This window comes from Bacillus rossius, chromosome 3, assembly GCF_032445375.1.
Source record: "Bacillus rossius redtenbacheri isolate Brsri chromosome 3, Brsri_v3, whole genome shotgun sequence".
NCBI lineage: Eukaryota > Metazoa > Arthropoda > Insecta > Phasmatodea > Bacillidae > Bacillus > Bacillus rossius.
In genome coordinates, this window is record NC_086332.1 from 94,049,746 (window position 1) to 94,193,924 (window position 144,179).

At 37.2% G+C, this 144,179-nt stretch overlaps 2 protein-coding genes across 2 annotated transcripts; one reads left to right on the forward strand and one right to left on the reverse strand.

Moving 5' to 3' along the window:
* The first annotated feature begins 66,149 nt into the window (after positions 1–66,149).
* On the forward strand, positions 66,150–119,299 carry LOC134531035 (tryptophan--tRNA ligase, cytoplasmic). The gene is made up of 7 exons (XM_063366527.1): positions 66,150–66,475; positions 80,267–80,495; positions 84,501–84,683; positions 87,978–88,188; positions 89,253–89,426; positions 98,763–98,903; positions 118,746–119,299. The coding sequence occupies exons 1-7, from the start codon at positions 66,349–66,351 to the stop codon at positions 118,902–118,904; spliced, it is 1,224 nt and encodes a 407-aa protein (XP_063222597.1). The 5' UTR covers positions 66,150–66,348; the 3' UTR covers positions 118,905–119,299.
* A 17,474-nt stretch (positions 119,300–136,773) lies between these two features.
* Positions 136,774–141,979, reverse strand: LOC134531036 (isoleucine--tRNA ligase, cytoplasmic). The gene has a single exon (XM_063366528.1). The coding sequence runs from the start codon at positions 141,783–141,785 to the stop codon at positions 137,988–137,990; it is 3,798 nt and encodes a 1,265-aa protein (XP_063222598.1). The 5' UTR covers positions 141,786–141,979; the 3' UTR covers positions 136,774–137,987.
* Positions 141,980–144,179: the final 2,200 nt, after the last annotated feature.

Below are 144,179 nucleotides of genomic sequence, written 5' to 3' on the forward strand. Positions count from 1 at the left end.
ATACGGTAAAAAATGTTGATGTTTTTCGGACGGTATTTTTCGTAGATTACAGTTGAGACACTGGACTAAGTACATGCAGTGACTCGTGATTCATACATTATAAGCAAATACACTAGAGACTAATACCGGACAGCTACAAGATTTTTGTGCGAAAACGTGGCGTTGTTTTCACCTCAGTCCGATAGATGGCAGACGGCATGCCTCTTGCCGCTAGGTTATTTTTCACACTCCCGCCTGCGTTGTTAGTATAGAGCTGTCCGGGTTATAAGCATTATTGTTTTGTGAGTACAATGCGCAATGCCGCCGAAAAGTGACATCTGGTTACATTTTCAAGTAAAAACCAATGATAAGGCAAAAGCAATTTGCAATCACTGCTGTAAAGAAATATTGTGTGGTGGGAAATCTTCTAGGACATTCAATACATCAAATTTGTGGAATCACTTATCCCTGCATCATCAAAAAGAAGTTGGTGGTTCTGACAAATGTGATTCTCTCTCTATACCTTCAAAAAGTTTTTGCCAGTTCACTGAACCACCTCAGAAGAAATTAAAGCAGCATGATTTTGGATTCTTTGTAGCAAAGCAAACAACATGGAAACAAAGTGATCCACGTTGTGTTGAAGCAGACAAGTCACTAGTGAAAATGATTTGCCTCAATATGCAACCAGCATCTATTGTAGAGGATGAAGGTTTTCTGCAGTTTGTCAAAACCCTGCAGCCACGCTATTTGTTGCCAGGGAGGGAGGAAGGACATTATGGGTAAACAAATTCCAGAGTTATTTGAAACTGTTACAGAGCCAAAGTTAAGGACATATTGTCAGCTGCTGGGCATGTTGCAATTACGACAGATTTGTGGACGCCTGGTGCTGGTGGTGACTTTATTAGTATAACTGCCCATTTCATAGATGAAGAGTGGGAATTCATTTATCTGTTTTTAGAAGTGATGCCATTTTGTGGTGCCAATCACACAGGTGAGCTCATAGCCGACAACATTCGGACAGCCCTTTCTGCATGGGGTATTGAAGAAAAAGTGAAAATAATTGTTTCAGACAGTGCAGCGAACATGAAAAATGCTGTTTCTCTGCTACATTGTATCATTCATGTTCCTTGTGTTCAACACAGACTGCATTTGATTGTGAAAGATGGGTGCACTAATCAGTCTGCTGTCATAAAATTGACTTCAGCAGCAAAACTAATTGTGTCACATTTTCACATGTCTGTTACATCAACAAATATTTTGAAAGAGGCTCAGGTGAAGTACAACCTTCCACAACACACTCTCATCAAAGAAGAACCAACTAGATGGGACTCTTGCTTTGACATGTTAGAAAGGCTAGTTGAACAGCAAGAAGCTTTACAAAACATTACTCGTAAAATTGCCGGACTTAACACTCACATTTCTCCAGCAGACTGGACCCTGGCCAAAGAGGTCATCGAGCTCTTAAAACTATTCAAGGAAGCGAATTTGTCTCTCAGTTCATTAAACTGTATGATATCTGATGTTATACCTCTAGTTAACAGCCTTGACAGGGGTCTCCAAAAATTCAAGATAAAGAAAGTGTTTGGTTTGAAATCTGCTATTACTGAAATGCTGCATTCGTTGCAAAGTAGATTTTATGGTGTAGAATATAACATCAAAGTGTATGCAGCTGCGACAATTTTGGATCCACGATACAAAAACAGGTAGGTGTAAGGATGTTCAAATGTTCAAAATACAATAACACTCGGCCAGTATGTTAGTGCCTTGACCATTTAGGCCCCAATGAAAAGATGTTCACTGTTTCAATTCAAAACCAAATTACAGTAATTTTTAGTGTCTTTAATGTTTAATATACAAAATTTTATTTTTACACAAATGAGTATCTACAAAAAATCAATATTTCCAACTACATAGTTGGTAGTTATACAAACACTTTAAAATTAAGTTGGTTTTTGTATAGAGAAAGAAAGCCTTGAAATAAAATTAAATTAAATATTTTACCATGGTGTTTCAAGATCATCACGCAGCAGAAAGGGCTGTAGACTGGCTGGCTGAACATGTCCGACCTGAGAATTGCCCAGATCCAAAGCTACCAGTTAAAGTGCCCACAGAGAAATTTAAATCAGCTCTCCAAGTTATTTGTTCACAGATGATAAAAGATTCACTGACAGCCTCAAAAACTGAAAATAGTTTATCAAATGAAGTTGCACAGTATCTATCAGAACCAAACATCCCATTGAATGACAGCCCACTGGCGTACTGGAAGGCAAATTCTACCTTTCGAGACTGAAATTGTTAGCCAGAATATATCTTGGCTTACCAACTGCCTCAATTCATTCTAAAAGATTTTTTAGCTCTGCAGGTGTAATTTGTACCAAAAAACGGAATCGCCTTTCACCTGAACACATTCAAATGCTAACATTTCTCCACAAAAATCTGAAATTTGTTTCCTTGTAGTTACAATAAGTTTTTTGCATACTGTAGGTAATACCTATACCAGAATATTGCTTTATCTGGCCTTGAAAAATAATTTAATTTTTTAATACCTTGAATTTAGAGAGCTTATTTGTAGGCCATTATGATAATTTCATTATTAGCTTTCATTTAATGTGAATTTACAATATTTTACAATTGATAAAAATAATATACATTCACATAAGTATGTTTTATTAATATTTTACATTTTTCATTATTGTCTCTAGCAATACTCCAGAACCACAATTTTATAGAATCAGTGTTAGAAATGAGATGGGCCTATTATCAGAGTATTGGGTATCGGATCGGTCAATTTGGAAATATCGGAATTGCTATCGGTATCAGGTTTTTGGATATCGGGCCATCACTAGTTGAAATAGCTATATAAGCCATCAAATTACCATCATTTTTCTTTCACAATCTTGTAGATCATTCTTTTAGGTTCAATTTAAAAAAAATTGACTTAGTATCTTCTATGCCAGCTACAATAATACCAACTCAATAAAACCAAGCAATTGTACTTAAAAATTTGTTTCTTAAACCTTTGATTGGAAGTGTATTAAATATAATACATAGATTTATTATTATTTTTCGATTGCAACATGTTTGTAACCTTTGCACATGGCAGTGTATCATTCGGGATAACTTCAACTTGCTTTTCCAAACAAGTGCTGCCATCTACACTCATACTATTAAGGAAGGAAAGATGGCTTCCAGCAGTGGGACTGGTGCACACAGAAAGGTATGTTTTAATTTTTTCCCATTTTACAATTGTAAATATAAAATGCTTTCTTTTTAACTTATAAAATAACATTCACATAATGTTTTAAAATGCAGTGTTTTATTGTACATAGTTTATTTCAGCCTGATATTCATGTTTGAAATCTTAGTATCATAGGTAATACATTGCTATGTTCCCTAACATCCAAGGTATAGTATCACATATAATACATCGACAGGTTATTCGGCATTGAATACAAGGCAACCAAAAATTTAGTGTTACAGTAGAGTCTCACTAATCCGGACTTGTCCAGACCGGACCCAGTCCGGATCACCGAAAGTCTGGATTATCCGTAATCAACTTTAAAATGTATCAAAAACAAGTTTTATAGGCTAAATAAAAAATCTTTATGCTTAAAAATCAACTGCATTTTATTATAAGGTACTTAAGAAACTATATACATATGTATGTAACATATATAAAACAATAATATGTATTGTACATACCTACATGTAATTAAAAAGTATAAAACAATTAAAGTTTAAAAACAATTAATTTACTCGAAAAAGTCTGTAATATTCTTTTGTTTTAAAGAAGATTGCCGTCGTTTTGCCGTGCGATCTCGTAGGCGCCTCAACGTCAGTAGCTCAGCAGACGTTGTGTCGCTTTGCTTCTCAAAGTAACTCAGCAACCCCTCCAGCATTGTAGTCGCTTCGCCATGAGTTGGGCCAGCTGATTCCTACGTACCTCCATCGTCATCTTCCGAACTGTCTATTTCAGTTGCTGTGTTTGCAATGCATGCCTCCACGATTTCATCTTCACTTAACAATTGATGACCAATACCGTTGTCATCGTTAATCCATTCTGATATGTCATTCTCCTCTATGTTGGCACAACCCTCCAACTGTTGAAAAACATGTACAAAATCAAAGCTAGTTGAAGTTGGTTGAGTTTCGTCTTGTCCCTGTTTTTCCTGTGAAATGCTTGGCCACAAATTTTTCCAGCTTTTTTGAAGAGTTGACGGCTTTATTTCTTCCCATGCTTCTGCGACCAAGTAAATGACAGTCTTCATTGTCACTTTCTTAATATGATCCATTAAGTTAGCTGACGGGTCTGCTTCTTGTTGCTCTAAAAGAAACATGATCATTTTTTTCCTATATCGCCGTTTTATTGCTTCAATCACCCCTTGATCCATTGGTTGTATCAAAGCAGTCACGTTTGGTGGCAGAAATTTTACGAAAATTTCACCATCTCGCAATTCTTCTTCACTCAAGTGGCATGGTGCATTATCAATTAACAACACAGCTTTTTCTGGGCGGTTTTCGTCTCTCAAAAACTTTTTTGTTTTAGGAACAAATGTTTCAAAAAACCAAGCTTTAAAAATTTTGCTGTCCATCCATGCTGATTTTTGTGAAGTGTACTGGGCTGGAAGAGCATTTCTATTAAGATTTTTAAGGGCCCTAGGCTTAGCCGATTTGCCTATAACCAATAGTGGAATTTTCAAGTTGCCAGAAGCATTACTACAAGGAAGCAAAGTTACTCTTTCTTTTTTTACCTTATGACCTTTGGCTACAGAATCCAATTTTGATGCTAATGTTTTTTTTGGAAGCATTTTGTAATTTAATCCCGTTTCATCAGCGTTAAACACTTGGCAAGGCTCTAAGTTTTCATCTTTAACAAACTTTTCAAATTTTACTTTAAAGTCTTCACTTGCACTATTGTCACCTGACAACATTTCACCACTTACACTAAGTTCACGAATACCGTGACGATCTTTCCAACGAGATAACCATCCCACACTGGCAGTAAAAGCAGGGTCACCTTCTAATTTTTCATTGAGTTTGAGCGCGAACGCTTGTAATGTTACGCCCGACAGCGGAACGACTTGTTCACGTTGTTGGCAAAACCAAATGTACAAAGCCTCTTCTAAAGTTTCATTTTTTGGTTTTTTTAACGTGCTTCTGTTACCCATACTGTCCTTACTCACCATTTTAGCACAAAAATCTTCAATTTCTTTCCGATTTTTTTTCCAATCAGAAACAGTTTGTTTTCCCACTCCTAGATCTTGCACAATTCTAGTTAATGATTCACCCGCATCAATACGAAATAAGGCTTGGAGTTTTTGCTCCATAGTTACAGTCACTTTCTTACGTTTAGTAGCCATTACGTTTCTCTTAATAAGTGTACACAATACAATGCTCGCACTGAATAAAATTAAACTGTCACAAACACTTGTCACCAGCACGAGTAACCATCGACTGAAGGGAACAAAACAACTCGCAGGTATAGATAGAGTGAGTCACTTCTTGGAAAAGACGATGAGCGGAAAACTAGCGGTAATACTCCCGGCTACTGAGGGCAAGAGGACCCTCTCTTACAAATATATTTTCTTATTTTCCTTGGTCACAATATTCTTATTCATCATTTACGTATTTTTTATATCCGTCCGGATTAACCGGATGTCCGGACTAGCGGGGTTCGAATTAGCGAGACTCTACTGTATTAGATGTCTGGGCAATTGGCAGTATATTGCATGTGATACAACTGCTGCATGCATGTTATAGTCTAGGTCCCTACTAGGTAAAAAAACCAACTACTATAGCAAGTAAATAAAAATAATAAAATTTTTAAGTAGTTCATGCAGACAAAGCATATATTAAAAATTAAAAAAATAACTCATGATTGTCAAACAACTAAAATACATAACTTATTGTGAAATAGCCTTGCATTTTATTTTTTACAATAATGATAAACTTAAAATTAAAAGTTCTTCCATTTCAAACCATCAGATGTATCATCTTATGCAAATAAGTTTACATATATTTATTTTTACATTGTATGCAAATAAGTTTACATATATTTATTTTTACATTGTATGCAAATAAGTTTACATATATTTATTTTTACATTGTATGCAAATAAGTTTACATATATTTATTTTTACATTGTATGCAAATAAGAATATATATAATATAATATTAATATAGTTTTCCATAGAAAGTTGTGTACTAACACATTAGATCACAACAAACTATGTAAATCTATTTCAGATTTTCAAATCAGAGCTGAGAAAATTTTGTCGATGGTGCCAAGGAAGTATGCAGCATCAGATTTCCGTTATGGTCATTCCATGTCTAATCAACACACTTTTAATAAAAAATTTTACCTCACCATCTCAGGTTTTGATGAAATTTTGCACAGATGTTACCTCCATACAGACTAACAAAAATATAAAATTTTAGAATGATATATCCATCCGTTTTGAAAATATTGCTCTGCAAATTTTCGAAAAAAAACACTCAAAATCGCACGACAGGAATATTTTAAAATTACCATAACTCTTCTCCAAATTAAGTTAGAAAGGTGAGACAGGTGTCATTTTGCAGCATTTGGTATGGTCTTTCATGTGATATGTAACAAAATAATGTCTAGAAAAAAAATAATTTTCAAAATAATTTTCAAAATAATTTTTAAAATTTAAATTTAAAATTTTGGAAAAAGTGCATTTTTAATTTTTTTCAAAAAATTCTATAAAAATTTTTGCACAAATATTAAATTGTCTACAAAGTTTCATAGTGGAGAGTTAATGGGTTAATAGTAAAATTAAATGAAAACAAAAGCCCTTTTTGTCAAACCTCAGGTTAAATGTTGGCAGCAAAGGAAAGCATCACAGAATAGAGTAAAATCTTATTGTAAAATACACAAAAAAAAAATTATATTCTGTACACTGAAAGTATCTTAAACTGAACAATTTTTTAATTTAATTTTACAGGGAATTTAATTTAAAATGAGAAATACTTTATGCTGAAGTACAATAGGGTAGTTCCGGGAGAGATGGACCACCGGGAGAGACGGACCACTGCTAATATTTCATAAACCAGTCGCTAGAATGCAGCTGTACCCAGTTTGTTCGATGATGGTGGACGCGTTATTGTTGTGATTAAGTTTTTGGAATGTTATGTAACCCAGTTTACAAGTAAAAAGTGCCTATTGTAACGAGGTAGGTGAAAATTTTTTTAATGCATTCAGTTCTTTTAATGTGTTGACTATTTTAATGCATGATTTTATTATATTCACTTTGTAAAGGATATACTTGAACTTTCTGCTTTACTGTAAGCTTACGTGGAGCTTTGTTTTCCAAAGAATATCGTAGTTTTTGACTGGTCCATCTCTCCCATAGTTTTGGGATAGATGGTCCAGACACATTTAGGGATAGACGGACCACTTATTTTAGTGGTGTACATAGTATATGTGTAGTGTGAAAAGGGTATTTTGAAGGAAGAGTAGCCTAAATAAAATAATCGGTAGATAAAGATTTTAAAATTATTGTTGAAGCCTGTTGTGGCAGAAAATTTTTGTATATAAAATAACTGGCCTATATACTTTAAATCAAAATAAGAATTAAATATATGCTATTTTAATCATTCATAACTTATTTAAAAAAAAAAATAAAAAATTATTTTCTGGCAAACATTTTACTATTTTAATTATAATAACAATGAATACAGTAATTTAACACATTTGTCAGAAAATTATACACACAGATATAGATACTTGTGGTACTTAGGGCACCGTGGTTTGTTTTCCTTAATATTGTTACAGCAGCTAGGCGCATTGCTTCGGAAATTGTACACAAATAAACCCTTATGTGATAATTGAAATGATGTATTTTTTTAAACTATGTGTTCTTAAAACCATGATACATGCTGTTTTTACTAATTTTATCAGTAGACTATAGTAGTTAATTTATTGGGTCCTTTTCCCCCCCAGGAAAATGCCAACATTTTACCAGCGTAAAGGCATTTCCACTCGAAACCTATGGACAGAGGAGTGTCTACAGAGCGGTTGATGCTGTTGGTAAAAAGCTGATGGGTGTAAATGAGGCTGCCAAAAATTTTGGTATACCCAAAAACCGCTAAAACGAAGACTGCGATCCAATGATGTCACGAAGAGATCATCTATATTAGCTGAAGAAAATGAAAGAAAAATGGCTGAGCACATTAAAAAAACTTCAAAAGCATGGATATGCACCAACAAGAAACAGTGTTCGATCGATGGCCTTTCACTTGGCAGAACGCTTGAATCTTAGCCACAAATTTGACAGAGAAAAACAAATGACAGGATACGACTGGCTAAAATCATTTTTATCTTGGCATTCAGATCTCACTGTCAGAAAAGCTGAAGGAGTGTCAGTAGCTCGAGCTTTGGGAATGAATAAAGTTTCTGTGACGGAGTATTTTGATTTGGTTCAAGAGTTAATGTCTGAATACCACTTGATTGGTAAGCCCGGGCATATATTCAATATGGACGAAACGGGTCTGCCACTAAACAATAAGCCTGGAGAAGTAATCGCAGAAAAAGGTTCTTGAAATGTATATTTGATCACATCGCGTGAAAAAGGTGAAACCATATCAATTCTGGCATGTGTGAATGAAGAAGGTTCATTTATTCCTCCATATTGTATTTTCAAGGGCAAGAACTCTAAAGACAAATACACAGATGGAATGCCTCCGGGATCTGTGGTTAAGATGTCACAAAAATCAGCCTATGTAAATTCTGAAATTTTTTTTTGATTGGCTTCGAAACCATTTCATCCCAAGAAAACCACAAGGATATGTTCTACTAATAGTGGATGGCCATACATCACACACTAGCAACACAGAAATGTTTGAATTTGCAGAGAGCAACAGAATAATTTTGTTGAGTCTCCCAAGCCACACAACAAATTGGCTCCAACCATTAGACCGGGTATTTTTTAAGTCTCTGAAGTCATACTACTTTAAGGAATGCAACAACTTCATGGCAAACAATCCTTCAAGAAAATTAACAAGGCTAGAGTTCGGAGAAATGCTGAGTGCTGCCTGGAACAAGTCAGCATCAGTTGAAAATGGCATCTCTGCATTTAGAGCTACTGGAATTATACCTTTCTACCCTAATGTAATCCCAGAATATGCTTTTCTTACAAACACCAATGGGCAGAACCTAACTTCAGATGGGACTCAGCCAGAAACTGAACATGTTGATAAGCCAAGTGAAGAAAGTGTCATCAGTTCTAGAACATGTTTTGTAGTAAATTCAGGAGAGAATATTTCGTCTTTCCAAGGAAATTCTCAAAGTTCTCTTCCAGGATCTTTGACAGAGAACCTCTCCTATTTGCCTGTGACTTCTCAAACTTCTCTTCCAGGGACCTCAACAGAGAAAATTTCACCGTCCCTTGGGATTTCCGATAGTGGGACAGCTTACGTAAAAAGATGCAATGTTGCTACACCTGAAAAGATACCGCAAAACATTTCGTCGAAAGATTTAACACCCAGTAAAATGTTGTGTGATATTTCTCCAGTGCCCTTGGTAACGAAAGCTAAATTAATACGACGAAGTGGTAAACCAGCACATCTAACCAAAATTCTCAACTCTCCTGAAAACGTAGCAGTGTTAAAGGAGAAGAAAAAACACGAAAAGAAGAGCAAGAAAAGAAATTGAACAAAAGAGCAGAACGAGAAAAATGCAAACAAGTAAAAGAACAAAAACAGGCCAAATATAATATCAGGAGGACAAATCATGCAAAAGAAGAAGAAAATCAATTTTTCTACGAAAAGAGGAAGAAGAAATAAAGGAAATTCAAGTCTGCCTCATTCATCGGAAAGTGAAGACCCTCCAGTTCTAAATGATGAAAGTGACGATGGTCTACCAGAAGAGTGGAATGAAAATGAATGTGTTGGTTGCAGAGAAGATTATAACGAAACACAAAAGTGTGACAGTAGGGGGAGCACGCCGGTTCTGGGACACTATAAACAAAGGACAGGTGCTTGTCTGACAGGTGCAGGACAGGTGTTTTTCTGACAGGTGTTTGTCTGACAGGTGTTTGTACGACAGGTGCTTGTCTGACAGGTGCTTGTCTGACAGGTGCTTGTCTGGGTTGGTGACGTCACGTGGAGGGGGGGTTGTGTGTATCGATCGTGAGCCAACTTCGGTAGGATCGATATATCTCGTCGGGTAACTTCGGGCGTGATCGTTGCGGAGGGGGAGGTGGATGGTGAGGGTGTGTTTGTGTGTGTATGTTTCTAAATGAGGGAGGCAGGTAGCGCTAGTGTCGCGCGCCGGAATTATTTTTACAAGTATAAAAATGTGAGGGCGGGCGACGGTTGGATTCGAACCTTCGTTTCTGAATCGTTAGTCCGTCACGCTAACCACAGGACCACGAGACCATGTTGGAGAAAATAATTTCAGATGTTGTATATATGCTTATAAAATATTTTTTTTTAAAGAGAAGGTATATATTTTTTATAGTGCTAAGCATGAAATTTAAAAACGGGCGGCCGCCATGTTTAATTTTTTATAGTGGTAAGCGGTAAATTTTAACGAGGCGCATCGGCTGCTATGCGGCCGCCATGTTTATTTTTTTTATAGTGCTAGTCGGCCAATTTAAACGGCGGGAAATTTAAAAAAAAAAAATGTATAGTGTCTGCTGCTAGTCGGCCACCATGTTTTATTTTTTTTATAGTGCTAAGCGGGAAATTTAAAAAACGGGCCGGCCGCCATGTTTATTTCAACATTGGAAAAAAAAAATAATAATAATTTCGACTGCTAGGAAGTAACCAGAACAGCCAACTTTGAAAAAAAAAATTAAATAATATTATATGTATGACAATCGATTGCTGAAAGTCGCCATCTTGTAGTACAGCATACCAGGCCGCCGTCTTGTAGCATAGCACACCAGGCCGCCATCTTGTAGCACAGCATACCAGGCCGCCGTCTTGTAGCACAGCACACCAGGCCGCCGTCTTGTAGCATAGCACACCAGGCCGCCTTCTTGTAGCACAGCATACCAGGCCGCCATCTTTTTTTTCTTCCCTATTTATAGTCATTGTTTTTTTTTTTTTTTTTTCATTTCTCAAGTTTGAATATAAAAGAAAGTATTATTTCGTCAGCCACTACTCTATGACTATAGTAGTAGTAGTAGTAGTAGTAGTAGTAGTAGTAGTAGTAGTAGAAGTAGTAGTAGTAGTAGTAGTAGTAGTAGTAGTACATGCAAATTTTTAAAAAAACACAAACACTGAAGTGTAGCCATGTTTTCTTATAGTACTAGACCAGTATAGTTATAGTATGCTTAATTTGGTGTGTAGCATGTCTGTCTATAATAATAAATAAAAAAAGCTATAGGCATTACTTATGCTTATAGCGTGATGATAAAAAAATATTATACTTTACGTATTTCAGCGAATTCAAACAGGGAGGGGGGGGGTGGGGTGTAGTAGGTGAAAATAGTATGTATGGCGCCACCGGCTCCCGGCGCAAGATTGGGATTGACTAATCGATTGTGAGCCAACTTCGGTAGGATCGATAAAAAAAAGTATGCTTATTACGTCACTTGTCATTTAAAAGAAATAAAACTATTGTATTGTGCATTTATAGGCATTATATATATATATATATACATATATATATACATATATATATTAAAAAAAATTAAAATATTTTTTCCCAAGGGGGTTGGAGCCACGCAGACGACGATGGCGCGTACTCCCAAGGCCCTTTCCTTCATCCCCCCAGTGTCATTTTTTTTTATTTAAATAATGACTCAGACACTGCCAGCTGTCTGCTCGCAGAGGGGTGGCGTCTATAACCCACAATGGCGCGTACTCCCACAACCCTTTCCTTCGTCCCCCATTGTCATTTTTTTTATCTAAATAATGACTCATACACTGGCAGCTGTCCGCTCGCTGAGGGGTGGCGGCTGCAACCGAAGACGGCTTCGAACCCTTCGTCCCCCATTGTCATTTTTTTTATTTAAATAATGACTCAGACACTGGCGCCCGCATAGGGTCTCCAGACAGTTGCGATTAGAGTCTGTTAAGGTCGGTTCACTCCATCAGTCTTCCAGATCGCTTCTAGAAATCCATGTTTTTACTGATTCTGGGAATCCCTTCCAGCTGACTAGAAGACGTGTAGGATGTCGCTTGTGGATTTTATTAATTAAATAAGTGTCTATATACTTCGTCACTTGAATTTCTTGAGAATAAAAACCGCCCTTGATTTCATTTCCATCTAGATCAGACAAGTAGTATGTTCTAGGGTAACTGTTGCGTATTTTTATTACCTTAAAAATTTCGTGGGACCAATTTACGGAATAACCTTTTGCAAATAAATCCTTATTTCTTGAGATACGTACATGATCTCCGACACTAGCTTTAAGTCGCCTGTGATCTATTTTTTTCACAACATTGTAAACCGTTTTAAGAAGAGAATTATCTTTCACCTCGTTGGGGCTCATACCGATAGTCCTATGAAATCTGCCGTTGTATATTTCCATAACTTTTGGTAAGAGCGGTAGCCATTTATAGTTTCCCTGAGCGCTCATTTCCGTAAACAAAAGCGATTTTAAACTTCTAATGAAGCGTTCAACTACCGAGGCCTTCAGCTAGCTGTTGGTTGAATAATGGTTGATTCCGTGTTCTTTCATCAATGTCTGAAATCTTCTGTTATAAAATTCGGTACCGCGGTCTGAGTGCACGTGAGTGAAACCTCCAGAATCCTTTAGAATACGTTTCATAGCTGAAGCCACAAGCTCCGCAGTTTTTTTCAGTACCGGAACCGCGTAAGCCCGCTTGGAGTAAACATCAATCGCAACCAATATATATCTGAATCCTTTATTCACACGGTGATAAGGTTGCATTTCCACCAAATCGATCTGTAAAAGATCGCCGAGACCATTAGTGATTACACGTCTCCGAGGAAAGACTTTGCGTGCGCTTTTGTTAAGTTCAAGCGCAATACCGCGTCTGGCAGTCATTTTTTTTACTTAATTTTTTTTAATGTAGCCAGATTCAATGAGTTCTTCTAGTATGGCCAACACTTCATTTGAATGGCTCGTGTTCCCGGATTGTTGCGATGCAAGTAATAATCTAAGCCTATCACATAATTCATTTACCGAGTTCCAGTAAACATATTCCTTTCGACGATTTAAATCTAGTTTTTCAACTAAACCACTGCCTTCATGGGAAGCAATGACAGGACAAAGATCCTTAATGAGCCCGAACTTTTCATATCGGTGTTTTTATAACGTTTGGATGACGCATCATTCCTTTTATAACACGCGCTAGTAGACCGCAGCAAGTGTGTGTATTGACGCAATGCAGCTTCTGAATACACCTTAGGTTCTTTCGAAAACAATAGCTCATATAATCCCGGCGAAGGTTGTATTTATTAGTTCATCATCTATGCGAAGTAAATTATTAGGTAGGAAAAAAACTTCCGTATTTCCCAAGAACCAGCGATTCTTGCGTTTGTAAATTCCGTAGGTCGTATCGTTTATTTTAGAATTGAATGCGGTTAGGTAGGACCGGGCTTCCTCACCCAACGGCTCACGTGACGCAGCCAGGCGTTTACCGGAATGAACAATCAGTGGTAAATCATCATCATCATCATCTTCTTCACCTTCGCTAGAGAAAGTTTTAATCTCAGGTTTAGCGATAGGTGTAGCGGATTATTTTTTCACCTCCGCCGATAAATTATCCGCGGCAGCAGAAGAACTCTCCAGACGCGATGTTATTGGTTTGAATACCTGTTCATTAACTGCATCCCGCGCCAGGCGCGCGCGTTTGGCCAGCAAATATTTTTCATGAATGTTTTGTATGACGTGATGGAGCTTTCTTGCTTCTGAAGCCATGACTGACTCATGTCAGCGTAAATAGAGGCTTTTATACATTAATTATGTCTTTGAAGCGCAGTAGCTGTAGTTGGTATAATGGGAAGCTCAACCGGTACGGTAATACGCGGAAGCGATACAGATGGTACAGCAGACAAATTCAGCGACTGACCTCTTAAAACCGGAAGCGATACAGATGGTACACCAGACAAATTCAGCGACTGACCTCTTAAAACCGGAAGCGATACAGATGGTACACCAGACAAATTCAGTGACTGACCTCTTAAAACCGGAAGCGATACAGATGGTACACCAGACAAATTCAGCGACTGACCTCTTAAAACCGGAAGCGATACAGATGGTACACCAGACAAATTCAGCGACTGACCTCTTAAAACCGGAAGCGATACAGATGGTGACTGTGCCGGCTGGTTTTCAGGTCTGTCCGCTAGCTTCCTTCCCAATAGGGTATACAATAGGTCTAGAAGATTTCTCATTGCATTCAAGCTTTGATTAACGATATGTTGAAACTGAGAACATGAATTAGCTCCACTAACGAGACTATCAACTTTATCCTCAAAACTCGATAGAGTCTCCTTAATAAATTTAGCATTATCTTCGCGTAGAGAACTCATCAAAGTATTAATTTGAAATTCCATACCGGACACTATTTCCTTACTTACAAGCTTCGGTTGCTCGCCCACGAGTGTGAAAAGCTCTGTAAACGTCGCGCGATCCGTGGCATCAACCTGCCTTAGGTACGCAGTCGTATCAGATTGTTTTTCGTTTGTAGACACCAAAGCATTTTTGATTGCTTCAAAGTGTTGTTTGTGTATATATAAATCCTCGTTGTGTTTAGTCAGAAAAAGATTCTTTAGCTCGCTAAAGTTCCTATTGCAACCACCACTTGACAGAGCCTTCAACAGCTCTAGAATCTTGGCAAATGACTCGCGCGTATCGCTATCTGCCTGACGCAAGTAACTTCCTATTCCCCTCTGCAAGTCACGTGACGAGCTAACGAGATCCTTCACATCCGTAAAAATAACTTTCAGCTCATCACTACTGACAGATACCAGATTTTTCAACTCGTGTAAAACTTCCTTCTCGGGTAAATTTCCTCGAATTTTATCTAAAACATCTGTACTCTTCTTTTCAAACTGATGTAGATACGTTAGCAAATTGTTATTAAGATCCTGTGCGTATGAGAGACTGTTTTTTAGTAGACCAAAGTCTTTTTCTAAATTATTCGCCATCGTACTAATTGCATGTGCGGTGGCACCGGAAGCTACATCTACGTAATTCTTTGTAGCAGCATCTGCCGCGTCACGTGGATCGCCTACACCGCGCAAACGTTTCCCGCCAACCTGACAGTGCCCATCTTCCGTAAGAGTCAGACATGACTGTCGCCGACGTTTATTCCCGCCGCTCCCAAATTTGGAGATGCCCAAGTTCATTCTTCACGAAGGTAACACTATGAAGTGATCGAAGCCACAGCGATAACGACCTTTTTGTAGAGGAAAATCCTTACCTATTACTAGGAAACCATAACCATCATTGCTATTCCAACAGCGAGCACGAACATCTTTAAATTTATCGAATGACATGTCGGTTGTGACATGCTCGTGGTAAACATGTTGAAGATTTAGAAGATCCATTTTAAATAAAATTATCAAATTAGCATTATCCCGAACCAACTGTTTTCGGGTTTGGCTATACGTTTGAATTAAATAAAAACAATCGCACAATAAATGTCGCCCCATGGAAAAATACTGTTGAACTATTGCCTGTTTTTCACACCCGATGTCATCGAAAATTATAATCGAATTTGGTAGCTCTTTGCTTGGCGGCACTACCTCTTCATTTTCACGAAATAGAAAAAATTTAATACCTTGAACATGAGACAATAACTGCGCCAAACGTTTATATTTTGGTTGTTCTATGGTCTTGCTATACAAATAAATATTCTCGAAACGCACTCCGTTAGGATGTTGTATAAGCGAAAGTAAAATACATGTTTTCCCGCTGTTTGAAGGTCCGGCAATTATACATCTTATGGTATTCGGCAATAGCGGTCCGTGCCGTTGTTCCCGTTTGCTTATAAAATCATCGTGAATAATTTCGATCGGAAGACTGTCATGTTGAGGGATTACTTCCATCGTTACAACTGAAGCGTAAAAAGTATAAAACAGTCTTATTTATACCCCTCAAAGTCATTACGCTGATATGCGTCGTGCTGGAAGGAGGGTGAAGGGTAAAGGTCTTATTAACTCTGCCATAAATAAATTACCTTTCGAGCTACATTTGCCAACTTATCAGTACTGTGGGCCCGGTACAAAACTTGAAAAACGTTTAGCACGCGGAGACCCAGGCAAAAATCAATTAGATAGAGCGTGCAAAGAACACGATATTTCATACGCAAAGAGTAACGATTTGGAGAACAGACATCAAGCGGACCGTATTTTAGCACTTAAAGCTAAACAAATTGCACAGAACCCTCAAACTAAGCTAGATGAAAAGATCGCGGCTTGGAGCGTAAGTAAAATAATGAGTGTTAAGCGTAAACTAGGAGCCGGCATAAGAGTCGCAAAGAAAAAAAATAAGAAAAATAAACGTGATAAAAAGGGCGGTGTTATACCATTTCTATTTCCAGCTCTGGCAGCGCTCGGTTCTTTGATCGGAGGCGCAGCTGGAATCGCAAAGAGCATGACAACCGCTAATAATCAGACTAAATTGTTGCAACAAAATGCACAACATCACAGACATGTTCAGGCCTTAACAAATCGAAGCAAAAATGGTGCGGGGATTTATTTACGACCATTCAAAGCCGTTGGAGGAGGCGTGGGAGGACGCAGCTGCCGCAGCCGCCGCAGCCGCCGGAAGCGAAAGGGGGGACAGGAAAGGGTGGGATGCTATTAACCCTCCTGCCACACGACCTCACACGGGGAAGGGTCACTCTCACCGCAGCGACTAAGAAAGCAGTAAAAAAAAATTAGGAAAGGGTGATTTTAGCCTTGCCTCACAGACCGCTAACTACGACGGATTTAGAAAATGCGGTATTCAAGTTGAAAATCAAAAATTTCCGAGGCGTTTTCATGAGAGATAACTTACCTTTAAAACCGAAACAGTACGAGTGCGGGATAATTAATCTAGATGTATCGACAGGAAAAGGAACTCACTGGGTTGCATATAAAAAGTCTGGCAGCACTGCGCTGTATTATGACAGCTATGGCGACCTCAGACCGCCTCCGGAAGTAAGAAAGTACCTGAAAGGCACGATGTTAAGTTACAATTACGATAGACAACAGACGATCAAATCGTGGAATTGCGGTCATTTATGTTTAAGATTTCTCGTGTCCGCGTATAAGAAGCAAAATAAATAATTTCAAACAGCATAGATACACCAGCCATTGACGCGTCCAGTCTATACCAGAGGGGCAACCTATCCTGGTGATCCATACTGTAGTGCAAGCTAACCTGAAATGTCAATTTCACTTATATTAACGGGAAAAAATTCTGAATTACGGTCCGTATATTTTCCACCCCTTGACCTTACGAATGGAGAGTGGCAGATTAGGCTAATCAAACATACCATTCCATTCCGAACGTTGACGAAAAAACAACAAATTCCGTCTTTCGAAAAACAATGGTCCTGTGTCTCAAATTATTCTTCCCGTCAGAAGTTATGAAATTTCAGATTTGGAAAGTTACATCGGAGATCTGTTACCACACGATGCAACATTTATTTTGAGAGGCAACCCTAATACATTGCAATGTAATATGCATTGTAATTACGATATCAATTTTACAGGAAGCGATACGATCGGAAAAATGCTCTGTTTTGAACCTAAAATTTACGTGGCAGGTCGAATGCATGAGTCAACACAACCGGTCAATATTTTCCCTGTATCGGTCATACGTATAGATACAAATATCGTGGGCTCCAGCTATTTAAACGGACAACCTAGCTTGAGCATACATGAGTTTTACCCCAGCGTCCCGCCTGGTTATAAGGTCATCTAAGTACCTAAATCTGTCATATACGTTCCGGTGATCGTTAAACGAATACACGAGTTGTCTGTGAGGATAGTCGACCAAAACGGGAAGCTCATCGATTTTAGAGGCGAAGAAATAACGTTACGTCTGCATTTAAAAAAAATATGGGAGTGAATTACTTTGGCATTCATAAAGGCTCCGGCGGTTTCGAAGGCAGACCCAGTAGTCAGCGAGACGCCAAGCGGTTAAGGCCTAGCGCACACAGAACAACTGCTTTGCAACCACAGTTGCAAACCAGTTTGGCGCGCAACCTTTTGGTGACCTCGGCAATGTATTGGAGTGGGGAGACGCACACTGCGCGACCGGTTTGTGACGATCTCAAACCAGTCTGAAACCAGTCGCTTCCAATCGTGGGCCCGCGGTTGCAGACTTCAGTCACACGTGATCACGGGGTGTTGTGTTGTTGTTTTGTTGGTTTTTTGACTGCCGCATATTGTTAAATTAATATGGGTGACCAAGAAATGAACATTAACCCTTTGCACTCCATTTAATTTTCTACAAACCACCTGTCCAGATCCAATTTAAATCAGGAGGAAGAAATTATGTAGAGATTTTGACTGAAAATGGCCTTCAATCAAAATTACATTTAAGCCAGACAAATAGGAATATTAAAATGCTAATACACCATATAGATAGTTCAGACCTTCCACTACATTATGAGGACTTAATTAGTGTATTTTCATGTATTTTATATTTTATATTAAAATAAAATTCAAGTCATGTTATGAAAACAAAAATTTTAATGTTACATGTGATTTTTGAGGAAGTATGGTTAAACTATTTGAAATATTTCAGTTCTACAAATCAGATAGTAAAGTGCATATCTTCCTCTTCAATTTGGTTGGTTATATGATCCAGATAGGTTTTATGACCATAGAGTTACTTGCATTCAAAATCTTCTTGGTACTCTTCAAAAAGTTTTTTTCACAATGTCTTATCACTAAATTATTTTAACTAAAGGGACAAAAGTTGTTTACACAAACTATAACTTTACTGTTTTGTAAAATATATTATTGATGTTGACAAAATAGACCACAAACTAATTGTTTCGAAATTTTTTGAGGGTGTGATAGTTTTTGAAACACTGATCAGGGTGAAGTCCAGGTTGTCGTGGACATGTTTCACAAAAGAAGACTGTCTCTCTTCTTCCTCCCTTCTCTTTTCTGTTGGAGCACACTGCACAGTCTTTGTGCTTTCTTCCCTCTAGCTTTCCTATCACATGAAGCTTACCATCTAAACGTTTCTCTTGATCACTAGTCGATGGTCTTCCACGTTTTCGAGATTGATTGCGTACGTTACCAACAAGACCTTCAATAACATGTTTCCTGAATGTTTTGTGTAGCAAAACAGGCATGTTTTGTTTAGTTTGGTACATGTTATACAAATGAAAACTATTTACAAGTGAGACTTCTAAAATCCAAAAATAAAGTTTGCGCCACCACTTCAAACTTTTTTTCACAAAACCATAACTGGTGCAATAATGATCTGCTCGATCAACAGTTCCCATGTGTGCTGTGTAATCTATTACTACCTGTGGCTTAGGAATCTCTTCATTTTTGTTTTTTGTAGTTCTCTGTACCATCATCACATTAGAATTGTGACATGTACTCAACATAGTTATATATCGTTTATCACGCCAAGCTAGCACCATTATTTTATCATCTTTTCTGTAGGCTTTCACATCATGTACTTTGAGTTTTAGGTTTTTTTTCCTAATTTGAATTGGAAGTCCCTTCCTATTTTGCAGTACAGTTCCTGTCAGATAAATACCCTTTTTCAAAAGCTCATTTGCAAGGTCAACACCTGTATAAAATCTATCTGTATAGAGGAAGTACCCCACTTTCTGTGTAATGTTCTGAACCATTGCTATCAATTCCAAAATTATACGAGAAGTGAAAGTAAGATCGGGTCGTAATAAGGCATTGGTAGTTACAGAACCATAATATGGTATCAGGCCTAAAATGTAACCATTCAGTGAATCTGCTATTACATAAATCCGAAGACCCCACTTAGTTGGTTTTTGTGGGTTATACATTTTGAAAACAACCCTGCCCTTGAAATTTACAGTTGATTCATCTGCTGCTAAATGTTGACTTGGACTATAGTATTCTAAAAATTTACTGCCAGTATATTCAACAATGTTTTTCACTTTGCTGAGCCTAGACATCATTGGCCTACATTCTCTTTTTGCAGCATCAGGAGGAGACACATGTAATGCCCAAAAAATTTGTAAAAAACGTTTCCGGGTGAAAATATCTTTGAAAAATCCAGATGAATCCAACCAATCCTCTGAAAAAAAGTCTTGCAGAGATGTTTTTGCTTTTCGTCCCATATTCAACAAAACTCCGTGGAAAGCCATAATTTCTTCCAGAGATACATCTGTCCACCCCCACCAAATGGAATGTTGCTTCAGTGGCATAATCTTAGAAATTTTTTGTTTTGCATAGGAATTTGTTTCTGCAGCAATTTGCTGGAAAAGACTAACACTGAAAAAAAGTTGAAAAAACTGTACAGCATTAGTTGGTTTATCATGTAAAGGTGGCCTATAACCTGTATCGTTTGAGTCAAATGGAAGACAATCAAAATTGCTGTCATTTTCCGTGCACTCCTTCCAATTATCACAAACAGTGTCTTGTACCTCACTCTCACTATCACTGTTTTCATCGCTGGAAACCACATTACTATCATCAGATAAAAAGAAATCAGAATCTTCATTATCATCTTCTAAATCACTACCAAAACCTTGAAAATCACTTTCGCTGCTTGTTGACATTGTTGTAACCAAGGAGTGTTTTCATAGACATAGCTATACAGAGGTGCACCTAGGAAACAAAATATGAAATAAATTTCATAGATGTATGAACTAAAATACATAGAGTAACCTTTGCCTGAGACCTTTAATAACAACATAGAGAAACATGGTTGTGTTCCAAAACATCCATAGAACATTGTAATGTCATTTAGATGTATGGAGAGCCAGGCTCGACAAAGGATTGGAACAGGAAATGAAAGATGGAGAACCTGGCTCGACATAGGAGTGCAAAGGGTTAAGCTAGTTGGAGAAGTGGAGAAACATGAAGCACTGTACAATTACATACTCCCAGACTATTCACGGAAAGATGTAACGGAGAAAGCATGGAAAGAAGTGGCAGCTGAAGTAAATATGCCAGGTAAGAAAAGGTTTTATTTTGTATTTTTCAGCGAAATATTGTTACTTAGATTCAATTTGAATACAAATCGGTGCAAGGCACAATAATTTTTGAACGGGTTTTACGTTCAATTTTACAGTGACTTTTATAAATTAAATTAGTAACCTAATAACTTTACTAAAGTGATAATCATACCATCAGTTTATAAATAACCACATTTTTCGTTAATTTCTTTGTATCCATCACAAATCTATTGTATAGTTTTTTGTAATTTTAGCTTAAGTCAGGGTAGTTACACTGCTGCTTTCCACTGCCACGGTAAACTTGCAGAAAGGAAATGATTGGCCAGATAATTTCTCAGAGCAATCGCTGATGATCCATTGTTTACCACCAAGTCTCTTGTTTCAATACCGGTCGGACGTTGAGCTAGATTTTCACGTTGAGATATGTCTTGAGGCCTGTACTCAGCTCCTTCCTGCTTTCGAACAAAGTTATGTAGGATGCAAGCTGATCTCACTATGCTATTTACTGTTGAAGAATCACGACATCGTATTGGCCCGTTTAAGACTGCAAACTTTTCTGTTGCCATTCCAAACACACATTCAATGGTTTTCCTTCCTCGGCTCAACCTGTAGTTAAATATTCGTTTAACATTGTCCAGTGTTTTACCTGAAAAAGGCCTCATAAGGTTCCGAGTCAGTGGGAAGGCTTCGTCTCCTACGAAATAGTATGGGAACGGTATGTTTTTTTCATCATACCGCAATGGTGATGGCAAGGGGATATTATCACCATGTGCCATCCAGAAGTTCATTGAGCTTGCTTTGAAAATGCCTCCATCACTGTTACGCCCAGCATAACCTGGCTCAATAATTGTAAAGAGCCCATCGGCATCACAAAATGCCAAAAGTACAGTTGAGTGGAAGTGCTTGTAATTGAAGTTTTCAGATCCAGTAAGTGGAAACTTTTCAATTCTTATGTGCTTACCGTCCAGTGCTCCAATGCAATTTGGAAGGTTCCATAGCAGCTCAAAACGATCAGCAATGTGTTTCAACATATCTTGAGTAGGAACAGGCATGTAAATATCCCTCAGTACGTTCCAGATAGCTTCTGAGGTTTCCTTGATAATTTTTCTAACTGTACTCTCACCTCTTGCAAAATATAAGGACACTGCCACAAATGTTTCACCAGTTCCCAAATATCTGCAACAGAAAAAAACATATAGGTTAGGTGAAACCTATTCCAATTATAATTTAATAGGTTTTACATAAAGAAAATATCTAATTTTTCATAAGATTTTATCTTTTTTTGTTTCAGTGCAAGATTGCAAAGAGAAGTGGAGAAATCTACGAACCGTCTTAATGAGAAGAATGAAACCTTCCCCTAGTGGTTCTGGGGGGAAGAAAAATGCATACTACTTAGAAAATGCCATGCAGTTTTGTCTGCCATTCATAAAAACAGTAACTCCCCCCTCTCCGGGAAACTTGCCTCCACAACCCAGCAATACCCAGTCTACAGTTCCTGAAATTGAAGGTTCTGAAACCCAAATTGATGACCCCATTCAGTTGGAAATCGATCCTACAGACGAAGGCCACTTTTCCCCAGAAATGTCTCCCTCAATTTTAAAGCATTCCCAACAGGCAGTGGAAATGCAATCCACAAGTTCAACATCAAGCAATAGGCCTACTCAAATCCCAAAGAGAAAAGCCAAAAGTGCTGCGACCATAGCTGACCAAACGGTAGCGGAGTACTTCAGGCAAAAAAGGGCAAAGCTACTATCAAAACCTGAGGCCGATGATACCAATCAGAAAATTGATTGACAGCAGGGGATCAAGATGTTCCTGCTCAGCTTGATTCCAGAATTACAAGAATTGAGTGATTTACAAATCAAACGTTTCAAGCGACAGATGTTGAGAGTGATTGATGACATAAGTTTCTCGGGACACCATCAACAGCAGCCACGGTCCTCATCAGGCCTCACCATCCTCACCTCACCGACGATGTCCGACTCAAGAGATTCACAAATAGACTTGACTCACATGTCGTCTGATGTAAATATCCAAACTGCAGATTTTTATAACGCTTTTTCACAAGGTCTTAATAGTTCAAACATGTAAATACTCAATATAAGTACTCAATGGTCATTTCTTATGTGGATATGTTTTATTCTTATGTAAATTTAAAATAACAATAAAGTTGACTTATTAAACTTACCTCAGAGTGATCAGTAATCTTTCCTGTGCTGGAATACATTCCCTCAGGTGTGTGTCCATCTTCTCCAAGGAAGGGCCAACCAGTCTTGTTAGTTCCAAAAACGTATCTTTTGTCATTCGGTAAAAAGATTTAAACTTCCTATCTGACTGAGACAACTCTCTAGCTGCTACAAATAGCCTAGAGTTCACATTATTTCTTAAATAAGGGTGGACCCAATGCTCTCTTTGTGTCCTTCGCCACCTTCGGTAAAGATAGTAGTTAATGACATCCTCTTCGTCTGAGTCTGATGACATGATAAGCACAAATTGTCAAGGCAATGCCTTAAAACACAGCGAACTAGGCCTACAAAATACTCCACTAATTACGCAACTGATTCACAACTGACCCGTTGACGTGTGCGGACAGAAGTTTTGTTTCAGTTACAAACTAGTTGCAGATGCAACTGGTTGCCGACTCTAGTTGCAGAACAGTTGCTCTGTGTGCGCTAGGCCTAACACGTAAAAATATACGCTTTCTCAAGAAACTAGGATTCAAAGTATTCCAAAATGGATTCCAGCATTCTCCAAGTCGACCAGCCAATTCAATTTGAAAATGATATTACGAAAACGGAAATACATAGCTACCGGCCATTCATTTCGGGTCCTTATGATTTAAATTCCGAGATACGTATCGCAATCCAGAATTCTGATATTTATTGTCTGCCTTGCAAAAGCCTGTTAAGAATCCGCGGAAAATTCGTCAAACCGGATGGCCAGGCCGCTACATACGCAAAAATTGTCAGAAATGGAATTTTACACATGTTCAACAGAATTGCGTACGAGGTAAATAATTTACAGATAGATGAATGTTGCGACGTTGGATTAGTCACTACCATTAAAAACTATCTTTCGCTAACGCCCAGTGAAAAAGCCGTTTCCAAGATGGCCGGCTGGGGCTTGTCTGAAGACTATAGTGTACCCATTAATGCAAACGGCGATTTTGAAATATGCGTGCCTTTGAGTCATCTCATGGGATTTTTCGAAGATTATAAACACGTTTTAGTTAACGTTCGACAAGAATTAGTGTTACTTGTTTCAAACTCTCAGAACAACGCGGTGTTACGACACGGCAACGCAACCGTTGCCTGTGAAACTAACACTCACGAGCATCGATTGGCTAATGCCTCATGTAACCGTTTATACCGCACAGAGGATTCGTTTGCTTAAAATGGTTGAAAAAGGAAAAAACACAGACATTGCTTTCCGATCCTGGAGCCTCGAAACATATCCGGCCCTGCCGCAATCTCAATCGATACATTGGTCCGTGAAAACATCATTTAATACGGAAAAGCCTAGATATATAATAGTCACATTTCAAACGGGTAGGCAAAACAACGTCGCCGGTGATAAATCAAAGTTTGATCATGTTGACATTAAGAATGCAAAAGTTTTTTTGAATTCGGAATCCTATCCATACACAAACCTGGATAGTAATTTTCCTAATGATAGCTATCTGCTGGTGTATAACATGTACGCGGAATTTCAAGACTCATATTACGGTCGTCAATCATCACCACTTCTCGATCCGAAGAAATTTAAAGATATGGCTCCTCTCTTTGTGTTTGATGTGTCTAAACAGAACGATAAGATGATTGGAGGAGTCGTGGATTGTAGAATAGAAATTACCACAACGAGAAATATTCCCGTCGGCACTCAAGCATTCGCACTAATTCTGCACGATCGATTGGTTTCGTATAACCCGAGAGACAAATCTATTAAGATTCTAATGTAATGTAAGTGATAACGCAGTCTTCCCTGGGACGTCATGCTGTATGCCCACCTCCAGGGATGCTACTCTCAGCACGGTTTCGTCTTAAAAGAGATAAGCCTGGCTAATGACGAAGGGGAGATAATTACGAGAACATTTCAGCCGCCATACTCGTGGAAGTACCTCCACAGAAATTACCAGAGAACAAATTCTTGGTTAACTAGACATTTCCACGGCATCCATTGGGATGACGGTCTGTTTCCGTGTACTTCGTTGCAAAACATCCTGTCAGGACACATCAGCGGAACCGTAATGGTGGCAGGCGTAGAGCAAAAAAGGTGGCTTGAAAAGTTGTGTAAAAAACATGTTAATATTCAGGATGCTCAGACCGAGCTCGGATGTCCGTCACTGAAAGAACTGAATAAAATGTATACGCAAGATAATAGCTGTGCACGGCCCGTTACGTCACGACATAACGCCGTGCTGCTTAGGGCTTGGGCGTTGGAGCATTGCCAAGCGACGCCAGACCCTGCTTGCTTCCCCCCCGATACTATAAATTGAAAGCGTCGCTCGTAGGGAGGGGGAGCCCGGTGGGGTGGCCACCCTCGGTGCTATAAATGGAACGCGTCGTTCGTAGGGGAGCCTAGTCACCCTCCAAGCCACTCTTCGTACAAATGCAGTTTAATCCGGAAACGCTGTATCGGGATGTGTTGCTCGGCTGCGGTCAGGTGAACTTCGAGACGGCGGACGGTCGGCAGTGGTTGCACGTGTGCACAACGTTGGGACACCTGGTTCGCGACGACGCAGACAAGGAAGTGATAGAGCTGCCTTGCACTCAGCAAAACTGCAGCGTAAGACTCCTACGGCCGGACACACACCTCCCATGATCTCCGGAAACTCTGCTCGTCGAGGCCGCAGATGAGGTGGTGCAGGTGTGGCCTTGCCAGGAGCAAGGTTTTGTTGAGTTCGAGGTGCATCGTCTCAACGGCACGGTGGTTGCCTGGAGTGAATCGTGTGATTCGTTCACACATGCAACATTCCTCGACGGGGGCAACCACTAGTGGAGTGTGCCGTGCAACCCGGAAGTCCGCGACATGCCAACACCGGTCGGCTCCGACGACGAGGAGGAGGACGGCCGCCGTCGCGGCTAGACATCAGCCGCCAGCCTCCAGCCGCCAACCGCCACCCGCCCGCCCGCCCGCCAGCTGCCACCCGCCCGTCTTCGCCAGTAACAGCTCAGGTGAGTGACGTCCGCCATGTTCCCACCCATCTGGGGCCGAGACCCCATCAAGACCAAGAGGGAAAAGTCTAGACACATCCGCGGGCCGTATCCCGCAGGCTTAAGACTAGCTTCCGGTGAACATCTGGACGTTCCCATGCCGCTGTTCGAGGATGTTCGTTATTTAGATACAAACCCAGAACAATTGTCAGATGATGGTTTTAGTGATAATCAAAGTGACCGAAACTTCTATGACATTCCTATTTCTTTGGCTTCGCGCCGATGGCGAGAAAAAGCGAAGAAACACAGAATAGCGGATCCTAGGTTAACTCACACTTTACCGCAGCTAATGTACGACTGTCAAGAAACTAGATATCTTTACGTGCATTCTAGCCTGCACTGTGTCGAATACCGTGTTAGATATTACGACATTAAGAAGGATTGTCAACGTCTGCCTGTATACTTTGAATCGTGTCGCGATAATATCCATTATCGCATGTGTTGGGATAAATCATTCCCATTAACTACCATGAGACTGTTAACATCGTTTCACTGTGAAGATAAGAACTGTTACTTGCACTTATGCCATCCGCTGGCTAAACATCCAACAACCGTTGATGAACTCAGGACCTCTAGAGTTAAAAATGATGAAACTTTCATAGAGCGCTGTACCGGAACTGATCATTGTCGGAAGAAAACGTACGATGTTTTGTTGGGAGACGATGACGACCTGAACACACCGTGTGTAGGACACCTATGTCCTATTTACCGTGCAAAAGTAATAAAAGAGTCAAACTTTTCAGTGTCTAAATCATTACCTCTTGCGCCATATGTCGGATTCAAGCTATCGACGAAACGTAAACTTTTCTAAAAAAATAAAATAAATAAACCATGAACTGTTGTGAGTCAGCGTGTTGTAACACCCTCTGTGAATACATTGCAAGTTTATTTATGGAAGCCATACGTATGATTGCTAAAAGACAAACAGAGTCTCAGCTCAGTGTGGAGTGAGCCTCCGTCGAGTAAACATGTCGTTTAATCCGGGTAACCATTATGAAAACCTGTCTCATGGTTTATCAATGGTGGAGTACTCAATCTGGAATAATGGCATCCTGAAGAACTATGTGGAGAGTTGTGACGGTCACTTTCACACTGTTCAGATTATAAACCCGGACACTAACGATTTACCCCTGGAAGTTAATCAGTGCAATTCGTACGGACGTTGTGCAGTTAATTACATGCGAAAAGACACGTCATTGCCTTGCAGTGTCGACGAAGTCTACAATCACGCCTTGCAAATGCCAGAACTGTGCATCAGCTATCATCGAGCCTGCGAAACCAGCGCGCAAGAAATGTCAGCGGAGAGTGCCCGCAACGTATGCACCGCGCAAGACTCGAACCCGAGACCTCAACCATCTGGGACCCGTCAGTCAAGATGGTGATCACAACGTTCAGCAGAACCAGCACGAAAGAGACCTAAGCAATGCCAAAATAGCCCTACGTACTGTACTCATAGAAATGTATAACAAACTGTAAGTTTTATGACTTGTGCTTTATTAATTTAATACGTGGTTTTTGTGGAAAAAACCTCTTCATATAAATGTTTTGTTGTAATTTAAAACACACATAAGTGTGGTCTAATATGAACAGTAATCTACGTATGTTTGGACTCTGATTAAAGAGTCATAATTTTTTTTTTAATTTAATACGTTGTTTTGTGAAGAAAAAAAAAATGTTTTAATGTAATTTTATTGTTGTAATTTAAAACAAACACACATAAGTGTGGTCTAATATGAACAGTAATCTACGTATGTTTGGACTCTGATTAAAGAGTCATAATATTTTTTTTAATTTAATACGTCGTTTTGTGAAAAAAAAAAACCTCTTCATGTAATTTTTTATGTGTATAATTTATTTATTGTATGAGGAGTGGTTTGAAGAGTGACTTTTGAATAAAAACTGTGAATGTTATTACTTGTTAGATTATTTGAATACTAGCCTGTTCATTGTGTTACTGGGGTGAGATCCGTCTGGAGGGAGGGGTGGTAAGTTGTAAAAAAAATAACCAGACGCAACGCGCTGCGGCATGAGGGGTTCCCAGAGTAAAAAACATACGCTGGTAGCCATTTTGACAGATTAGTTACATATATAAATGCCACAGACTGTGAGGGAACACAGTCTCTGATCAGTCGCCGCACTGCTGCTACCTCGACGAGCAGAGCAAAGGTAAGATAGATAGATACACTTTACTGTAAATGTATTTACTAAGCTGTTTGAAATGTTAGGATGTTATTGTTATCATTTTGAATGGAAATATTCTTTTTTTCATTTAACATGAAAATAATATCTTACTAAGCTGTTTGTAATGTTAGGATGATATTATTATCATTTTGAATGGAAATATTCTTTTTTTTCATTTAACATGAAAATAATATTAAACTTCAACTTTCTTCACCTTTTGCTACCACACAATGTTTTCGCATTTACCATCTATAATTTATTATCGTTTCCTATTTCATTAATACGTAAATTTTTTGTTTTTTAGAAAATATTTCCATCTAGAGATATTCTCTAAAAAAATTTATTTAATATCTTGCAAACGGATGGGAGATTTCGTGTACAATCTAACATAGTTTTCTGAAGAAAAAAAATTAATTTAAAATTATGTCAAACCCATACTCCATAAATACATCTACTAAATTTTATTCTTTTCTTTTTGTTTTAGCTTTGTGCTCACTGTTGAACGTAATTTCCCTCTCTCTCTCTTTCTTTATTTTCTATCTCTTTTCTCTTAATATGTCTTCCCGTTCTTCTTCCCCCGAGGCAAAGCGACTCCGTCTTAATGAAGCTGGGCCTTCTATCCCTGACTCTCGCGATGGTGGGCGGGGGTCAGGGGTGGAGTTGGCGCAGGGGCCCGACGTCTTGCCTCGCCTGGAGGGTGTTACCTTGAACACTGCATTTGCTAACAAGATAGTGGACTTTCGAATTGGAAATGATATTGAAAATGTCGATCCGGACTTGGACCGGTTTCTACAGAGATGTAGGGTTCCCTTTCTGGACTTAACTAACGAATTAATTCGCCCCTTTAAAGTTTACGTTTCACTTTCTGCTTCATTTGTTAAGGAATCTGCGGAGGGAAACGAGAGTGAAACTTTTCATTTCACAACTCACTCAACCGCGATACTGCACTCTGATGAGGTAGGGGAAATCTACGATTCAACATTCATTCCGGAAATCAATAAACACGTTAGTGATTTCGGTGCGCGTGGCAGTGGCTGGGCTCTAAAAAGATTGATTAACATGGATGTACATGTTTCAAGCTATAGAGTTTTCACGGTTGGCGCAGCGCACACGAAATTGCCGGCGTTTTTGTTCAATAGGAAAGCTTGTGTTAACATTGAGTGTCCCGAGCAGCACTGTTTCCTGTATGCCGTCATGGCAGGTGTGTCGACGGTGGAAGGCAATGTTTCTCGAGCCACTTTGTATCCAAATCCACTCGTGTATTTTAATACGAATGGCTTGACGTTTCCCTCGACTCTGCATCAGATTAAAACATTTGAGAGGAACAATGATATTTCCATTAATGTTTACGCTTGCGTAGATTCTAAGGGGAATATCGTTGACGAATGTTTTAGTGGCAAATCTGAATCCTCAATCCAGCCTCTTCTCGTATCCTCTGAGCGAAGAGAGAGACATGTAAATATATTGGCGATTCATTCGAGTGGCGCGACAGAACACCTACATTTTGTTTACATAAAATTAATGTCCAGATTATTGCATTCACAATTGTCCAAGACGCAACATAAGAAATGGATTTGCGAGCGCTGTCTTCAGTATTTTACAAGCGAAGACAGATTAAATTCACACAATGTTCTCTGCAGCCAGCATCAAGCAGTGCGGACCTGTTTCCCTACAGAAGAGAACAAGTATTTGCAATTTACAAACTTTGCAAAACAGGACCGCCTAGGCTTTATTGCGTACTGTGACACTGAGTGTTACCTGAAGCCTTTCTCCACCTGTTTGCCCGGTGACGAGTCTTCTAGCACTACGCGGGTAAACGAACACGTGCCTTATGCATGTAGCATTTTGTTAGTATGTGGGTACGATAGCTCTTTGACCAAGTATGTGCAATTCGAGGGTGATAATTGTATTGCTGAAATGATCGCAGAATTAGTTTCAATGACACAGTGGGTTTGCGATATTTATTCAAAGATCTTTACTATTAAGACACCGACCCCGGCCGTCTCTGCAAGGCTTGCGAGTCAAACACATTGCCATATCTGTCAGAAGGTATTGGCTGGGCAGACGGTGCTCGATCACTGCCATTTTACTGGTGAAATACGTGGTTATGCCCATTCTAAATGCAACCTGGCTTTCAGGTTGCAAAAGAATCAACTCGTCATTGTTTTTCATAATTTGCAAAATTACGATGCCCACTTTTTAATGCAACATTTAGTTTCGCGGCGGATTGCACAGCCGGACGGTTCCTTCGTTGTGGAGAACCCCGGAAGTGTCAAAGTCCTTGGAGTTACAATGGAGAGCTACAAGTGCATTACAAAATACATACCCATTTCAGATAATGCGCAAGGAGGCATGCGCACTGTGCATCTTAGATTCATAGATTCACTTAACTTTTTTAATTCATCTCTGGAAACTCTCGCTGGCAATCTCACGCCAGATAAATTGAAAGTCACCCGTTCAATGTTTCCAGATGACGCACAGTTTCAGTTAGCTACTCGTAAAGGTGTGTTTCCCTATGATTTTGATAAATCTAGTGAACAATTGCAGACTGCCTCGCTACCCCCTAAGGAAGCGTTCCATAACGTAATGAGTGGCACGGACGTGAGTGATCTGGACTATACTCATGCTCAAAATGCTTGGGACGTCTTCCATTGTGCCACATTGAAAGAGTACGCACTTAGTTATCTTAAGGTGGATACTTGTTTGCTGGCCGACATATTCGAGTCGTTTCGTTTCGTTTGCTTACAATATTATTCATTAGATCCTGCCCATTACATTACCGCTCGCATGGGATGCACTTTTATTTAAAACCGGTGCGCGTCTTGAGCTGATAACCGACCCGGATATATACCTCTTCCTAGAGTTCGCCGTTCGTGGAGGTATGACAAACGTTAGTCGACGTCACGCGAAAGCCAATAATGTTCACATGTCCACTCACGACCCGAGCCTTCCGTCTTCGTACATCTGCTATTTCGATGTAAACGCTTTGTATGCTCACACAATGTTAGATAAACTTCCTGTGGGCAAATTTGAGGGGGTTCCCAGGGATGAGTATGCGAGTTGGGATTTCAACGCCATTGACATAGATGGCGATACGTCATATTTCGCGGAAGTGGATTTGACCTTTCCCGATGATTGTCACGACCGCCTATCAGATCTGCCTCTTGCCCCTGTGAATGGCGTACCGCCAAACGGGCGAATGAGTAAATTATTGTTAACTCTCGCGCCGCGTAATAATTATGTTGTCCATGCTAAAACACTGCGGCACTACGTTCGGTATGGGGTGGTCATCGGCCAGGTTCACCGCCTGCTGCGGTTTGAACAGGCGGCCTGGATGAAAGATTACATAACCTTTAATGCTGAGCGTCGTGCCCAGGCTGCGAATCCCTTCGAAAAATCGTTTTTTAAGTTACTATCGAATGCTGTGTACGGTAAAAGTTTAGAAGATTCTAGAAAACACAGAGACATTCGCATCGCTTCGTGTTACGAAAGTATTTATGGGGCAGCCGAGCTGATTGGTCGTCCGACATTCAAGGCTCGGCAAATCGTCGATGAAAATCTAGTTCTCATAGAGTTGCAGAAAGGTTCGATAACCTTCGATAAACCTTTGTACACGGGTGTCGCCATTTTAGATTTGTCAAAATTGATTTTATACGACTTTCATTATAACTACATGCAAAAAAATTCCCTCCACAGTCTCTGCATCTCTTGTACTCGGACACTGATTCGTTAATTTACCACGTTCAGTGTGATAACGTTTACGATTCCATTCGACCCGACTTAGCTTCACGTTTCGACACGTCAAATTATGCGCCAGGTAATGATCAACGCTTCCCCTTAGTCAAAAAGGGTGTAACAGGAGTGATGAAAGATGAAGCCGCTGGCATGATCATTACGGAATACGTGGGTCTTCACCCGAAACTCTACGCATACAAGATGGAGGATGGTTCTTGTATGCGTAAAGCGAAAGGAGTTAAGGCCAACCTAATCCGATCACTTCTGTTCCCTCATTACCTGGATTGCTTGCTTAAAAATTCCCGGATTCTAGGCAGTCAATACCATTTCCGTTCGCGAGGCCACGCCATGTTTACGGAGCGAGTGAACAAGGTAGCACTGTCTTCAGGAGACGATAAGCATTGGCTTTCTGAAGACGGTGTCAGCACATTACCTTGGGGGCATAAAGATCTGTGTCCTTTTAAAACTCGTGCCTCGCCCGATCCCTCCTAATAATTGTATATATTTCCATTTTTTCCTCTGATTACGTTCACCAGTGAGACGAACACTGCTGACGTAACCTCCGAGCAGTGGTTGCAGGAACACAACAGCGCTCACCACTCCTCCCCTGCTCGGAGGGGCTTCAAGTGTGTATATATATATGTGTGTGGAGGTTGAAGGCAAACAGCGCTTCTTCCGCCTCCCCCCACACACAAAAGAAAAAAACTTATCCCGAGAGGGGTGTGTTCACCTCCCCCCCCCCCCCCCCCGCGCCACGCCATGATCCTTTCCATTATGCACGTGGAGAGAAAAACCGTCTGTATGTTAAAGAAAATGTGTAGAGATGTTTGAAAAAAATATATATTCCCTGTTACCATGATAGCTTGCATATTATTCAATCTATCATGATTTAACGTAAAAATAAAAGTTTGTTTCAAGTTGCCTCTCTAAGTATATTCAATCTATCATGATTTAACGTAAAAATAAAAGTTTGTTTCAAGTTGCCTCTCAAAGTATATTCAATCTATCCTGATTAAATGTAAAAATAAAAGTTTGTTTCAAGTTGCCTCTCAAAGTATATTCAATCTATCCTGATTAAATGTAAAAATAAAATATTCCCCATGTTTTTTTTTAAATTTATATAAATCGTCCTCTTGATAGGATGCCTGAAATTTGTGTGACGTTCTACAGATCTCCCCAACCCCAGACAAATGGAACGGATCCCATCAGCGTTGGCGGCCTCTTTCTTCGAGGAAGAGGTGGAGGAGGGGGGGGACCAGTATACCAGCCGACATTGCGGCGGCCTTCTTCGCAGAAGACCTTCTGGAAGGGCCGTAGTCTCCCCCTCCTCCTCCTCCTCCAACACCGCCGGCCAAGACTTCGCCGCTGCTGTTGGTGGCGGGCCCCTCTGGAACATGTCCCTTGGGTCGGCCGCTAACAGCCGACGAAAAAAGAGGGGTACGGCTACCTGCTACGAAGCAGCAGGTGCCGGCTCTGCCGAGCGGCAAAGTCGTGGCCAAACTGATGGCTATGGACGCCCAGCGGGGTAGGGGAGGGGATAAAAAATATTTTTATTTTTTTTAACTAAGTAATATTATTGTGTTGACTACATTATTTCAATATCCATTATGTGTTACTTGTGGCTGGTAACTTAGTATGCAGAAAATTGGTAATACGTGTAAAGAACTATGCGGTCATGGTAAACTGGTGTTAAAGTTTAAAACTCGTTTTGTTTGGAAAAATAAACGTACTATTTAATATAATTTTGTAGCAATGCGCTACTCGTAAAAAAAAAATGCTGTGAGAAAAATATATATACATACATACATTATAGTTTAACAGAAACATTTACGTAAACGAGACTATGGCAAAATATTATTATTACAAGTTACTTTTACCTGGTATTAATCAAATGGCAGGTACAGGTAACTAACACACCAGATAGACGTAATATTTTTTTTAGGTGTTGGAGAAATATATATTTTAACTTTGGAAGAAATTACATTTGTATACAGTTCTCTTCGGCTGCAGCCGCCACCCCTCTGCGAGCGGCTTCCCTATGCGGGCGCCAGTGTATGAGACATTATTTAAATAAAAAAAATGACAATGGGGGACGAAGGGTTCGAAGCCGTCTTCGGTTGCAGCCGCCACCCCTCTGCGAGCGGACAGCTGGCAGTGTCCGAGTCATTATTTAAATAATAAAAAAATGACAATGGGGGGATGAAGGAAAGGGCCTTGGGAGTACGCGCCATCGTCGTCTGCGCGGCTCCAACCCCCTTGGGAAAAAATATTTTAATTTTTTTTAATAAATATATATATACGTATATATATATATAATGCTATAAATGCACAATACAATAGTTTTTTTCTTCTTTTAAATGACAAGTGACGTAATAAGCATACTTTTTTTATCGATCCTACCGAAGTTGGCTCACAATCGATTGGTCAATCCTAATCTTGCGCCGGGAGCCGGTGGCGCCATACATACTATTTTCACCTACTACACTCCCCCCCCCCCCCCCCCCCAACCCGTTTGATTTCGCTGAAATACGTAAAGTATAATTTTTTTTATCATCACGCTATAAGCATAAGTAATGCCTATAGCTTTTTTTATTTATTATTATAGACAGACATGCTACACACCAAATTAAGCATACTATAACTATACTGGTCTAGTACTATAAGAAAACATGGCTACACTTCAGTGTGTGTGTTTTTTTAAAAATTTGGCATGTACTACTACTACTACTACTACTACTACTATAGTCATAGAGTAGTGGCTGACGAAATAATACTTTCTTTTATATTCAAACTTGAGAAATGAAAAAAAAACAATGACTATAAATGGGGAAGAAAAAAAGATGGCGGCCTGGTATGCTGTGCTACAAGATGGCGGCCTGGTGTGCTATGCTACAAGACGGCGGCCTGGTATGCTGTACTACAAGATGGCGACTTTCAGCAATCGATTGTCATACATATAATATTATTTAATTTTTTTTTCAAAGTTGGCTGTTCTGGTTACTTCCTAGCAGTCAAAATTATTATTTTTTTTTCCCAATGTTGAAATAAACATGGCGGCCGGCCCGTTTTTTAAATTTCCCGCTTAGCACTATAAAAAAATAAAACATGGCGGCCGGCCCGTTTTTTAAATTTCCCGCTTAGCACTATAAAAAAAATAAAACATGGTGGCCAACTAGCAGCAGACACTATAAATTTTTTTTTTTTTAAATTTCCCGCCGTTTAAATTGGCCGACTAGCACTATAAAAAAAATAAACATGGCGGCAGCATAGCAGCCGATGCGCCTCGTTAAAATTTACCGCTTACCACTATAAAAAATTAAACATGGCGGCCGCCCGTTTTTAAATTTTATGCTTAGCACTATAAAAAATATATACCTTCTCTTTAAAAAAAAATATTTTATAAGCATATATACATCTGAAATTATTTTCTCCAACATGGTCTCGTGGTCCTGTGGTTAGCGTGACGGACTAACGATTCAGAAACGAAGGTTCGAATCCAACCGTCGCCCGCCCTCACATTTTTATACTTGTAAAAATAATTCCGGCGCGCGACACTAGCGCTACCTGCCTCCCTCATTTAGAAACATACACACACAAACACACCCTCGCCATCCACCTCCCCCTCCGCAACGAACACGCCCGAAGTTACCCGACGAGATATATCAATCCTACCGAAGTTGGCTCACGATCGATACACCCAACGTGACGTCACCAACCCAGACAAGCACCTGTCAGACAAGCACCTGTCGGACAAACACCTGTCAGAAAAGCACCTGTCAGACAAACACCTGTCAGACAAACACCTGTCCTGCACCTGTCAGACAAGCACCTGTCAGACAAGCACCTGTCCTTTGTTTATAGTGTCCCAGAACCGGCGTGCTCCCCCTACTTGCGACGAGTGGTTTCAGTGTGTAATGTGTCATTATTGGCTTCATGAAGGCTGCAGTCAATATGAAAATGTGTGTCACGAATGTGGAAAAAAATTACTAAAAGGAAGGCGTAGGGCAGAGTGAATATTTAATTTGGAAACACAATATTTTAATATTTAGATTTTAGTTTGATTGATAGTTAACTGTAATTTTTAATGCCGTTTTCCTTTTCAGCTGAAATTAGTTACTAAAATAATATTTTTACTATTGTTTTAAAATCATATTTAATATTTTGTTACTGTCCCTAGCAATGTCTTTATTGTATTAAAAAAGTTAAACAAGTCAAATGTTGTATTTAGCAAACTGTAATTTTCTAATAAAATTTTATAATTCCTAGTCAATCTATCCCATACCATGTGGACCATCTCACCCATAGGACTGTGGGATAGATGGACCACGCAACCATTTTTTTAAAAGAGTGAAAGTTATACAAAATATTCAGATTCAACATATTTATGTCCCAAAACGTAAAGGAAACTTCACTGCGCTTCATTTGGACTAATAATATATGTCGTTGAACACAAATATTCAGAATAATGTATAAAACAAAAAACATGGTCCATCTCTCCCGTAACTACCCTATATGCAAGATTCCCCTGCACAATAATTTAAAATGAGAAATAAATTGAAGAAAGGAAATTAGCACTCACATGTTTGATTGCAATTTTCAATTACAGTACTTGAAAAATTTCTCATTGGTTTTTGAAGTGTCATTTTCAGATAGCACATAAATTCTTCCAGTTGGTGTCACAGGATTTACTGTACATAACACATCTGTGAGAGAAATCCATAATACATCTGGTTTCCCTGGATAAGAAAAGGATGGTGATGGTCCAGCAGGGTGGAGAAATTTTACTTTCACTTAATCAATTTCTTTGTTTTTCTCCATAACATAAGATAGCCACCAGTTCTTGTCATATACAACTGCAGTATAGCCCTTTACATCTCCTATTTGCGGTTTGTCTAGTGATCGTGATGAATGTGTAGCTTCAGAAAATATTTTCACAGTAATTTTTGATGTGCTTGAGTCAACAGGTATAAATGCATGATATTGCTGAGTTCCTTGGATGGTAACTGCCTGATTGAAATGATCTTTTAAAAATATTTCTGACTCTATGTAATCCTCTTGTGTAGTGAAAGTGAAATAAATACCAGAAATATTTTCTACTGCCCATTCATAAAGCTGGAAAGGGGTCAAGATCTGGTTTTCGTAGGGCCGTTGCAAGCTAGCTTTAACTGCTAATCTCTTAACCGTACCTCCAACTCCATCGCAAGGCTCTTTACCGTGAGCTGTGGCTGAAAAATGCCATTCAGCTGATATGTTGAAGTCTTGCTTGTGAAAACACAAATTGATGAAATTTGTCTTCTTTTTATATTGGGCAGCAGACCCATTTGAAAAGGAATAGAACTTATGAGGCACGTTTTTAAATTTTGTAATCAAAAAAGAAACCAATTTTATTTGAAATGTGTAAACAGCAACTGTATTGTGCTCTAGGCAGTCAGAAATTACAACGTAGTTCAAATGTTCAATTCTTTTTTCTCCTTTATAATATATCACAAACAGGTGAACTGTGGCATGTCCCTTAGTCCAGTGGTAAGTCTGGGCTTCATCTTGTACAACCATACTGTAGTTTTCTGAAAAGTCAAGTGTGATGGCAAATTCAGATTGTTTTAAATTTTCCTTTAAGTGATTCATGAAAGAGGTCTGTTGTTTTGCAATAAAGACTAAGAGTGACAGCTTGTCACAGAGTAAATCTATGAAATCTGCTGATGATTTCTGCAGTGTCTCTAAATTTCAACGGTCAACTGAAATCCACTGCCGAAATGTGATCTTTCGTATCAGGTGCTCTTCAAATGATTTCTCAAGGACGGTCCGTATTGCTGCAGTATGGTACCAGGACAATATGTACAATGTCCAATATTGCAATCTATTGTTGGTGGATTGCATACCATTTTTGGTAGGCAATGTTTGTAGGTTTTGAATTCTCCATTTGTTAAATCACATAATCTTGCATTTTCAATCATCAATTTGACATTTTGATGGATTGTACATAAAAACACTGCATGTGTCCCACTAGAACCCGCTAAAATACAATGCTTTGGACGAAGCTCCGCACATTTTGAAAAACCTATTTTAATATTTGGAAATTTCTCCTTGAATAAAGTGTATCCCTCTTTCAGATTGCACAAAATAAGTCTTTTTGATTTATTTTTATTAGATTCAGTGACTGTTATGCAGTCTTTAACACCAGGCATCGCTCTACTGACTTCATCATTTTCATAAAATAAATGGACAACTTCAACTACATCTTCTGAGAGGTGTTTGCCTGGTTTGGGGTTAGGACTTTCTAACATTCCTTTTTCAGCCAAGAGTTTTTTTGATTGTCGTACCATGTAGTTTGGTGCATCAAACTTTCGCATTATTTTTCTAACTCCCCAATTTGGTGGTCAGCAGGTTAATATCATTAACTTCTTGCTCCTACTAGTAGAACTCTAGAAATTGGCTTTGAGGTTTTGCAAAACTGATTCCTCTAAATCTTCACCATCATCCTCAGAGAAATTATCTGGCAACTCAAAAAGTTTCCTTTTGATTGTGGAGTCAATTGTTTTAATTTTCTGGTTGCATAACTTTTTGATTTGAATTTTTTCTTATTAATAGGAGATTCTCCTAGCCCTTGTAGTGAAATATTTAATGAACCAATCACCTCTGAGGATGCAAAAAAACTGGGATCTTTATCAGAATTTGAACTTGATTTGTTATCCTGGTGAGTATAAGAAGAAGCAGCAGCAGTTTATAATGTTGTAATTTTTATTCTACAGCTATCACAAATTTTTGCTCCCTTTGGCAATCCAAGAAACAAACTGCACATCCATCTAGTAACATTCCTTAATTTTCTTTTTTCCTTAATGTTGTGATTGGTTTTTTTTAATGGATTAAAACACTGTAACTTCAAAAATGATTCACTGAGGGCCATTTCTTACTGGAAACTGCCCACCTTTTCATAGGGTTTCAGTCACTATCATGATGAACACATTACCTTTTTAAAAATAAATATCAACATTCTCAATTCAGAATGCATAAACTCCACTAATAATATAAATCAAATGGTCACTTTTTATATAGGCGTAGCACTGATACTTGTACTAACAACTTTGATACTACATCAGAATAAAGACTCCTAGCATAAACTAGCTGAAACCACTACTGTACAGTACTCTGAAAGAGCTAGAGGGGAATCCCAGGGCAAAGCAAGGGTATCACAGAGTTAAGGGAATCCCAAGGCAATGCAAGGAGAATCCCAAAGCTAGGGAAATCCCAAAGCAAATTGAGGGGAATCCCCAGTAGCTGGATGCTTGTCTGAAAAAATCTTTGAAATCCTGTATCAGAGACAAGCAACGTGTAGCACTATAATTAATTACAATTGTGTTGTTAGTGATTTTTAATCAATTTTATGTGTTTATACTTTCAACATCTCATATAATTAGAAAAATGGTTAAATATCATAATTGGGTAAAGTAATGTATAAATATGGTTACAATTACCAATTAATTTTACTATGAACCCATTATCTCTCCACTTTGAAACTTCATAGACAATTTAATATTTGTACAAAAAATTTTATAGAATTTTTTGAAAAAAATTAAAAATGCACTTTTTCCTAAATTATAATTTAAATTTTAAAAATTTTTTTGAAATTTTTTTTCTAGACATTGTTGTGTTACATATCACATGAAAGGCCATACCAACTGCTGAAAAATGACACCTGTCTCACCTTTCTAACTTAATTTGGAGAAGAGTTATGGTAATTTTAAAATATGCCTGTCGTGCATTTTTGAGTGTTTTTTCGAAAATTTACAAAGCAATATTTTCAAAACGGATGGATATATCATTATAAAATTTTATATTTTTGTTAGTCTGTACGGAGGTAACATCTGTGTAAAATTTCATCAAAATCTGAGATGGTTAGGTAAAAATTTTATTAAAAGTGTGATTTGACATGGAATGACCCCTAAAAAACATATTAAGAAGTCTGAGTACATTTGTATAATCATAGTTATTTTGAGTATTGTACAATATTTTATACATATAGTATTCTTGTAAATATAATGGTATGTCTTCAATTTGTGTTTTAACTAAATAATTTGTGGTTTAATTTACAAGGGTAACATTAAAATACTTGTGTTGCTAAAGATTGATGATTGATGATTTTTTTGATGATTTTTTTTGTAATCGATGAGCCTAGATGATTTACAAGACCTCTCAAATTATTAAATTATTAAACACGTAACTCCATTGCAAAACCGTCGGAAGTTATTAAACATACGGAATAACCATTAACTCCTATGTTCAAAAAAAGTAACTCCAAAAGTTTACATTTACATACCATGTAACTCACTTAATAAATATGACAAAAGGTTTACATTTAACAATATAAGGATCAATAAAACCTTTATTATCATGTAAACTTAATTATTTGGTTTTATATTTAAAAATCCTGAAATTGTCTAATTTATCAGTTTTTTTACTCTCCTGTAAAGTTGAATAAATGGCAGTTACGTGGTTTTACAATTAGGCCAGCAAAAACATGTTTAACACCTTATCTCCAATGTGGTTCATTAAGGTTTATTAAGTAAAAAGTATAATACTGTCAAAAAGTTATGTGACCAGACTGATTTCTAGTAATAACATAACAAAAACTGCTCTTTTATCAAATACACACATGTGTTATAAGTATTAACCTCTTAGTTCATTTAAAAAGGGAATAATTACTTCCTTTCTTGATGAGTGATGAAGAAAACAGCAACCCATTTTTTTTTCTTTTAATATCCAAATAGAGTCTAGGGATATCAGAAGTTAAAAAGAAAACGAATCTGGTAGAATCACGTCAATTTAAGGGGTGATAGGAAAAACAACCCATGTCAATTTTGTTTGAAAATGAGATATATATACGAATGTGTAAAAAAAAAAACATTAGCTACATCCATATGCTTATGATTTCCCGAAAAGTAGCCTATGTCAGGCACAATATCCTTGTGAAAATAGCTTGATTCCTGAAGAACCACCCTTGTCAAAATCATTTCTGGTAAAATAACCCTTGTCATGTGACATGGGCTATTTTTTCAGGAAAGTTGGCAACGATTTTGTGTAAACATAAAATATTGGATTGTTTTCATAAACATGTCAGAGTCTGTTGCAAGTGGTGTTGTTATTAAGCCTAAGAAGCATAAGAGGCAACCACACAAAAAAGAATTGATTAAACCTGCTTAAGTAAAAGGCGAAGAACATATTAATCATGCAGGGAAAAGGATAAAGGCTAAGAAGGTTGGAGACGACTGTAGGTAAGTTCTGCAGCTTGCTGCTAACCTCACTATCAATAATGCTAGTAAACTTTAAAAATAATTTACAGATTATGAGGGTTTGTGCAAAAGAGAACCAAAATTATGTTAGTGGTAAGTGAAAGCAAGAATCTATTGGTGTAGTACATTGTCAGTAATGTTAGTGCTATCTTTTTAAAGAAAAAATACCCATCGTTACTGCATACAACTGAACACAAACTATAATTTGTGTGCTTTTTGTTAAGTTGTTTGGGAATAAAGAATGAAATTTCAACTTGTAACATCTCATTTATGTTAGTGTGTTACTTTACTGCAAATGTAAAATATTATTTTCATTCTAGTTGGACCTGTGTACACATTCTCAATAAAAATATAACCACAGGTAGTATATTTAATAATTTCATTATTTTTAATAGGTGCCAGAGATACAAATGCTTCACTAAAATAGGGGCAGATGAAAGATAAGACATTATTTTGGCTTTCTACACAATACCATCCAAGGAACTACAAGATGCTCATCTAGCAGGTTTTATGAAAATGGATACAATTAAACCGAGAAGATCTCGGAAGGCAGCAACAAAGCAGTCACATCAACGATCCAACACAGACGAAGAAGATGATGAAGATGAAGTAGCAGTGTGCAGTAAGTTTTCTCGTGGTGCATCGTTTTATTATAAGCTCAGACTAAAAAAGGGACAGGACACTTGTGAAGAGATTCCGGTGTGTCGAGATGCTTTCACGAGTATACATGGGTTATCAAGAGGCAGGTTGAGACATATTCAGTCTTCACTGATGAACTTAGGAATGTCTCCTGTAGAATGCCGAGGTAAACATGTTTCCAGGCCCAACCAGACACCTACTCAAGTTGTCAGCCTTGTTGAAGACCACATCAGATCCTTCAAACCGAGGCAGTCACATTACTCTCTTCGTCACAATCCACATGCAACATATTTGCCAAAAACATTGTCTGTTAAACAGATGCATGCATTATTTATTGACACCTATCATATTGCTGTTCCATACAAAGTATACTGGACAATATTCACAACAAAATTTAACATACGATTTGGTGTACCCCGTTTAGACACGTGCACAATGTGTGATTAATTGCTTCAAAAACTAAATGTCTGCTCCAGTGAAGATGAAAAACGACAACTAAATATCCAAAACAAATTTCACTTACGAAAGGCAAAGGCATTCTATGATCTAAAAAGGAAGTGGAAGAGGAAGGCTTAGTGAAGGTAAAGTAACAGTAATTTCATTTGACTTCATGCAAAATTTACCACTTCCACATCTTCAAACCAATGCAGTGTTCTTTGCACGACAGTTATGGTACTATGTCTTTGGAGTGCATGATCTCAGTGATGATGTTTCTTTATGTATACAATGTATACGAGTGTATCAGGAAAAAAGGTCAAAATGACGTTACATCTCTGCTTTTCCATTACTTGTACAGCAAAGGTAATGACCTGAATGATGACCTTGTGTTAATATCAGATGGTTGTTCAGGAAAAAATAAAACTATGTTATGGTACATTTCCTATACATGTTGTTACACTGTTTTAAAATGTTTCAACGCATTACATATATATTTCCAATACGAGGCCACTCATATTTACTGAATGACCAGGATTTTTCTATCATAAAAAAAAGAAGAGAAAAGCTACCATTGAAACTCCAGAAGAATGGGATAACTTTCTGCGATCGTGCCGATCAAAGCCAAGTCCATTCACTGTTGTAAATGTCGACCAGAGTGACTTGTGTAATATTGTAACGGCCTAAAATACTGTTGGATACCAGGGAAAGCTTTTTTGTTTTTTAATAGCTAGCCAGACGATCAGAACCAGCGGGACACGATGAGGAAATGACAAACACAGCAGGAAACATTGAAGGACAGGTGAAGCGAGAGTTGGGGAATGTTTGCAAACGATAGCATAACACGGCCGCAGAAACAAACAGGGGGGTTGCCACTCGCGCACAGCTGGCGCGACCTTGGTCACAGCGCAGCAAAACTCGGTCATAGGCACAGGGAAGGAGGGGGAGTGTGTAATGACGTCAGAAGCGGCGCCGAAGCGGAACTGTTTATGTTATTAACAACAGACGCAAACAGGGTCAGGACGGGCTTCTTATACCGGGAGATTTTAGTCGAGAAGGCAGAGTCACAGAGTCAGTGGGAAGCCATGCTACTCCGCCGCCAAGACGACGATTGGTGAGTAAGCAGCCACGATGTGACGATGGTTCAATACTAGACAGCAGCACAACGGCCTTAGGCCCATGTAGCTTGAAATCGTTGGTATCACTCTCTCATTTCAAAAACTAAAAATACGCACTTTAACAATCATAATTAATTAATTTTAAGTAAACCGTCACGTGACTTGGGATAAATTAGTCTGCAACAGTTGGTAATGAATCACGAGACAAATGAGGTTAAGAATAAGCTCTAGGAAATGGCCGACAGCACGGTTTATTTATTAACGACAGTATCCCTGATAGGCACGACTATGGTTCAGTAATTATGTGTTAATAATAGAAGGTACTTTTAAAGACACAGAAAGTGGAGAATTGATATATGTGTCGAATAAACTGTTAGTTGAAACTGCGGGAAATAAACATGTTCTTGTGGAAACGTTCACCCTTAACCTCTCTATTTAAAATGTTTTGCAAATAAGGACTCGTCACCCTACCTTAAGGACTGTTTAAGGAAAAACACGAGTGGTGGAACCGCACCCAGAACCTGATACTCATGACACGGCCGTCACGATATCAGGAACACAGACGATCCCGGTAGATTCACTTCCATTCCCTTTCCCCATCATCCTTCACGATTCATTTCATTATCAACCTTTACTGTACATATTCCCTTCATTTCCATCTTTACGGTCGACACAGATAAGAGTAAGTCGACGGCCGTAACAAATGGTGCTAGCCGCCAACTATCTAATCATGTTAGACACGTCTATGAACGGTGTTTAGTGCCGTGTACATGTGGATAAGCCACAGCTATAAATTAGAGATACACCCATTCTTCATAATGGTACAAAAATTAAGCAAATTTTGAAAGTTGGCTCATTAATGGTTTTTAAAAGAGGTTAATAAATCAGAATAAATATTATAGGAAGTTTTGAAGTGAGAGAATTTTAGTGTAGAGGTTAAGAAATACCTAGGTTAGGTTAAACATTAAATGTCCAGAGAAACTTACTACTTGGAAATAGTATAATTTATACAAGGGTTATAAATGTTTAAGGAAACAAAAGGTAGAGTTTTGAGGAATAATAAGGAAGTGAAACGAGTAGTTACTTCAGACAGTTCAGATTCTGAGGAAGATAATTTAAGAGATAGAGATAAGATGATAATAATAGATTTTAATTTTGAAAGTAAAATAACTAAAGGTACAGGCAAAGAAACAGAGATAATTATAAACCAAGTGGTATTGAAACAGGTACAATGGAGCAGTCTAAATTTTTCATTGACCCAGGGTTTTACTTTGGAAAAAGTTCAGAATTAGTAGGAGAGTACTTGAAAAACTTTAAGAGGGCAGCGATTGTAAACCAGTGGGATGACAAGAAGTGCTTAGCCTATTTTCCTAGCTTTCTGAAAGGAGCAGCAGCCAGATGGTACGATAGCTTAGGCAACAAAACAGAGGAAATTAACACATTTTCTACATTATCAGAAGCACTCAAAAGAGCTTTTTGTAGAGTAGGAGAATCAGAGGATTTAGAAATGAGACTTAGAATCAGAGTACAGAGTAATGTTGAGAACAATAATTTTAACAGAATTTATTTATTTTATCGTCATAATTATTTTGTTTTGGCGATAATTAATTTTTGAGTTTCGGATCACTAGGAGGTACACTGTAAAATGGATAAGCCCTGAGAAAAGTGTGAGGATTGTTTATTTGTGTGTTGAGGGAATTAACTCCAAGGGAAAACAGAGGTTTTCTTTAGGCTGAGGGACCCTAAGGTGAGGGTTTATGTTATTGTCCAGCCAGTGGAGCTGAGCTGGGGCTAATTGAGGTGTTGTGTCCCTGGGAGAGTAAGGCCGAGAGAATTGTAGTGCAGACCCATATGAGATGGGCTGGCTATGGGATAAAGGGTCAGGAGAACCCTGAGGTGTTAGTGGTAAGGGGCAGGTGATCCCCAGTGTAGTACCGAAGTGGTTATCCTGTATGGGATAAGGTACCACTTCAATAAATTTTGTTGGTGGGTGTAGAGACCCCTGTGTAGTGGGCCTACAGCAGATAGGCACTACAATGAAATTTTTGTTGTTGTTCTGGAGGTAAATTCCCAGGGTGTAAGTAAGAAATTGTGTTAAAGTTAGGAGGAAGGGAAATGCGAAACATTGCTGAAGTGAGCTAGTGTACCTGCATAAGTATAAATTAAATTTTAATAAATTAATTTATGAGCAACTTTATTCTGTTAATAAATGATAATGGAAGGGAGCTAATTAATTTTTTTGAGTAAGGTGTTTTAAGTAAGTAAGTTGAATAATTGGGGAGTAGTTTCTCTAAAATTTTAGATAATTGTTTTCATATTTATTGAGATATTCAGCCAGTGGAGTTTAACTGCGTGAGATAGTGAGATTTTAAGAAATTGGTTGTCTATTAGGAAGAATGAGATTTTATATTAAGAGTCGGTAAGCAGAGTTAAATTCATGACATGATATTTGTTTACAGTTATTAAGGAGAAAACAGAGTACCTAATCTATCTATTTTTTAATTGTTTGAAGATAAGGTTATGAATTTTTTTTCTGAAGTTTCTTTGGCATGTTTGAATATGTTTTTGGATTTTAAGAAAATAGAGAAAAAGTTTAATTGATTTACATAAGTTTGGAATTATGGAGGTTTAGTGTTCTATTAGCCCTAACTTGATAGTCGGATCCCAAAAGAATGCCGTAAAACCGATAAACATTTGAGAGGAATGCGGTAGGCGCTTGTTTAGAGAGGGGTTGTGGGAAAACTCCTTGGGACTAATGGCAGATCAGGGGTCCTAAATATTGTGTGATGCTGTAAAACCAGTGCAGGGGAAAGCCTGGTATACTTAAATGTTTTTTGGGCACAGGTTATGTAAACCTGGGGTTCCATGGAATTTAGTCATGTTAGCTGCTGTGGGATATTAAGATTTCCAGGCTCCATAGTAAATTCAGTTTAAATTTGTGGTTTTCTTAAAATAATCAAATTTTTATATTTTTTTGAGAAATTTGATTTGGGACAGTGAAGACAGACCCTGAGGAACAAGGGTTGTCAGGACGTGAGAAGGGGTGGTAGGCCTAAAGGGTACAGGCACCACAGAGGGGATTTGCATTGCATAATTAAGTATAAGGAAACTTGAGAAATTTTGTTGTTGGGTTGGACACCCATAAGAAGAGTATAGGCAGATGTTTGATTGTTATGAGATGTCTAATTTAATTGAAGAAAAAAAGGAGTGTTTTAAGAAGCAAAGTAACATTATTGTTATTTTAATAATGGAAAGAGATTAAGAGGTAGAGAGAAATAGGTAGTTTTTTTTAAGAAAGCACTAAAGTTTACATATAGAAAGTAACTAAGAATGAATAATGAGTTAAATCTAGTGTAAAAGTTTGTTTATTTTGTTAAGTTATGAGTCATAAGTAATTTTTTTGAGACAGAATTTCTTTGACAGGAAGTAGTAGAAACTCATGGGAATCTTATGGTAACACAAATAATGTAATGAATAATAAATAGATGGTAGGTCATAAGTTAGGATTAAGATTTGAAGCAGAATTTAATTGAGAAGAAAAATAAGTAGGCCTAAAAAAAAATAATACAGGGTTTCGACCTACTAAAGGTATAATTTGTTTGGGTCAACAGGATAGCAGAAAAAAATATGGTGATGTTAAAACTATGATTTAAAGTATACAGGTGAAAAAAAAAAAAAGGGAGCAGCCAGCACGATGATGAACGGGAGAATGGTGCCCTGGATAACCACCAGGATCCCGCAGGAGACAGCCACCCAACCACCAGTGGGAGTCATCACCGGGGCGCAGTTCCAACCAATAAGTAAAGCTAAATTGTACACATCCTCCGTGCCATTGCATTTTAGAATAACCTGGCCCCAGAAATTAAATTCAAACCAACACTGTAGGGAGGATGGAATTAAGGTGTAGCAAAAGTCCAAATCAAAGTCAGGTCTTAAGCGAAAGGGGACGCCCAGGAGCTTTAGATGTGGCTGTACCATATGACTGTCAAATTTATCTGGAGGGAGAGTTGAAAATAGATGAAACATACCCTTGTGATTACCAGACTACAACGAAATTTGAGATGATTCATGTCATTCCAGCAGCTTGGTTGAAATTAAAACATTTGCATTTCCCATCACATTTCACTTCCACAAAGACAATTTTCCCATACTTAACGGATTGTTTAGAGGAGGACTGGCCTTCAGCCATTCCCCACTAAAATGTATCATTTGAAACGTATAAACAAAGTTCACCAGTTGACCTAAAGGAACCGCATGGATATGTGCAATATTATTATATAGAAATTTACAAACTTTGCCATTAGGAATAGTGAGTACTTTATTGCTTTTAATTATTGTCAGAAATCCATTTCTAGTAGGAATTGGAGTATTGCCCAAAGCTACAGCGGAAAACGCAGAGGGATTATTTGTGTTAGAAACAACCTCATGTGTATCAGTAACACTAATAGCGATGGTATTGTTAATATTTGTTTTGTGGAGATTGTTTAAAGCCAGATGCCGATCCCAAACGAACCAGGTCACGGAGGAGTCACCTTCCAAGGAAGAAGAACAGACACCCTGTGGGAATAATCCTCTAACGATTATTCAAGGTCAAGGGAGGATTAGGGAAACATTTAAAGATGAGGAGGAATAAAGTATCACATATGGTTAAGAGTAGAAGAAGAAATAAATGAGTAATTATAAGGTATAAACCAGTTAAGGAAGAATAAACGTAGATTTTAAGTTAAGTATTGTTTTATGTAAGGAGATAAAGAATTTTAATTGGTCGACCAGGTATAAAGTTATAAAATTATGAAGCTATATAGTGAGGAAGTTATACCATTAAGTAAAGTTTGTTACAAAGTAAACAATGATAAAAATTAGAAAACAAAAATGTCACAGGGTTAGATTATAAAGATAAGGGTCATAATGACTAAATAGCTGTAAGGGTCAAAATGTTATAAGAATAGGATAATTGAATTGTTAGGTTAAGTTAGACTTTAATAAAATTGTAAAACCATAATAGGTTAAGCAAAAACAATGTACATTAAGATGGAAGGCGTAATCAAAATAACTATGACAAGTTAAAATGTAAATAACAAAATAAGTCAGAGAAAGATAGACGCCATGAGAATAATTAGTGAATAAAGTAAAATAATAGAATTAATTTGAAAAGGAAAGTTGTAACTAAGACAAAGGGTGGGAGATCCAGTTATCCTTACCCCTATATAGAGTTACTAATGTTTTAAACAAAACAGTGCAACAACAAAATAAACTACAAGCATAGTGTGTTCAGAGACTTCTGTACGAGAATATTTTTAAAGTTATAGAAGAGAAACAACGATAGACAACAGCACAACTGACCCAGGGCACACAAGACGTCGAGCAGAAAATCCAGGCCAGAGGAAAGAAGTAAAGTCCAGCAACCTCCATGGATGCTACAGAAGAAGCCTGTGGAGTACTGTTCTACACCCACCGACCTGAGACTCATCTTGGGAAGTATCAGCACCTACGCCAGCAGTAAACAGACAGGAAGGTGAGCTGACCCTAAGAGACTAGTCCGCAGCAGAACTAGATGAGACAGCTGGTAGGAAGACACAGCGCGCCATACACTACAGCCAAGTGTGCATCAAGAGTCAACCGAAAGCACAGTACATTAGTGAAATACACAAGTGATAGACACTCATGAACTGTTAAAAGAACTGTTAGCTACACAGTGAACAGAAAAGAGTGAAAAACGTAAGACTCTTCCCAACCCATCCTTAAGATCCCAGACTTAGAAATAATTTGCACGGGAGGATAAGAATAAGGTGTGAATTGTTTGTAGGTTCAAATGGAAAACTATCTCTCTCTCCGACTTATTTAAGCAAAAGTAAGAAAGTAATATGTAACCAGGTATGATTGTCGTAGGGAGCAGGGAGGATGTTCTAATGGAAATCGGAAAGGCTGGTCCAGCATATGTAAAGACACCCATGTGGGGGCAGTAACCAAACCAGAACACCCGAGACACAGACGCCTACCCGGAAATTGTATAAAAGTGAAATTGTTTTAGTTTAATTCAAAAAGAAAAGGAAATCCTGTAAACATTAAGACTGATCAAGGGTATAAATATGGAAGTGTAGAAATGAACCATAGTTGAACCTAGGAGAGTTACCATAAGTAAATTTACGTAAAGAGGTAATACTCCAATAGCTGCATGTCCTTACACAAAAGAAAAAAAATGTTTTGTAAAATAATTGTATAAAAAGGTAAATTGAAAAGTAAACCTATCCGCGTGAGGAGACACCGCTGTTGTGGAGGGGATATTGTAATGGCCTAAAATACTGTTGGATACCAGGGAAAGCTTTTTTGTTTTTTAATAGCTAGCCATACGATCATAACCAGCAGTACACGATGAGGAAATGACAAACGCAGCAGGAAACATTGAAGGACAGGTGAAGCGAGAGTTGGGGAATGTTTGCAAACGATAGCATAACACGGCCACGGAAACAAACAGGGGGGTTGCCACTCGCGCACAGCTGGCGCGACCTTGGTCACAGCGCAGCGAAACTCGGTCATAAGCACAGGGAAGGAGGGGGAGTGTGTAATGACGTCAGAAGCGGCGCCGTAGCGGAACTGTTTATGTTATTCACAACAGACGCAAACAGGGTCAGGACGGGCTTCTTATACAGGGAGATTTTAGTTGAGAAGGCAGAGTCACAGAGTCAGTGGGAAGCCATGCTACTCCGCCGCCAAGACGATTGGTGAGTGACCAACCACGATGCGACGATGGTTCAATACTAGACAGCAGCACAACGGCCTTAGGCCCATGTAACTTGTAATAGTTGGTATCTCTCTCTCTCTCATTTCAAAAACTAAAAATACGCACTTTAACAATCATAATTAATTAATTTTAAGTAAACCGTCACGTGACTTGGGATAAATTAGTCTGCAACAGTTGGTAATGAATCACGAGACAAATGAGGTTAAGAATACGCTCTAGGAAATGGCCGACAGCAAGGTTTATTTATTAACGACAGTATCTCTGATAGGCACGACTATGGCTCAGTAATTATGTGTTAATAATAGAAGGTACTTTCAAAGACACAGAAAGTAGAGAATTGATATATTTGTCGAATAAACTGTTAGTTGAAACTGCGGAAATAAACATGTTCTTGTGGAAACGTTCAACCTTAACCTCTTTAATTAAAATGTTTTGCAAATAGGGACTCGTCACCCTACCTTAAGGATTGTTTAGGGAAAAACACGAGTGGTGGAACCGCACCCAGAACCTGATACTCATGACACGGCCGTCACGATATCAGGAACACAGACAATCCCGGTAGATTCACTTCCATTCCCTTTCCCCATCATCCTTCACGATTCATTTCATTATCAACCTTTACTGTACATATTCCCTTCATTTCCATCTTTACGGTCAACACAGATAAGAGTAAGTCGACAGCCGTAACAATATCAAGGAAGCAGTTCGGCCATTCTTTTGAAAAACCCTCGGACAGCAGTGAAGCTGAAACCTGCTAGGTTGTTTCGAATAACACAAGAACATAACTTCCTCGAAATAAGAGACAGTTATACCGGTCCATGGAGATTCGTGCATGATAAGAAACCTACGAAAACTACCAACTGAACTCATTTTGCAGAAACTTTACCCAGGTCCTCTTCCTTTGAATAGTGGAAAGTGTAGAGATTTGAGAAAACTGTACAGTATTTTGAAGCCAATCAGTGTCATGTTTTACAACTCGCTTGGTGATCTTGGGCCGGACACAGCTGATGTGGAAAGTGAAGTTGAGTTGAACATGTCAGACAACAGTAGTGGTGGGGAAAATTAGGGTACATTCTGTTGTTGGTATAAGTATTTATTAGAAAAAAAAAAAACAATGTTCTGTATTATTGTAACTTTTTATGTTTATTTTTTAAGTCAATATTAGCCGGGCATGTCAAACAAAGAGATGTGATAAGGAGGATGTGTTGTTTGTATAAGTGTTCATTAGAAAAACAATGTTCTGTAATAGTTTGAAACATCTCAATTGTTATTTTCTTATGTTGTGTGTATTTTTTTTTAGGTATAATATGTAACAGTGCAATAAAACTTATTTAACATTTTTTGCTGCATTTGATGGGTTACCAAATTTGCTTTTTTCTATGAAAAACTACCCTTGTGAGCGTTTAGGTGAAGATTACCCTTCACAAACCTACTAGTTATCGTCATATCAGTGTTGTGTTTCTAATTGGAAGTGTTATGAATTCTAATGTGTTGTTAAATGTCTTTCTTTTTATGACAATTAGCAAGGATGTTTCTTCTTTCTCCAGAAAATTTGTTTTATGACATGGGTTCTTTTTCATATCACACCTTCAATTCCCCTTCCCTATCATCACCCATAATTCATTTCATTATCACCATTTCCACTTTCCCTCTCTTAACAATCTTTACAGAAGACACAGGATTTTGGAAGTTGACGGCCGTAACAATACAATTGCAAAGAACAAAACATCACAGTAATGCAGTGAAAAAGAGATACACCTCAACTTGCGAATTAGAAGTCTCTACAAACAAGAAAACATGTGGTTGGCAACAAACAAAAAAAAAGCAAGGCGTCGACTGACAAGGAAAAACACTAAAAGACAAAAATAAAAAAAAGCCCCCAACTAAGCAAAGGCATTGTGACAAGCCATGAAAGCAAATGAATTTTTACATAGCGAATGTTCTTACAAAGAAACAGGAAACAGCTGAACATTAAATATATAGGTGTAATTTACTACGGATCAGTATCTAATAAAAATTATACGATAAGAACAAAACACCCTTGTAATGCAGGAAAGGAAACGCACAACAGGAACAGTGATTTCAATAAAGCACATGGCTAACGGAAAACAAAATGAAAAGTTATCAAAGCTCGAGGCAAAACCCTAAATCAGCATTACTAAATAAATTTTCCTATCTAAGCAAAGGAGGTCTGACAAGTACATAACGCAAAATAATTTTACTAGAACATATATCCTTAATTTAAACAATCAGAAGAATGAAAGAAATTTCTAGAAACCCAAACAACCATTTTCAACATGCACCAAAGATCACGAACCTTGTAAGACAAGAAGATGGTAAATATAGATATGTATCATGGACATTGGTGATGCCATAACAGCGCTCAACTTTCTTGAGAAACCTTTCTAAAAACAAAATGGCAACCTAGACTTTTAGTTGTTTTCACAATATTAAGATGGTTTTATCCTAAAATGTTTTTCTAATATTTCGTGCTCTAGTAAGTGACATAAAAACCATAATTAATAGTTATTAGGTTTTTTACCATACAAATCCTTATTTAAATTATTTTCATAAACTTAAAGGCAAATTTATATAGCAGTTATAACACGTAGAGAAATCCTAGTGGGATAGTCACACCAATTAAGATTCATATTTGAAACTAAATTTTAAAATGCTTAGGCATTGTTTCATAACAAATAGAATTTGATAATCTAGTAACCTGAATTTAACTCCAGTATTCCAGAAGACAAAATAAGGGTTTAGTGTTGAAATTGCTACACCTGTATCCTGGCAGTATTCCAAGTGCACAATAAGACACAGTCAGTCCCTTATTTTTAGGGCACGGATTTTTGTTTCCTATCCATTGCCGATCTGTGACCCAAATTCCTAGCATGTGCAGACCTCACTTTTTCGTTGATTTCATCTAGATGACTTATCCATATCTGGCACCATTAACATGTAGGTATATATTCAATTTCGTTCATATCTGATGAGTGATGATGTATCCATTGTATTATTGTAGGCCTACCAAATGAAATATGTTATGGTAGCGAAACTATTCTGAAATATATTTTGTACAATTTAATGGCCATAACAAGAAATAATTGCAACATAAAAAGTATTTCAGAAAATTATTATAACACCATGTAATTTGTACGATGGTGATGTTATCACTAGGATTTTTGCCATAACAAGTGTATCGATGGTTGCCAAAGTCCGCTAGAATGCGTTGGAACCTGTTTCTAGCATCGCGCAGTGCACTGTTTATTAAAAAAGTTGCTTTTTTGTGTCATTACTGGGATTCGGTTTGGATACGTATTGGAATATGGCCTGCGAGTTTGTTATGAATGAATAGTTACTAATAAGGCAGTTCTTATTCGCTACCTTACTCGAACCGATGAATATAACCCAGAGGCGTAGGAACCGGGGGGACAGGAGGGACGTGTCCCCCTGAACATTTTGGGTAGAAGGGACTGTCCCCCCCAACTTTCTAGACCGTGATATTTTTATTTTATAATATTATTCTGCCCAACTTTATTTGTAATTTCTTCACTCATCAAATTTTATCTTAAGGAAACAATAATAATTTTAACATCGATGTATCCAATGGTTGGATACAAAAACTGCTTAAAAATCGCTATTTTGCACTTTTAAAACCAAAATTTTCCAGTGGAGGACCCCTGGACCCCCCGTCTTAGTAAGAGGGGAATGGGTTTACATGACGTCAAAATCTTTATTTGTCCCCCTCAACTTTATCAACACAGCTACGCCAATGATACAACCCTTTGTCAGTTGGTATTTGATAGTGAAAAAATTCACATAAATAAACTCTAACATTTCGACGACAAAAAAAAATAGATATTTTTGATTGAGGCTATACAGATTTGAATTCATGTTTAATCTGGAAAAAAAAAATATTATGCTAATCGAAATTAACATAATTCGTGCTTCAGTTTCGATTAAACAAATGTTGCATATATTATTTTTGTCATGAAATATTTTTACATATATTTTAATATTATTGTTATAAATCAATAAATTAAAATACACTTTTTATTAAAATTCTTTAGTTTTCAGTTGTACTAAAAGTTAAATTTGATTTATTATTTCATTCAATAGACCATACAATGGTATAGAATATGTCAAAAAAATTACAAATAAACATAAATACAAACACATAAACAGGTACTACAAGAACAGTATTAAAAGCATTACAAAATTAAAATAATATAATACAACAGCTGCTCTTCCATGAATAAGCACCTATTATATATTATATATAAAAGAAAAGTCATACATAAAAAAAATTACGATGCTACTTCATTATCATCTATATTATAAAAAGCCTTATGAGATAAGTAAAAAAATAATTCCTTTTGAAATAAATTATATTGGTCCATATTTTTTAGAACTGATGGTAATTTATTGAATAATCTAATACCAACATTTCTAACTGACTGTAAAGTTTTTTTCTTATTAACCCTTTGCAGATGAAAATCTGCATCAATTCGTAGGAAAGGCTCATGAATATTAGTATTTTTTAAATAAAATAATTTGTTTTTATGAGTAAACAATAATACTTTGTAAATATAAATATAGGGTACAGTAAGAAGAGGATTTATAAATATCACGGCAACTGTCCAAACGTTTCATGTGGAGTATAATCTGATTATTTTTTTTGTATAATAAAAACTGATTGTAGATGATGTATACTACTCCCCCAATCAAGGGCGCAACAACAGAGGGGGGCAAGGGTATTTTTCCCCCCCTCTGAAATCATGAAGTGGGGGCAAACGGGGGCAAAAAACGTGCTGTGTAATCAATTTTTAGATAGTAAAACTGCTTAAATAGCACCATTTTCCACCTTCAAATACAAATTTTTCCGGGAAAGGACCCCCGGACCCCCCGCTTCAATAGGGGGGATCGATGATTCTTTATAAAAAGGTAAATTGGAAATTTAGTTGTTGCGCCCCTGCCCCCAATACATAATTCCAAAGCTGATTAAAGAATAAACATAGTCAAAATAGGCAGACCATAGGCATTGTTTTTATGTATGACATTTTGACGTCGTACCGACCATGGCCTTTAAGCCCGTGCTCCGCACCGCCAGTACCGTATCCCGTTTTCGGAGCGCGCCCCTTGCCCAGCCGGATTGAGTCAGGCGAGCATCCCGGGCGTGACCCCAATAGACAACAAACCTTATTAAAAGTCACCGCGGCCACTGGCCTTAATTAAAATGTCCGTGACTAGGATCGTGTCAGATTAGAAGAAATCCAACTATTACAGCTCACAGTGAGACAATATGTTGATAAATACAGTCGCCAACTTGATGTCACATTTTAAATAATTAATTACATTAAAACTATTGTTAAGCCTTAAGCACCCAATTACCAGGTGCTACATTTTAATTGGGCACCTGGAACATGTTTTAACTGGTAATATAGTAAATTAAATTAATATATGTTTTTTGACACCGACTCACAAAGAAGAGAAAGTTTCTCTTCCTTGCAAGGCGGCCATGTCCGGCAGTCTCGAACCACTCCGCGCCGGGAACAGACGTGTGTCCGTGGGCAGCATCCAAGTTTCTTTCATTTTATTAATTTTTATTCTATACTAAATCTTTAAATTTAAACCTCATTAATTCATAGCTGCCCACGTCGACTCGGCGCGTATTTTATGGAACCGGGCCTATCCCGACCGTCTTCATAGTGATACCGTGCGGCAGATCGTATCACTCACGTAAGTGTTTCGCCTAATTAAGGAGCCCGCTCATAGAGCCCCCCCCTGCACCCGTTAATGTTCGGCGCTGGCCGTCTCCAGCGAGCATCGACCCGCGTCCCGCGAGACTGCCGCGGTAACCACCAGTGTCGCGTAGTGGTATGTTTTTCTGTGTTAGTGTTGGTGAGAATTTTTGTAGCGAGAATGAACCGCGGAGCGGACTTGTAGAGTGTACCGTGTATCCACATGGACCCCCGGTGAAACTCACAAATTAAACGTATTCTCGCCAACTCGTGTACACTAATTTTCCGTAATTCCCCGTCCTCCACACGTCCGAGCGGCCTTCACAGTCAAGCGTAGAACCATTCAGGTTACATTCAAGCCGTGTACCTGGCGGGGCACGCGGGGGCAGAGTACCCACGACCCCACACCAACGGCCTAGCAGCCCGCTAGCCTGGCGCCCCTCCGGACAACCAGAGCATCGCGACGCCCGTAGCGCCCGTCAGGTACCCCCCGGACCTTTCACATAGGTCGGGTGATGGCAATTTCTTTTATATCTAATAACTTTTATATATAATTGACGCCGACCGCCAATGCTCCTCTATGTCGCATAGACCACTATGCCTCATTAACGTCTCGCAAAGGCGTGTGCACCGAACTCGCGCGTGCGCGCAACAAAGTGTAGTTCGTGCAACGAGGCGAACGCCAGGCAACGAGTGCTACGTCGGCGGATGGATCCGGCCGGGTGTGGCATATCCCTCCGCCGAACTACAACAAATGCAATTATGTATATTTTTCCACAGGTTTTTATTAGACATTATTATCATCAATTAATATTTCAGTCCTTTCAAAATCATGTTTCACTGTGCGCCTTGTCCAAAACCTGGCCGGTTCAGTTTCCCGCGAAATTCACACGTTTCCGCGGGAGGACTGGCGGGTGGAAGGGGGGTCGCGCGCGGCGACACCGGCAGTGTCCTTCAGGAGCTCGGAGAGGCCGGCAGCCTGCGCGCAACACGGAACCATCAACTTTGGTTTTCACCGACATGTAGTATAAATAGTATAATGTTTTCTTAATCTTTTACGTATAGTTCCGCGGTCGGCCTCAATTTACCATGAGGTATGTCACTTAATTAAATCAGTGCTCCAAGATGAGTCTTCAACGTATTACGTAAGTACTGTGGGGAGTCCATGAGACGTTACGTCGGCGCTTCACGCCCCAACTTAGCTTACCGGCTAATTAGTTTTGGCCCGCACGGGGCAGCCAGAAGGCGACAAGTGCCACCAAACGTACTAACGAATCAGTCCCTGGGACACATCTAGGAATCACGTAGAGTCGCCGGAGATACGGGCCTACCTGCTAATAGCCCAGTATAATAAGTATCGTGTAATAGTGAAGTGTTTTGTTCGTCAAGGTATAATTTGTCATGTTAGAGTTTATTTTGTAATCGCCGCATTGTGTGCAAGAGTACGTCTTTCATGCGCATTAAAATCGTGAGCCGCCACTGAGGAAGTGGGCTGCGCGTGTGACTAGTCGATTTGGGACAACCGTTACGGCCAGAACGGGCAGCACTAAGTATAAGTCTGTGCCGTAATAAATTCATCAAATATCCTCCAGAAACTTTGTGTTCTTCTTCAGGCGTCCCGAGTGGCCATAACAGCTCGGGGGGCCCTACTGCGTTAACCCCTACCTCTAGCCACAAGGCCGAACCATCCCTGAGATCTCGAACCCAAGCAAAAATCACGTAAAAATAATAGGAGGTAGTGGGGACGGCATCATAATATATAATAGGTGCTTATTCATGGAAGAGCAGCTGTTGTATTATATTATTTTAATTTTGTAATGCTTTTTTATACTGTTCTTGTACCTGTTTGTTTTTATTTATGTTTATTTGTAATTTGTTTGACATATTCTATACCATTGTATGGTCTATTGAATGAAATAATAAATCAAATCAAATCAAATTTATAATTTTTGATGACACCCATCATTGATCCTCCAATCAAACAGTGTTAATTATATCAAATTACCTGTTCTTTTGGATAGTGGTTGTCATGAATATAGACCAGTGTGTCAAGATGGCCGGCCTATGTAAACACAGTCAAGTAGTCGCTCGTGTTATTGTATGCATATTGTAGTCAGTTGACGAATAAATTAATTGCAAACAATCTCTCCGAATTGTCAACGTATTCATTTGCTAATGAATACAGTGGTGAAGAGGTTTTGTGTATTAGTAATGATAGCAGTATTTTGATGAAAAATTCTGTAAGAAAATTACATACACATGCTTCCTGTACCAAATATGAAAATATTAGGCTTCACTTCGCATAGCAGTCACATTGAGAAACAACAAGCATTGTTACAAATAAAAGTTTTGAGTAATCCAAAACAAATTACCACAATGATAGTAAAGGGGCTCGCTAAACTGGTGATATTAGGAGTAGAATTCCATACAAAATTTTGGATTGTATTATTTTTTGGAGGGTGGATGATAACCACATATAGTCACAAACAATCATCTAAAATGACAGAAAAATGGCCATTAGCTGTAAAATGTGTGCCATTCATTATAAAACAAATTACTACATTTAGTACTGTGCATTAGGAAGAAAGATGGTTCTGTGCATTTATGTTTAGTTGCACATGATATTTATATAATCACTATAAAAGACAGTGAAAGTCCCCTTTCCACCAGCAACACCTTGTGATTATACCAAGGAGTAAAATTTCTGACAACATTTGATTTGTTGGCAGGATATTGGCAAATCCCGTACATGAAGATTTGTAACAGTTTACAGCGTTTCTGATCAGGAACTACCAAAACGTTTTCCAAGTTATGCTGTTCGGCTTGTGCAACATGGTAGCAGAGTTCACTCGATGTTTGGTCAAAACATTATGCACCGAATGTAAGTCATTTTCGCGGGCATATATCGACGACATAATAATTACATCTTAAATGTTTGATCAACATATCGAACACATACACATTAAGCTACCCTATTTGAGAAATGCTGGGATGACTCTGAAACTTTAAAAAATAGGTATGATTTGTAGGCAATAACTGCCATTTTTAGGACACATACCTGAAAGTTACAAGTAATATTGAATTTTACAGTTCCAAGAAAGTTAGGCAAGAAAGAGCTTTTCTTAGTGTGATTGGTTTCTATAAAAATTACAGTAATTATATAGCCAAGTTAGCTTTACCTTTTTTCGAATTATTTAAAAAGTACCGAGTGTGGAACCGGAGAGACGAGAGCAGAACACAGTTAAAAGTTAAAAACTGTATTTTTAAAGGAACATGTCATTTATCAGTCCATGCCAGGTCGTGATTTTCTTCTGTATACAGATGCATCCGCATATACTTTAGAATCTCAACAAGCACTGACACCGTTCCGGCTGTCTCCCCGTCAAAGCTATCAAGTTTTGCGGAATGGGTCTCGGGGTTTGGGTTCGGCCAAGTGGCGGGAGGCAGGGACGTGTCCGTAGAGGTGATCCTTGGGCTGTTTAGGCCACCCAAGACGCCTTAGGGCGCGGTTACACGGGACCCTGAACTACTTCAGGTGAACATGTTTAAGTAAACACGTTTACAAACGCGAAAGTGTGCGGTTACACGGTAGTTGCTGAAAAGTGTGTTTAGCTCTAAAACCGATTGTCTACTGTCAACGAATGACTGTGTTGTTGATCTCTATTTTTTAATTGCATCCAGAAAACGCGGGATTTTCTCACTTGTTTATACAGCAGTTTCAGCAGAAATGAAATGTGTTTACATATTGCTCAATATTTTTTTACAAATCGGGAATTCAAACATGCACAGTAAAATTTTTAAACTTATTTTTTATTATTTTTTGAGCGAGAGTACCTATCTCAGTTTTAAGAAAATTAAGGTCAGGATAAATTAAAAAATATATGTAACTATCTGTTGGTTTTTTTTTTTGTTGCATTCGGTAAAATATTACTCGAACTTGTGCCAGAAACACTTTCCATCTAGAATTTCTGCAAAAGACTGTTTATATTCTAACCAGCCAATCAGAGGCTAATGTAGAAGATATGTCGATCTGAACTACTTTGCCAACCTGTTTAAGTTAAATGAGAAATGGCCTCGAACGAAACATGTTCAGACTGTGTGTAACCGTGCCGTCGTCCGGGGTCTCGGGCTCGAGTCCCGGTATGGCTCCTAGTGGGAAAAGGCGGTTCTTGATCTGTGTTGTCCGGGTGGACGCCAGACTAGCTCGTTTCTAGTCGTGAATTTGGGGTCGTGGATGTATGTGCCCCTGCGTGGCCCACTAGGGCCGGCGGCGGTGTTGCGTGAGATGATTTTAAATAAGAGACGTGGAGTTGAGGTGGCGGTGTCGTACCTTTTATTCAGAGGAGCGAGTCGTACACAATACAACACTCTACAGAGGTCCCTGGGGGGTTTTACTTGTTATTCCGTGGCGCCGTATTGTTTGTGTTCCGCGTTACGTGGCCTCGGATGCTGTTATGTCTCAGACGTCTCACTGGGTACGCAGGTAACGTAATTTCGTAACACAAAGGCGGGACACAAAATACACTGAATTAAGGGGCGCGTGCAGGTTACGTGGCACTCGTTACTCGGGTAACGTAAGTTAGCAATACACAATACGGGATACAAAAATACACTGAATTAAGGGGGTGCGCACAAGTTCCGTGGCACTCGTTACTCGGGTAACGTAAGTTAGAAATACACAATACGGGATACAAAAATACACTGAATTAAGGGGGTGCGCACAAGTTCCGTGGCACTCGTTACTCGGGTAACGTAAGTTAGCAATACAAAATACAGGATACAAAAATACACTGAATGAAGGGGGTGCGCGATTGGAGACGGCCAATCCCGTATGCAAATGTCTCGGCGCGGGTGTTGTGCCCACTGTGGTGAAACACGCACCGCAATTAAGTTTGTCCAAGTTCCCTTGCGGGTTTGTGGTCAGCGCCGTGCGCGTGACCTTAAATAAAGTTCTGTACGTTGCGGGAGACGGCCCGTGCCGTATGCTGAAGAGCAGCCCCGCTGATCAAGTGTGGTGCGGGGTGTCCTTAAGTTGATGCGGCCGGATTAGGTCCTGGACCGAAAAAAGGGACCGGGTACTCACGGAGAGGTTAAGCAATAAAAGGGGTTCTGTTAATTAGTGACTATATTTACCGGACGTTACTTTCGATGTAGACAAAGGATGTTGCCCCTCCGTGGGACGTAGGTCCGCCCCGGTCCGTGAGCTGCGCTGAACTGCCGAACTGGCATGGCGTCCGAGGGAGGCTCGGCCTCTCTCGCGCCAGGCGTGACCTCATTACGCTAGACTCCAAACGGGTGTGTCTGGAAGAGATTTTATTGTCGCTAAAATCCTAATTTAATGTTTTAGGAGGAATGGGTACGGTTCTTCTCTTGTCTACTCAGGTTTCCGCGGCTTTGTCTTTAATTGCTGTTCGGGTCGCCTGACTCGGGTGGGCCATGGCCAGGGGTGTGTTCCGTTAGCGGGAGCGTATACTGGCGGGTGCAGGTCGGGCTCTGGGGTGGTCGTCGGCCAGACGACGTCAACCGCACTCAACAGCTGAACATGTTCACTTGAAGTAGTTCAGACTCCCGTGTAACCGCGCCCTTATACTACAAATGATGCACTCCGCTACGTGAAGTGTGGTTTTTATTACACACCAACCTCTACATGGTGCTATCCATCCCCTGGCCGCGACTGTTCGGGGTTAGAGAGCTCTGCGCGTGTACGGCTGTTCGGTGATGACCCCGCTTACTATGGAGAGGGGGGAGTTTTGAGCGAACAGTACGTGGCGGACGTTGCTGCTAAGACCTGCGCGGTGATGCGCGGTGATGCACGGCCAGTGGTGTTGTAACTCACGATCTAGATGCGGTTGCGGAATTGGCGCGAAGGTGGCCTCTCAACGTTGCGCGAAGACGACCAGCCTCTTCGAGCTCCCGGTGGGTACTGACTCACTCATGTAGCACAGCGCTACAGCAGGCCTGCCAATTGCGCGCCAGAAGCGCAGCGCGCGGAAAACAGACGCGGCCAAGTTTAGGACCTATTCGCACGTTGAACAATGGAATTAACAAATAAAAACATTTGATGAAATATACATTACATAGTTTATGTCTGTGAGAGAAAACATGTGCCCTTGATGCTATAGTCCGGCGGAAGCACATTGCCACACTCGGCGGAAGCACATTGCCACACCCGGCGGAGTGCTTCCCCCGAGGTGGCCGGTAGTGGTGCTAGCTGCGGGTCGTTCGGTGCACTCACACTCGTTGCACCATGTTGCACGCGCGGGCGTGTTCGTGGCACACGGCTTTGAGAGGCGTCGGAGAGGCATCGCGGCCTGTGCGACTAAGAGGCGCACTATCGGCTGGCGTCAGCACAATAAGATGATCGCGGTATTGAAAAGACAGTGGCTATGGCTAGCAATACACTTAATCAAGCCGAAAAGAATAATGCAGTAACATAAAAGAATATTCTGGCAATAATCTGGTCCTTACAGTAATTTAGAGACCTATTTCTAGGGGAAAGGAAAAAGCTACTCACTGACCACCAAGCATTAACAAGTTTGAAAGTAGGTAAGTGTAGTGTATTAATGTAGAGTGTGATGTATGTAAAGATCTATGATATCTATGGATGGATGTTGTTATGTTGAGTAAAGAAGCAGCCATAGTATAGTGTCGATTTCAAAACACTTCGCATCAGTCGTCGCAGTACATCAATAATGATATTCACAGTAAAAAAACAATATCAAGACAATGTTAACAACCAAGTATTATAGTTGCTCATTGTATTAAACTGACGTCGTCCGACCGTAGGCCACCCTAAAGCCCGACCTGCAACCGCCAGTATGCAACCCCGCTAATGGAACGTGCCCCTAGCCATGGCCCACCCGAGTCAGGCGAGCCACCAGCAACCAAGGTAGAACCCGGCCCCCCCAAAATAAACAGACCGTCATTAAAACCAACCATGTTAAAAAACAAAACATAGATTATTAAACAGTGTTACGTTTTTATTTGAAGTTGGTCAACGAAAGTGCGACGTAGGAGTGCCCGGGCACTCACGTGTGTAACTACAGCAATACGCGTGTGAATGTTCCTCTGGCGGCCTTCTGCCTGAATCAGTCAATCAGACCTTATGACATAATTATTCAAACCTTGTGTTGCGTCATTAACCCCACCAGAGCAATCCGACAAGAGACGAACAGTCGCTGGTGTGACGTAAAAATTCAAACATAATAATTCTTAAATATAATAACTTTCATTTGTAGAAGGGACGAATGACCTTGATTCAGCTTTTATAATTAATGTAAGAATTTAACATCATTAAATTCTCTTATTAACATATCATATCAGAAACTAACGTAATGAGGTCAACCCTGGCGCGAGGGCCACCGAGCCTCGGCCGGACGCCATGACATGATGAGAGTACAGCGCGACTCGTGGACCGGGGCGGACGCACGTCCCACGGAGAGACATCATCCTTTGTCCACACCGAGTTCATTTCTGGTAAATATAGTCATTCTTAAAACCCCTTTTAATAATCTCTCCGTGTGTACCCGGTCCAGTTTTTCGGTCCAGGACCTAATCCAGCCTCATAAATCTAAACCCCCCCCCCCCCCTTGCACCACACTTGGTCCACGGGGTAGGTTCAGTATCCGGTACGGGCCGTCTCCCGAGGACAGAACTTTGGTTAAACTCAGTCGCTCCGGCACTGACACTCCCCATAAGGGAACTTTTGAGCGAATTTAGCTGCGGTCCGCGCTCCACTGCCGTGGACGCGAGCACCGCCTCGATACGCAGATTTACGGGATTGGCCGCCTCCAATCACCCTCACCCCTCGTTAAGCAGCCAGGCTCAGAAACACCTAGGGACACGATAATACGGAACAATTAGTGACTTTGTAACATTTCTTTGTAAACTTGTGCAACGCAACCTCGTGTAACATTTCTTTTGTAAACTTGTGCGATGCATCTCTCCACGTAACATTTGTAAACTTGTGTAACGCAACCTCGTGTAACATTCCTTTTGTAAACTTCTGCCACGTTAATTAAGTAACTTTCAGACTTAGTTGCGTGTAATTGTGTAGTTTTTGTATCTTGTGACGTCACCTGTTGTACGACGTGGTGTGTAACCAACAAAGTTACACCAGAGCCACCGTCGCCTGAATAAATGACGCCCGTCATTTATTACCTCATTTCAGCGTATGCTTCTTTAAACCTGCTATCCCCAATCACCGCCGAGTAGGGAATTCCTTAAACCCACGCAACATCGCCGACGGTCCTAGGGGGCCACGCAGGGCAACCGACCCCACGACCCACCTATTGGTTAGACACCGAGCTAGCCTGGCGCCCACCCGGACAAACTACCTTCGACACAGCCATCCCCACTAGGATCCACACCGGGACTCGAACCCGAGACCCCCGGACGACGGCAAAACAAACATGCAGAATCGTAAATACTGTAATGTGACATTGGCAATTCGTACACTCATAGTCTGTAATTAAATCGTTCCTAATTAAGCACTTATAATAACGTTTAAATGTGAAAGCTATGCTAGCCGTCTTGCGTCGACCTGCATTGCGTCAGGCAGATGCAGGGAGCTCAGGCGACCCGGTAGCTGCGGTGACGTCCAGGGGTGGCGTCATGTCGCCTGTTGAGCACAGAGTGCGCGTCGCCTCGGCAGCTGCTGTGGCAGGCTGGCCGAGGGGTTGCGTCGTGGCGCCTGTGGAGCTCAGGGTGCGCGTAGTCTCGGCGGCTGCTGTGGCAGGCTGGCTGAGGGGCGGCGTCGTGGCGCCTGTGGAGCACAGATTGGGGGTCGCATCGGCGGCTGCTGTGGCAGGCTGGCCGAGGGGTGTTGTCGTGGCGCTTCTGGAGCACAGAGTGCGTGTCGCCTCGGCGGCTGCTGTGGCAGGCTGGCCGAGGGGTGGCGTCGTGGTGCCTCGAGCATTTTTGATTTCGCTTCAGGCGGCGACGAAGACGGCGTGGGCGTCGTGCCCGTCTGTCTCTTTTTGGTGGGCTCAGTCCATTGTGCCTCGAAGCCAGGCGGGCACCGCGGAATAAATACAGGCGGCGGGGCTTCGCTCAGGCGTCTCGGCGTCGTGGCCCTGGGCATTGCGTTGTCCAGCATCCCTTTTGAGACTGCGTACTCATGTGGCAGTGACGACGGCTGCATAACGTTGAAGCTAGGCGGTGGCGACGGTGTGGCGTGACGTTTCGGTGTCGAGTCTGGTGGCGTCCTGTATGAGGCGTGTGTCGGAGACGATGCGGGTTGCGTCGGAATGGTCCTTCGCGGCACTGTGACGGTGGTCAGGTGCGGTGGCGAGGCCATCCCGGCGTCGTGAGGTGTCTCTGACACGAGGTGGTTTCGGGACGGCATGGCAGATTGCGGTGGGATGGTAGACATCGTGCGTCGTTCGGTCGGCTTCGGCGGGTCAAGCGTAGTCACAGTCATGTTGAGTGGCGTCAGGTCTGCGAGGGGTGTTGAGGCTGTTGGCTTTGGGCCCGGAGGCGGAGGGAGCGGGATTGGCGGCGAGAGGGTGACGAGCGTCGGTGTCGGGACGGCAGGCGTCCTTGGTACATAGTGCGTCGGCGTGTGTGGCATCAGGTCGATGAAGCGTGGTATCGCTGGTGACGGTTTTGCCGGACTTGTGGCGGGAGGCGTCAGGTTATTTCTTCTACACTTAAATTAAATACTAAAGTCTGACTGCGGAAGTGTCATTAGCTGGCTCGCTCAGATAAACCTGTACGCAGGAGACAGGACTGGGACCCGGGCATTAATACTTCATAGGTCAGTGCGATGTAAGATTATGATTTTTATGAGAATGGAATGGGTGGCTGTGTGTTAACTGTTTAAGTGTTTGGTTAATGAATTTTATTTGAGGTGAATGATTTGCCGCGACGAGTATGTTAATTTTTATCCGCCTTAAGTTTTATATAAACGCTGAGAAATATGGTTACGAGCAATATTCGACAAGATCAAATAAATTGAAAAACTTTACTAATATTTCGGAAAAATAACTTGATAAAGGTTACTCTCCATGTGCACATATCCATGGACAATGTTTATGTCTGCTACACGTAGTCAACACGTCAGCTTACGCCAATCTGTTCACATGTGCTTCTTGAAGTATGTTTCTTCGGATAATTGTATTTAATGTGTCAAATTTAATATTTTTTGTACGTAATTATAAAATTTTTTAAATATAATAACGAATAAATTTAATTCTTGAGGAAAGCGTAAATATGAGTGATGTAGCAGAATGTGTAGAGAGGTTAGAAATAAACGGTGACAAGGAAAACGACGATGTTGTAGATCCTTGGACTGTTGTTAGTAAATCAGACAGCGGCATCGATTATGAAAAATTAATAAGTAAGTATTTTACTTAGAAAATTAATCTTACATGCTGTTTAATTGATAATGACTGTGAAAAATAAAATAAAAAGTTTTGTTTCATTATCATCCAGTTAATATTAAAGTTTTTTCATACATGGTTTCACAATAATACTCGGATATCGGGGCCATTTTAGAACGGAAAGAAAAAAAAACTGAAAACATTTCTTGCACAATACACACGTCGCTGAAGGGATGGTTTCTTAATTTCTACTGGTTCGTAAACAAAATAACAGTTTAAAGCTTACGTTACAATACAAGAGTTTTCACACTGCCACCGCCATTCATTATTTACCTGTGATCATGTATCTCTTTGTTTAGCAAAACTGTATCCAACTATGGAGGATTAAAAATACACTAATTTTTCTGTTTCATATATTGAAGGTTATCCCTGGATCCTGAAAGCTTGATCCTGATGACATGATCCTATTGGCTTGATCCTGTGGTTCATGATGTTTGCTGTGTTCGTTCAGTTTGGTAAATATGTACAGTCGCGGTAGATGCCAAAAAAAATGCTAAAAATCTGAAAATACTTTTATTCTGGGCCCTTTCACTTCCTCTTTTCAAATCAACCGGCGGAGGTAAGAAATTCCAAATACTTTAGGAGATATCAAATTTTTTAATTTTCATCACAATACCTGCGTAGTATGCGGCGATCACCATTGTTTCTTGTCATAGATAATAAGGTTTCTTGTTTACGAGTATCATGTTTCTTATTGGACAATTTTGCCACGTTACTGTTCCGTGATTGGCCAGTATTCAAATTAACCAATAGGTGATTATTTATTAATTTATTGTTCAATACGATGTTTAATTAAGATGTTTAATTAATCGGTCAACTTCTGCCGTGAACAACTACATCATTTCCTTATAGTGGCAAAGGAAATGTACCCGCCTCCAACTTAGGTGAGTTTTTAACGTTTCTAATTTTAAAGTATTATTTTTTTATTTGGATATTGTTGCGCAAGTAATAAGTAAAAAAAAAAATTACGTGAGTTGTTAATGTTCATCATTTGTCCAGGTTTTGTTAGGTCAGGTCAGTTACATTATAAATAATTTAAAACTAAAGAACCATTAAATTAAATTCACATTATTTTTAATGTCCGCTGGTAAATATGTATTGTACGGATTACTTAGCGCCAAAAAAAATCGTACAAATATGAAATAACTTTCATTATATGCTATCTTACGTCCTCTTTTCAGAACCGCCTGTGGAGATAAAAAATTCCAATTACTTTAGGAGATATCGAATTTTTTAATCTTCATTTTTTGACGATTTTTTTAAAAAAAAATTTAAAAAATCCGAAAATACCTTTATTCTGTGCTCTTAAACTTCCTCTTTTCATTAAACCCGGCTGAGATAAGAAATTCCAAATACTTTTGGAGATATCGAATTTTTTAATTTTCATCCTGTGCACTCATGCGGCGATAACGGTTGCTTGTTTAGAAGTATGATTTTTTTTTTTGCGATGTTCCCGAACGGAGAAACCTAAGATGCACATAAAGTTCTGCCATTCCTGATTACACCCAAACAATTCACCTTCGGCCAACCTCGGGTTTATTTATTAATATTTATATTTCTCTGTTTATTTTAATGTAGCTATACTAACCTAACTAACCATCCAAAGGGTTTTAAAGTGTTTTAATATCTCCAAAAGTATTTTGGAATTTTTTATCTCCGCAGGCGGTTCTGAAAAGAGGACGTAAGATAGCATATAATGAAAGTTATTTCATATTTGTACGATTTTTTTTGGCGCTAATCCGTACAATACATATTTACCAATCTTTCTTATTTCGTAATTTCTTTCATGTGTAGGACCTTCCAACATACTGAACTAAAACAGTAAGCATCATGTACCACAGGATGAAGCCAAAAGGATCATACCATCAGGATCTTTCAATGTATTGAATTGAAATAGGAAGCATCATGTACCATAGGATCAAGCCTTAAGGATCCAGGGATAAACTGGGATACATGAAACCATGTCAAACACAGCACATACGACGGCTGTAATCAAAGAATTCCATGGAAATACTGCAAAATTTAATGTTTCAGCTACATAAGTGCACAGCACATATTCATCACAGAAAATGAACGACATTAACAATTCTATTAAAGTTTTGCTTCCCATAGAATCGTCTGTTACATGACTCAAAATAGTACGTACTTCAAATACAATGTAACCATACAAACATTTTGTAATACAATTTCTTATTTTAATAAAATAACAAACATGAAATATAAGAATTAAAAATTCCTTACAATTGCAATACAGTTGTTATTTAAACTAATTTCATTAGTACCTACAATGCCTACAACGACTAAAGTTCTCCAAACAAAAGTTTTGAAAACCCATACTGGTAAACAATGAATGTCTGCGATAGCGTGATTACGCTGGTATTATAGTAATGTAAGCTGTAAACTGTTATTTTTCCACAAACCAATAGGAATTAAGAAACTTTCCTTTCAGGTTTAATTCAGGAATGTCTCAAGTACCTATGTGGAAAACATATGTTCTTATTTTTCATGGGTAAACAATGAATGTCTACAGCAGCATAAAAGCACAGGTATTGTAATGTAAGATATAAAAATTTAAATTTTTCACGAACTAGTAGGAATTACGAAACCATCCCTTTGGAGTAAACTTAGGGACATGTGTAGTGTGTGAAAACAGTGTTTTCTGGTTTTTTTCTGTATGTTCTAAAAAGTCATGATATCCAGGTATTACCGTTTTCACAATTAAATATATTTTTTTTATGGTACAGTTTCGCTTCTAATATTTTAATACAGTAACTGTTCCTAATTGTGTATCCAAGTGTATTTTAAAATAAAATATTAATATAAAGTTGTGTTTGTGATGCTAGCTAAATTACTACCAAAATATATATGATTATATAAATATGTATAAAACTTTGAGGAATATTGTGCCCGGGAGCAATTTTTCTGTGTAACATATCCAATTATATTATAATGTAAAAAAAAAATAAACAGATAATGTGTTTGTGGTTTTAAACTACCAACTCCAAAATATTATTGATTATGAAGATGCATTATAAAGGTTTCATATAAACTGGATATGCGATAAAAAAACATTGTCTACATTGATAGTACAACGATAAGCACTTAATTAACAGCAGCATGCACACAACACAGATGCAATGCATGGAAGCTGAATGTACACATAGCAGCAGCTACATTGGAAAAAAGCATACACACAGCAAAACAGCATGTGCACGGCGCACAGAAAGTTGTAGAATTTCTAAATTTTCTCTGTAATGTGCGCTGATATTTGTTTGCTGCTAATCAGCATACATATGGTGTGGAATGATTGTTTTGTTTTGATATGTGCATTTCAAAGATAAGGAATGAAAATTGGAATCTTATTTTATTTACGAGGAAATTCTATGTAGTTTATTGTTCCTAAATCTTGGAAACAAATCAGTGAACTTAAATGTTTGATTCTGTAAATAATAGCTACCAAATTTTAAACAATTGAAACTGAAAATTTGACAATAGTAGATGAGGGAAGATCTGTTGGAATGATTCAAATTGCTGTGTTGTGTGCAAATGTAGCTTCTTCTTTTATGCTGTGCAACTGTATTTGCATGCTGTTGACATGCTATCGCAAATGTAGGCGAGGCTTTGTACAACAGAAAACTAGCACAGTGGCCTGGCTACATTGGAAATAAACTTAACCCCATTTCTTTGTTTATTTTGTTTCTTTCAGCCTTCAAAAAGTTAATGCTGCTGTAGTTGGTAGCATGCAGTTTTGAAGAAAAAATTGAGTACCTACTAACAAAAAATCCATTATGAAGAAATATTTTTTTTTTCCCCTTTTGAATTAAGGCTGAATTTTGTAGTGTAACATATTTGGCGTAATCTAGTCAGTGCATACATTTTCTTATTTATTAAGTTATTTTCTTAAATAACAACTTAGTAGGACATTCAAAGCTTCTGATTGACGGAAAACATATGTTTTAGAAATAACATAATATTAAGCGAGAGTTAAAACTAAAACAAACCCTACTTTATATTGATTGATTCACTTGTGATTGGGTTTCTGTTTGTTGGCAAGCGTCCCCCCCCCCCCCCCCCCTACTCGCCCAATTTCTGAAGTTTATTCCACAAGTCCTTTCCTCTTCTCACATCCAGTATCTTTCCCTCAATCCCTAATACTGGACTTGTGTAAGTTTGTATCGGAGTATATGATGGTAGCTACTCAGATTGAATTACATTGAGTTCAATTGTTATGTATGTTACTGTGTTGTGCTTGTGAAAAGCTTCTGTTTGTGCCTGGGCCTTAAGTTTTCTCTTCCATTGCCTTTTTCTAATATTTTGGCTTTCGAGTTAAAGCCATATAGACATAAATTTTATCATTGCCATATTCCCTTTTCTACTTTCAGCAGCTGAGAATAGCAGGTGTCTTATTTTAAATGTTGCTGGCCTAACCAAACTTTAACACTTTTGTTATGTTCACATGGAAGTCCTAACTTTCATGAAAAAAATCTCTACCAAAACATGCCAATCATGGAGAATTAACACAACCAATGGTAATTAAAAAAACACACAAGAAATTATAAAAAGCACTATTTCTAGAGTCACTAACAACGGTTACCATTGCTGGCACAGATATTAACATTTGTTAAGAAAATTATTTGTTATACAGTTGATTCCATAAATATTAAAATAAATAAGCAATATCTTACTAATTAATACAATAGTTGCATTAGTAAAATCATTATAAATTGATTGCCTAACATAATCCCTCTGACTTAAGACAAAATAAATTTCCAAATGTCTACTGATAATATCATTTTTAGTCTATACCAGCGGTTCTCAATTTTTTTCGGGCATTGAAACCTATGAAAAAATTTTCTTTCGACGGAATTCCAACTCCTTCAAAGAAAGTTATTTGACAATAAATGTGCCTCCTTTATATGACATTCGTCCTGACTCACGGTACCTCTGTAAACCCCAGGGTTCCGCAGAACATCTTTTGGGAACCACTGGTCTATATCATAATGGTACTGATTAAATGTATCTCATTTTACAACACAAGAAAACTAACGAATATATGATAAAACTAGATAAAATAAACAATAATAATTGAAATGTATAAAATACAAATAGTATTGCTCATATAGGCCTAAGCTAATAAACACATAGGCCTAATAATGATAAAATAGAATTGATTTATTGATTTCAATTGCATGAATAAATATTTGTAACCAGTTATTTTCAGCAGCTTTTTCCTTGTTTCTGTGATACAAATGATGATCAAGTAAAATACATTTACTGCCCTCAACTTGGCGCTTATGGTACATAAAAAAAAACTAAAATACTGGAAAATGAAATTGTTTGCAGGGAAAGAACTTTCTGCAATATCACAATGTCCCTTTACAGTATCAGCAAGCAAATAATTAGTAGCCTATTCAAAAATACTTTTTTTCAATATTATCTTTTTCGGAAAAGTTGCCCTGTTCAACAATGAAAGCTACTGGAGTTGAGAGATTGGGTTTACTCAGCATAAGCATAATATGTGGTTTTTGATATTGTTAGAATGGCAAGAGAAAATAGTTGTAGTCTTGTTACGGATAATTGGTATTTCCAAAAGGTTCGCTACTAGCTTGTTATCTTACCAATGTCAGTAGAAAAGAAATTTCAGCCCACTTTCATGTATTGTAGTCTGTTTGCTATTAGTAGACAGTACAATTCCATAACAATATTGATGTCATTTACATTAACTTAAATTTGTACAGAAAAATAGCATGAAAATATAACTTTCATGCAGGAAACATTAAATGTGTTTGTATTTCACAATATTTGTGTCTAAAGAACTACCATTTTGGGCATCATTAATAAAACTTTAATCGTACTTATTCAATTATATAATAACCAAACACAGCTACTTATTTAGAGATTTTGCATAATGTTGTAAGACTTTTTTTAAATATATCTTTTTGTGTGTATATATATATATATATATATATATATATATATATATATATATAGAGAATGGAACAGTAATTAAGTAATTAGAACAGGTATCAGACATGCTGCCTGATATCTTGACACAGCTAAGTACAGAAATATGATTCACAAATTTAAACATGAAACATGGAAATATTATACCTCGGGATCAAGCAAATTCGTGTGTTCTCATGTTGCTAATAAACTTATAATACATAACTCTGTCATGAAATTTAACGTAAAATTCTATAAAATAATGCTGAGGTATGTTAAATATACAAAAATATTTAATTATTTAATTTAAAAATATTTTATTAATAATATTTAATAGTAAAATATTTTTCTCCTTTTTAAAACCTAACAATAATTCTGTTTAACAAGATGATGCTATTGATTAATCAGGGCAAGCCAAACAACAGAAGTATCGAATGTGTCGCATGTAAATGGCTCATCGCCAAACATGTGACATTTACCCCTAGACTGGAATCATCACCACCTGCATTTTTGAGTTTATATTTCTTTAGGGTGAAATTTTATTATGCCCCAGAAATATTATACAATGGATATTTAACTTTAACAGGTCGAAAGTCAAATGTGCATGCATGCAGAAACTGCTATAGCCATGAGCCAAAGTCGTCATGTGAGGCAACATGCACCTGTATATATTAACTTTCGCGAACATCGGGGGGTGTACTTAAGCTTATTTGTATGCCAAAATGAACTTTATGGTAGTGAAACTATCCTGGAATACATTTTGTAAACTTGAATAGTCATAACAAGATATAATTGCAACTTAAAAAATAGGTACCTATAATTTATAAGCCAGGAAAATTGTGTTGAAACAATCATGCCATCAAAAATATTTAAAATTTTGTTGGTTCTTTAAAGCATTACAAATGCAGCTATATCTTATAAGTATTTTTCAAACTAAAAGTTGCAGCTTAAATTAACCTGAAACAGTTTCAAATACATATTATAGCACTTAGTATATTTATGTATATTTGTTTTTCTCAAAGAACATAAATCAGTCTGTAAATACTTATACAAACAAACCTTAACCTTATTGATTTGATTTAAAATTTAAGATTTAACAGTAAAAAATTCATAATTAAATTCTTTTATTTAACCTGGCATCAAATATATGTAAGACTAGCAATTTGTTGTGTCTACAGTATGATGAACACTGCAGTATGTCTACACTTCAGTGTTAACTAAGGGTTGTTAAAATTGTAATGCCAGCATTTTAACATATTTTTTTAGGTTGTCATTATTTATTTTTTTGACTGTAAATTATAACATGAAGTATTAAAGGACAGTTGTACTATTACAAAGTTTAGTTTGGCACCCCAATAAGTGTAGTACATCCCCTGATGTTTACTAAAGTTGTATATATGGATGAATCACACGGGTTAGCCACCTTGTCGAGATTTCCGAGACTGAAACTTACACAGATGGCAGCACAGTGTTTACACTTTACCATTCCAATTGACTTCCTTTCCATTTACGCAATTACTCTTACAAAATGCAGTATTACAAAAGCCAAAATGTTTACACATCAATAAGTCACTTAGGAAACAAATAAATTTACTGATCCTATATGTCATTACTTTTACACTTAAAGTCACAGTCATTAACTTTATTAAATAGCCTAATTGTTTATCATGTCTTTGATATGCTAAATGAATTGGCATATTTATTATAAAATTAAATTTAGTCTTATTCTTTGTGTAGCAAATGTGATAGCTTCTCACCCTTTGTATAAGTCATCACAACTTGAACACCTGTCTGGGAGCAGCTTTAATAAAGTGCAATTTACAAATTGATTTCACGCGATAACATAATACCTATTTTCGCACAACTGCACACGCTGTTCCATGCAACAGATAACCATAAAAACAAAATATTTAAATTACTAAAAAAAGGTTGAAGGAACATGCTATTATGAAGCGCCTTATTTAGAGTTAAAGAAAATTTTATTGCAAGAAGTATTTTAATGACTGACCAAATCCTAACTTTTGAGCGTAATAATGATAGGATATCATGGGATTCATACGGCACTATCATTAAAAGGGTAAATATGAAATACATCAGTTATTTTCCAAATACTATTTATAGCATGCATTTACCAGTTTACAAATAAACTAAAAATCTATTTCCAAAATCGGTTAGAGCTTTGCTCTCCCAAAGAAAGCTTTTACAGTGCACCTAAAATTTTAATGGTATTTTACAAAACCAATACAACTATTTTACATATATTACAAAAAACATTCTACCAATGTGATCCTGATCTTTAAAAAGAATAATAACAGTTCTTGTTGCCAGGCTCGAGTCTTTCTGCACAGTCCTAGAGAGAGAGTATTATTTCACATCCATTGAAAGTTTGGCCAAATAAACACAATAGTATTTCTTTCTTTACTGAACGAGAAGAGATTCCTCTGGCAAAAATTCTAAACCTGCAGCTCATGTCTAACCACTTGTGAGGTACTTTGTGCGTTGTGAACTTTCAATTGTGAACACCTCGTTAGCTGACGGTAGCTTCCACGTTTTCAAGGGCAGCTAAACAAATCAGCTGGCTTCACTTACTTGTATTTTGAAGTTCTCTGCAGAATCAGGCATAAAAGAACCAAATACCCAAACCTGGTCGTATTCCTCAAACAACATGCTCCTGCAGGCAGGTCAATGGGCAAGTTATTCCCTCTTGTTTAAGCTTCCACCATTGCCAGGCACTTAGTTGCAAAGTCTCGTCAAAATTGAAGCACACATTTCGCTCTAACATATCAACTTGTTCTGTAAAACGTTGGTCGAACGAAAGCGTGCATAGTGTGGGTCCTTCCTCGCTCATGGCTCAGCTGACACTCCTACTCCAGTCTTTTTTCAGTCTCAACGACTTCATACCATCCCCCTATCACCACCTCTCTCTGGCGTAACGAAAGCAACTAGTGTAGGGTGACACTCAATAAATGTCTTTTTTCCACAGGGGAAGTGCAAAACTAATTTGCAAATAACAGTTCAGTTAAAACGTAAACCACTTTACATAAATTTCTTATTAAAAAAATGGAAACATCATTTAATGTTAAAAAAGGTAGAGTAATACTTAAAGCTCTCACCAACCTTAACAAAAATTCACCATATAGTGTTATTTAAAGGCATTAACACATTCGAGTCTGTTGCTTATGACTGTTTTAAATCACTGAATACTAGGGGTTTTTATGGTTTTCCATTTTTTTTTATTTAAATAACATATATGGTACTTAAAATACTTTTTACATGATAAAAAACTTTAGATTTTACAATTTTTAATACAATTTAAAACATGATTTTATCTCTTTTAGTTACTGATAATTTATTTTTTATAATAAACTATGTTTTACATAAATAAAAAAATTTCTCATACACACTTCATACTATTCATTGCAATGATTTTTATTTAAATCCAGTTAAGTTAACATTTATTTCACATTTCCAAATTAATATCAATATATGAATACGTAAATAATTTTTATTTGGTTATGTTTATGAAAATTTTGATTTAGTATGGAACTTTTGGAAGCACCCTGGCACGCACAGAGCAAAGCCACAGTCTTCGCACCACCAACGAGTTTCCTTCCTCAGCCGTTTTCCACTGTTGGCTTTGCCTACATCGGAACATACTTTACAGTATCTGGTAGGGTTGAGTTTTTTTTCGGTTGGTGGAATTTTCTTCGGAAAATGTCGAGCAGACAATCGATCTGTGGATGAGGATGATGATGATTGAACGTCTGTATCGGTAGCACCATATGAAGCCAGCTGGTTCCCGAGAGCTCTCATGAAGTTTTCCAAACTTGTTTTGTTGCCATCAGCCCTGGATTTTTTGAACAAAATGAATGAATTTATGATTGACATCAAAAAAAGGTGGAAAAAATTTTTTTCCCAACATTTCATTGATTTTCTTTGAAAGGGGTAGTAACTGAGTAATTGATCAACATGATCAACACCAGTTTTGTTTATATTGTAGTCAAGTACAACATCGGGTTTGGTTTTAGCAACTAAGCCACCTCTACCTCTTACAGTGACTTCACTGCATGTGGCTTTGTGCTTTGTGGAGAGGCAGTACACATCACGTGTGTCCTTCCACTTTACAGCCAACAAAGGACCGCACCTGCGAAAAATTGCTTCACCTCTTGCAAGTTCTTTGCATTTTAGTTCAGGTGGCAAGCCTTTGCGGTTTTTTTGTACCGTACCCACAGCCAGGGTTTTTTCATCCCATAACTTATAGAATAATGTAGGACTTGAATAAAATCTGTCCATGTAAATTGTGTGCGCCTTATGAAAATAATCATGACACAATCTCCGGACAAGACTCTCAATAGAGTTTTCCACACTTCCAGCACCACCAGTATAAACCTCACAGTTTAGGACATATCCTGTCTTGGTGTCACAAAGAATATATAACTTTATACCATACTTATGAGGTTTATTTTTTATATAAACGCGGAAGTGTAAACGTCCTTGAAAAGGACACATTCCTTCATCAATTGTCAGGTTTTCTGATGGATAAAGACAGGCCTTACATTGACGGACAAAATGATTGAAAAACGGCCTGACTTTATGTAGAGGGTCGTGATTTTCTTGTCCTCTTGGTACGTAAGTAGCATTGTCATTTATGTGTAACATGAATAATATTGACCGGAATCTGTCTCTGCTAAGGAGACGCCCAGGAAATGGAGTGTGCATTATGTTGTCATTTGACCAATAATCTGTTATCTTGGGTTTCCTGACCAAGCACATGTGAATGATCACTGCAAAGAAGTAATATATTTCTTGAAGCTTGACCGTAGTCCAACGCTGCCACATTGAATTTGGTTTCAATTTTTTTGCCCGTTTCATTTTGTCAATCATGGTACCTGCATATCGATTTGTTTCAGTCTTTATATTTTTTATGACGTCTGTGCCAAAAAATTTAGAGAAACAGGTAAGTTCATCGGAAGTTTCATCAATGTCGATAAGAATGCCAGATGCTTCCTCAAAAACAGGCAGCTGTGGTTGGTTGTCCATTGATACCCATCGATTGACTCCAGGTTTTTCATTTGCTAGTAATCGTGTTCTTGTATTGGAATCTGAAACGAAAATCATATGTTTTTTACATTGTTTGCGTAATTTTTTTACTTTTACGTAAATGTGAAAAAAAAACGATTACCAGCTTATAAAGAAATTCAAAGGCACAAAAATGTAATATTTATGAAAGCTGGGTAACTTACCAGAAACGTTACTTGTGCTAGGTTTATCCGAGTGGTCTTGTCTATTCGCATTGCTCAGCTGCGCAATGTGGACTAGCGGAACATCGTCTTCATCTAAAAAATAATAACGTGACATTCACATTTACATGTAAGGGTCCAAGAGCTAATGTAAAATATCTACAATACACAAGGGAAAAAAATACGAACCACTATCAGTACCTGTATCAGGTGTCTGTGATGGACGAGCTTGTGAAAGTCCCGTTTTCTGTGTAAAACAGCTCTTCTGTTTCCTTATTTTTGCAAAATCCTCATCTGTAATAAAAAAACATCCTGGGTAAGATATGTACAAAAATAATAATTTTTATACATAGGTAAAACAAGTTTCAAGCTCATTCGGCAGGTTTTGAATAATTGCATACAAACCTGATGTGTCAGAATATTCAGACGATGGTTCATACAAATAATCAGAACTGCAGTTATCAGCTTCTGAACCAGAAGAAGCATAAAATTCTTCATGTTCGAAAAATTCGTCACTCTCGCGCGATCTCTTTGCCATTTCTACTGCAACAAAACCGCGGTAATTCCCCTGGCACAATGAAACACGCCCGAAGCAGCTTCAAACGTAAAACAGTACAGCAGATGCCATCTAGCGGCAACCGATAGTACTACGACAACTGTGGAAAGAACACCCGGCAATCCAAGCCCGTTTATCGCTCGAGCAAGCACATATTAGTCCATGAAAACGTGCGCTCGAGTGAGGCTCGAGCGCCGTTCATTGTATTAAAATACTATGCTCGAGCTGAGCTCGAGCATGGACCCGAATGTGTTAAACTAAAATAAATATATTAAAATAAAAGTTTTATTTTTTTTTGTTTAGTAAAGTTTAATTTTCACTACCTTTAAAATTAAAATAAATTACTATGCTAAAATAAAATTTTTATACAATCATAAAATAATTTAAAACTAGCCTAAAGAGATCACTGTTTTTAATCAGTGCAACGGCCGAAAGTGCAGCTAGCCTCATAAATTCAGAGCTGATATCTTTTTTTTTACGTTAAGTGTACGATGAACAATTGTTGTAGCCAACTTAGAATGTCTTGCATTTTCTGTATTTTTTTTTTGTCAAGTTGAAAATGTTTTCCTAACAGTTGCTAGTAAAATAAATAGCTTGGCAAGAACTATCAAAACAGTATTTCTAGAAAGGGAAATAAAATAAATATACTATTACGTGAATACTTAATAAAGATATGGAAAATTACGTTGATTTCAAATCATATGTATTGTACAGACTATGTGTGGGTTGCTATCATCACAAGTACATGGTCTTTGACTGTGATTATGTTATTTCTCTATAATTACATATTGTAACTTTGACCGAACATATACTACTTAAGGAATCTAATAGTTTACTAGAATCCCAAACCTATTAGGCTATATTTTGTGATACAAAATTCTAATTTTTTATTTTTTATCTCATTATAATTCAAACTTTTAAATTGTGCTAATAATTTTGTGAGGGTTTTGTTTGATTTGTAAAACTATATAGTTTCATTGAGACCAAAATATAAACATTTATTTTTTAAAAAGAAATTAGCTGTTATTAACATAACTTATGTCATTGGAGTGGGACTGCAACAAATAAAGTTTTATTCTATTGTTTGTCATCAAAGTACAGAGAAATATAAATTATGTAGTTTGGTTTCTTTCTTTGCATTAGCTACAACAGAGAAGAAATTTCAAATATATAAATCTTTGAAGGAAATAACCTTTTAAATGCATTAATTAAAAAAAATTATAGCTTGCAAACTCAAATTTATGAATATGCTCGAATAATTGTCATAGAAATTATTTTTTATCAAAAATTATTTTAAACGAAGCCCTGTCAAATTTTGTACAGTTAAAAAGTACCAGTTACAAACTTAAAGCAAATATTTAAGCTAGTTTGTGAAAAAAAAAAATTTTCAATTACTAAATTGTAGTTTGTGTGTATGAGAGTGTGTGTGTGCGCGCACAGGGGTGTATATTTTATTGGGCCTGTTGTGATTGACGAGAACAGTAGAGATAGTTTTGTATTCTTACTTGGCATTTGGTCTTTTGTAATTTGATATTTTAGATCTTTTAAATATTTTTGAAATGTAAAAACATTTTTTTATAATATCTTAAATCATAAGTAATTTGGAGTAAGTTTATAGTACATGCCTGTTTGTGAACCTGAAAAAATTATTAAATTTAATCTTTTAACACTAATGTTCTTAAACATTACAAAATATAATGGTATGTGCTATGTGCACTTTTTCTCTCTAAAATTATTTTAATGGGTAGCAGGTAGCCACACCCACTGGACCTGTGCTCACAGCATGTAGGCTTGCCAGCTACAAACATCCTCGAGCGGGACTTGGAAATATTTTTTACTCCGTTAGTGTACTTTTTTTTGTCCACTACTGTACATAGCACTAAGTTTCAAGTTACATAGCCTACTTGGAATGCTACTATCACTTGTGACTCAGTGTTTTTTTATGTTTTTTAAACCGGAAGCTACCAATGCACATTGTTAAGTGACGTCGCAAGTGTGTGTTCCTCCAGAGAGGTTCGGGTCGTCCCGGATCGACGAGGAGTTGCTGGAGCGCTTCACGAGGGTGACAGGCAAGCCCCTGCACCGCTGGCTGCGGAGGGGCATCTTCTTCTCGCACCGGGACCTGCACCGCATCCTGACCCAGCACGAGCAGGGCAAGCCCTTCTACCTGTACACGGGGCGGGGCCCCTCGTCGGAGGCCATGCACGTCGGCCACCTGGTGCCGTTCGTCATCACCAAGTGAGTTGGGGGGCCTGCCGAGGTGTTCTTGACACTGTGCACAGCTTCAGAAATAAAACCACACGTTTTGAAAACTGCTCAAACTGTCCACATGGGATCTGTTTACGAGAGTGGATGAGTAGTTTGTTTTTTAACTTCATTTTCATAAAATTGAAAATGGCTTGGACATAAAACACTCGTTACAGATTCTTGAAAGCACAAAAGGGTCTTTACTCTTTATCTTAATTTCTACTACATAATGTTATTGTTACCTCTCAAATCTCATGATCGCCCTATGCACAATGAGAAGACTGTGCGCTAGTTCATAGCCTCGTGCTTAGAGATAACACCGCGCTAGAAGCAATGGTGAGTGCTGCACATAATCCCGCCTCAGCAACACAATAGACTCCTGACTAGGTGGGCACCTTAAGGTATAAAATCTTAAAGCTGACAAAAAGATTTACATTATGTCTCTACAGTTATTGATAAATACTTTTGATTTTAGGTGTAAGCAATAATAAATAATGAAATGAATTTATCACAAAACAAAGTTTTCCTTTTAAGTCTTGAACAAATCTAAATGGAAGTTTCACCATTTTACCATCCCTGCTTAAAACAACCTTCTTCATATCAAGACCAACATATTTTTTTTTCCCTTATGGCAGTATCTATTCGACTAGATCACTCTTATTACCAGTGGCAAAAAATAACTACATTATGTGTCTATAGCTACCTTGTTCTTTAGGGTGTTACAGAAGTTGACTTACATACACTGCCCCTAATCTCTAACTCATATTGCTGCAAAAGCACTGCAGGTATTTGAATCAGATTCACAGGTTGATCTAGATCTGCAACTTTCACCATATGCTGGTCTTGCATGTTATAAAATCTTTGAATGAACTGGCAGGTAGGTTAGAGTCCTAGAGTTAATTGTTGTCTGACAATCACGCAACAAATTCAGAACTTCATAGTACAAGGATACTTCATCTTAATTGTGCTGTAACAAGTTCTTCACAGTGTGCACTATATATTCCCACCAGCCACTCCACAGTGGTGTGATGGTGGAATAGATTTGTACTGACTCTGTGGCACAGCAGCACATGGTTACACTTGTCTTCAAAACAAGAGTTTTGAAAAAAATTAGGTGGAGCTGTGAAATTTGTTTCATTTCTACTGTACACAAATTTCCAAATTCTCATCTCTGTCTGGAACAAGTTAAGGGAACAATCTGTGCCTTACTTCCATCTCTTAGAGTCTTGGGGTCAGGGGCAAATGCAGAAGCATATCCTCACTCCATCTTTTGGATTTAGTTCAGTATGCTTTCGCCCTCTTCAGTTCTAACATGGCTATCAGAATTATTACAACTCATATCGGCCCAGTTAAAAGAAGACCTGTCTTGCAACATTCATGAAACACTTCAAAAATAATAAATAAAAATAATATTCTCCGAAAAATGTTTGTTGATGTTTTTAATTTGGAGATCAAGTCCAAACTGGTTATGCAGTTTTAACTTAAGAAAAAGAGTTACGCAGAAATTTTACGTAGATTTATTTTTTAGATTTGCATAAAAACAGAACACAGTCCGCCATTACATGATGTTAACAACAGATCCTTACAGTTTTCATTCACACTCAAATGAAAATTCCCTGCTCGAACACGTGACTGTTTATTAATTTTGAGGTTGTCCAAAACATTCTTAATACTCACTTCCCCATTTCACATCACGTAGATTATTCCTGAAGTCGCTTGGCATTGACAGTACAAGCCAAGGACAAAAGTATACTTGGGATGGCTGCAAAATATCACTTAATCTCCATTGTGGGCTGAGGGCCGACGACTGTAGTCATTTAATTCTAATTTCAATGCCCGAAACAAGGTTGATTACCGGCGCAGCCTGGACCACAGCCATAAAGTCTGTTACTTAGTACATATTATGTCAATTTGGCTGGAGCCACTGCCAAAAATGACTAATCAGGTGATGTTGAGCAGAGAACTGCGGGATGAGGTCACTGCCTCCCGCCACACCGGGTGCAGGTAGTCATGTGACCACTGCCCAATCACAACATATTTCACTACAGAAAAACTTACAGTAGTTCATGCCTGCTTTACTGTCCCTTTCTTTAGTCAGATAATGAGTACTGTGGGAAATGCACAAATTCAACTTGCCCATCATAAGAATTCATCCAGAAATCGCTAGAAAGCCTCTGGACTGAAAAAAAAGTCTGAAAAAAACCATGGCACCACTGAGTCGCGCACCTGTCTCATCCTTTCTTTCACTCAAACTATAGCAAATGTTTTAGAATCATTATTAAAGCTTCTGAATAACTTTAAACATAAAATATAGGCATTAAAAACAGTTAAAAAAAAATACATTTACACACATAATAACTTGGTACGAATAATGAGAACCTGTGAAAATATAGTTAAAACATCTAAACAAAAAACTTATTTCCAAGAATATTAAAAAAGATAAATTAAAAGTATCAAAACTAATTCACTATAACCTTGAAGCTGTATAATCAGCTGATCCTTCTGAATGAATATAACCTCATATTAATTAATAAAACATTCTTTTAAAAGCTGCAATGTTACATAATCATCTGAGAACCAACGCTTACAATATCTTTCAGTTCTTTATTTTCGACTGATGTCACACAATTGTTCACATAAAATATTCTTTTTAGTTTTTCTACTTCTGTTGGCCTAAACTTTGATGGACATTTTATCATGTAATGATTGATAACTGCCCAGAGAATAAATGTGCTACAGTTCACTCCAAATACAAATCCAAAATGTCTGAAAATTTTCATCTTCTTGAGACCACTATCTGCCACAAAAATCTCAAGTAATCACAGTCACTTTCACAATCAGAAACTTGCAAGTAAGCTTTTTTGATGTTGTCTGTAGCACTAATTTATTCTCTCAAAATTTTATAAACACAAAAGGAATTGTTCTAACAAGAGTGGACTGTTTGCCAAACATTTAATAAGTGACAATGACTTTTTTTTAACATTGAACATCTAAACAAAGATCTTACTTTTGTTGTGAATCTACTTTTGAAAAAAACCTGTGTGAAGAAAATAATGTTCTTATTTTCAAGTTCATAATTCAAAACTTCCTCAATGACACCTTCCTTCAATCAGGTTTTGAAAACTTCTTCATTATCATGAGTACTATCCTCTTCTCTGCAACTTCTTTTTGTTTTCAATGTCATTTCGATCTTGCAACCATGCCTCATACCTCATACCAGCCCTCACAGTTAACATTCACCATCTCTTTGAAATGGTCCATCTCTGCAGCATCAATATTATCTTTTTTCTTCACCTCACAAAGTTCCCAGATACCTACAGCTTCCAGGGTTCGCAGATGTGGTAAGTTCTGGTTGTTAATGAGTAGGGTAGTCACCATGCTAGCAAAGTTAACACCCATCCAAACAGTTTTTTGCATCGCTGAGAGTCTGCTTTGCAGTTGGCAGTTTTTTCTGTGAACTATTGTGCTGTATAATCTGCCCCAAACAGCAACTCAATAAAAGGCTGTCTTTCATCTTTCTCTTTAAAGCCACCAACAATGAACTCATATTTAAACCTAGGAATTTATCTACGATTGATTGTCTGATCAAAGACTTAAAATATTGTGTTACCTGTTCCCTTTAGGTCTGGCAAGGGTCACATTATTCTGTCTGACTTAACACCAACAAATAACACTTGTACCAAAGATTCTGAGCTAACAGGCACATAGCTGAGTATGTCTGCAGTATTAAAATATAAGAACACTGAGATCCACTGTTTCTGAGCATATACTCTTTCCATTCGCCCCTAGTTTTAAGTTAAGGTATGCAACAATAGTTCTTAATAACAGCATTTTTTTTTTTTTAATTTTTATAGTTGTGACGATATATGCTGTTATAAATATAACTATCTTTGATTTCCTTCTAAAGTCTACTGTAAAAATCTGTACGCTGCTGAATTCTTTCCTATAAGTTTTACATGTACTGCATCTAGATTACATATGGTTTTGTCTATCCAGGTGGCTACAAGATGTGTTTAATGTTCCACTCGTCATACAGCTCACTGATGATGAGAAATACCTATGGAGAGACGTCTCTATGGATAGTCTGGCCAGCATCGTCAAAGAGAATGTCAAGGACATCATTGCATGTGGCTATGATGTTGAGAAGACGTTTATTTTTTCTGACTTTCAGTTTGTTGGGTGAGTCGAAATATCAAAGTTGAATGTTTTACCCTAGTCTTTTAAGGGACATTACAGTGTTTCTGGGATAATTTAGAGTCAGGAATTTGATTGTGCGTTTAGCCTAAAATTTTACTTTAGATTTTAAAGTCTTGGTTTTGATTTGAAAAAATGTAGGCCAGAATGCTTTTTTTTTTTTTACACACAATTCTGGTATTAGCAAATTCAAATACTTTTTGCATAAAATTCCCTCTTTTTACAAAACTATACTGAGAATTATAAAATTTGTCTGAGTCAACCGCAGTCTTGTGAACTTATGTATTTGTGTAGTCTACATATACATGTAAGTTACAATTTTTTTTATTTAATATTATTATTTTTGCTGTTTCTACTTGTTTGAAGCAAGTCAATTTGTAACGTGTTGCTGTCAGGACAAGTCAGCAATGTTAAAATATTTCATGCTATTTTTTGGTTGGAACCATGCACAAGCAAAGAGTTTGTCAAATCCATCAGTCTTGGATGTGAGAACCAGTGCATGCTTAGTTTCACTTGCCTACTGGATGGTATTCACTGAACTTATAAGTAGTATAAAGTTTTGTAGGAATGTCTATGTATAAATTAAATTATATTAACTGGAGATGAATAACTTTTTTAATTTTTTGTTAACTTTTAAACTAAGCAACATCAAGTGTCCAATAATCTTAAATTTAAGTAATTTGTTCAACAGGATAGAATGAGCTACAACTTTAATATATATTTTTTAATAAGCTTAAAATAAGAAACAAGTAATAAACAAAACAATTAATTTTAAGAACAATCATTAAGCTTATTTTAAGTTTATTAAAAAAAATTACTTCATACACAGTTGTATTTCATTCTATCGCTGTTGAAAAAATTACTTCAATAGGTAAAGATTTTTTTTTTACTTTTTAGTTCATATGAATGGCCAACATAACACAGTCGCCAAAACCTTTTTGTGAGGTCCAGCGAACAAAAGCACACATTAGACTTACAGTGACCTAGTTAACACTTTTTTTTGTTGAGAAAATGAACATTTCATTGAAAAGGGCCATGATCCATCTGGGAGGGGGGAGGGTTAGTTTTATCCATGTCCAACTTCGTAATACTCCTTTAAATGCCCCACAAAATCAATTTTAAAGTCCTGAAAATATTTAGGGGCAATTTCTCTCCCCCCTCTCCCTTATTTTCCACACTTCCTGAGGATATCCAATGGTGCCAGAAGACATCGGAAGCATTTAAAAATCAATCAATGTATTAAAATTTTTCCTGCCTTTCAAAAAATGGGGGGCAAATGACCTCTTTCCTAAAGGGGTGAGGTTGAGGATCCCGAATGGCTCGGAAACACTCCAAATCGAAAGTGAAATGATTTTTGAAATTTTCAAAAATATTATGTAGCTTTGATCCCCCTCCGGGCAAATTTCCCAACAAGCCCCAGTCTCATGGATACACAAAAAGCATGGTTATTGCACATAGTTCAAAAGTAGTGGTTTTTTTTCCTCTATTCCCTCCCTTTTTGTTCTTTAGGTTATAGTCATGAAATTATTTTACTGCCATCTGGATTACATATACATGCAAAATTTCAAATTGATACGACTGTTAGTAGGTTAAAACCGACTTCCAAGATTTGTTTACATAGTTCGTTAGAAGTTAAGCTAATAAAAGTGTGTTAAAAAAGGGAAAAAAATTCAGGTAGAATATGCTAGGATCTCCTGCAACATACAATTTAATGTCAATGCCTTTTAGTCTTTAGCGGATACTTTAGTTCTATTGGGTTGTGATTTATTGCATTAGGTAGGTAGTTTAAATCATCACTAGACACTCAAAGATTTTGCAGCTTTTTGACCTGCGGGCTAGACTTGGTGTTTTTTGTAAACTTAATCTTAATCTTATTTATTGAGAAAAGACTTTCTAGCTTGATTGATGTCACTGTGATTGAAACGTTTAGTTAATGCTAGTCTCTTATTAGTTTGACTTCCTAAACACACTTAAAAACAACTATGGTCCAATTAAGGAGTGAAAAAGCAAATAAGTGTTCTAATTGTAATATGTAGTTAAATGTATGCACAAAATTTTTGGTTGTGTAATCATTACCATTGTCATTAATTTTCTGTCAGTACTGTCTCGTGAAGTGTTTGATGCTAGCCAAGTCTTTTTTTTTTCCATTGGCTAGTCAAGCCTATCATAGTTATTTATTGTCCATTTATTTTTATTTCCTGATTTGATTTTTCATTAAAATAGACCTAGTAGCAATTATAATATACTGTTTTCCTGTTAAGTTTTTCGCCCAATTTACACCATAATTTTTTTTATTATCGGAGTCACTGAGTGGAAGTAAGTCAAAGCAATTTTTAAAATTTCATGTTTTATTAGTTACATTTTGAACTCTGATATTAACATAACAGATTTTAAAAATTGCTCAACACTTTTCATAGATTTGCTTGAGATAATGCATTTCTGTGTGTACAAAAACTCAATGTGTTCACTGCTAAAACTGACTTCACATACACTTTCAATGTTGAACCACTTATCTGGTACATGTTAAATTATATAGTTAGTACAGAATGTCCATTAAAAAAGTCCTAGTTATAAATTTTAATAGTATCAACTGTAAGCATTGTAGTGTTGGTTCAAGGTCACAATTTGATAAGCGCATGCGCGAGTACTGCTTTTTGGTTTTCTCGCAGCACCACCTACACAAAATGGCGACTTCTGAGCGTAATTTCCCAATTGGTAGAGGGTGAACCTGTAAACTTTATTTTGCAACAGGATGGAGCCCTTCCCCATTGGAATCTCTTTGTACGAGAGTGGTTGAACGTCGAAGTCACTGACCATTAGATTGGTCGTAATGGTCGAGACGACAGAGCTCTTTTTCACTGGTCTCCATGTTTACCTGACATTGCCATGTGAGTTTCTTTCCTTTGGGGCTTTAAATAGATTGTGTCAATGTTCCGCAACTACCTAATGATTTGCCAGAGCTAAGACACAGAATTGAAGAGGCTATTGCTTCCTTTACTCTGAAATTGTTAACCAAAGTGTGGGAATAATTGGTCTTTTGGTTGGCAATATGCTGTATAACTAAAGGTGCGCATATTGAAAATTTGTAAGAAAAACTAGGTTAGTTCCTTTAATTTGATTTGTTGTAAATAGTCTATTAAACTGTTATAGTATACCATTGAAACTGGGACATTCTTTTATGGACATCCTGTATTTCTTTGACAATAACATTAATCACAAGCTATATTATAATGTTAAATGGTTGGGATAGGTTGCAGCAGATACTTTTATGGTTTACAGGAAATGTCCAGAGTTCTACCGCAACATGATCCGAGTGGCAAAGTGTGTATCGTTCAACCAGGCAAAAGGAATTTTCGGGTTTGGTGACAGTGACCCGATTGGCAAGATCATGTTTCCAGCAGTGCAGGCCACCCCTTCTTTTTCGTCCTCGTTCCCGTTCATCTTCGGCTCTGCAAATGTTCCTTGCCTGGTGCCGTGTGCTATAGACCAGGTACAAAACCCATATTTTTCTTCTCAGCTCTATGTTTTTTCTAACCTTCACATTTACTGAAGTTAATGAAGGCTTAAATGTCTGTAGTCATCATTGTTGTAATTAGATTGTGACTGTGAATAGTTACAAGGGTCTGACAGTGATATATATGTATACACACACACACTCTTTCAGAGAGAGAGAGAGAGAGAGTGAGTGTGAGAGAGTGAGTGAGTGAGAGAGTGAGAGAGAGTGAGTGAGAGAGAGAGTGAGAGATAGTGAGAGAGTTGTACCTCTTTTTTTGGTTATGTCTCACTATATCATATGTTCGCTATGGTAATGAGATTGTGTCTTTGTAGGACCAAGGTTGGTTAATTTAAACTACAATTGCAATTGTTTCAAACATGGTTTAAACTATGGTTTAAATTAATTTGTTTATATAAAAAAAATATTTTTTTTAATAATGTATTTTTAAATAGAATATCTTAATTTTTTTAATGAAAGGTCTAATTCCACTCTTAATAACAACATTTTTGGTCATTATTGTTTCTTGTAATTACAGGAACAAAAAATTATGTTTGAATCAAGAGCTCATCATTTAAATTATGTGAATAAATGTTAAATCATACCCACCTAAATACTCCTCTAAAGGTAAAAAAATATTAAATAGTTAATTCATACACTGTGGGAAATCCCTGCCTGTACTGTAAATCCCTATTCTGTGAGAAACACCCCTTCTATGGAGAATCTTCCTCCTGTGGGGAAATACCCTTTCTGTGGTTAAGTCCCAGTCAGATGTGCTGATTTTCTGGACTTCAGTTCTTTGATGTTATAAATTTCAGGGTTCAACATGAGTGGCAAAAAGCGGGATGTTGTATGACTTTCATTTGAACGTGGTGAGAACCAAAATAACTAACGTAATGAAACAACCTGGTTTTGACCTAAAAAAAAAAAACTTAAAAAAAACTGTTGTACACCAAAAAAAACATATTGTTTGGGTTTTTAGAAAAACTTAATTTCTTGCTGCCATCCATGTAACATAAAGTGAAAGTGTGCCGTTAGCGTGATATGCTGGCATGTGACAGGATCCGTACTTCCGCATGACGCGGGATGTGGCGCCGCGGTTGGGCTGCCAGAAGCCCGCCCTCATGCACTCAGTTTTCTTCCCGGCGCTGCAGGGGGCCCGCACCAAGATGTCTTCCAGCGACCCCCTGTCGTCCGTGTTCCTCAGCGACACTCCCAAGCAGATCAAGAACAAGGTATGGCCGGAAGTCCTGTGGGTTAAGTACAAACGCTGGCAGGGAAATTCTACCTTAGTCACGATTATGAACCAACATGCAGTATGTGTTTCCTTATAATCTGTGAGACTTGTGAGCCACTGTAAAAATAATTACATCAGCCTTCAAATAGTTAATGTGGCTATTGAATAAACTATTTTGTCAGTAAAACTAGTCTGTTGTGATACTATGAGAACTTAAATATTTATTTCTATTATTTTATTTTCTCATTACAATAATTTTAAATTTAAGCTGATTGTTTTATTGATTATTTTAAATAAAGATGTAGTAAAAACTGTTCTGTTATAAATGTTGCCAAACTTGTGCATTTCCATAGCTAACATGAAACCATTAACAAAATAAAACCACCTCCCCGACTGCCGTAACAATTTCTAACTGCTGTTGTTGTTTATGTTAAATTTCAGTTTTAATATATTTTTGGCTCCTCAAAACATTCAGCTATGTTACAATAAATTTGTGCCACTAAATATTTAAACTATTTAATAGTTATTATAGTTAAATTGCCATGTTTAATCCCATAATTGTCACACATATTATATTAAAATTAAGTTTGATAATTAGGGGTGCAATAGGTATAGTTATTCATAAAAACAAACCTATTGCTTGGAAAGTATGTTTATATTAAAAGTAGGAGTATATAATAAAATGCCAAACAATTTGAATTAATAAGTCATGCTACATTTAAAAAAAAAAAGGCATTTAGTTCAATTTTAAATAGATAAACTTAAACCTGACTCAAACATGAGCCGGAACTAATCCATAACTGTCGTCATAATACAACTAACCATGAGAGAGTGCTGGCTATCAAATGTAGTTTACTTGGCACTAGACAGAGTGTGTGTGTTGCATACAATTGGCGAGCTATCAGTATCGATGTTCTACTATGTGCACACTCTCTATACATGCATCAGTGTAACCAAACATGAATGATACCAAATAGTGCTGGCTACATTTTTATACGCGTTACACAGCGGTGACGAAGACAATGTTTGAAAAATCTTTAAAAGAAAACTTACACTTCAGACAACTTCGTATTTCTGTTAATGAAATAAGTAAGCGGTAATATCTAAACAAATAGTAGATTTCATCTTTAATATACTAGGGATGTGTGAATCCTTGATTTTCAGTTCGGTTCGAATCCGATTTGAATCCCTGGCAATATTTGAGATATGAATCCAATTCCGAATACTAAGCACAGAATAATTAAAAATAACTGATTAATTTAAAAATAATGTGTGTTCTCTTTTTTCTAACTGTAACTACTGGCAATTATTTATTACACTGAGCTGAAATGTTTATAATTATGTAAACTTAATTAATAATAAACACTTTAAAATATGAAAACCAAAACATATTCTATTCTCCAACTCAATCGTAATAAACTGCACGCCACAGGGAAATCTCAGTTTTATAAACGTTTCAGCAAACGAAACCATTTTTTCTCCAATAAATAGCCAAGAGGTTTTTTTTCTTGTAGGTATGTAATTGTTTTTAGTAGGGATGGGAAAACCGATTCCCAATTTCATCGATACCTACCGATTCTATTTAAATAATCGAGAATCGAGAATCGATGATAAAAGTCGATTCCCGCATGTAGCAAAAAAAAATCATTTCACAACATTGCAAATCTGTCAGATACAATTATTTAACGACTCTTTGAGTGGGGTTATGACTGTCTAGACGCATATATAACAGTCATATTTCCCCAAATAAACAATATCTAAAACTTGGGTCGATGTTATAAACAAGTCAAAGTACAAAAATTATTTATAAAAAAATTATCACTTTGTATTAGGAACGGGCGTATTCTTTTTGCGATCGCGATTAAACAACGATAAACGCGAAATCACCGTAAAATACAGTTTTTACGCGAAATCGCCACAACACAGCTTTTTCCCACGAAATTTAGTATTAAAATGCGAAATCGCAATGTTTTTACAGGAAATTTAAATACTGTGTAAAAGACTTGTCTCGTCACTGGTAAACAAACACCGCAACATGGCCGCCACTAAACATTAATCATAAATGCACTAAAGCAAACAAAAGCTTACACACGCTCACGTTATAATGTTAAACCCAAAAATATAGTGTAAAAATACGCAAAACTACGGCGTTTATTTTCCTTTCCGGCATAATGTTTGGATAGATATGACAAACAGGCGAAGTTTTAAAGCCTACGCACACCGCTCGGGGCACTGTCGTCAGCTTGGAACAGCGACAACGGATAAATACAAAAGCAAGCAGATGATTGGGCGAACAGTGTTTGGAACAGCCTTACGTGAGTGGCCATACCATGTCAGCCGGGGGCGCTGGCATATAGTTGGAACAGCATCGTAGTATCAAGCAGATTATAACGGGCGAACCAGGTACCAGGCTCTGTACTTCGTCACCCAGCCGTACGTGGCAGCACAAGCATTTTAAAACGCGCCAAAAAGCGGAAAAATGTAAACAAACATTCATTTTCGAATGGTGTGACGATGATGATTAGTTGGTCAACAGTGTTTTATAGATTTTGTTGGGTCGTTACCACAACGCCGAAATAACAACGAATGAATTTGTGTGTGTTTCTTAAATGTAACTTAACGCTGAAATACCACAATCAAGTACAACACTTTCATTTGCTAGTTCTCTAGTTGCTTAATTTTGTTACTGTTTCATTTCACAATTTTTTTAGTTAATTTGTACCCTTCTCTAAGTTAGGCAAGTTGTATTAACGAAAATAATTTATACTGCTCAAGGAAAGGTGAAAAATTTTTTTTAAACTTTATTCCGTATTACAAAACAAATTTTAGATTAGTTTGACCCCTTTGACATATGAGCCATTAACTTCTAATGATGTAAACATTTATATGAGTTAATGTTAATAACTTAGTTGTGTACTCAAATTTGATAAATATGAATTTATGATGTATGCTACATGATATATGTATTGAAAGCTGAAAAAAAAATGTTGCAAATAGAATTTGAATTATTTAATATTAAGTTAACTAGGTGAGTATCGAGAATCGAAGGATTTTTTAAGGAATTGATAATCGGGTATCAGAATCGAAAAATTTGGAATCGTCCCATCCCTAGTTTTTAGTTTATAGTTTGCAATATGACTAAATTCGTAATTATAGTTTAACTCTTGAAATCTCAAAATTCTTTTAATGTCACTGTGTTAATTATTTAATTTACATATCTTTCTTTGATACATTATATTATAAATACTTACGTAATAGTAGCCTAATTTTATTTTTCACTGCTAGTATTTTTGAGCTGTATTAAATTAATTTATAACTTTTGTGAATATTCGTAATACTGTTCGAATCCATGTACGTACAACGATTCCTGGTTCGGGTAATTGTGGATTCGAACCGTACCCGAAAATATCTGGTACTCGCACATCCCTATAATATACTTAGTTTTACATGGGAAAGGAAGTTAATGGGCAAAAATAGTGTAATTCTTATTGATAAAATGGCGGGACTTCAACATTTGATCGTATTGGATGGGAAGTCTAAATTGTGTGGGTAATTCTCAAAACAAGTTTTAATGTAATTGTAATTACTATATTTTACCATTATACCGTATAAACCCACGTACCACCCTCACCTTTTTTAAAAAATCATGTTCGAAAAAGTAGGGTGCGGGTGTTACATGGGTCTTGGGCCATTTTTGCACGGTGACGAAATAACGCCGGCGCGACTGGAGGTTGCTGCGATAGGCAAGAGGGGTAGGGGAAAAGGATGGGAAGGAAGCGGCAGACAGTCACGGTCACATTCCTCACAGCGTTGTCACACTGCAGCTTTGCTGGTTACAAACGCGCGCTCCTACGCACTGTCCTATCTTCAATTGCAAAGTACCCAGTGGTTTTATACGTGTGTTGGCTGCAAGTATTGTAATGAATCGTAAAAATTTGCGTTCTTTCACAGTTGTGGAAAAATTAAAAATAATCATTGAAGCTGAAGAAATTGGTAACTGTGCTGCTGGGCAAAAATTAGATGTCGACGAATCATGTGTGAGGGATTGGAAGAAAAGTAAAGACAAACTGCTTTTGGCCAGTGGCGATAGACGTGCGTTCCGTGGTGCGGTAGCAAAGTTTCCGGAGATAGAGGAAAAACTCTACGACTACATACAGGACAGACGGAAATTCGGGTACGCTGTAAGCAAGGATATGTGTTCGCTAAAGGCGCTGCAAATTGCTAGAGAACTTGGCGTGGGTGAAGACTTTAAAGCAAGTAGGAACTGGATGCGCAGGTTCATGGTAAAAAAGGGATTGTCCATGAGGCGGCGTACTGCAATCTGCCAGCGTTTACCGACAAGCTACGATGAGAAATTAATAGCATTTCAGAAGCATGTGTTAAAGCTGCGGAAGCAACACAATTATTTGTTTTCACAAATTGGAAACGCCGACCAAACACCTGTGTACTTTGAAATGCCTGCAGATACGACAGTTGAAACAAAAGGTGTAAAAACAGTGCGCATCTTAACTGGAGGCTGTGAAAAAATGTGGTGAACTGTAATGTTGACAGTCCTTTGACGGAAAAAACTACCGCCATATGTGATTTTTTAAAGGAAATCGCTTCCAAAAAATGAAAAATTCCCTAATGGTATTATTGTGAGGGCTCAAGAGAAGGGATGGATGGACCATGCAATGGTTGTGGACTGGATTAAATGTGTGTGGGAACGACGACACGGTGCTTTTTTGATATTGGAAGCATGCTGGTGTTGGACAGCTTTTGCGGTCATTTAACCGAGGAAACGAAGAATCGTCTGAAAGATGGGGGAACAGATCAGGTCGTAATACCTGGAGGATTAACTTAGTTTTGCAGCCCCTTGACGTCTGTATCAATAGGCCGTTTAAAATGCATCTGAAGCAGCAATACTCTGAGTGGATGGCGAGCGAAAACCACGAAATGACACCGACGGGGAGAATAAGGCGACCAAGCTTGTATCTTGAGTGTTAGTGGATTCTCAATGCCTGGTCTGCGATCCCAGAAACATTAGTCGTAAAGAGTTTAAAAAAGTGCTGCATTTCAAATGCGCTCGACAGCATGGAAGACGACTGCTTAAGCTCCGATGATGAGTGCTCCGACACTGGCAGCACTGTAGACAACAGCTGTGAGGAAGGTTAAGTCCGTTCTTGGCTGACGGCTGTGACATCGTGTTATTCTTTTGTTAATTTTATTGTCTGTGTGATTTTGTACGTCACTTTTATTTAAGCTCAAATAAATGCCGTATTTGTGTTAACCTAATTTATATTTTTATGTTGAATATGCCACATTTAGGCACAAGGTTTTTTATAATGCATGTAATAAAAATAGTTTTTATTATGCGTGACTAGGACTGGCGTGCTTTATCGTTTATTTGTTTGAACGAAGTCATTTCTCAGCGCACGATAATGGACGCCGAAAATTGTAACTGTAAACAGCTGGGAGCTGGGCATTGTCACGCGTGCCGAAGCCATGTTCTACTCGCGCGATGTTGCCACATTGCAGTTGCCTGCCTTCTGTACACTTTTAACACAAATGCCAAGGCTGTAATAAATAGCATAGTACGTTTTTGGTAATTCTTTACGATTTGTTACTGTTTGAAAGGAAAAGAAATCACGACTAAATTATTTTTTTTCCATGCAGATATGCAGTAAAAACATTTTTTCCCACCATGGCATTCTAAAAATAAGGGTGTGGATCTTACCCGAGGGCGGGTGGTACGTGGGTTTATACGGTAACTACCAAACTGCCTGACAGCAACTTGTAAACAGATTGCTGTTGCACAGTGCTTTATCTTATCATGTTTACTACCTACACAAAGTGTTCAGAATCTAACAGCGAGGTCAAAACAATGAGCTTTTGTGCAAGCTTTATTTTCGTAGAGTGTGACGTCCTAGAAGAACGGTGCGAGGACTATGCGAGTGCAACAATTATGCAATATCACACAGTATATTATTAACATTTTATTCGCTTTATACCACCAACTGATACACACGTTGTTTATAACATAACACCGGTGTGATAAATACCATTCAAAATGGGTTTTCATGCTCAACAGTTACAGTGTTACAGTATATACTGTTACAATGTCATCAGTTATCTGTGTTTAAAAAGCTATGTTGCTTAATGTGTCTTACATCCAAGAGAGTGTGTTCGTATGCGAGTTGAGATCCTCGGTCATTCCACTGAAGCACAGAGGCACCAATACACAAAGGTTCCTACATCTTTAACAGAAAGTGCAAACTGTTCAGTTATGCTATGGAATTGTACATTGAAGCCTTGCAGAGAGTATTACATGTGTGTGGGTACCGAGTTTCCTCGCATAATCGTCACACTTTTTATTCTAAAATCAAGTTTGAAAAGTAGGGGTGCAATGATTATGCAGAAAAAAAATTATTTTTTTTAGATAAAGTTATTCATAAAAACAAAACCAATTCATGGAAAGTACGTTTATTTAAAACGTGAAGTATAAAAAAGCATGCCAAACAATTTAAATTAATAAGTCATGCAACAAGAACCTTTCAACTTCAAATATAAAAATAAAACTGTGATCCAAATGCAAGCAGAACGAACACGTAACTATTGCCGTATACACACCACGAAAGAGTGCGTGCTATCAGATGTAGTTAAATCAGCACTCGACAGAGAGCGCGCGCTGCATGCACTCGGCGAGATATATATATTCAGCTACGTGTGCGCGCTCTATATGGGAAGTAACATAACCTAGAGGTTGGTTGTTACAGCAATTTTCGGTATCTGTTCCAACCTGATACTGATACAGAAATGTACCTAGTTACAAGTCTCTGATACTTCTGTATCAGACGGTCCCAGGAAGCAACAAAGTTCCGCGTACGCAGACCGTGCGACGGGAAGGAGAATCTGATACATTATTTATCACGCCCGGTAATTCTCTACCTCTGTTACTCTCATGCCCGCCTGATACAGCCAGTATCAATCAGTTCAACATTCACTGCAGTTCGCCCTGGCCGTGTATCACCGTGTACATTGTTGCGGGCTGTCATGCTTTGTAGTTAGTATCTTTATAGTGAAATAAGGAATGGATAAGTGCACGAAAAAGACTTCATTTGTGTGGAATTTTTTTACGGAAAATAATGTGTTTGCTACTTGTAATTTGTGTAAACAAAAACTGAGTTATAAATCATCATCGACTAATCTGAAGAAACATTTGAAACGTAAACATTGATATAGTATGCTCACTAATGTACGTATCTGTTTTTTTTTTTTTTAATTTTTAATTTTTTAAAAATCGTAATCTTTTAATGTATGAAAACACTAGTTACTAATTGTTTTCGGAAAAATGTTGATTACATCTGTTATTAGTGTCACTGAGAATTTATTTGCATTTTCATAGCTGTTAGGTGCACAATATTATATCTTGTATTAATGTACTTTTTAATATTAAAATTTGATTTGTTTTATTATTGAACGAGTCTGTGCACGCACTGCGCTCTGAGCGTACTTTGATGTGGGACAATAACCAAACGACTCGTAACAATTTCGCTTTGCGCCTCTCCTTCAACGCCTTCCCCTGCACTTCCTCCCCTACATTATTTCCCTTCTTTATCCCTTATTCGTCATTCCTGCTCCCTCCCCTTTCACAAGCTCTGCCCAAGAGACCGTCATCTGCGATCGGGTTCTGCGCACATTGGCCGTGGTGTTGTTCCAGGCGAATTCTGAACTGATAATAAAGTACCTGATACTTTTAAAGTGTACTCGTTTGCCGTTCCTGATACAGGCGCGTATCAGTGCGAAAGTATCAGGTTTATACTTTTCGACCCACCTCTAACATAACCAAACAGAGAGCGGCGTTGCATTCATCGGCGAAATATCGATATTGGGCTACGTGTGCGTGCTCTATACGGGAAGCAACATAACCAAACATTAATGATTGCAACGAGCACTGGCTACATTTTTGTAAGCGGTACACCGCGGCGACGCAGACGAAAAGTTGAACGTTATAACGTTTAAAAACGTTCTTAAAAGAAAATTTACACATCAGACAACTACGTATTTCCGTTAATTAAATAAAGTGGAACCTCGCCACTACGTGAACTGACAATGGTGGGAAAAATCCTCGTAACAATGAGTACCCGTAATAACCGACTATAAAAAGATTAAAGTTAAGTTAGATTCTGGACCGTCCAAACAGTCTTAATTTCACACTGTAACTTGAAAACGGTGCACTATAGTGAAAAAACGTGTCAAATAAAAGTTGTATCAAATTAAATTACGAATAGAAAGTGTCTATGGAATTTTTTGTATCTACAGCGGTTTTTGATTTAATCACGAATGAAATGGCCTGATACAAAGACAGGCGCCATTCACGGTCACAGAAGAAAGGTATGTGAAGCAGTGGAAAAAAAAAAAAGGAGCGAAGGAAGGAAGGAATGGTTGTTGGCTGGTCTATTTTTAGATTTACCCCTCCGCCAACTTACGATGGGAAGCAACTGGCGCCATCAAGAGAAAGAGAGGGAGGGAAAGAGAGAGGGAGCACCATTTGTTTGTCACCAGTTCTTCCTCCCCTGATTGTTGCTTATACCTGCTGAGGACTCAGTCCGTCTGGCGCCGGCGTAGCCACGCAGCTGTCTTGTGTTTACTGCGTGAACGGTATTGTTTCAACTGATGGTGTTTTTCCTTTTTTGAAGATGCCATTCAAATCACTCATACTTACGAAAGGGCCACAAGGAAGCACTCGTAATTACTGGTTTAATTTAGTATGATTTACGTCTTTACGTCTCGAAGTATCCCGTACTCGTAATAACGAGGTTCTACTAAGTAAAAGGTAATGTCCGAATAAATATTAGATTTCTATTTTAAAATACATCGTTTTATACGGAAAAATAACCACACAAAGCACTCGGAATCTAATAGCGGAACCAAAAACATCATGTGACGTTTATACGACAGGTATTTTTAATTTTGACGCCCAAAAATATAGGTGGGACGATTACGCGAGTGCAACGATTATGCGATAAAAGAGGGTATTGCTTCCTCCATGTATGCTTGTTTGGTGTTATAAATGTACGTATTGTAAATATGTGTTTAGTCCCTAAATGCCATTTTGAAATCACCCTTCACATTTTGTCAGTTTTCATATACTTTCTGTGTTACAATACTAAACTTCTGGTTTGTGTTAGTGGCTGATATTTAGCGGTGTCAGGCTGAACACAATTGTAAGCGTACGAGATTAGGTTTTGCTACAGGACCCTTAGTTGCAAATTTTTAAATTACAATTTACTATAGAAAATTATGCATGTAATATTGTACATGTCACCATCTGTACCTTGTTCTTGCTGTTCAGATAAACAAGTATGCCTTCTCTGGAGGGCAGGCCTCCGTACAGGAGCACCGGGAGAAAGGTGGGAACTGTGAAGTGGATATCTCATACCAGTATCTGCGCTTCTTTCTGGAAGACGATGACAAGCTGGAGCAGATCAGGAAGGTTTGTACTCTTCTAAGAATTTTTCATGGAAGAAACATCTTATATATTGTAACTTTTTCTTTAAAACAATATGGAATTAAAATATTTTTGTGCTACTCAAGGTTATAGCTAATATTGGAACAGTGTAGGGAAAAAAATACATGACCATCAGTTCTAATTCTATGGAATCCTCCATTATGCAATAATTTTATATATTTTAAATGCAAGTAGAGATGATGAATTTGGAAAATTGTAATACAATATGTTTACCACACTTTTGTTGTTTTATAATTTTCATTGTATAACACTTTTGTGCTAATTTAAACACTTCAAAAATCAACACTTGTTAAACTATACTTTCAGGCCACATATTAAAATTTACACCATACATTTCAAGTACTTGTTCTTAAGCAAAACCAGAAAATAATTATGTAAATTATGTTAGGCATGATTCAAGAACATAACATACAATATACAGTATGTTTTGAATGTGAGATTGTAGAAGCACTCTGAGTTTGATGGTAGTGTGTGATAGTGAGTATAGGTTGTGGTGGAGTGTGATACTATATTCTCAGTACAATGCTTTTGCTGCAATATAATTTTTTTAGGGATGGGGCGACCAAATCCAATATCCGCCGAATCCTAGGGATTCGAAGCTTCGGCAGGTCTGATATAGGATTCGTCAAAGGATTCAGTTTTTTACTATTTACGGGGGGGAAAATACAGTAAAACTCGCTTACGAGGTCCCGCATGGTAGGTTTTTCCGTATAAAGCGTTTAAATTGCCCGAGGTCTCATCATTTACGCCATTAAATGTGTGATATAAAGTCCGTTAAAATTTTTTCTGAAACTTCCTGTCTCAAATAATGGCGCACAAAAATATGAAGAAAAGACAAATGAACAACAACATACGAAGAAATATGGATGATGTACCATAACTACAGTACAAACCCAATAGTTATTTTAAGATAATTACCATAAAAAGAACAAGATTCTTTGTAGAATACCATAATTAGGTACTACAGAAGCATGATAGCTACCATATTTGCACTATAGTTACCGTAACAACCGAGATGTATTTTTACCGTGATAGTAATGTATTATTTATTTATGACATATTAAATTAAAGAACATTGTTGAAAAAAAAAAGAGGATGTTAAACTTTGATATGTACGGTTGGCACATGTTGCTAAGAAATAATGCGATCTGAAAGAATGCAGTACTACTACGAAAAGTGAAAACGGTACTCGTGGATTTTTAGGTTATGGCAGTCTCTTTCGTTTTTCAGTAATATCGGCCGAAAATTAACAAGCGTACTGTATCGGAAGTCGGCAGAAATGCCGATTCAACTAAATATTGGCAAAATCAGCTTCTTCAGTACAGCTCTACATTTGATGACATGAGTAAACATATTTCAGACTTCAGGATATTGAAAAAGACTTTAATTTCCATGTAGGTTTATTGTGTGTATGTTTTTATGCAAGTGTAAATTGAATTAAGTAAAATGCTTTTATTTTTATTACTTTCAATTGATTAAACTTTAATGACCAGTTACAGATATTTATGACACTAATTTTGAGGTTAAGCAATTTTACTAAAACATTCCAGCCACGCAGGTTGCCAGAGAGAGACTCTTCTCTTTTGCTGGAAACACTATCTCCAATCGTAGAGCTAATTTAACTCCTGAACGTGCAGAACAAATTATTGTTCTGCATGATAGATTAAAGAACATAATTTAATACTCTGTGACAATCTCTCTCAGAATTATTGTGAGGAAAAGTGGAAATGTTGAAACAATGTGAATGTACTTTTCAAACAACATGATTTTTGGTGCTAAGTTTGTTGAAGCTCAGTAAGGACTCCAGAAAAATTGACAAGGATGAAATTTTTCCAAAGATATGTTACATTTACTCAAACATATACTTGGTTATGTTAGTTGGATGATATCAGTTACTAATGAACCAATGGAAACAGGTAAGATTGAATGAAAAAAAATGTAATTTTTTTCCTAGCAGTGCAAAATGTAAACACACACTGTAAATAGTTACCCAAAATTAATAAGCCCACTTCATTTGAATACTTTATTCAAACATTATACTAAGTTTAAAATAAAAATAATTTCCCAAAAGTGTAACTGTACCACAAAAGCTCGAGCTCAGCTCGAAGTAAAATTCTTAGGCTCGCAGACCTCTAGTTATTTATAGAAAAAATCCTAACCGCTAATCTGTACTAAAACTGAAATTTCTCAAGAAAAATTTTTTGTCTTTATATACACTTATACCAGAAATGTACCAAACTACATGTGATAAAGTCAAGGGACTTTTAGTGCAAGCAGAATACATCTCACTTTCATTAGATATGTGGACATCATCTGTTAAAAGATTCGGGTTTGGGTTCGAGATTCGGCAATTCCAGTCTAGGATTTGAGTTAGGATTTGGATTCGAGGAAATCAGGATTCGTCCCATCCCTACATTTTTTGTTCCAGAAACATTCTTTATGTTTTTATTAGAAATGGATGAGTTTGCAAATTTTTGTGTCAAGTCAAGCAGAGTTCAAATTTAATACCGTATTTAATCGCATAATGTCCGCCATCGCATAATTTCCGCACATTTCTTTTTAAATACTTGAAATGGAATTTTTTTTAAATCCGCATAAAGTCCGCACCAGACAAAGCAACCTTGGCCACCCCTGAAAGACATATTAACGGGATGGATATTTACCGATGCTGTCAACAATGCTTTGACCTTGAGTTGTTAATTTCTCTGGAGCGGTCGCTGAGAGGGTTTTGTAGCGTGGTGAAACCGTCCAGACTCAAAAACTCGCACTCTACTGCGCAGCTGCCTGTCACGAGAGTTGCAAGGGGATGGGCTATATATAGCACAAGCCAGTACACGTCAACTCACACTACGTCACAAAGTAGGGGAGGTAGCGGAGAAGTGGTGGGGGTACATGCGCATGGTTTTTTTATACACACAGTGGGCAAGGGACAGGGAGGGAGGCTCGCCGGCGCCGGCTAATGCAGACATTAGACATCTGCCCCGTGCCGTCAGTGGCCATCTCAATGAAAGATTAAAAAAATATCTTTTCAAGCAAAGCGTTTATTTTGTGTAGGCTGGCTGCGACTTCTGAACGTAAGAGCGCACACGTGAGTGAGAGAAGAAGAAAAAAATGAGTGGCATCTTCCACTAATCGCCGGCACCCAATTATCTCGACACCTGTCACGTTTCTCACGTCCGCTGCGGAGGGTCGCCAGTCACCAGCGCTCTGCTAGTAAACTAATAATGAGAGAACAATTTTTTTTTACTTTACACAAAACGTAAAATTTTGAGGAAAAAAATTTTTTTCGGACTTCACCTCATAATGTCCGCACCCCATTTTTTTTGTCAAAAATGTAGCCAAATTACTGCGGACATTATGCGAATAAATACGGTAATACATTTGCGCTAAGCCAAGTCGAGTCCACGCTTCATCTTTTTTTTAAATCAAGATGAATTCTTAAAAATCGAGCCAAGTTCGAGTAGTTGCAGAAATTTTAGAGAATAATTTTTTGTTCCTGGTGTTTTATATTTTGATACCATTAGTATTATATTAAAATTAAAATTTAAATTTATTCCTCCGATAGAATTACAAATATAATTTATTGTAATTAGAAATCAGTCTATATATAAGGTCATTTTTGTTATTAATTGTGCATAAAGTAGATCTTTAACAACTATTGAATTGTGGTACTCTCAAGCCAGAATTTTCAAGGATAAACTTAGATTGATTTTTAGAGTTGTAGCAATTGTTAATAAAGAATGTATCATTATAGTTTCTACAAACGAGAGAGGTGTAAGGATAGAATATGGAATTCTCTTTAGATTAATTCAATTATTTTATTTTGAATGATTTAAATTTTATTGCTATCAGTAAACTTGATGTTGTTCCAAATGACACAGCAATATTCTAGATTAGATCTAATTTTAAAAAAATAGAGGGAAAAAATAGAATCTGAATTAGTAGTAAAAAAAGTGATGAATTTTATAAGAGCCAAAGTTCTTTGGGTAGTAGAATATAGATAGTTGACATGCTTATGAAAAAGTAGTTTAGGAAGAGTCCAAGACCTTTTATTAATGTAGTTCTGATGATTTGAGAGTTTAACAAGTTATAGTCGTACTTCGCTGGGTAATATTTCCTCGTAAAGGATATTATCTTAGTTTTATCCTTGTTATGTCTAACTTAATTGTGTATGCACCAATTATTGATTTTATTAATATGTTATAATAAACAGTCTTTAGGAGTACTAATTTTCCTGTATACCGTATTTACCCATGTACCACCCGCCCCCATGTATGACCCGCACCCCAAATTTTCAACATACTCTCTGGAAAAAATTTTTTTTCACTGTAATGTCTATTTACATGTGCCTGCATAAATAGGGAAAAAGAGTCTGTCATTGTAACAACAAAGAAAACTCTTTATAACTGCAGCACAGAATTTTACTAACACAAATGCATGAAATATTAAGAAAAAAAACCCAGTAATATTCATTGTCATTATAGTAGATCAATTTTGCTAAACAACAGACGTAAATTTGGTGAAATAAATTTTAAAATGTTTGTATGCAATAACCACAATCGTCAACTGTTCAGTCCGTTGCAACATCCTGCAAATAAAAATAAAGCTCGTAGTGCCAAATAATTAAAAATAATGAGTGATGCCATAAAACCATTTTATTCAACGTAAAAAAACCCGTAGCAAAAACGTGAGTTGTATTGATACGCATAAAATGGCGCGGGTTGCCAGTTATAGTTAACTCGGTAATAAACAGAGCGCGCGCGTAGCAAGAAGTTTGCGAGCTATCGCTATCGATCTTCGACTACGTGCGCGCGCTCTATACCGAATGATGCCAACTGGCGCTGTTTACGTTTTATAGGTGGATTATAGAGATGAGTGAAATCGTTACTTTTCAATACTGGTAATGGCAGTTACGGTTCCATCTCAATAACCGGTTATTTAAATGGTTATCGTTACCAGTTACTAAACGTAATAATCTGTCTTCCATCCCACACTAATCCATCAAATTATGGTAATTTTATTTTTTTTAATGATAATTTTAGTTACGATTGTATATGAAATTATATACAATTTGATTCAAACACATTGATTATTTGCATGATTATGAAGCATTGTCAGAGTGACAATGATTGAAACCTTTGACAAAATTTAGCTCATATTTTGCTAAAATTTGATTTGTATATGCTTTATTTTAACCTACCTGCCACTTCCTAATAGTGTTGGGTAATCAAGAATTGGTTAAAATGTTGACCGCGAGCAGATAACTCCGTTGATCACGAATAAAGAACTATTTCGGGCCTTCGGGAAATAAGAACTGTTTCGGTGGATCGCGAATAAAGAACTCTTTCGGGCTATTGGGAATAAATAACTGTTTCGATGAATCGCAAATAAAGAACTATTTCGGCCTTTCGGGAATAAATAACTGTTTCGGGCTATCGGGAATAAAGAACTGTTTCGGGCTATCGGGAAATAAGAACGGTTTCGGTGGATCGCGAATAAAGAACTCTTTCGGGCTATTGGGAATAAATAACTGTTTCTCTCGATCGCGAATAGAGAACTGTTTCGGTCGATCGCGAATCGAGAACTGATCTGTCGATCTCGAAATTATGACTGTTTATGTGATTGCGAGTACAAAAATGTTTACTTCAAATATTAGCAGATAGCTCTGTTCGGTTTATAACACTGGAATCTAACACTTGTAATTTTAATTTCAAAAATAATTATTACTTACATTCGCTGGATTAATAATTGTTGCATTTTCAGTGCTGGTAGTTGAAGTAGGTCTGCTCACTGGTAAAATTACGAGATGTTTCAGACGATAGTGTTTTCGTAAATTATTTGTTGTACTTTTGTAACACAACTTATGCTTACAAATTTTGCACAGTACTGACCGGAATAAAACAGTTCCAAATGTTACTTGTTTTCCGTCTCTTGTATTTAGTATTCATTGTCTGGTTGTCTCAAAAGCTCTTTAAAACATCACGTTAGTACATTACCGAAAATAATAATACTTTTAAAAAAAACTGAAGGCAGTTTATAACTGGAACTTAACTATTTGAAGAAGATAAAAAAATAAACTGCTAAACGAATATTGTATAACCGAGAAATCTGAAGGGGGAAACCCTGTGAATAGATAATGTCTATTAGACAGTTTAATTAAAATACTTGTAGCTGTCTCAAAATCGATACTATCGATAGCAAGAACTGTGTATGTTCAACAATTCCCAAGAACTTCTAAACTCTAAACGGTTTTTAAATACCGAGAACTGTAAGGTAAAATATGATATCGACATTTTCGTTAAAATCGATATAACGGTATGAGATCTTTATATGAACGTTTTCCAAGAAAGACTTTTAATTATTCGTTATTAATTATAGCAAATAAGTTTTGATTACTCGATATGGGATCGTAAATTAATAAATAAAACTCTGATTAGTGTTGTTATGTCCAATCATCATAACTCTTAATATGAAAAACTTCGTTTTAAAAAGTTTTACGCAAAATAAATGCACATATGGCGACATCTAGCATCTTCCTTGCTAGCTACTACACAAAAGTTAGAATCATAGTATTGTATTTCGGCGCTATATCGGGCGATGTGTTCAACCACGCTCAGTTTATATTCTCTCGTTCTTGGTAACCGGTTATCAGAGATCCAGGAACGTAACGTAGCGGTTATTTTTTCGTAACCGTTATTTTTACCGGTTACCGGTAATACCGCTCATCACTAGTGGATTACAGCGACTCCCGACACGTTACGGATAAAGTTTAATACTTTTAAAAACGTCTTGAAAAAACATCAGAATACGTCGTATTACGATTATTTAAATTAGAAAGCGTTAATCTCAGAATAAACCGCGTAAATTGCGGGAAGCAGTTTATACGCGCGTTGTAAACAACTGCAATTTATTGCATTGCATCATATGAGGTTAAAACGGGACCGAAATAAAATGGTGCAAATATCGGGAAAAAGTAAATAACGGTAACGTAAATAAGGGGTTTCGCTGTATTTTCATTGTAATAAATGCGTCCAGCATTCGGTAATGTACTATAAATCCAATTTTTTCAGTCTTCATTGTTGTCCAAAACCTCAAATTTCGTGTATGACCCGCACCCCGACTTTAGAATGTTGTTTTTCAGAAAAAATGTGCGGGTGGTACATGGGTAAATACAGTATTTTCAAATCATCTGCAGAAAGCACTCCGGTGGAGTATTTTAAGACACTGGTGATATAATTAATTAAGATATTAAAAAAGAGAGGGCGTAAATTGACACCCTGAGGAACTCCAGAACTAGCATTGAAGAAAGAGAGGAATTATTATTATTTTATTTATAGATACAAACTAACATCTATTTATCAAATAACTGGAAAACCAATTTATATAGTTATCACATAAACCAAACTGAGATAACTTTTTAAGTAATAAAGAGTGGTTAACAGTGTCAAAAGCTTTGGCCAAATTGAAGTAGCAGGCATCTACCTGTCCCCTATTAATTTCTTCATTATATTTGAGATTGAGAAATGTAATTAAGTTGGTAGATGTAGACATTCCTCTTCTGAAGCTGTGTTGACTACTAGATAATCTATTACTGAGATACAAATTTAGAAATTTCGACATAAATTTTTTTAAATATTTACCTTGGCTATTTTTCATTTCTTAAGAAACACTTTTGATTTCAAACTTGTATTAAAAATATGGTGCTAACAAATGGGAGCAACCTTTCAAAATGAAGTTCAGAATGCTAATTAGGTCCTGTTGAGCTTGACTTTTTAGGACCTTAATTCCCCGAAGGAAATGATTTTCAGAAATAGTTGGTACACTGTAAACTCATATCAGTATTAGGAGTTGGAGAGTTACAAGTGGAAGACACATAGACACTAGAAAAACATTAGACAACACAGAAGGATCACTACACATAACATCATTGATTTTTAAAGAGTATTGATCATAATAACTATCCTTCATTAATTTTCCATACTACCAAAAGTTTTTGAGATTACTCTTAGTGTTATTAGTTACACTTGATCATTTAATTTTATTCTGTTTATAAGAATTTTCACTTGTTTCCGGTAATAAGAAAAATAATTTTAATGAAAAAAGTTATTATTCCTCTTGTACAGTTTGTGATAGTGTTTCTTGGATTTTCAAGAATTGACTTATTCTTTGGAAAACCAACAGGATATTTAGATACTTTTTTTTGTAGATAGTGGAATGAAAGTATCAATTTTATCAGTTATACATTTAGATAGTTGGTCAATAAGTTCATTCACATCGGAAGATTTATAGAAATTTGTCCAATCATGATTTTTAATAGAATTATAAAGACCAAGATAATTGCCATCTTCGTAATTTTTAAAAACAGAGAATAAATTAATATTACGTTGTGTAGTGTCAATTGATAAGACAACTTTTAACAGTGGATGATATAAAATTTCTTTGATAAGAACATCTTCAGAATTGGTCACAGTACATTGGTGTTTACTAGTTAGACAAAGATCTAATAGATTTTGTGAAGGTTGGGTTTTGTCAAGGTTATTAGAGAGAGGTTGCCTTGATCGCTTGCGCATCGTTCTGCGCATCGCGTCACTTGCAGCCCCGGCTCGGCTTGCCAGCCCGTCCGCTCCTATCAGTTACTTAGTTTACAAGCACATCTGCTCGTAATAACGTGTCAAACTACAGCGTAATGCAGGGGGAGTTATTGTTGTGAGGAGTTTAATTGAGAGTGCGTGTGTTATAAAATGTTGGTGTTGCTTATATCATAAGTGCACAGGTGCTTCGTTAATTATAACTAGCAGGCAAAATGTTAAGAACACGAATTTAAAGTGAATTTGTTTTGTTAGGCTAAACGCTGTTAACAAGTTGTATTTAAACATTACAATGCCAGGTACGCGGTGTACAGTGGATGTGTGTACAAATAGTTTGTAAAAACAAAATCTTTACCTGAAACAAATCATATAAAATATCATCGATTCTCATGTGATGATCATCTGTTGAAAGTGTGGGTTCAGAAATGCCGACGTGATGGTGAGTGGAATCCAAAAACAACTTACATATGTTCAGATCACTTTACAGATGATGATTACGAGCGCGACTTGAAAGCTGAGTTGTTAAATGCATGCGCTAAAAGACGTCTTAAACCAAATGCTGTACCTTCATTAAAACTTGGAATTACAACACCTGTAGAAACATTGGAAAGTTGTGTGCGCCGAGATGACCGAGTTAAATGCAGGGGAAAAAAAAAATGTTATGTAAATTAATCGTAGATTCAAATGAAAATGTAAGTGAGGAAGAAACCTGTTCTTGTAGTCAGTTAAAGCATTCAAAGTCTTGTTCTAACAATGACTCGGTTGAAATGCTTAGGAAGGAAATCCAAATTCTTAAAGAAAATTTGTTTCTTGCCGAAAGAAAGTCAGTTTTAAATTTGGAAGTCATGAAAAAACTCAAAAAGAAAACGTAAATCTTAAAAACAAACAAAAAAAAACGTTCTTCGTTAGAGTTCCGGATGCAGAATATCATTTCAAGTGTTTTTTTTTTGTTTTTTTGCCAAAAAATCAAATTGATATTACTTTCGTTGAAAAAAAGAGTATACTGGACCAATGAGGAAATAGCAATCGCTTTCACTTTGCGTTATTTCAGTAAGCGATGTTATTTATTTTTAAAACAGAAACTTAACTTCCCATTGCCTGAACTTTCAACTCTTCAACGATGGGCATCTTCATTTGACATGAAAAAAGGAATCCTAGTAAACATGTTTGAATTTTTGAATGTAGCACGTTCTTCGTTGCTAGACTTTGAACGCATTGTTGTTCTTTCATTTGATGAAGTAAAAGTGAAGAAAACGCTCGAGTATGATGCAAAAGAGGATGAAACGATTACACGAAATCTGCTCTATTCATGTTAGAAATTTATTTTTAAATCTAACTTCAGTTTATTTATATTGCAAACATTCCCAAAATGTAGCTATGGCTACTTTTATTAAACACTAAGAAATTGATATGCAATTATTTTAAACATTATAATCTTGCTGAGAAATATTTACAAATAAACCATTTTGTTTACTAGTTACATGTTAATTATATTAATTTTTAAAAATTCACGGATTCATCATTGATATTTTGAAAATTTTTACTGTCACTGAAAAAATATGTTGAAATAATAATTCATCCTTGTTTTCAGTCACAGCATGTTGTCATTTGAAAAGCATATCAAAACGATTATAATTAACAGTAATCTACAAAGCATAAATGAAATACTATAAGTATTGCGTATCAGACATGTGAAACGAGCCGAGCTGATAAGAGAGCGCCGTCAGTCAGCAGGTGTAGTATTACGGCTGGGAACGGCGGGGCTGCAGATGACGTCAGAGCGGAGTGTCGGGCTGTCTACATTGTTCTTATGGGATCGAGACAACCTCTTTCTACTAACCTTGGGGTTTTGTTACATTGATAAAGGTTTAGGCTTGAAACAAAATTAAGTAAATGATTAGCCTTGGATTTAGAGTGACAGTTAAGGATGTTTAGCCAATCAATGTCAGGAACATTAAAGTCACCGAGATTTAATAATTTATCTTATCTTAGTTTTTCTTTAAATGACTCAAAATACGCTTAGAATGTGTTTGGAGTGGTGTCCGGGTAGATAGGTGTTACATAACGTTAGATTACTGTTTTTCAAAATTTTATTTTTTAACCAAACACTTTCAATTTCATGGAAATCATGGTTTTCAATGGGATGAACAGAAATAAACTTGTGTTTTTCAACTGCAATTACCACCACCTCTTTTCTTCTTACTGAATTGCTCATTTCTGTCATTTCTTAAGATCAAATATTGTTCTGTAAAGTAGTGGGAATTTATACTAAATTCATTTGATTTTGTTCTTAGTCCTCTGATGTTTTGACAGCCAACTACCGACTCCTTAGATATTGCCTGCACCGAAGGTCTATTGCAATGCCTCTCCAAGCACCTGGGACGAACTAGAAGGTATCGAGTTGGTAGTTAAAGAATTGGCAGTATAACTATTGAGTTTTGATGGATCATCCGAAGTAGAGCTTGTAATTTGGTCTGGGTGAAGTTTTCATAATTATGGTGTATTAAGCATCCACTAGGCCAGAAGCCAATGTTGATTTTTTCAAAATCTTCTTCTAGTACAGAGACATGGAACGAGGTGTACAAGTCATGTTTTGTTCGAAGTTTTGTAACTTTCACTGACACATGTTAAGTTCATTGGAAATGTAGTCTGTGATTTCATTCTCATTAACCTTAGGGTTGACCCTGGTAACAAAGAGGGCTTTCGTCCTTTTATAGATTGATTTGGAGATAATTATTAACGTAGAAGTTTTCTAATACGACTTTCAGTGGTGTTTTCTTTCGGTTCAGATCATTTTTGGTATCTGCACTCCCGTTGGAACTAGACTTAAGTCCATGTTGCATTATGGTGAATCCTTCACTGTCAATAGGATGAGAGTTGCGCAAGGTCATACCTTCCAGCAAAACACGTGGAGTTGTAACTGAGTCAGGTGGAGCTTACTCTGTGATTCAACATCAGATCTTTTGTTGGTAAAAACTTTTTTTAATGCTTGACTAAAGGATAAATCACAGTCTCTCATGTAATTTAAGCATTGCTTAATTTGAAACAGCTCATGCTTTATCTCAGATGTTTCAGATCGAGTAACGGTCAATAAAGTTTTCAAGATAAAATTTTCCTTCTTCAAATTCTTCAATTTTATTACAAAGAGATTTTACTAAGTTGATTAGTTCTTCATTATTACCATGTTTTTTCGCATAATCGTTGCACTTTTTATTCTAAAATCAAGTTTGAAAAGTAAGGGTGCAACGATTATGCGAAAAAAATTTTTTTTGTTAGATAAAGTTATTCATAAAAACAAAAATTCATGGAAAGTACGTTTATTTAAAACGTAAAGTATAAAAGAGCACGCCAAACAATTAAAATTAATGTCATGCAATAAAAACCTTTCAACTTCAAATAAAAAAATAAAATCTGTGATCCAAATGCAAGCCGAACGAATGCGTAACTATTACCGTATACACACCACGAAAGAGTGCGGGCTATCAGATGTAGTTAACTCGGCACTCGATAAAGAGCGCGTGCTGCATGCACTCGGCGAGATATCGATATTCAGCTACGTGTGCACGCTCTATACGGGAAGCAACATGACCAAACAGAGAGCGTGTGTTGCATGCATCGGCGAGATATCAATATTGGGCTACGTGTGCGCGCTCTATACGGAAAGCAACATAACCAAACATTAATGATTACAACGAGCGCTGGCTAAATTTTTGTAAGTGGTACACCGCGGCGACGCAGACGAAAAGATGAATGTAATAATGTTTAAAAACGTTTTTAAAAGAAAATGTACACATCAGACAACTACGTATTTCCGTTAATTAAATAAGTAAGAGGTAATGTAAGAATAAATATTAGATTTATATTTTAAAATACATTGTTTTATACGGAAAAAATAACCACACGAAGCGCTCGGAATCTAATAGCGGAACCAAAAACATGCAACGTTTACGAGAGAGGTTTTTTTTATCCATATATTGATGCCCAAAAATATGGGTGCGATGATTACGCCAGTGCGACGATTATGCGATAAAAGAGGGTATGTGCAACTTGTGGAGAGTTATCCATGTTGTCTTATTAGGAGAACGAAACATTGTCAGATACGCTTATTGAATTAAATCAGAAATAGAATCATAATTCGGGAGCACTGGAAACCCCACAGTATCTTGTAGATGAAGCAGTGAAGAGTTAATTGTGAAAGATACAATATCCCTAAGGCAGATGATGAACCTGCATATAGCAAAACGTAGAGCGCGTACATGACACGTCCATTGGACACATGCAGCCAGCATGATGCATTAAAAATAAAAAATGTTTAAATTTAAAAATTTTACAAACTTAAGTCAGAGATATTTGACAGGATTTCAAACATATCAGAGGTTATCTTTCCAAAATTTGTTATATGGAAAAATTTGAAAGCCATGTTTCGTAAAACGTATCCTACATCCTAAAATCTAAACTGCATAAAATAGTTGGAGACTGAATTAAGTAAGTGTGGTGGAATCTCAAGAAAAAGTTTAAAAAATTTTGTTGGACACATATGACACTTATTTACTGCATGTTTTGTAGTGAGCAGCGAAATTACTATAATATCTCTCTCTCTCTCTCTCTCTCTCTCTCTCTCTCTCTCTCTAATAATAATAATAATAATAATAATATGCCCACTCCTCACTCTCGGGCAAGCGTTGGTGAAGCGACGCTGCACAACTGCATTTTTCTTTATAATGGAAATTGCCAACAAAAATTAATTTTAATTGAATATGATTTGTGAAAATTTGTACAAACATATCCAGTAGGCTTATGTATAATGCATTATAGCTATTATAAACACTTTAATTCATTCTTGAAAAATGCAGTGGCAGAGAGAGGTTAAATCATGAGTGACTTTACAAACTCCCAGTTTCAACAGGAATAAAAAAACTTATTGTAATAAAATTTGAAAGCCGACTTTCATGGCCGAGGCAGTTTGGGCTTTATTATTTTCTTATCACGATTTATAGGTTTAGAAACCTGGAAATCAGTAATTTTTTGGGTTTGAAAAAAATTATAATAAATTACATTAAAGAAAACTAGGATTGATCTACATTGAGTAGACTTAAATAATGGTTGAGAAATTAAAATTACAGATAATAAACATAGTTTGTTTTCTGATCCTATCTTATGTGGCATCTTAATGACTATAATGTTAAATTCTGTTAATATTTTATGGTTTACCTTTTATTTTTAAAAAATGGCTTTAGAATTCAAGTAATTTGGTAGCTTTCAATTAATCAAGTTCTTCCTCTTCCAAAATTTTGACTGGTTTGGTCAGACCTACGTGAAAAATATTTTCACACCATGGTGATAAAAGCTATCTTAAATTGGGAAATTATTTGTGACTTCCCTTTGCAGACAGACAAATTACACAAATGTCAGGATTCAGTGAATCATTTTTCATTTAATTATTTTAGGTCATACTTATGTCATCAAATTTTTTCCCAGATATTTAAAACCAATGTCAGAGAATAATTTTATTGTCATTCTCTTTATCTGTTCCCTGGTTTGACTGTGAATTTTTGTCAGAACTGCATATAAGAAAAAAATTGCAGCTTTAAAGCTTATCGTCAAACAATTCTCAGTCTTTCCACAATATATTTAGTACTATGAGAATAAAATATTTGAAAAAATAGCTAAAATTATTCAGTGTGCATAAAAGCTTTTACACTTATATGCTAATAATTATTTTTGAGCTTTCATCACACGAGTCTAAGAAGAGATATGATGAGCTGTATATTCGTAAATTACTTATGTTGGTATATTTAAAATACCCATAAATCATGTTTAAAACAACCCTAAATCAAATCATTTTATATAAGCAAATTTTGCATTTACACCAAATATACTTCCATGCTTTACAACTTAGTGAAAAACAGTATTGGGAAACACCCTAAAATTTCTCATTAGAGTTTTTTTTTCGCGGAGTTAATGAAAACACGATATAGCGATCACAAGATTTTTGGTGACGTTAAGTTAGCAGTGAATGTTGACTTTAATCACATTATAGCATTCATTGAATGGTTTTCATTTGAATGAAACCATAAGTAAATTATACAAGATTCATTTTCTATTTTGCTTGGCTATAATGTCCAATACCTAACACAATTTTTTGTTAAATTAGAAAGCTTTAAAGGAAACAAATTCGGTCAGTCAGCCCATTTCATCTCTAGGCCCTATACAGAAAATCATAATTGTGAGAAAAATTTATTTTATATGTTGTTTGATATCAGATTGTGTTTGTTACATCAAACATTGTTCTTTCGAATTTCAGGTAACGAGATATTCAGCCTCAAAATATGTGAAGTTATTATCGGTAGAATATCTAAAACAATATCTTAATGTATTGAGCCATTTTAATTTAATATTTTGTTTGATTGATATGTAGAAAGTTTTGGTTGTTTTATTTTATGATGAAATTTGTATAGGTCTCAACCTTTGAAGTTATTATTATCTAGCTTATAGTTTAATGCTTTTAAATCAATGTTTGATTAAAAATACCAGCACACCCAAAATAGTAAGGCTAAACAACATTAGTGATTGATATGTTCCAGTATACAATAAATCGCAAAATGTGAATCATCAAAGGTCAAGTCAATTAATATGACCTCAGATTCCCAAGGAGAAAGCGGCCTGCTTGTTCCGTGATCTGTTTTCTCCAGGGCCATTCATGAAACCAGCAAACTTTATTTCTAAGGCAAAAATAAATCACGTAATAATGATTTTATTAATACTTTCCCCGCCCACCACACAATGTCGCCACCAGCTTGAGACAATTACAATGCCATCTCGTGTCGGGCAGTCCAACTAGCTTCAAAACTGCACAAAATTTTTCTTATGGCTTGACGACTTCTATAAGTATTATTTATATTCAATGCTACTATACATATACTGTTGATTTCAATGTGATTGTTTCACAGTTATTATCAAAACTACTGGAAAACCTCTATGGTACCACCAGTACAGCCGTGCTGTGAATGAACATTTTAATTTACTATATGTATTTTAATCAAAAAATGTTTTTATTCTATCTCCTGTACTCTTTCTTCTTTTTACTCATCTTCAAATAAATCTTTTGTACGTGCACACAAATTAATACATGTAAATTTATAACATTACATTCTACTGCACAAATTAGTTAGAACATATTAACATTAACTCAGTTCGCGGACACAGGTAGGTACTGAATGATATGGAGCATGTATTAATGCTCACCCACAGTTTTAACTTCATGCGATCATTCCGGTGAAAAGACGTAATTGATATGCCAGTACGCTGGCAAGGCTTCAGCCCCCATCCCACCTCCCTCCACTCTTTCAGCGAGGTGGGTGGGGAAGCATCCGGCAGGCCGTTACAGAGGACACAACAAGGCGGGAGTGCAATTTCGCTGATGCAGACGTTTACCTCTAGTATTGCCATTAAGAATTTCCCGTGGTGACATGCGTGTTAAAATGCAGGAATCAATGCAAGAAACAGGGTGTCTACTGACCCTGGAAAACCTGGAAAACCTGGAAAAATCAGGGAAAATTGTAATCAGGGAAAAAACAAGGAATTTTTTCAAAAATCAGGGAATTTTTGTTTGGTAGGTTGTAGTTGGCAATACGTTTTTTGTTTATTGATCAGCTTGCATTGACGTAGCATCATGTGTATCCCCTCCCATTTTTATTTTTGAATGGCAAATAACGAACAGTTCCCACGTCCATTTTCTTTTATTTTCCATCGGATTCGGAAGTGGCTTCAAATCACGTGATACAAACTGGTTCAAGCTGGTCTGTTATCCTGCTGACGTGACGTACTGCAGCATGTACTTCCCACGTTCGGATTATACCGACAGGTGCATTTAATTTTAAGTATCTATGGATGCCCTCAACGTAAACTGGGCATTTTTGTTAGCTTTGAAAATACATATCACAGACACTTTTGGTGAAGATTCGCCATCATTGCTAGAAATTGGTAGCTGTGGGCTTCATACGGTCCATGGTGCTTTCAAAACTGGAATTTCTGCTACACAATGGGACGTTGTTAGTTTTTTGAGGCACAGTTACTATTTGTTTAAGCATGTACCTGCAAGGAGGACAGATTACATTAGAATAACTAGATCAGAGCTTTTTCCCAAGAAATTTTGTGCAATCAGATGGTTAGAAAATACTGCAGTTGCTGAGCGTGCCATGAAAACACTACCCCACCTAAAGAAATTTGTTAGTGAAGTTTCTATTTCATCTGTCTTTCAATGTAGGTAGTGGAAAGTGCTCTTGAAGATAATCTTCTAGAAGTAAAATTTACATTTTTCCACTCTTTGGCATCAGAGCTGGATTTGTTTCTTACAATGTTCCAAAGAAATTTGTTAGTGAAGTTTCTATTTCATCTGTCTTTCAATGTAGTGAAAAGTGCTCTTGAAGATAATCTTCTAGAAGTAAAATTTACATTTTTCCACTCTTTGGCATCAGAGCTGGATTTGTTTCTTACAATGTTCCAAAGAAATTTGTTAGTGAAGTTTCTATTTCATCTGTCTTTCAATGTAGTGAAAAGTGCTCTTGAAGATAATCTTCTAGAAGTAAAATTTACATTCTTCCACTCTTTGGCATCAGAGCTGGAATTGTTTCTCACAATGTTCCAAAGTGAAGCACCCATGGCACCTTTTCTGAATGATTCACTGTTAGACATTTTATTAGGTTTGGCAGGAAAGTTTGTAAAACCAGAGGTACTGAAGAGCTTTAGGGAAAAATGCAATGTATCTCGATTGGATGTAGATAACCAGGAAAATCTATTGACTGCTAACAATATCAAGTTGGGTTATGCAGTACGCCATGCCATCAAGAAAGAGAAAGTACCAGAAAAGTCTGTCCTGTTACTGAAAAATGATGTTAGGACTTGTCCAAAGGTTATGGTAAAAGAACTTCAAGACAAAAGTCCCCTAAAGTACAAACTTACCAAAGGAATTTCCTGCTTATGTCCGTCTATGGCTTTAAATTCGGGTGTGAGGAAACAGCGTGTGAAGTACAGTTTATAATGTTGTCTTCAAAACAGGTGGCTATCAGGACAAGAAGCTGATAACATTGAGTGATCATATCAGTTGGTATGTTCCTCGCAAGATTCTGAAGCACTGTTCTCGTCTTTTTCTCGAGAAGATGGGCGCCTTGATCACTTGTGGATGCTCATTCTTAAGGCACATACAGTAGTTGCCAAAACAGGCCTTCTAAAGTTTGTGAGGATGATGATGGAAATGCATCATTGGAAAGAGGATTTTCAGTGAATTCTAATCTGCTGACTGAAAACTTGCAGGAAGAAACACTGATTGCACAAAGACAAGTGTATGTCTTTGTTCAACGTTCTGGAGGTGTAGAGCATGTTGATATCATCAAGTCCATGTTACAGTATATAAGAAATGCTAGTTGTAGGCGTAAGGAAGCCCTGCAAACAAAACAAAAATAAAAGGAAGCTACAGACAAGAAGAAGGCAGAAAAAAGAAGAGTTGAAGAGGAGATCAAGGCATTGCAGTTTAAGAAGGCTCGAGTGTTGGATTTGGCTTGTTCTGAAGCAAGTGCTATAGACGCAAAAGTTGAGTCACTGCGTATTTGACGGGAGCTTCCTTTTACTAATGTTTTTTGCAAAAGTAAATTTGTGAAATATTTGTAGCAGCATGTTTTATTTGCCATCAATTGAGTCACTTTGACCACGTCTAGAAGAAGGTAATATTTTTACTAATTTAAGTAAGTTGAAATACTTTGAAACCCATCAATGTATTGTTATGCAGTTTTTTCAGTTTCGTGGAATTTCGTAATTGTGTTAAAGAAAACCTGGAAAAATTCAGTTTTAGACCTAGAAAACCTGGAAAAATCAGGGAATTTTATTTACTAGATCTAGTAGACACCCTGAAGAAAGTTCAGGGCATGTCCGACTGGTGAGTTCCTTAAATTCTGACGATTTTTACTCCACAAAAAAGTAGGATGAATAAGGCCATTTTCGTGATATTGGTGGGGTCAGAAAAGTATACCCTCTTTTATGGCATAATCGTCGCACGTGCGTAATCGTCGCACCCATATTTTAGGGCGTCAAAATTTGGATTAAAAAAAAACCTCTCGCGTAAATGTCGCATGATGTTTTTGGTCCCGCTATTAGATGGCGAGCGCTCTGTGTAGGTATCATTTCCGTATAAAACAATGTATTTTAAAGTATAAATATAATATTTATTCAGAAATTACTGCGTACTTATTTAAATAACGGAAATACGAAGCTGTCTGATGTGTAAATTTTCTTTTAAAGACTTTTTAAACGTTATAATCTTCATTGTTCGTCTGCATCGCTGCAGTTTACCGCTTACAAAAATGCAGCCAGCGCTCGTTGCAATCATTACTGTTTGGTTATGTTGCTTCCCGTGTAGAGCGCGCACACGTAGTCGAATATCGATATCTAGCCGATTGCATGCAACGCGCGCTCTCTATGCGGAATCGAGTTAACTACATTTGATATCCCGCATACTCGTGGTGTTTACTACGGTAGTTACGCATTCGTTCGGCTTGCATTTGGGTCACAGATTTTGTTTTTCTATTTAAAGTTGAAGAAAGGTTTTTGTTGCATGACTTGTTAAATTAAATTGTTTGGCGTGCTCTTTTATACTTCACTTTGTAAATAAACGTACTTTCCATGAATGGGTTTTGTTTTTATGAATACTTTATCTAAAAAAAAGTGTTTCCGCATAATCGTTGCACCCCTACTTGTCAAACTTGATTTTAGAATAAAATGTGCGACGATTATGCTAGAAAACACTGTAAATGCGGTAACAGGGCAACTTAAATCCACCAGACTGACGTAAAATGTACTTTTTATTCCTTTCCTGCGCAAACAAAAATTAAAAATCTCAAGTACTTTTTAACTGTGTCTCATAGAGGTAAATGTAGTGTCTTTCTTCCAACGTCCAGATGACATCCTTAAATTTCAAAGATTAGAAGTTTTCTTTTTTGTAATTTTAATAAAGTTTTGGATAAATGCTGCTTAATTCCATGATATAACTTACATTTTGGTGCCATTATATGTATTAACTTGCATTTCAGTGTTATGCAGTATATTGACATGCTTTTCGGAGTTATTTCGGTGTTACTGCTATTCACCATATAATCTTGTCCCTAACCATGATGTTTAGTGCAGACAGAATGCTGAAACTGAGTTTCTGTGGTGCCCTTGCCAACAGGACTACTCAAGTGGAGCCATGCTGACAGGGGAGCTGAAGAAGGTGCTGATCGACGTTCTGCAGGAGCTGGTGTCCACGCACCAGGCGCGGCGTGCCGAGGTCACATGCGATGTCATCCAGCGATTCATGGAGCCTCGCAAGCTCAAGTTCAGCTTCTGAGCTCGCACCTCCTGCCGCCAGCTTTGTGCTTCGTGGAGTGGTGCTCACACTCGTGTGCTTGCCATGCAGGAGGCTCTCGTGTAGCTTTGCAAAGCCGTGTTTGATCGAAGTGTGGTTGAGAGTCTGACTTGTACCAGTTTCTCAGAAAGCCAGAAAGAGAATTGGGTGAATGAAAACAAATCATGTATCATGGTTTTTTCAGTTTTTTTTTTTTCTTCAAAAGATTGCTTTCTTACTTAATGGGCAAAGAATACCAAAACTGTTGTACCTAATTTCTTTTTTGTTCACTTTTATCTAAACGGTGATTAAAAAAATTATTCCATTTCACATGTACATATCGTGATATGCTTCTTTGACAGGTAGTATAAAAATAAAATAATTTTTGTTTCTTTTTATTTCAGTTGTTTTATTTTATATTGTTTCTTTTGTAATTTTTATTGAAGGGGAGAAAGTTTTACACAGGATCATGATTTATAGTTAAATTTTTATTTTGGTCATGTTTTAAAATATGGTAAACTAAATAGTGTCATAGCCTAATTATTCCTGCACACTGTAAAATATTTGAGAAGTTGAAATTTTATGGTTAGGAAAAAAAAAATTTTGAATTTACTTTAAATGGCTATACAGACAAAAAATTAGAAATTATTTTTAACTGCAATGTGATCATTTTACAAACCATAATAGTATAACATTGATCAAACCCAAATGTACTTTAAAGGATTAATGTATAGAGACTAGGGATGGGGCGACCGAATCCAATATCCGCCGAATCCGCCGAATCCTAGGGATTCGAAGGTTCGGCGGGTCTGATATAGGATTCGTCAAAGGATTCGGTTTTTACTATTGAAAAAAATACAGTAAAACTCGCTTACGAGGTCCCGCATGGTAGGTTTTTCCGTATAAAGCGTTTAAATTGCCCGAGGTCTCGTCATTTACGCCATTAATTGTGTGATATAATGTCCGTTAAAATTTTTTCTGAAACTTCTTGTCTCAAATAATGGCACACGTAAATATGAAGAAAAGACAAATGAACAACAACATACGAAGAAATATGGATGATGTACCATAACTACAGTACAAACCCAATAGTTATTTTAAGATAATTACCATAAAAAGAACTAAAGATTCTTTGTAGAATACCATAATTACTACAGATGCATGATAGCTACCATATTTGCACTATAGTTACCGTAACAACTGAGATGTATATTTACCGTGATAGTAATGTATTATTTATTTATGACATATTAAATTAAAGAACATTGTTAAAAAAAAAAAAAGGATGTTAAACTTTAATATGTACGGTTGGCACATGTTGCTAAGAAATAATGCGATCTGAAGGAATGCAGTACTACTACGAAAAGTGAAAATGGTACTCGTGGATTTTTAGGTTATGGCAGTCTCTCTCGTTTTTCAGTAATATCGGCCGAAAATTAACGAGCGTACTGTATCGGAAGTCGGCAGAAATGCCGATTCAACTAAATATTGGCAAAATCGGCTTCTTCAATACAGCTCTACATTTAATGACATGAGTAAACATATTTCAGACTTCAGGATATTGAAAAAGACTTTAATTTCCATGTAGGTTTATTGTGTGTATGTTTTTTTTGCAAGTGTAATTTGAATGAAGTAAAATGTTTTTATTTTTATTACTTTCAATTGATTAAACTTTAATGACCAGTTACAGATATTTATGACACTAATTTTGAGGAAAATCAATTTTACTAAAGCACTCCAGCCAAGCAGGTTGCCAGCGGGAGACACTTCTCTTTTGCTGGAAACACTATCTCCAATCGTAGAGCTAATTTAACTCCTGAACGTGCAGAACAAATTATTGTTCTGAATGATAGATTAAAGAACAGAATTTAATACTCTGTGACAATCTCTCTCAGAATTATTGTGCTGAAAAGTGGAAATGTTGAAACAATGTGAATGTACTTTTCAAACAACATGATTTTTGGTGCTAAGTTTGTTGAAGCTCAGTAAGGACTCCAGAAAAATTGACAAGGGTGAAATTTTTCCAAAGATATGTTACATTTACACAAACATATACTTGGTTATGTTAGTTGGATGATATCAGTTACTAATGAACCAATGGAAACAGGTAAGATTCAATGAAAAAAAATGTTATTTTTTTTCTAGCAGTGCAAAATGTAAAAACACACTGTAAATAGTTACCCAAAATTAATAAGCCCACTTCATTTTAATACTTTATTCAAACATGATATTAAGTTTAAGATAAAAATAATTTCCCAAAAGTGTAACTGTACCACAAAAGCTCGAGCTCGGCTCGAAGTAAAATTCTTAGGCTCGCAGACCTCTAGCTTATTTATAGAAAAAACCTAACCGCTAATCTGTACTAAAACTGAAATTTCTCAAGAAAAAATTGTTGTCTTTATATACACTTATACCAGAAATGTACCAAACTACATGTGATAAAGTCAAGGGACTTTTAGTGCAAGCAGAATACATCTCACTTACATTAGATATGTGGACATCATCTGTTAAAAGATTCGGGTTTGGGTTCGAGATCCGGCAATTCCAGTCGAGGATTCGAGTTAGGATTCGGATTCGAGGAAATCAGGATTCGCCCCATCCCTAATAGAGACCTATAAAATTCACAATCATCATAAGGCTTTGAAGTTTAAATGTAATTTTTTTTTTACACACATTCCTACACAATTATGCTTTCATTTTATTTTTTGCAACCTTCTCGTTACAAGCATCTTAAAGCGTCCATCGTAGCGAAACAATGCCTAGAATAAAACTAGTTGCAAATTAAATTTTGAACAAAAAAGGTCTCTTAAATTTTTGCATTTGTAACAGTTTTAATTTTTTGGCAAATCTCGATATGCCCTGCTTTGCGGCTGTTTTGTATTTCTTTCGTTGTAACTCCTGGTCCTTGGGACTCTTCACATAATGTACTGTCACCTACGCAGAGCTTAGCTGAAAAACTACATGCTTTGACTGTAAACTGTGTCACTTATGCCACGTTTGACTGCGTCCTGAACAGGCACAGGGGTGAAAATGAGAAAAGATATCACTTTAGAATGCGTGAGAGGAGTGGGAGAACAGGGACGTTGCCAAGGGGTCCGGATCCCTCCCTTCCAGGATTTAAAAAAAAAAAAATTTAAGACAGAATTATAATATTATAGCAACCTAGATACATAAGGTTACAGAGATAATATTTTTAAAGGATTATTGTAATCCTTAGAGGGCTACAGTAATTTATTTCCTCCCCATAATAGCCCGACTTGTCTCATACACAAAAGCATCAGGAATTGTTTTACCAAGCAGTCTACATCTAATACCAATTTTGCACGCGTGTTTTTGTAAGCATGTACCGTGTTTTCTCGCATAATCGTCGCAGATTTTATTCTAAAATCAAGTTTGAAAAGTAGGGGTGCGACAATTGTGCGGAAAAAATTTTTTTTGTTAGGTAAAGTTATTTATAAAAACAAAACCTGTTCATGGAAAGTACGTTTATTTAAAAAAAGGCGGAGTATACAAGAGCACGCCAAACAATCTATATTAATAATTCCTTAAACAAAAACCTTTCTTCAACATTAAAAACTCTAATGCGAACGCAAGCCACTAGAATCTGACGTGAACTAACGTGTCGTAGTACACACTTGCCACGAAATAATGCGGGCTATCAAATGTAGTTAACTCGGCACTTGACAGAGAGCGCGCGTTGCATCCAATCGGCGAGATATCGATATTGGACTACGGGAAGCAACATAACCAAACATGAATGATGCGCTGGCTACATTTTTATAAGCGGTACGCCGCGGTAACGCAGACAATCAGATAAAGTAAATACCGTTTAAAAACGTCTATAAAAGATAATTTACACGTCAGACAGTTTTGTATTTCCGTTTATTAAACAAATAAGTGGTAATGACCGAAATTAAATTTTAGATTACACCTACACCGCGGCGACGCAGACGATCAGATAAAGGAAATAACTTTTAAAAACGTCTTTATAAGAAAATTTACACGCTAAACAACGTCGTATTTTTCCGTTAATTTATTAAGTAAGTGGTAATGACCGAATAAATATTATATTACTACTTTAAAATACATCGTTTTATACGGAAAAGATACCTACACAAAGCATTCGGCATCTACTAGCGGGACCAAAAACATCATGCGACGTTTACGCGAGAAGTTTTTTTATCCCAATTTTGACAGCCTAAAATATGGTTGCGACGATTACGCGCGTGCGACGATTCTGCGATAAAACACGGTATTTCATACATACTTTACATGTGTGTTTCATGTATTTAATAACATTGTGTTTATGAGGTGTTTTAACAAAATCATTAAACAATTTACTTAAGAACAGACTATTAAAAATAAATAAATACCAAAATAAAAAAATTTCTTTTTCTTTTCTCAAGTCACATCATTACATGTATTTCTAAGTGCAAACGGTGACGTTCTAAAAGTATCACTTACTCATAAAATGTTATATAATAGTTATACTGAAAACCGTCTTCAAAAACTTCTGGTCCTTGGGAGAGAGCTCACTATTGGAGTTATTTGGGCAGAGTCCCTTCCACTTCCTTTCTTTTACTTTGGCTGTCAGCAAAGACTATCTTTAACCCTTCTCTGTTTTCTCTCGTAAGTGACCACAGGCTATCGTTTCATTATTTAGTTTCATTATTTTTTATACGTTTGATTTCTGAAGGAAAATTGTTCTTCTGCAATGGCAAAACTTTTTTTTTTATGTATATCTGCCGCTTTCTGTTTGAAAACAAGCGGTGTAAAAATCACTCATACTAACGCAAGTGGCACAGAAAATCATTCATTTAATACCATGAAACCAGAAAGAAGCCAGTGTTTTGAAGTGTTCACTATGTTGTCTTTTTTTGATTAAATTTAACATAAACAAAATTTCAGAATTTTTGTGCACTTTTAAGTATTTAATTTCAAAGTAACAGTCATTGGAAAATAAAATTTCTGTGATTTTATTAATTATCAATAGGTTTGAATTGAATTTTTATTTATTTTTTTTAAGGTTAAAAACTACAAAGTCTTCAAACAAAAGCTCACATAAACTAAACTAACCTTGTTTTTATTTTGTCGTGAATTTTGCACAAAAAAAATAAGTGTTTAAGAAAAAAAATCACTTGGTCTCCTTTTTCAGGTCTCTACTAAATGGATTATGGTAAAAAAAAAATTTTATGCACACTTTGTATATTATATGTGTTTTGTTCTAAAAATGTAATGAAATACAATTTAAACATTAATATATATTTACATTTGTAACACCACACAATTTAAATGTTATAACTAAAACTAAGTAAAAAAATGAAGAAATAAGTTAGTTTAGGATGATTTAAGTGTCCACTTTCTGCTGATATCATGCTACCAACTTGTTTTGCACCTTTAAAAAGATGGCAATTTTGAAGTGTTTTGAATTATTACACTCCAATCTCATCTTCATTCTGAATTCTTTCAGGAGGGGGAATGGGCCGAAGAACTTGCGGACATCTTCCAAATTATCAAAAAAAATTTACCCTCATTGGTTTTGCAATAGCAAGTCACGTGTAATAAAATTCCCCATCTCCTCTTTGGTCTTCGTTGGAGACTTCTTCCTTTGTACATAAACTCCCATCATTTTTCTACGCAACCTCTCTTTTCCCATTCTCTGCACATGGCCATACCATTTCATTCCTGCTTTTTCCAGTATCTCATTCAAGTCCAGTATTCCTGCTCCTGTCTCGCACTGACAACATACTCCGCATAAACTTCAATCCTAGTGCTCTGATCTTCTCAGCATCTCTTTTATCTACAGTCCAAGTCTCTGCTCCATGACCATAAGCACATAGGTATTGTACACTTGTTTGCATTTTAATGACACCTTCCTCTTCCATACCAAATCTCCCACACACCTGTAGAATGCATCTCTTTGTCCTCTCCTTACAATTTCCTTCTTGGTTTTTCCCTCTCCCTAGATACTTGAAGGTTTCTACCTCTTTTAACTCAACACCATCTAATTCAATGCATCATGTGTCCACTCTCTTTTCACTCTTAGATCCCTGCAGGGGCAAACATCTGTAGGAATTCCTGGTGGGGGGAATTCATTTATCATTTCCATTTCACAGTTACGGTTTTGCGAGTGCAAGTGGCACCGCTCAATGAGGGTCCTTTTGATTACGAATGGGACCTGGGCCCCTCTGGCCCCAGCGAGACTTACACCCACGGCTCTCTGTATTTCTGTATTTGGTTAAAATGTTACGTGTGACAAAAAATTACATACGAAAAAGTAGTGATTTAGAATGATTGTGATCTCAAACACTTAACACAATCATACTCTTAAAAGAAAATTAGACCAATTTTTTTTCCAACTGAAAATATTTTCTATTTTACATAATAACAAAAGCAAATTGTTAGCTCTGTGTCTGCATTCTAGTGTGTAAACTTTTAATTAGTACAGTTGTTGATGCATAGAAAGCAGCTTCTGTCTAGTAGAAACTAATGGTGATGCTAGGCAGGGGCGTATGGATGAGGAGATATATCACCCCTCCGGAAATTAAATTCCACATACGCTCCTGGTACTAGTTACACTAATCTGTGATCAAAGTACAACCACCTCCCTATATACATCTAATGCATTTTGTCTTGTCAATTTTTGCCTTTATTAATTAGTTTTACAAATAGAACAAAACATTTGACTGTGATTCATAAGCTGTTTCAAAAACATGATATGAAGGTTTTTTTTCCAGCATTGGTATAGACATAACTTGTTTGACCCAAAATTTAAAAAAAGAAAGAAAATCTTGTAGTTGAATTATAGTTATTGTGGTATAATGAGCATTAACAACTGGTGTGTTGCAGCCCTTTTGGTGTTTACAAAAGCATTTGTACTTTATTGCAACTAAAACCATTAATCATTCTGCTTGCACTTAATTTGCAGTCTCTTCAAAATCATAAATTTAAAAATAAACAAAAACTTTGCAGTTTTTACATAATGTTGCACACAGTTTACTTGCAGTGGCATAATAAAACTGGTTATGGTTTTCTTCTTGGGAGTAGCTGAATCATTCTTTAGTAGGGCCACAATTATATTGTGAATCGCGAAATTTTCCACGAATTTATATGGAAAATGCGGAAAAAAAGGGGTTTTTTAAGAAAAACCACTAAATAACACAGAAATTACACAATGCAAGTCTCTTATATTTTAATGTGAAAAGTCATGAAGCGAAAACTACATACACTAGAACCCCGATTTTACGTATGCTCACGGTTCCACGGATTGCATTTGTAAAATCACTGCCTTCGTAAAATCGGGGGTTGCCCATTTTGACCCCCCACCAACCAGAAGAAAAAGATTGGTTTACGTTTGTATTAAATGTTTCTAGTATTATTCGTGTCTATTTGGTCATAAAAATAATATACTTTTAAATATTATTACTATTAAAGCAACAAAAAGAAAACCCCCGACGGAAGCGTGTGAACATGGAATGTGTGCTGACCCGCTGGCGCCAAGCAGACGGGCGACCGCTCACTCACTCGCCTGCCTGCCGCCTGTCTTCCCTTCCCATCCCAGCGCTGGGCTACCGTCTGTCGCGTAGCACACATTAGGTAATTATTTAATGTTTGCTACACGAAAGGATACCACGTTATTTAAACCTGCCCTCCTTATACAAACTGTTATTTCTACGATTGCGTGAATAGCCACATCTTCCAGTTGTGAACAGTGTGGAATATTAATGCTAATAGCAACAGAAGCTTGATAGTCAAGACTTGCCCGGGTCCTGGTTGATAAGCTGGAAGAATTTCCTGCCTTGCATTTCTACATGCTTCCTCTAATCAGCTTTAGGGCGCCGTCTAGTCAGCGTGTGTGTTAGTGAAGCGGGATGATAAGAGCGACGCTCAATGGTAGTTCTAGCGCGGTAAAACCTCTAAGTGCAAGGCTCTGAACTGGTGCGCAGTCATCTCGTTCCTGTCAGATCACTGTGAAATTTGAGCGGTGACCGTAACATTATATGGCAGAAAAATAAAGATAAAGGTGTAATGCATTTCCCTCTGACACTTTCAAGAAATTTGTAACGGGTTTTTTACACCTAAAACTTCGAAAACATGCCGTTTAGCCATTTTATCTCCTCTAAATCCTCTTGATCTGATATCAAAAGAACCAGTTGGGCATTAACAAATTCTTAAATGCTTTTCGTAAACAGACTCCAGTCGGATATCTAGTGCAGTTTGGAAATCGCGTAGGTTTTTCGTGGCTGTGCGCGGCACATGACTGTAGTTGCCATGCGTCACGCGCCGAGAATGTTGTCCGGCAGGAAGGGTTAGTATAGTTCATTTGCGGTAAAAATGAATACTTTTACGGTCCTGCTAAATTTTTCCATTAAAGAAATTTTGAAGTTCCAGTGATTTTCCAGCAGATATTATGTTGTGTAACTAACAAACAAATTGTATCAAAACAATTAACGGTAAAGGCTGTTGCGGGGGCCCTTAAATTTTTTTCATTTTACCAGAAATTGACTATACAAACCTGGCTTTCGTCGCACACAGTTTGGTGATGAGGAGGAAGGATGTTGACAGTTTCACATGCCAAAGGACGTTGAGGGAGGAGGGGGAGAGAGACACGATGGTTTGTATGCCTGGGAGGGATGAACCTTGAAGTCTGGACAAGGGAAAGAGAGGTAAGCAGGGCCGCAACTTGGGGGGGGGGGGGGGGGGGGGGTTAGGTGTGTTTCAGTTAGTCAAACCAAAAAGTGCAGATGTAATTACTAATTAAAATCAGAATTTTAAGACCCGCTTTGTGAATACATAGTTAACTTGTGGCAACTAACAATAAAAAAGAGAGGTGTTTTAATGAAATATTTAAAGGTCTAACATGTAAGTGTATTATATTATAAATCCATGTTAAGAAGTTTCTCAAGGTACTTAAAAAATGTACACTTAACAGGAAAAACATATAAAAACAGTAAAATTGTAATGACTGATAAGTAAAGTGCTAAATTTTTTAACTTGATGCTTAGGAAATTTTTTAAAGTGGGTTTTACTCTTGTTAAGATTAATTTAAAGTTATACAGCTAAAAATAAAGATAAACAATCTTAACAACAATAATAAAAATGGAACACTGAATCAACCTTAACAGTAAGTGCAAGACTATGTTAACATTATGTACAGTGCACGATTAATCCCATGTTTACTGGGAACTACCTATAATATACAATATACCTACATACTTTTAGGAATGCAGGAATCCGAAAATGCACATTTCCATGTGAATAAGTATTTGATAGGGATGTGCAAAGCTTCTTAAAATCAAAGTCAAGTTGAAGATTAATTTTGTTAGGAAAAGTTCAAAAACTTTGAACATCAATAGATATTTTTCAAGAGCAGGTTGTTTATAAGCCTGATTTAAACTGGTTAGGAAGAAAAAGTCAAATGGTTACAAATGAATTAGAACTGTTAGCATGTTTGTTTGGTTAGACAATACACAGCCAGCAGGCCACACACCCATTGTCACTACTTTGCATAACAAAACTACAGTGCTAGGTAAGACAATGTTAGCAATGCAAATTTTTGAAATAAAACTTATTTGATGAGGGGCTACAATTTTTGAGCATTGCGAAAATTCTGATTGCATGAGGGGTATAGTTAGGTAAGCAGTAGGTGAACCGGTAGAGGAGGAGTGCGTCAGCGGTGATGCCACTCCAATGCATGCACTAGCGGTCGAATGAGAAGACAGCGAAGGGGGGGGAGGTACATAGTGTAACGTGCTATATGCTAGTTGTAACAGCCAGAAGGGGATACTCCGAGAGAGAAGGAGAAATAATGCAGCATGATGCTACGGAATTCTCGTAATGCTGCTTGAGTTTGTCTACCCTTCAGTTTTTGTAACGGCTAACAATTGGCGTGACCATATTTATTTTTTCATTTGCGGTCATGAAGTTTCACTTCTGTCGTGTGCGGACTCCGCGCGTGGGGGGGGGGGGGGGGGGGGGGAGTGGTTAAAAAAAGTTTGGACCAGAGAGTTCCAAGAAGATAAACTAATACTCATTTCTGTATCTGCCAATGGTGATGTTTATCTGACAGCTTAGACAATTATTTTAAAAACATTTTTTTTCGTAATATGCCATTTCTGTTTACACTGAATGTCATATAGAGAAACTGGAAATTCAGTGTATCCAGCATTGGCATAAGTGAAAAAAAAGAATTATGTTCTTCCACAGCAAAAAAAAAATCAACTCACAATCTCGCACTCGCAGGCATTGGAGTAAGAAGGAAATAAATGTGCTAAGGTTGTATCAAACACTGTTCAAGCTTCAAGTTAAAGGTGTGACATTTTTGACAAGTGATTCAGCAAACATTTGAAAGCTTTGGGAACTTTATATTTCTATAAATTTAATAAAATAAACAATGATATAAAAATAGCTGGGCTGTTGTTGCTTCAATGTTTGTTTTACAGAATTTAGGTATTACATCACAATATTGAGTTGTCATGGTCTGAACGTTTGCTGAAGTGCTGGTCAAATTAGTCTTGCCTTATCAACTTATTGTAAACAGTGTGTACCTTCTTTATTGCTATATGTAAGAAATCAAATTAAAAAAAAAACCATTTCATTAGTGTTGGATAGTAGTGATGTGATGTATCTGTCCCTAATCTCAGCAAACTAACAAGAATCTAAAACCGAAAATATAATCTGGTATCATGGAAAGCTTAACAGTCAAAATACAAACACCCCTCTTCCCCCCTTCTTTTCCTCCCAATTTAGGATTTCATCTCGACAATTTCTTGCTACTATATGATAGATAAATGTAAATGGTTCCCAACTCCTGCCAAGAAGCCAATTTACTTTGCTCACATTCTCTGCTGCACCATGCTTCTGTAAAATAAATAAAATACATAAATTTGGCCGCTATGCACACAAACTTACTATTGGAAGTTGTGAATCAGTATGTTCTATGTTATTACTTTTATACATACATTTAAATATATATCACACACTTATCAAGGACCTTATAAGATGAAAAGAAGGAGAATGTTTTTAGAATGGCTTAAAGCCAATGTGCAGCCAAACATTTTTCCTCCCTTTCTCCTCAAACTCCTCTGGAGATGTAACTCACCCCTGTGAAAATAACTTTTACGACTTGTGGCAACAGTACATATTACTTTAACATGGTAATTAGGTATTTTGAGTGTAAAGTCAATTTTTGTACTATAAATTATTTAATTTATACTATCATGTATTGAAATTGCCTAGAATATTTAAAATGCAAGTGGAAACAAATAGTAATTTTTCTTTTATAAAACTGTGAATAATTTTTTATTTATTTACACTAGGCATGTGCAAGGATGATGGAAAATTAAACCATCCATATATTGCACTAGATTGTCTACAAGCCCTTGCTAGCTAGTACACTCTGCACCTGTACACAATCTTATACAAGGAGGCTAGTGTGTACTGTGCATGAAGTAAGGAGTTTGACTGTTGAAGACAGAGATATGGGGTTTTGCACTAAAACTTCTTTATAACAAAACTAAAGTAACTGCATGTTTGTCAAGGGAAGTTCTCTGTTAAGTGTTGGTTCGAAACAAGTACATATATACTAATTTTACAACGCTATATTTGCCTCTATTTACTGTCACACCATGTAAATTTTTAGTTTATTTGCCAGTCAAAGAAAAAAAATTAAATTTTTTTTTCATTCATATTAGAGCTGCAACTCCATAATGTCAAATCATCAATCAGGCCTCATATACACGACGCCTACAGGTCACGAAACTTAAGACCAGCTATGAAAGTTGTCTTAAGTACTAAAATAAACTTAAATATTGCAAGAAGTCACAAAACTTTTATTTTCCAGCAGCCTTCTGCTAACTTGAATTTTCTAATGTGATGTCTCTTCACTTTATAGTCACACATGAAATATAAATATATTTTTTACTTGATTCAGGTGTGAAATTATATCTGAAAGGTGTTTAGCTTTTAATTTAAAAACTAGCACATTCCTGCCAATAGAGAAATCTATTTAATAGGTATTGTTTAATTTTTATTTCAATATAATTATGACCCTGTGATATAAAAAAAGTTATGAGTAATTTTCATTTAAATGTCATAAAAAAGTTCTGAAGTTAGTTCACCACATGTTCTTGATGTAGTATGCGGTGAAAATATATAACTGTGGAAATGAGATACACTTTAAAGAAACATGAACACACACAAGCATCATTTTAAGTCACTAGGAAAATGTTTTAGATATGAATGTTATGTTCAGCATGATATATTAAAAATAGTAGCTGTTCAATTGTAAATATAATTTTTTTTAAAATATTACAGCTAATGTGAAGTTATTTCATTGCCTTAATATTAATATAATAATAATATAATAATAATAATTATAATTAATTTTCATTAAATAGAGATGAAAATGATTTGTTAGGTACAGTTTTAGCTGAGGCTTAGCAAATAGTTATATGAAGGTGTTCGTGACAAGTTTACTTAGTGTATCCATGCAGAGGTTTTCTGTACATCCTTTAACCACATTTCACAATACATGCCACTTTTAAACAATCATGTTGTGAATTGCTAAGAAGACAACATAGCTAAGTAACAAACAGTATGAAATGATTTGTATTTATATATTTATTTATATATACATGTATGTATATATATATTTATACACACACATGTATATATAAATTTTTTAGTTTTGTACAAAAAAAAATGCTATAAATACATACTCTGCAACACACACAGAAATGTACCCTTCTCTAGCTTAAAGAGGAATGCAGTCTGTTTGTGCTGTTGAAAAGATGCAGTAGCCCAAGTCACGGGATGCTGCATGTCACAGATGGTGGCTGCCGAGCCATCACTTAAATCCGTATCAGCATTTTCCACACACCAGTTTAATTCATGCAGTGCTGTCGCCCTTGCTGTGAACTGTGTCGTTTAGCACAGTCACTAGGGATGGGCAAACCAAATCCTTAGTATTCAAAGGATTCAAGGTTTAAAAATATATATATTAGAGGAAATACAGTAAATTAAAGCATCAAAACTAATAACCTCCTAAGTTTACTATGGCGGTTTAATTCTTATATCTATCCTGGAAACTCAGTTCATGAATAAAACCATTTAAACATTTGAGACTACGTATTCAAATTCAAGAAAACTGGGATTTGAACAATCACTAATAAGTCACATTGCATTTATTGATGTCTTTTCATAAGTGCATGCATTAAATTAAAGGACACTGAAGCATACCAGATGCACATAAAATATTTTGATGTATATGTATAAAATAAGCAAAAGAAAAACTCCAGTGTGCCATCAGTTGATAGACTATATTTTGGGATTCATAATTTCCAAAGATGTGTTTCTTACTTTAAGTGATTAGTGAAAAGTAGAAATACATGCACACACATATATTTACATGAGAGATGGTGAACCAAGAAGTTTTACTTCTGGCTGCCTGGAGCAAGGACTTGCGTCATAAAACAGTACAGTGACCAGACCATTACTTTGGCAATAAAACCAAGAAATGGAAATGAACCCAGTAAATCCTAGAGTTTTTAGGTCAACTACCATTACTCACCTTGAGTATATCCAACATTTGCAAGATGAGAGGTCTTGGTAGGTACTAGAGCCGGGGCCGCCCTGTTGGAGCGACAGAATGGTCCAGAAGAGAATACAGACTGAGCATCACAAGCACAAAGAATTTAATGACTAATATAATTAGGTATCAATTTTGACTTGGGTGTTAATGCTGCAAAAATGTTGCGTTTTCACCAGGCTGTTTATTGATATGTATTTCGGCATACTTTTAGTCTTGAATACTAACCTGGCCTAACAACTGGGTTCAAAAAGCTACACTGAATTCTTCTACACTTATTTTCCCTTTAAAATAATAAATGGTTAAAGTGTTCAAAAATTAAACTTGAATAGCTGAGAAAATAAATATTTGGTGGTGAAACCAGAGGCAAAGCATAGATTGAATGCATGTGTAAGCAATGAATCAAACCTACCTTACTTAAATTACTAAAAACTACAAACTTACTACTAGCATGTACAATGTTAGTGAACTGCTATAAAAACAAGAATTGAGCTGCAGATGCCAATTCTAAAACTAAATTAAGTTTTTTTAATCTTGTTTGTAATATGTTTTAGATCTTTCACTTAAACCACATTTCTAATGATATCGCTGTAAGTTACATAAAAAACTGTTGTCAAGCCAACAACACTCTAGGCTTGGTGTGGAGGATAATGTTTCCCCTTCCTCCTATGCACAGAGGTCACACCTGTCTTGGTCATCTCAAATTTTCAGTCTGCCGATACTGGCTGCAAGCAAGAAGCATGCTGCTTACAGTATGAACAGCTGGATTGTCGACATCCAGGCGGATGGTAACAGGCTGGCCAGCTGAGCGGACCTCAACCCTCTCTCTGGAACGCGCACTTGCGAGTGGAGGTGATGGTCTGGTCAATAAGAGCTCCACAGCTGCCTGTATTTAGTAGAAGTGCTTACAGGAGGGGTATCCACGACTGGGAAGTGCTGCCACACAGGGCATGGGGGCGAGAAGGCAGCTCGGCTGGCTGCATCCAGCCTGTAGTGATGACGAGCGGTTAGACAGAGGGGTGTCCGGCAATTCCAATAAAAGATTGCAAAGTCAGAATGGAAGTGACTATATGAGGTGCGCTCAAAAAGAATTGAACCTTTGGTTGGCAAAAATACATTTATTTATCCGAAACACCAATCCCCTTCAAAGTGACCTCTTTGGTAGTGCACACACTACTCCCAGCATTCCCACCATTGTTGAAAATACTTCAGTTTTTGGAATGGTGAGGAACCGTGTCATTGCATGCTGCACAATGTCTTCTCTTGACTCAAATTGGATCCCTTTCAGCAGCATTTTCAGCTAGGGAAATAGCCAAAAGTCACACGGAGCCATGTCGGGTGAGTAGGGAGCCTGATGAACCACAAGAATGTTTTGTTTGATGATGAAAGCCTGAATAAAATGCACACAATGAGCGGGTGCGTTATCATGGTGAAGCTGCCAGGTTTTCGCTGCCTACCGATGGTCTCTTGCTCCATACAGCATCACGAAGACGACATAGGACCTCCTGGTAGTACTCCTTTGGCCTTGTGGTGCATTCTCATGATGCACACACCACAGGAGTCAAAGAAAACAGTCAACATGGCCTTAGCGTTGCTGTGAACCTGCCATGCTTTTTTTGGTCTCAGGGATGAGGATCTTGCCTCTGTGATTGACTGTATCTTCATTTCTCTGTCGTACCCATAAACCCACATTAAAGCTATCTCTTAAATAAAAATAACTTGGACTTATCAGGATTTGAACCCAGATAAACTTGGCTGAAGGCAAGTGAAACAACATTAACCAGTACTTAGGGATATTTTGAAGTATTACATAACAAGTAAAACTAAGATGCTACGTAAAACAATGTCAGCAACGCAATTTTAGATAACTTTCGAAAAAAAAACTACCTATTGTAGATGTTACCATAGAGAAACTTCCAGAAAATTTTTATATAGTTTTTGTTTCATGGTTCATGGACACCTAAAACGTAAGTCAACTCAAAAGTATATATCAAATTTTAATGGACACGAATACTGCCATAATTTTGAACAAACCACTTCCAAACTAATAGGGTAATAGAAAATTTTGATAGAGTTAGTTAATGGTAAAAATACAACCAGAGTAGAAATGGGGTAGGTTTTTCAAAAAACAGAAAAATTGCTAAAACTACTATAATATGACAACTATCTATCTGTTTGAACACATTATAACTTGTAGGAGTAATACCAAAAACTTTTGTCTAAATATATTTTTGATACAACCAACCATAACTGCAAGGGGTGGAAAAAAAGTTTAAAAGATAAAAAAATTCATAGCTCCTTTAGTAGGCACACAATCCAATCCATCCAAATTGTTTGTAAATCTTATAATTCTTATGTAAAACTTGTGTCTGAACCTATTTTTGTTGAGACAAACATTCCAAAAGGATTTGAAAAAACTGGGGTAGATATTTTAAACAAATATTGTAATTTCCATATTGTTTACACTATTAAATTCATTTATATTAATTGAGAAACCTAAAAAAATTATTTAAAATATCGTCCAAAATATTTTTTTATATGACCAACCATTACTGCAAGAGATGAAAAATAACAGAGGTTGAAAGAGAAAACGTTTAATAATCCCCTTAGTAAGTGCACTATCAGATATGTTTAAACTTCATTAACATAAATATTATTTAAAACTTTTTTCTTGAACAGTTTTTGATGCAACCAACCATTGCTGCTAAGGGTGAAATAAACAGGGGTTAAATGACAAGATAATTCCTAACTCCCTTATTGGGTAACCTGTTAAAATCTATAATAATTAATTGTAAATCTAAAAATTAATCTAAAATTTCTGATAAGATTACTACAAGGATTTTAAAAAAAGGGGTGGATTGAAAACTTTCTCTCTCTCTCTCTCTCTCTATATATATATATATATATATGTATGTGTGTGTGTGTGTGTGTGTGTGTGTGTGTGTCAGTGTGTGTACACACACACACACATTAAATCCATTATTGTTTATTGTTAAACCTTAAAATATTATCTACAACTTTTGTATGAACTAATATTTTATGCAACCAACCATTACTGCAAGGTGTGGAAACAAGGGTTGAAAGACAAAGAAAATAATAATTTGTTTAGTAAGTACACTACCAAAACAGTTAAAATTTATAATAAAAATTCTAAATAGTTACTAAAACCTTTTGCTTAAACAATTGATGATACAAACTATTACTGTAAAAGCAGGGATATAATTTTAAAAAAATTAAAAACCTCTTTAAATTCAAATTTGTTGGAATATATTTCAAACTATCATAAAATTCTGTACAAAGCAAACTTTTATATGACTAGGTATTGGACTCAAGGGATAAAAAATTTTGTTCAAAAGTAAAAAAAAAAATTCATTACCTTAGTAGTCATAATATGAAATTCACTCTAAGCTATTCAATGCAAAACATTTTTGCTGCTTAGAATATGAGAAAATGTTTTATCAATCATTTGGGAATTTTTGACAACATATGGGATGTTGTGTACATTATGTTCTTATTGTTCCACAAGTTTATAGAAGTTGCTAGAAGAAATAAGTACTTTGAAATCTACCTACGCATGTAGGTTGTGCCAAAAGGGATATTTTTTTAATTAGTTTGGACCAGGGAGTTTCAAGAAGTATAAATTGGAACAGCAACATGTTATTCACAACAATACCAGAAAAAAATAAAATTGACACACTGTTGATTTATTCACAGTTGCTTTTGCTTGCAACCACTTAATTCCTGCATATCCTAGAACACTTTCCAACATTGTAAGTGTAATAAATAGCATGCATGCATAAACATAATTCATAACTTTATTGAAAACCTTGATATAGCATCCAAATTACAAATCAAACATTTTGCAACCAAAAATTTTTTTTTGCAAACATAACTTTTACAACTTGCATTTGAGGACTAAATTAAAATAGAATGCTGATATGATGTGAAAACAAATTACTTCCTCTGGCTTAACAATCTTATCCATCATCAGGTAAAGGTATGTAGTTACATATGACATTACCAATGGTTTCAAATTTTTAACAGATCACTGTAGATCATGCGGTACTCGTTCCATTATCAATCTTTGTGTACCATGTTTAACAACTAAATGAACAATAAAAAAATATGAACTAGGATTTTGATTTTCTTATGACTTTGTTTTCTAATCATTACTGTTTGAATTTGAAGTCCCTCAGTCTGCAGTGAATTTGTTACCATATATATATATATATATATATATATATACACACACACACACGCACACACACACACACACACACACACATTTATATTCCAGTCAAATATACTTTCCTTTTAAGACATCTGTACACAATACAGTACTGACAAAGATAAAAACAGCATGACTGTTAGCACAAAAAAACCTCACAAACAAAAAATGTTTAGTAATTTTGGAATAAAAAAATGTATTTTAGCAGGTTTCACAGATGACTAAAACTATCATTTTTAACATGAGAGATGTCACTCTATTAACTTAGATCCACCCACATCACCTAAGTTTATTCACATATATTGGCGACAATGCTAACACACAAAATTGAGCAAGTCACATATCAACAAACACGTTGTTATGGAGGCAATAAGAGGCACTGCAAGCATAAGTAAAACTATCAATAATGCTGAACTTTTGGTCACATATCAGGCAAAATCATTTAATTTATGATTTTTTTTTTTAATTTCCTTCTAAGGTATCATATCTAATCAAATTTTTACTACTTTCATTTTTATAATTTTTTTCCCCAAGTCACCATTCATGCATAGGCCAGTGTTATACATGCAAGTTAAAATACAAAAAACAAAACTTAGTGCAACATCTTAAGATTTAATAAAATTTTATGAGAGACAGTGTATTACAAGTTCGTTTTACTCACCGTCTCTTTAGCTACCTAGGAGTTGTAAGAATTAGGAGCATATGAACATAGGTCCAGGAGAGTTGGAAACTCTCATATAGGCAAAGAGAACGAATTGAGGAAATTCTCAAACCTGGCAAATAAGCAGATGTCTTGAAAAATACACCTGCAAATTAAGTGTCATCTGCACGTAAACTACTTTGGCATGTGTTTACATTAGATCCATCTACAAGGATATGCTTCACATAACGTGTAGTAATTAAATAAATAAATGTTAACAAAAACATTATTTAAAAAAAATTATACTAAAAGATGATCCTCATTGCTTTATTAAAGTGATAAATAAGCTACTCATTGTCCTAAAAAATTACAATATACCAAACATTTTGAAAATGCAGAAGTAGACATTTGTGCCAAAACACCTAGCACCTCACTTCCTCGAGAGGAACTTTGAGAGCATGACTCCACTTACACGGAAGCATCTAGACTTGATGAGTAACACAAACAGCTGTCATACTGTTTCCAGAACATAAAAGAACACCCAGTGTTGAAAGGTCTAAAAGAGAGGGTTAGTAAAACAAACTTATGGATTAAAACTTGTATGCACAGTGAATTACTCAGCAGAGTCACTTATTTAATCTCAAAAACAAGTGGCTCATCCGTGACTTCAAACTTATGACCATTTGTTGACATTGTCCCCAAGTCCACACATTTCGCTGGCACACCGTACACACGGCCTAGTAACTTTGTAACAGCAACCACGTCCGACTCCAAAGAAAAGTCTCCAGCAGGATTTTCGAGCAACAATGTCGCCTTCTTCCTTCCACAATCTACGTTTACAAATTTTGAGGACGGCACATCCTGAGAAGGCTTTATCCTATTCTCTTCCCCTATTTTTGCTATAAGAACAGTCTTCTTATGAAGGGAGTCAATATCTAGCTGGTTTTTCAGTTCACTTTTTCCATCACCATGCTGGAGTTCAAAATTCTGTCCATACAGACCAAATACCACTTCAGCCTCTTTTTGAAGCTGGCTGAGAGACAGGAGGTTCTCGCCTACTGGATTCTCTAGCAATACGGTGGCCATGCGGCCCTTCGCTCCATACCTCGGCTGCAGGTTCTCGCACAGCTGGATGTTGACGTAGCGACAGAAAGGTTCCACCTGTCTCTTCCCTGGGTTGCATGAAACGTAATCGGATGGAAAGCCTTTCACCAAAACAAGCTTCAGTTCATTACCTTTCACCACCTGCGTTTCCTCTGCAATGATGAGAGACCGGGCTGGCTGATCCTCGCAACGCCGCCACGGGCCCTTCACCACGTTCTCAATGAAACTTGCATGAGAGACAGCAACACGTTCAAGCTGCCCGTCTCTGGGACTGATGGAGTAGTATGCGGTGACCTCGTCAGAGGGAACGAGATGAGCTTTCTTACGAAGCTTCTGCACTCTGTTGATCAATTCCCTCGCGATCCCCTCATCCTGCATGGTGTCGTCTGGCGTCACATCCATCATGATGAGGAAGTCGTTCGAGTGTGCCTCGTATCGCTGTGCTAGATCCTCTGCGGCAGCTCCGGTGAAACTGTACATTATCCGCAGGTCTGCAGGTTCCAGTCTGTGCCCCAGGACATCAATGAATCCTTGCGAAAGAAACGTCTGTACATCCCTGTCTGACAATGCTTTTACTCCTGCTGTTACAGCTTTAAATTCTCCTTTCAGTCTTGCACCAAGTGTCTTATGATCGGGTTCTGCTCTCAGACACACGCCATACTTCTGTTTTTCTTTGGTAAGCGTGACTTTACGGACATTCAACTCATCCAGGATGTACTTCTCCAGGGATCTTATGTCCTTGAGACACTGTTCATCCTCATGTATGACCACGACTTCTGGAAGTGGGTACTTTATCGGGATAGTTTTCCTGTCTCGAATCACTCGCCCCAGTTCAATCACAGACTGCATTCGGGAGACAGCTCTCTCTATGTCTTCATCAATCAAAGAAATACTTGGCTCTGGCAGCATTAAATAGTGGACACTTGTTGTGGTTTCCTTTGAATCATGATAAACTACAAGATGCTTCAGGTTTTGGTACATCAGCTCTGTAATAAATGGTGTGAATGGTGCCATTGTGCGAACCATCGCAAAAAGAACATGAAATAACGTGGTTAGAGCATTGCGACAGTCATCTGGACCACCCTCGCCTTTCAAACGTTTCCTGTTCATTCGCACATACCAGTTGGTAAGGTGGTCAATGAACTTAACAAGCTTGGGTACAACTGTATACAGACGATAGGCTGCCATCTCCGTCTTAACAAACAGCAGTAGTGACTGTATAAAGGAAAGTATCCACCTGTCCATTACATTCTCGGATACATCTTTGACAGCAACTGCTTCGTCAAACGTAAACTGCATACCTTCCTTTAACTTCTGGGTTAGGTTTTGTGCAAGAAACCTGTAGGCATTGTACCATGGCAAAAACACATCTTTCAAGAGATCACGAACCCCTTCCTCCTTAAACCTCAAATTCTCTGCCCTCACCACAGGAGAATTGATGAGGTACAGTCGTAATGCATCAGCTCCATACTTTGTTACAACTTCAACAGGATCTGGGTAGTTTTTCTTTCTTTTAGACATCTTTTGTCCATCACCAGCAAGGACCAAGCCATGCGCAATCAGATTCTTGAAAGGTGGCTTGTTGAACAGAGCAGTAGAAATTACAAGCAATGTGTAAAACCAGCCTCTAGTTTGATCAATACCTTCAGCTATGAAGTCTGCAGGAAAGTAATCCTCAAAATCCTTCCTGTGTTCAAAAGGGTAGTGGAGCTGGGCATACGGCATAGATCCAGATTCAAACCAGCAGTCGAACACTTCAGGAACTCGTTTCAAAGGTGGTTTTCCCGGACGAGCCGATGGGATTGTCAAGTGATCTATGCTTTCGCGATGCAAATCTTTCACCAACTGTCCTGTTAGCTGTTCAAGTTCGGCAATGCTTCCAACTACAACAACTTCTTCTCCATCCTCCGAGACCCAAAGCGGGATGGGCGTACCCCAGTATCGGTTGCGACTCACTGCCCAGTCTCGTGCATCACGCAACCAATTTCCAAATCGTTTCTCCTTCACAAACTCTGGCACCCAATGTGTACTTTGAGAGTTCCTAAGAAGATCATCACACATCTGCTGCACACGAATGAACCAAGACGGAATAGCTCTGTAGATCAAAGGTGTTTCTGATCTCCAACAAAATGGATAGCTATGCTTAGTTGTTGAACTGTTTACCAGTAAATCTTTATCTTTCAGATATTTTATGATGTTCTTATCAGCATCTTTGATGTATTGGCCTAAGAAATCTGTAACAGGCTCTGTGAAACAGCCACACTCATCCAAAGGACATATCATCTTTTGATCTCGTGTAATGATGCCTGCAGCAAGGGCAACACGGTGATCATCTTCACCAAAATAAGGAGCTTGATGAACAATGCCCGTACCAGCATCTTCAGTAACGTAACTGTCAACAAGTACCTCAAATGCTCCTTTAGAGGCATAGTTCTCAAAATAAGGAAAGAGTGGTTTATATTTCTTTCCTTTCAAATAAATACCTTTAAATTTATCAATTACGGAGTATTGATCTTCTTTGGTATACAAAATTCCAAGGCGCACTTCCATCAAAATAAATAACTTCCCAGTTTTTGAATCTTTCACTTTGACATAGTCAGAGTTGCCATTGACACACAGTGCCAGATTGCTGGGGAGTGTCCACGGTGTAGTGGTCCATGCAATAAGAAAGACATTGCTGTCCTCAAGCAACGGGAAGCCTACAATAACAGCCGGGTCGACAACCTCCTTGTAGTTCAGTCCAGCTTCAAAATTAGAAAGTGGTGTGTTACAACTGGTCGAGAAAGGCATTACCTTAACCCCTTGATATACCAATCCTTTCAAGAACAACTGGCTGAAAACCCACCATATGGACTCCATGTACCAGGGATAAAGTGTTTTGTAGTCATTCTTGAAGTCGATCCACCTACCCAGACGACCTATTATCATCTCCCACTCATTCGCGTACCGCATCACTATCTTACGGCACTCGCTATTGTACTTATCAATGCCCATTGCGGCAACATCTTGGGGTCCTTTAATTCCCAGGGCGGTATCTATTTCAAATTCCACGGGTAACCCATGACAATCCCACCCAAATCTACGCTCTACGTGAAAACCTTGCTGATGGGCATACCTTGTCACAATGTCTTTCACAGTTCCTGCAAGCACGTGGCCATAATGTGGCAAACCAGTAGCGAAAGGTGGGCCATCGTAGAAAGTATAGCGTGGTTTACCTTTAGACTGTTTTAAGCAAGTTTTCAAAACATCCCACTGCTTCCAAAGTTCAAGAATTTTTTCTTCTTCTTGAGAGAAGTTTATATTTTCTGGAACAGATTGCATCATTATTTTCCAGGTAGTTAACTTAAGTTCATTTATTTTCTATTTAAAAATAAAAGAAAACGTAAACGTTTCACATGTTTAAACAAGATATTTAAAATCTTTAAAAATGTAACATGAAAAATGTCACAAATAACCTATAAACATTCAGATCAAAGAAGAAACCACACGCAAGCAACGACAGTCGGCACACATGAGTGGCCAACGGTTCTATAACATGAGCAAGACACAGTGACCCATACAGTGAGGGAAGTTTAAGATTCACCTATACCAAGGACCGAATAGGTCCGAAGTTCACCGAAGTTTAAGATTGCAACTTCGGCAGCAATACAATAAAAGAGAGATTGTTTCGAGTAGCCGTAGAGTACCGACATATCCATATGAGCTCCTCTGGTGTTACGGATAAGTATTGCCTGTGCTTGCACACAGGCCCAACTGGTATTACAGTTACTCATAAGTGAGTGTAAACCTAAGAAAACATCCGAAGCCTAAGCATCTCTAAGCCTAGCAAACTAATTCAGTTCTGGGTGCGTGGTCAGTGGGTGTGTTGTGTGCTGTATAGTGGCCAGTAGTGATGGGTCGTTCGTTAACGATTCGTTCAAAAAGAACGAATCTTTGAAAGAACGAAATCTTGCGATTCGTTCGCGATGTAAAGAACCGGCTCTTTGAGAGCCGGTACCTTGAAAGATTCGGAAGAACGAAAACGCGGAGAGAACGAGAGAACGAGAGAACGAGATGAGAGAACCGGTCACGCGCCCGGTCTGATTCGTTCGTAAAATGATTCATGACGTCAGGAGTCTGAAGAATTAGTAATCACAGCGTGCGCATGTTCACAAGAGCAAACGATAACTGATCAAATAAAATAACATGAAAAGTATCTATACCTGAAAATGTCAACTGTTAAGTAGTGGTTTAAAATTGCTTTTTCACATTCACATACACAAATTTGGAAATAAAAAACTAAAAAAAAACCAAAAAACCCCCGTATGAATTAAAAAATAACAGGGAAAGTAACTACAAATGTTCACACTTACCATTTTTGGGTTAATTAATGTACTTCATTTGTTTCTCTTCATACTGAATTGCAGTAGTATTAAATTTTTGTCTTTTTTCTCTAAATGTGTTGGTCTACATGTAAACACTTTACTGTCACTAGAGTGTAAATAGCCTATATATTAATATTTGTAACTTAAAAAGTAATAAAATATAAATAATCTTGTTTCATATACGCAACTGTGATTCACTGGCTACGGAAAGCAATGTTCAAATTCAAATACAAAAACACGTACGTAATACTCTAAAAGATGAACGAGTTACGACACCTGATAAAAGAGCCAGATCCCATACACAGAAAAGAACGAATTGACCGAGATGAACGAATCGTTCTGAACGAATCATCTCACGGAACTGATCCAAAAGAACTGATTCGATCAAAAGATCCGTTCTGCCCATCACTAGTGGCCAGGTTTTTTTTTGTGTTTTTTTTACTTGAGACCATAGAAGACCAGTCAGGTGCCATGGATGACATTCTACAAGTGTATCGTTCTACACTGCCAAGTGACCAAGAAATATTTGATTAGGAAAAATTGAAGAGCCTGGAAAATGTAGGAAAAGGGGAGAAGAGCAAGAAGGGCCATGCAGATGTCTAGCCAAAAAACTGCATCCAAGAGCGCAGTATCCCCATCCCCCTCCACAATCTTCAAGCCATAACTCTGAGCAGGAAGACAACAATTCCAAAAAAAAAACTCCATGCAAAAAACATGTTAAACTCCTATATATATTTGTTAATTAAAACCACATATATCCAGTGATTAAGGCCCTCCTGGTTGCGACCTTGAATAAGAAATGGTCACGTGACCAGGGGTTGTAATGGAATAATAACCACAATTGCCACTATGGACGAGTATCACTGTGCAGTGCACATATGTACTCCTCCAGTCCATGGTGCAACACTTCATGTTACCACAGTGAATCGAGATCTCAAAGGAATTGGTGTTCTATTGGGTGCATGGCAACACTGACAATAAATTATTGCAAGCCGAGTTCGCTAAAATAGGTCTGCCTGTGCAACAGGCACTGGCTTGTGCCAACAAGTAGACCCGACAATCAACTGACAAGATCGTTGTTGAGGTAGGCCAAAATGTAAATTTTAGAATGGACCTACTATTCATGGGCCAGAATAATAGTTGAGGATTACAGGCACCCCAAAGGCCCCATACAAATTGCTGAAGGTTTGGTCATGTGGGCAAGTGGCTGCAAGGCTTCCCCAGTGTGAAGCGGGAAACACGCAATAACAGAGAGGGAAGCACGACCATGCAAAGTGCGCGAGAAGTGAGGGCAAGGCATACAAGCTACAGGGCATACAAGCAGGAGGCTTAGTGCCATTTTCATAGGTAGAAA

Bases quoted from the DNA above. Each gene is read 5' to 3' on its own strand.
- LOC134531035 (XM_063366527.1), top strand. From the start codon at position 66,349: ATGAGTGATGTAGCAGAATGTGTAGAGAGGTTAGAAATAAACGGTGAC. The intron at 89,427-98,762 runs GTATGGCCGGAA...CTTGCTGTTCAG, and splicing joins CCAAGCAGATCAAGAACAAG to ATAAACAAGTATGCCTTCTC. The intron at 98,904-118,745 runs GTTTGTACTCTT...CCTTGCCAACAG, and splicing joins AGCTGGAGCAGATCAGGAAG to GACTACTCAAGTGGAGCCAT.
- LOC134531036 (XM_063366528.1), bottom strand. From the start codon at position 141,785: ATGATGCAATCTGTTCCAGAAAATATAAACTTCTCTCAAGAAGAAGAA.